General features: G+C 35.6%; 1 protein-coding gene and 1 long non-coding RNA gene across 3 annotated transcripts; one reads left to right on the forward strand and one right to left on the reverse strand.

The window, feature by feature from the left end:
* Positions 1 to 2,995: 2,995 nt before the first annotated feature.
* On the reverse strand, positions 2,996 to 4,244 carry LOC114351248 (uncharacterized). Its single transcript, XR_003655767.1, has 3 exons — positions 4,136 to 4,244; positions 3,491 to 3,662; positions 2,996 to 3,148 (listed from the first exon to the last, which is right to left on the reverse strand). It is a non-coding gene; the product is annotated as an uncharacterized LOC114351248 (long non-coding RNA).
* Positions 4,245 to 18,168: 13,924 nt separating this feature from the next.
* LOC114351247 (homeobox protein aristaless) lies at positions 18,169 to 109,318 on the forward strand. Of its 2 annotated transcripts, none has more exons than XM_028302387.1 (5): positions 18,169 to 18,678; positions 95,389 to 95,662; positions 96,280 to 96,325; positions 107,467 to 107,663; positions 108,330 to 109,318. In XM_028302387.1, the coding sequence occupies exons 1-5, from the start codon at positions 18,450 to 18,452 to the stop codon at positions 108,643 to 108,645; spliced, it is 1,062 nt and encodes a 353-aa protein (XP_028158188.1). In that variant the 5' UTR covers positions 18,169 to 18,449; the 3' UTR covers positions 108,646 to 109,318. The 2 variants fall into 2 exon arrangements, with proteins under 2 accessions (XP_028158188.1, XP_028158189.1); XM_028302388.1 differs by lacking the exon at positions 18,169 to 18,678 and adding an exon at positions 90,384 to 90,468.
* The last annotated feature ends 34,861 nt before the right edge of the window (positions 109,319 to 144,179 follow it).

Consider the following 144,179-nt stretch of genomic DNA (forward strand, 5'->3'; position numbering starts at 1 on the left):
AGCAAGCTGAAGTGGCAGTAGGCAGGGCACATAGTACTGTTATGAGCCTCAGAGGATTTGGGTTTTTAAAAAAGAACACGAGATTAATAGGATAAGACAGCCGTCTAGTTCGGATGGTGGAATGAGACTGACTTGGAAATGCGAGGTATCGCAGGCTATGGATGGAAAAGGATGAGTCGGCAAAAGGCGGAATGTCAAGTAAGCAATATAGGGTGCGAGGGCTATCTGTAACACCTCCCGGGGGTAGACTAAACATCGGGGTGAAATGAGCGATGTTTAGGAAAAAACGGAAAAAGTAAGAATTTAGGTTTTACACATTTCTGGAAACTAATAGACGTAGACTAATAAATTTACATTCGTTTTGTAGAATAGCTCAAATACTAATAATACAATGCAAATAAAACATACCTTAACGACCTGGTTTTTCTTGTGTTGGAAAATAACTGAAAAAGAAGTGAAAAAAGTAATGTATTTTTCTAATTCAATCCATTCTTACTCCCATAAAATGTATGAAATTTGTGTCTGTTTTCTTCTTCTACTAATAGATAATTTTATTGGCTATCGCATGATATAAAATATTTGCCTATTAATGTTAAGCTACCCACGCTTTCACTTGTTTTTTAAAGAAGAGGTGTAAACTAAAAATTGAAAATTTAAATCGATGTTATTTTTCGAGAAATGGGTCAAGCCCCAAATTTGAAGTATTTTCATCGATAAAATTGTTCATAGATTACGCCTTTAAAGTTTGATCACTACATGCCCGGACACACTGTATAATAGGACCAGCCTCATTCTTCCCCGATCCGAACATCCCTCCTTAATCTGTCTGGCCAGTGTTGGGAGTGTGGGCCAAATCTTCAATTAGATTCTGGAAAGTTAGAAAGTTAGAGAGGGTCATACTGTAGTAGAGACTGAATGACTTAATGATGATGAAGCCCGTCTCTGACCCTTCTAAGCTGAACAAAGGCTTCCTGGAAGAATGTATATGTCACCGTAATATTGTGAATTCCGTCAGATTATAATCTACCGTAGTTAAATTACAATCTAACCTAACCTAACCCACTGTTAGTTTACAATCTCACGCGTTATATTATAAACTGACCGAGTTCACAATTTCGCGTTGACATATACAACGACTAGTTCTGCGCTGCCCACAACATTCGTCAGGTCGTCGGTTTATAAAGGCTCATATAGGAAATCAACAAATGTTTCCAACCACGCCACCAAGTTGTCGATCGTTCGAGTGGGTTTACATAAAATTACAATTTCACGCCTGTAAAATGTATATTCATCGTTGCCGCCGATTGGCCAATATCAGACGTCTAATAGCGGCTCCTAAAGCTGAAAAACAGATTTGAAAATTGCAAGTCATGTTGTTTTCTTCAAATGCTATTTATTCGGCGGTCACATAGCGTTTTTTTATTTAAATAAAACTTGAATGGTATATTTAGAAGTTTACTGCGGACTCAAAAGTATTTGTTAATCAAAATATTTAATCATTTGTCAAAAATACCTATTGCAATGTCGTCAGTCACGAAACAAAATACCTTATCAAGGGCTCGACTTGATAAAGGTAATGTAACATTGATAAATCTATGGTGACGACTCATTTTCAACGTGGCAAAATGTAAAATGAAAATACCTAAATCCAGAAACCGTGCCTTACTTGAATCATTTTGCTTATCATAAGTTGATGTTGACCGAATTAACGATATAATACGTAAATGATAAAGATGCTTTCGATAAATATTAGATAAATTGGGAGATTACGAGTATTCATATTAATTGTTTTTCACAGATTTGTCAAGAAGAAGAATTTCTGCAACTGACATTACAAGAACTTATAGCACTCATACGGAAAGACGAATTAAACGTTAGAGAAGAAAGAGAAGTCTACAATGCAGTTCTAAATTGGGTGAGTTTTGTTTCTAACCTACTTGTGCGACGATATCAGTGTTTAAACTGACGGAGCAAAAATTAATAACACCAACAATATATTTCTGTATTGCAATATTGTCACACATGTTCTGATAAATAAAAATATCTTATCTTTAAATACACATTCCTTGCACAATTAATTATTGGTTTGAACTTTTAAACTTAATAAAATATCAAATAAAATTGAATGTCATGTCATACAAACAAACTAAATTCTTTGTTGACACCGAAGTAATGCCCTTGATACTTTCCATTCAAGAATACTTTTGTACAATACTGGAGTATGTTGAGTGAGTCCTGTTAACTTGTGTTTATTTATTTATTTTATTTATTAGGACAACCAACAAGACAAACACGCATACATGAAATTACTATAACTTAAAGTGCTTAAAACTAAGTGCTGTCTTAATTAAAGGCTGCCACGGCCGCGGTGTTATTGGTAAATACATTTTATTATCATTTATCGCAGGCCATAGATATTCCCCAATACGTAATTTAGATACATACGTGCATAAAGATACCTTCAAAATAGTATGGCGCAGAACTGACGTTATCTGTATTACAAAATATTGTTATCTTCTCTTTCCTTGAACCCGATTAAGCGTTTTCATGATGACTGGCAATTATGGCGAAGGCAATATAAATCATCTGATGTTTATTGAATATCTAAAAGCGAAACGACTTAAAATTTAACTTTAACGGCTTGCAATTTAATCGACAGTTACATTTATATAAGTTTCAAGTTTAATACACTAGATTAACATTATTTGCAAAAAAAGATTGCGCTTGTATCTAAATCTTATAGATAATGTAATTAAAAGATGTACCTAGATGATAAACACAAACATTACTCACGGCATGTAATAAAATAATTCAAAGAATCCTTTATGAAATGATAACATTTTATGAGCTATCAATCTATACAGTCTATAATTTATGACAATCTGTGACAAACTAAATTTTAAGCGGGTGAAGCCGCTGGCAAAAGCTACTAAAAATACCTTCATTATTTGTGCAACGTAAATCATACTGTTCATACATAATAATAATATAAACATACATTATCATATTCCATTATTTAACATACATATTTAAGAGTAGCAGTAGCAGCAACTGGAGTATTCTCCACCTGGGTGTGGGTAATTATTGGAAGAGTTCCAACACTGGTAGATGGTGGGACAAGTGCAAGTGCTGTAGAGCAAGACGAGAGCTGCAATGAGAAACAAAAAAAACATGTTAGCTGCTAGCTAGAATGTGGCTGAAAAATTGTGATAAATCTTAGTCACTGTTTTTTTTATGCATAACGAGGCAGGTATTTGACCACAATCGCACCAAGTATTAAGTGGGATGCAGTCTAGGATGGTACATATCTGCGCTGTAAGTGCCTATTCACTCTCGCCTTGTAAACACCCGGATTATAGTCTTCGGGAAAGACAGCAGCAGGCAACAAATTCCAGTCCCTAGCTGTTCGCATTATAAGAGTCATAATAATGTTATTTTGTGTAAGTATGTTGAACAGTTTATTGGTTAATGTCAATAAAATAGGCCTTACCGTTTTCCAGGCCTGCACCTCTTTAGACGTCCCATCCCCAATCTTGTTTAGTACCCAGGACGTGTTGCGCCAGAACTCAAGTCAAGGAACCCTCATCACACGACCACGCGCTGTTACTACATTATTTAGCTGGGTCTCCATCTGGCGTGGGCAATTATTCTTGCCTTTGGCACTGAAAATGAAATTGATTAACAACAATTAACCTAGAAATTAGCACGGCACTAAAGAAATTTATTCAAAACTGCCACGCGGTCTCGTGCTAGATGGGCGTCTTAAAGGCCACCTTCTATCAACGGGAGCGCGTGGTAAGTAACTTGCTTCTGAATGTATGTAACTTCCTACTTTTTTATTTTTAAACCGGCAGACAGTGGTGACTGAGTTGCGGCGCTTCTTCTCAGCACTTGCCAAATGTTTGTCTCGAAGCGCTGGTAGGGCAAAAAAAGAATGAGACATGTATAGGCTCCTTAAGAGCATTTGACGATTTGCAAGAACTAATTTAATTAGTCTAAAAAAATAAAGATAATTTTGATTTTGATTTTGATTATTTGATATGAAGAAACCAAAGTTACAGGAGTAGTTATTGAAACTTGGGTTGTTTTCATTTTTGATAGAATGCCTTAATTTAGTGTAATAATCTATACTTACTTGTGTTTATAAACAAATTTAACATAATTCAAAAACTTCGTAAAAGTTTTTCAAGTTTTTTGACACTTGACAGATAACACTTGTCATTCACAGAACATAGATTAAAATACTACTTCTCAAAAACCTGAATGTCTCCAACTTCCTCATTGGCCCTAGAGCAATTCCAAGTATACCATCAATAAAAGCCTAATTAGAGTCATCAAACCTCTCAGTCATTCAATTAGAGCCATTAGAACTTCATAACTATGAGTTGTTTTCTATGTGTAAGCTGGGGACACGTGTCTCCAGCTGACACATCTGTATCTTCGTAAATATTTATGCTACGATAATGTATTATACCTCAAAAATTACAGTCGAATCCAAATAGTAGGCNCTGGTACGGACGGGGCGAACGCGGGGAGGTGTGCGGGTGAGTGCGAGGGAGAGTCACATTGCGAGTGCGCAGCTAGCTCGATCGGATTGTAAAAAAAATACACGCGAGCGATAAGGATGGGTAGCTTGGGGTCAGTGGACGAAATTCTATCTGCTCGGCGACCGGACTTTATTTTATTTTTATTTTATTTATTTTATTTGGTGCACAAAACAGGGATACAACCATAACATACAAAGCTTTTAAAGCAGGCTATACAGTAAAACTTGTTGCAGCTCCAATAAAAAGTGCACACAACATACAATGCTATTCGAGTTAACAATAATTATACATAATACATAAATTATAAAAATAATTATTTAATGTTAATTAATAATGGAAACAAGTTATTAATAAATATAATGAAATTTAAATCAATAATTCTCTAAGAAATAAAGATGAGAGAGGAATTATTTAAGAAACAATTCATTAACAGCTTTTTTGAATTTGTTTAGGTTAAGGCTGTAGATGTCAGGCACCTCCTCTATATCGGGTGTGAGCTTGTTAAAGTCTCTTTAGCATGTATTTTGTGGCGCTTACCTTCCCATAATTTTTCTGTTCCTACAACTGTTTGGATTAACGCAGTAGCCCTCCTTTCCATTGTCGAACTTGCATTTTCTTACTGAAATGAAAACGATTTTTAATGTCAGTTACAAGTCTAGAGTAAGTAAGTAAGCATAATATTAAATTCTAATTAAATCTGAATATTATACACCACAAAATTTTTTATCACCGAAAAAAAATAATTCTGGGTAGTGAGTTATTGTTACTAATCCTATTTATGCAAAAAAAAAGTTAAATAAAGTTACTCAAAATTTCATCCCAAAATTGGTAATCTATGGCACTTACCACTGGAAGCGTGGTCGAGGCGTGAGCGAGACAGACAGATCGGGGCAATGTGCGAGCGCGTACGACTACTCTAGCGAGCAGCGGAGTGCCCCAGCTGTGACGCGTAAAATACGGACTAAAGAAAATTTAATAAAAAAATTAACTTTATGAAATAGCATGTTTTTTTTACTTTAAATTTTTCACACATATCTACATAACCTGTTAAAAAAAATTCGGTGATAAAAATGTAGTGGTGTATAACTAAAAGGTGACTGACTGACTGACTGACTGACAGACTGACTCTGACTGACTGACTCTGACTGACTGACTCTGACTGACTGACTGACAGACTGACTAACTGAATAACATAGTGATCTATCAACGCACAGCCCAATCCACTGGACGGATCAGGCTGAAATGGCAATGCCAGATTTTGTATGGAAGGTGGCGTCTTTTTTTTTTTCGCGCGGCCATCGACCAAACTTTGTTTTTTGATTTCAAAATAGTGTTTTAAACCAAACTTACTATGGCATGTATACCTCTAAACTCAGTCTGAACTGAGTTACGAGCATTAGAAGTTTAATTATTTTCATACTAGATTTGCTTTTTGCGCGCAAGTTTTGTAAGAAATTGCAACAAAATATTGCGCTATTTTTTTATTGCGCTGATTCTGCTGCATACTGATGTCTGGAGCCTTTAATGGATGGTATTGTTTGTNGAGATTTGTCGGTCTTGTCTCATTCTAGACAAATCACACGAGAAAACTTGCAATAAATAATAACAAACAAGTGAAATTGGTCATTTAAAAACGCACGCAAGTTTAAGTTTATTTTATTGTTTTTTTTTATCCTAATCGGTGAAGTTGTTATCCCTCCTACTTTATAATGATATTTAACAAATATTGTTTAGACTAGCGGCCGCCCGCGACTTCGTACGCGTAGATCCCGTTTTACCCCTTTAGGGGTGGAATTTCCTAAAATTCTTTCTTAGCGGATGCCTACGTCATAACATCTACCTGCATGCCAAATTTCAGCCCGATCCATCCTGTGGTTTGGGCTGTGCGTTGATAGATCACTATGTCAGTCAGTCAGTCAGTCTGTCAGTCAGTTAGTCAGTCACCTTTGAGTTAAATATATTTAGATTGGAAATCTGGACAAAGGCCTCCCCAAGGATTGCCACATAAACAGCGAGTGTCAAATAAATATTACACGTCGTTTCTGACTCCGAAACTCCGGACTATTGAAAAAATGTGGCAAGAAGGAACAAACAAAAACAAATGCAACCAAAAATAATAGAATCACTGTCAAATTACTCACTGTCCCAAAGTTCCTTGCTAATGAAACTTTGTTGTAGGCGCGGTAATAACATAACCAAGTAAAACCCCACGTCATTGCGGTATTTCGCAAATCATTCTCCCTCATTAATTTCAAGCTCATTTCTGTTTGTAGGAGGTACACGAAATCCATTTAATTTAATAATCTTTTGTCTGGTTTCATTTCGGTAATGAAATTAAAGATACACCAATACATATAGGTACCTTATGTACGTTTCTCTGGCTGAACACGAAAACATGGCTCCAATAAACAGTTTTTCTATGCCATAATGGGGTTTCATTTTTATTGGGATTGGTAAATTTATTAAACGCCTCCCTATTGGTAATTGGAAATCTTCATGGTTCCTTACTCTTATAGAACTATTCAATCACACAACAATACGTACAGTCGACTAAACAACCTAAAGAATGAGGCATCTTGTGTAGATGAACATAGGAGCGATTTTGTAACAAATATGTAAAGCCCGATGGGTCCGTGGCCGAGTCCCCCAGTATTCAACGCACCCGTGGTTGAAGCCCCCGATTTAAATAAATTTAATATCATATTTTTTTCGGCTTTTGCACTAAGTACAGTCAACGAAAACCATGCATGTTTGATGCTATTTAAAATGATGTATTTATTTTTTTGTTAAAAATACTTAAAACTTTTATGATTAAAACTTTTATGATTAAAACTTTTATTTGTAGTAAGTTAAATGTAGAGAGAGTAGAGTTATTTTAAAGACTGATTGTTACAATTATTTTGATTAGGTAAAACGATTTACATGTATATATATATATTATAGGTAAATAAAACCTATGATAAAATATGATAGGTTAAAATAAAACCTATTATATTTTTAGGTATCACTATGGTAAAATAATATTAAACATTTATTTGTACGATCAGTATAAATATTTATTCGTTTATAAATATTTTTGTTACTGACTGTACATTTGATTAAAAATTGCTTCTATCTGACCGGGGGCGTCGACCACGGGTGCGTCGAACACAGGGGGACTCGGCCACGGACCCAGTCCAACGTGCTGTTGGCTGTACAAAAGTTAACCAATCAGAAAAGTTTAAAACTCCATCTTTACTAAAGCTTGAAACCTAACAATACTCCATATCCTTCTTATTCTTGTACATTATTCTATTAAATATTGTTCCAATTTAAGTTAGTAAAGCTTTAGAAATTCCAAAAAATATAGATTACACTTACCTTCTTTCTAAGATTTCAAAGTTTCTTACACGAGCAATGTTAAATCAATAACTTAAGAAGACACTTTACATTATTTTATATTATCTAGACTTTAATAGACAATATTTCTTCATTTATCTGTGGAACTACGTTATTTAACATTTTTATACACTGTGCTAAACTGGCCGGAAGCTGCTTTGAAAACAGTTTTGTAAAAGCTGACTTTACATACTACGCCTTCGTTTATTTATTTACTTTACTGTAAATACAAGTGAGCTAACATTCTTACAGTAAAGTGAGTTGTATCGTTGCCTATATTCTTCAGGTTTTACTTTGTAAATCAATTTTGACACTCGTATATTCGATTAGGGACGTCTCTTTCGCTCTACTTGTCCTGCTAGAATGACTAAGAGAGACAGATAGGGATAATTAACTGAAACTTCATCCTGCGTATACGACTGCGGGGTAATCCCGAAAAGCGTTATCGAAAGTTTCTAAATGCCATCCCTCTTACGCGAGGCGAGAGTGACGGTGACAAATAGACCCGAGAATACGTAAACTGCATCCTGAGTAGAGGCCTGCGCCGGTGCCGGTCGGCTGAAACAAAGGCGCGCGCTGATTGGGAGCGAGTGACTTGCTCGATACTCTGCCGGCGATGCACAAAGGTCTGAATACGTGTAAGTACAACAGGAAAGATGTTTGAAAAATTACAGGTACTAATTTTTGTTTATTATCGCCGACACGGATAAAGAAGTGGCAAAGAAGTGTGCTTAAAAACTGCAAATTGTCAGTAGGTCTTGTGAAATATTGTCTGCAAAATGTTAGAACTGTGTAGTACGAGTATTATCAGGATATTGTCATATCGTAACTTAGATATTACATGAACTATTGTAACTAAAGACACTTTTATTTGATCCTACAAACATAACAACGTATTAAGTATACATCCTAGAAACTGCACATACGTATCATTTGGTGTAGATAACGCGTCGCATCGCACGATAAGTTCCAAATCTACCGTTTTATGCTTACTATTTTTCCTATAATATATCTGTATCTTTCTAGCCCTTATCAATACAAACACTCTTTTAAATACTGTTGAAATTGAAAAAATGTGTATAGAACCTTAGGTGGAATTGTGTAAAGCAATCGTAATCATTTGACAATTCATAACGTACGATTATTCTGTCAACCGCTTTTTTTAACTGACTTTATCGTACGTTATGAACTGTCAAATGATTACGATTGCTTTACACAATTCCACCTCTGAATGTGGGCAGCGCAGAATCGGTCATTGTGGAAGTCCTTGAGCAACCTTTTTTCAGCTGTGGACGTCTCTAAGTTGAAGAAGTTGTATATCAATGTGTGAGACATGTAAAACCTCAATGACATCACTACGCATCGTAAGCCACTATTTTTATAACCACATAAACAAGGCAAACGAGCGAATGATCCACCTGACTGAAAATTACAAAAATTAATTAAATAATATGACCTAAAGTGTCATTAAGGTTCTTATTAACTTTATTTTTATTGTCTCATAAATATAACTGTACAATTTCCTTTATGATAAAGTCAGCGGAATTAATATCTTATCGTAAAAAGGGGATTATCCTTGAAAATAAATGTTGGCATTTTCATCCATTTTGACGTGTATTCTTGCCGCAAGTTCAATTATTTACTTGTTAAAACACCACTATAGCTGTAGGTGGTAATTATTGAGGCAATACATTAAACATTGGCTAAGGATGTCAAGCTATATTATACGACGTAGAGGCTACAACTATATTACTATACTACAGTGTGACTACATTTCATGTCTCGACTAGGTTTTAGTATAAGCTTCTATTATTGTTACAAAAGAAAGCAGTTTTAAAAGATTCTAATCCTCTAATCTAAATGATACTTTCAATGTTAACTTATGATAATTGTAGAGTATACATACATAGTAGTAGTTCTTCTAAGTACTTATTTGTGTCTAAATCACAATCTAATTGGTAAAAAGAAGAAACAAAAACAACCCAAATGTTGTTAATTAAAACTGATAAATGCCACTGAAGTTGATTTCTTTTGTTTATAATTTATTGCAGTTGTTCCTACGATTGATTTATTATCAATAGGCAACCCTACACGCTCGTAGAGCAAAAACGAAACTTTCTTACTATTTCATAGCAATTTTTCATGCACCCTCCATATGATGGCGTCAGCAGACATTTTCATACTTTCTCTTTGACTTATATTTTTTGTTACATTTTTGAGTGATTACTTTTTAATAACTATGTTCTGGAACTAATGACTAGTTTGTATGGAGCGTTCGTGCTGAATTCTCTTATAATTTTGTTGTAATACCTGCAAAAAATATCTCTCTTTTTACCAATAGAAACGAAACAATAATTAATGGGAGCCTTTCTTTCTTATGTAAACTTCTTTTCCATTCCTTTGTTTATGGCTGATTGATAGTTACCAGACATTTTAATAATAGAAACTCATGAGCATGATAAAAACTGAATAGTTATTCAGGATATATTCCAAACAGTGTACTTACTGTTAAAAGACCTAAAATATTTGATGTAATATCAAAATTTTTCCATAAACCTTCTTGTAAGCTCTACCGTACTAAAAACCTGTATTTGGGTTTCTTCTCTCAATTTTGAACTCAATATAGAAAAGCCTATGCTATCCCTACATCAATAATAAAAAAGTTAAAAAACAAGGTTCTGTGCTGAAAAGTTGTTAAACTCCATTTTTGTAATATCTACTCATGATGGTTGTGCACCGAGCATTATATCAGTTTTCGTAACTGAACATTAAAGACAGCATGCATTTTATCATTGTTTTTCAATAGCAAAGTAGTTAAATATGTTATACTTAAATATCTTCTAATTAACTCGTGTGAACAGTTCTTAGTCGAATTTTTAAGCACGTGTATAGGTAGGTAAGCAACTCTATGGCTCTATCGCATTGATCGACCGCCTTAAGGCTGGGTTGACCATCTTACTTTAACTTTAACAAACGTCAAAAACCTGTCAAACTCTATACAAATAACACAGATTATCGTCAAAGTTAGGTTAGGTTAGCCACCTATCTTTGACCGTAACTATAACGATAACCGGCGTATTTTGTATGGAGTTTGACAGATTTTTGACATTTGTTAAAGTCAAAGTAAGATGGTGCAACCCAGCCTTAGTGTTTAATTGATTAAACACAGGTAAGTAGGTATAGTAATCTAAACAATCATTAAACTACTCGTACCACATTCCTTCCTTCCGCCTAGTTTACATAATATCGGTCTTTCGCCATGGATTTGGCTCGTAATACGCTGTAACTATTCCCAACGTACATACACATATTATATAGGTACCTCTAAGCTGACCATGGGTCGGCAGATCGCTTACAAAGTAGTACAAGCCACTAATCTATTTATCTATTCGATAGCGGTTCGGTACGTTGGTCATCGCCACGAAGTTTCGACATAGTCCGAATATAACCGCCTAATCATGTGAAATAAATAACAATTTACCTAAATAGCAATGAAAATCTCAAACCCAACCTCTTATGTTTAAATATCTTAAAAAATGTAGTAGAAACCAAACTCTTTAACATGGAGGAACATGTTAAAGAGTTTGGTTTCTACTAACATGGAGGAACATGTTAAGTACCTAACTATACTGGACCATAACCGGGTGCTGTTAGATGTTGGTCTCTCTCGACTAGAGGTTCTGGCTTTGAATCCTATGTGGGACACATTAAGTTTTGCATTACATTGCTTGGTATAAAACAACATGATTGTCTGAAAATAAAAAATATGATTCGGTGCTCTAGTAGGGAAAGCATTAACTTGTGGCCTTGTCACACTAAATCTCCATCCAATTAGAGAAGTACCTAGCCTAGATTTTTATTATTAAAAGTTTCGATCGTTCTATTTACCAGTTGATAAGGAAAGAAGTAAATGGCTTATGTTTGCAAACCTTCTTGTTCTCTTTATTCGGCCGTTTGGTGTAGTGGTTCAGAACGGACTACTATGCCGAGAGGTCCCGGGTTCGATTCCCGGCCGGGCAGAAATTGAAATGATGAATTTTAATTTCTGTGACGGGTCTGGGTGTGACTATGTATAATATTTATGTATTTAAAAAAAAAAAAGTATATAAGTAGTATATCCGTTAAGCTAGCACCCATAACACAAGCATTAAGTTGCTTACTTTGGGGCTAGCTGGCGCTGTGTGAAATTGTCCAAAGATTTATTATTATTATTATTTATTATTCACTGGCTGGTACACCTAAACTATGCGCGTAGCGGCTCTACCAAACTCGGTAGTACAAAAACAACAATCGTCGGTCTCTCTGAGTCCTAATGTAAATGATGACGGGCACATTTCGGACACAGAGTTCGGACACGCCTTCGGTACAGTAGTCGTGAATAACAAATATTAGATTATGTGCTAGATAGCGGGAGGAAATAGGGATACGCGGTGTTGGGTGCGATGGTAATACCGGTATTTTTCCGGTATTAAAATCCCGTAATTTCGGTATCTATAATTTTTTCTATAGATCCAACGCTTTACTCAGTTCCTGAGGTGTGAAAGTGGCACGGGAGGGGTGACTTTGACATATTATGTCGAGACAAACAAATCTGAAAGAAATCTGAAGTCTCGTTAACATTTGACGTCTCAAAAACACCCTCCCGTGCCGCTTCCATACCTCAAGCACGGACTGCGTTAAGAGATAAACTTTTCTTATGCTAATGATTTTTTTTAAACTAGCAAGTCGATAAACTCTCCTTTAAATTATTCAGTAAAATAATTACAGCATAATAACTTTAATTCTTAGTAAATACTGAAATAGCGGTATTTATAATTTCAATCCCGGTTTCAATGATGGGAAAATAGTTCCGGGATTCCGGTTTGCGGTATTACCAAAAATCCGGGTATCCATGCTCTAGGAAGAACGCGCTCTGTTTATTTTTTGCTTGTAATTAATAAATGTTGTTAGTTTTATTCAACTTACTAGAATTACTAGATAATAATTTAAATGTTATTAGCGTAACAATCCGCATTTAAAGTTGATTAAGATAAATGAAATGCAACACTCGGTATTTAGTTTTAAAGTAAATAGTCGTAAGTTAGGTGTTTATTCGTGTATGTAGATTGAATTAAAATAAATAGCAACATTTTATACCACGTTGGGTGGTTTGTGTAATTGTGCAGATTGACGGTTTCATAATATCTAAAAAAGGCATCGAAAAAAAGTGTTTCGCTTGAAACAAATGTCTCAGTTGAAACTCAAACTTATGACCTGTCCTTTGCCCAAAACCAGCGTCGTGGCTTTCGTCACGTCAGTGGGGTCCCGTTGCAGTGGGCACCCTGTTTGCGACTAGGTGGAACTGCTCAGTTTACTCTTGTTTTTGTTTTTCTTCCATTATTATGTGCCACCGTTATGTAATTATCTGTATTTGTGTGATGTCCATTGTAATAAATGTACCTTTCTTTCATTCAATTATTCATGACAAAAAGTGAAAAGCAAGAAACTGACGATTACTGGTTTAAATGAGTATGTCATCTGGGATGTAACAACTTATTAATATTATTCTACTTAATCCTTATTACCTTTCTCTCATGACATTGAAATGGTAATTATTTTTATGTTGCCTTTTAATTTGGAAGCCATAATTTTGAAAAGTGTTTTACTTTCCTAATCGTTTACTTTAATATTGATTGCTTAATGAGCATCCCAGTTGTTTAATGCTTATTCAAAACAAATCCACAATCGTAACACTGAACGTTAACGTCGTCCAAACTTAACAATTAACCCCTGCCCATTCCACTTTTTAACTGCTTACTATAAATTCTGTTTTCTGCCCTTCACCCTTTTTGTCTCTGGTAATGAGTGCATTACCATACAAATAGGATCAGTTTGGGACCGCTGTATAATTGACTCGGGCGCCCCGCTGGCTCAAACTCTTTGTGTGTACCGGCCTTAGCACGACCACAGACACTCTCGCGTATCTCAATTGTCTCTGCTCAAGCAAATATAGTCTGTAGCGGGAAACTTTGACGGATTCTTTTCCCGCGCGAATTTTGACAGCTCGCTTTTGGCGGCTGGCCTAACGTAGAGTTGAAAAGTAATAGGCACTCGATTTTGGATGATTGCTTTACAAACATTGGGGGCGTTTGGCAGAAAAAGCGCTTGGAAGCGCTTGTAAGCAAAATGGCGATCGCTAAGCGCTTGTCACTGCTAAAAATCAAGGACACGCATAATAGAAATACCAGACATAAGGATAAACTTTACTTACCTCAATCAAGAATAAAAATGTTAAATACCAGCCCCTACTACATGTCAGTGAAACTATACAACAAACTTCCTGAACACATAAAAACCGAAACTAACATTAAACGCTTTTCTAAAGCTCTGAGACAATAATTAATATCTAAATGTTTCTACTCAATTAACGAATATATCTAACAACTGACCACCGAAAATGTCTCTAGATACTTTAATTTGTAATCTGCTTGTTTTGTTATTTTTTAGCATCGAAGTATGCAATTATGTTACATCTCATATTATGTATAATGTATATAGCCACCTACTCTGTTGCAATACCTCCTAGGTCACTAAGTCTTAAGCCCATGTGTATGTAATTTCCACCATTACAATAATTGTCACTTAGTACGCAATAAAGATTTGAATTGAATTGAATTGAATTAAAGTTAGCAAACATGTCCTCGCCGAAAACTGCCGTAGCGATCGGCATTTTGCTTACAAGCGCTTCCAAGCGCTTTTTTCCGGCAAACGCACCCATTGGTCGGTAATTAGACTGCGTTGGTATGATTGTTAGCTGTGCCAACCTAGAAATGTCAACATTGAGCATCGCTGAAACTTTCTAATAGATATTTAATAGCTTTGTTAATTTGCTTGGCTCACCGATGAACAGTTACGGACATTGATACGGCAATAAATGCTTTCAGTTATAGTTTATTAGTTATAGGTGCTAATGGCGATAAGATCGTGACAGAATATGTATTCATTTTGGACATGTTTATGAAATAACTAATTAATGTTTATTATATTTTAAAGAAGCGATAATTTTGAGGAAATAAGACAGGATTTAAGAGATATCGTATTTTGGTGAGTCAACTAATCACTCTCATGTAACTAAGGCAGACTCCAAACGGTAATTATATGTATAGCCGAAATATTGTCAGTTTTTGTATAGACCATATCTATCTGAGAACGTAGATTTTAATTTTACTGCTAGGCTTCAAGCTACAATAAGACGCTAGAAAGCTCTACCTCTCGCTTTTACTTCCACCCACTGCATCTTTTTGAGACTAGGTTTGTTCATAATGAAACTTTTTTTTACCTACAATTAAAGCTTAGGATGTTACGCAGTGTCTACCTGAAAAATGGTATAATTGAAAATTATTAGGAATATGTAAATACAGCCTACCTTGAAATGATATTTACTCCCCACTACTGTACATATTGTATTCCAATTAATTCTGCGATGATAAAGTTTCCTAGGAAGCCAGACAGACAACAAAAGCTGTGGAGACGTATAAAATACAAAGTCGTATATTATAATTTAATAAATATAAATTACAATGCATTAAGAATTGATTAGCTATTCTTAAGCGTGTGACTCTACCAATGTTTTTACTGAGAAAAAAACTCTTTATTGAATTACATCATGCATTAAACCGGATAGCATCGTGAAATAACATTAATTCTTATAAACTACGCAAATACTTGACTTGGGAAAATATGGAAACAAAAAGATCTTAGAGAAAATAAACTACCTCAGCATCTTCTATATCTATAAAAGCGAAAGGTCACTGACTCACTCATTCATCACTAAATCTCAGAAACTACATGTGCTAGGAGTCTCAAATTTTGCATGGGAGTTCCTTTTAGAACGTAGGTGCTCACTAAGACGGGATTTTGCGAAATTCAACTCCAAAGGGGGTAAAACGGGGTCCAAGCGTACGAAGTCGCGGGCGGGCGCTAGTAGATAAATAGTCACAGGATAAAAACCATAAATTTATAGAGACCCGAAGGCGAGTACCAGAATTGGTGCCTAACAAGAATTTACAACCAGTCCGACAGTTATAGAATCGGCTACCAAAGAAAATGCACAGCACTTTATTTAGGGTTGTCTCATTGACAGTGTTTTCCTGATAAAAAGATGATATACTCGTACTGCATTCAGTTCTTTTTCAGGGATAGAGAAACTGATTCATGGCTAAGATGGCTAAGATTGTATTGGAAATCATTTACCTATGGATACTCTATTATGGTCTAAAAACAGTATTCTGAACAACGTAACGAGACGACCATGAATCAATTCAAATTCAAGCGTAGATTTAGATATGTAGTTTCATTTTTTATTTTAATTAAATTCCACTTTAGTTATGGGCCTGAAAACCCTATCAAAATCTATTCTAGCTATTCCCTTAATTGAGAATGTTACTAGGTATGCAAAATCACTTGAAACATATGTTACAGTTAAGCTTTTACATTTACAAATACATTAGTTTTTATTTCATTCAAAAATACCCAGTAGTTATGATTTTATAGGCATTCAAAGTTCGCTTAAATATTAAGTCCCGCCGACGGTCACGTGACCCCGCGTGACGTACATTCACAGTGTCCGCTCACTAGAAAACGGATATAAACATACTTAAATATTTTTTTTTTGTAAATACAAACTTATTATACATATTAACACCCAGACCCATCACAGAAATTAAAATTGAACCAAACCCAAACTTGATGCGATTGTGTCGTTTTATTGCGAATTACCTTCCAGCTCCATCATTAGACCCTGATTACTATATAGAATTAAAGTACTCATCAATACAAAACGAACGAGCCCAAACTCGATGGATTTAAGTCATTTTATTATAGAGTTCCTATGGCCACCTTCCAGCTCCATCATCAGATCAGCTCCATGTCATCATAATATTGCATGGTCATCCAAATCACATGTGTTTGCGAAATTTCAGCTTAATCGGTTGCCTGGAAGTGGGTCTTAATTCAGCTTGCAAGATTCCACCCATACAAATATGAGCCAGTCACTGTAATATGACGTCACGCGCATAAAATGGCGGGCTGGCCGCCGCCCGCACTTTTAAAATTCAATATCTTGGAAACTAATTAACGTATCGAAATAATTCTTTCACGTGTATTTTTTATTTTTAACAGAGAATACAGTACCTCTAGTACGAAAAACTTTCGAGTTCGTTTCGTTTGCGTATTCAAAGTGTCATCGAAAAATTTTGTATGAAAAATTAAACAGCGCCCCCTAGGGCGGCTATAATATAGGGGGCGCTGTTTAATTTTTCATACAAAATTTTTCGATGACACTTTGAATACGCAACGAAACGAACTCGAAAGTTTTTCGTACTAGAGGTACAGAAAGCTAAAAAACAAAATTAGTGAACATTCTTCATTGATTTAAAATAGTTGTATAGTGGGCAGGCATTACGTATCAGTGGATGTGGATGATGGTTAGAAGATCGCGATTTATTGTTCATCATCATCATCATTTCAGCCAAAGGCAAGTCCACTGGGGACGTAAACCTCTCCCAAGAAACGCCACAAAGCTCTATCAGATTTTCTGTCTAGCTTGAGGTGATATTTATTTGTGAATAATATAACTAAAAACAAGACTAGAGTTAAACAACCCTAGTCAACTAAGTAGAGTACAGTCAGCACCAATTTGATAAACAGCGCGACGCCATGTTATCTCAATTTATATGGCAAAACGTGATAAATGCATTCCGAATAATTACCATCCATTCTCATATTCGCCGTTCTAAAGAACGACAGCTCGCTGCGGCATAAACTCCACTACCACATAAATAAATACAAACTACTCAACATGTAAATGCAAAGCAAACTAATAACCGTTTATGGATATCTAAAAATTCGCATTCAACAGAAAACCAGTCGGATTAACGACCATAGGAAATGCGGGGCGTTAAAAAATACGCGTTTTATTTTAGTGACACCAGTGTAATTGTGAAAATTGCTGTCATTATCGGGACCGTTCTCGGATAGACTAAGCAACGCTGACAGTAGTGCATCTCGTATCAATAAGCGCAATTACGTCTCATTAAAACAAATCGATCGCGCGAAAAAAAGTTGCGCGAGTTGCAATCGAGTAAAAACTAAAAGTCGCGGGATTGTCAGTAATTGTGCGCGGGCGTGGAAGCCCCGCCCCGGAGGCGTAGGGAGGGCCCGAGCGCCGCGCCGGAGGAGGCGAGAGGACCAGTCGCTCTCGCCATCGCGGACTCGGCGCGCGTTCTGCCACGATCGACGCGCATTCGCGAAAAGCAAGTCAATTACAATTTTTGCAATGACATATTATTTACAATATTACCAGTGAGGAATGTGACCGGCCAGTGAAAAAAAAAATGTAAACAAACTCCTTCGGACGCAACTGTAAAAAACTTGAAGTGATTAGAAAAAAAATGAGTTCCAATTCCGAATAAGGATCTAAAATGTTCGAAGCAAAGGAGTTCGTTCCGAATTTGAAATACAGTGTTGCCAAGGTAAAAATTGAAGATGGACTTGACTACTCGGCGGGACATACTGGAAGGAACAGCTGTTCCGGGAGAGACTATACTGAATGGGGAACAGGTGTGTCGGGAACTAGTGAACGGAACGGAGGGGCCGTGTGACGTCACGGGGGCCACGGAGGCGCCGAGGAAGACGAGCTCGTTCAGCATCAGAAACCTGGTGGGAGGAGGGGACTCTGAGAGGTCGGCCGACGGCTCCGCGAATGCGAACGATGGTGAGTGTTGAAGAAAATATTTATCTGTAAACAAAATTATGAACGGGTGCATTATAAAACAATGATTAACTGAATGGGACAATATTAGTGAACTACGGCACTTTGAATTCAGTATTCTAAGTCAGTATTATAGATTTAACAGAGGAGTTAACAATAGGCCAACTTAAAATTGCAATTATATGCCCTATATGCTGGCTCATACCCGGCTCATATTATTTCAGTTTTTTTATTTATCGGGTAAAAAATATAATGGTAATTAGATTTTAACTGCACTTGATTTTGAAACTCTTTTGAAATCTAATGTATCTTATCGCACGAAATAAATATTATTATTAACTATAACTATTATTATAGTTGCATACAACATTAAATTCAAGGATGAAACCATAACATCAATTAGTTACATTGATTTTAATGCACTTTTATGGCTTGCCATAGTACAATACACAATGTTGCCAGCAATTAAAATAATTTGCCTCATGTGCTTTCATGACACCATAGTGGCAATAAAATTTTATTTCTGGTTTATGGGCACCATTGATTGTGTTGGATCTTAATATACTTTGTTATTTGTACCTACGACATTTAATTGTTGTTGATGTGCCTATTAATTCCATAGAAAAGTCATGTTTATCTAATATTTTTTATGGATACTCACAAAAATAACCATAAAAGATTTCAATTAATGTAGGTAAACGGTATACTGTATTAAAATAAACAACAGTTTTAATATTGCTCTACATTATTATTACTATTTTTTTATATTTAAATACGTGTTATTTTTTTACCATAGCAACAATACAAACAAATTAATTATATTAACAACCTAAAAAAATATTGAGCCTTTTCGAACGGTTTTTCATCACATTAGGAAATTCATTATTTTATCCACAGCTATTAATAATGAAAAATATTAGTATTAATAGGGTATTAATACATATATAGACGACATAGACAAATCAGATTTGAAAAAAGCTTGTAATAATAATTGTAATAATAAATTAAAAGTATTAATAGGGTATTAATACATATATAGACGACATAGACAAATCAGATTTGAAAAAAGCTTGTAATAATAAGGGTTCCTTGTCAAGACTACGGAACCCTAAAAAGACATCAATCACATTGCGACCTTCGTTACTATCAAAATAATTACCTAACACGATTTTAGGACACAACTTTTAGGGTTCCAATTCACCCGTGGTAGAAACAAATATCAATTTGGACAATGAAATGACACAACTAATAACAAAATTAGTTGCGGTCATAAATACAAAGGGTTGTGCATATTTTTTGTTAAAACGGTTTTCGTTCTTGATCCTTACATTAACAAACCCGCAGGTAAATACAGTTTGGTTAGAAACGATTATCAACCCTCCTTTGTCGGAGTGACGTAAGGCACCCCTAACAAGAGCCTTCCGGGGGCAAATTAGACCGAGACCGTGTTAACTGTGTTGTCTCGGAAGCTCGGAACACAAAGGGTTAATGTGGCTTATCATAGTACGTGTGTTTTTTAAACACTGCATTAAAATATATTATTCAATAAGAATATAAGAAGGGATGATTTAAATTTATGATTGGTATATCGAAAGTGAAGTTCTAATAGTGTGCAAGTAATTTTTTGACTGTTTTAAAATTTTGATGCCATTGGATGAAGTAGGACCGCGTGCTTTTTTTCAAGCAATCTCCTGTAAAATTCACATTTATGATTTACACACTGTTAGAACATCACTGACGATATTTAAAAAACCTAATGAGTACTGCAAAATTCGAGTCTATATCTTTTGTAATACCTACCTATTCTTGTGTCCGTGCAGGGACAGGTCATCATGAATAACATTTTGGCGAAAGCTTATTTTAAAGATTCTGTAAGTGAGGTCTTTTGGAATGCTTACTGATAAATTTCTTTTCCACAATATAGTAGGTATAACCATTCTTTGTTAACAATATAAAGTCAAAGCAATTAAAACAGATCCTTGTGACGTCAAATTAACTTTGACTTTAACAAACGTCAAAAATCTATCAAAGTCCATACAAAATACACCGGCTATCATTATATTTACGGTAAAAGTTATAGATAGTGCAATCATCCTAAGTATTTTTAAGCCTTTTCAACATTGATTATTTGAATAAAGTCATGTATTCATTAGGCAACATTTGTTGATAAACTGTTTATGACTAGTGTGAAACAGTTTACCATAAACACAGGTTTCTGAAACTTGGCCGTCCACACTTGCTCTCCTCCACTCGGCACTCATAGCGCGGGGAGCACGGCGACATGGACTGTTTATAAACTGTTTATAAACAGTGTTTATCAACAAATGTTGCCTAATGAATACATGGCTTATGGTGTCTATGGTAGACAATAATACATTAACCATGAAATGTAATAACATTTGTAAATAGGTTACACCGGCCAGTTCAATTATTACCTCAACACGTTTATAGGAAATGTAAATACTAAATCACAATTACATTTACATCCTGATTTCCTTAGTTATTACATTAATTTATTAAAATCTAATTTATAAAACTCGATTCCTGCCTCGCCCTTCAAACGACTTACCAATAAGTGTATTCCGATCGCAAATTAAAATGCATAACGCTTCTAATTGAATATAATTTAGGACGCTCGAGTTCCAAAAACACAATTTGGCCTTTGGTAATTTGTTGTCAGGCTCCCTCGTAAATTATTTATCAATTACCTTTTAAATTATTTATAATACTTAAGGGCACCACGTTGGTTATAACACGCATAATGCAGAATAGTTTTCACAACCTTTTTGATCATGCATTTGGATCTTGTACATTATTTGTCTCTCTCAGTGACCCTTTTATGCTGAACAATATTTGAAATCGTATTACAATAGAGTCTATATAGAAAACAATCTCTTTTTTAAGTATGTAGAGTTTGCATTATGCAATATAAATCAGACTTCGTCTTCCTTTTAATTGGATTACCTACTTTTATTTAAAAATTTGATCAGTTTAGATTAAATAAAAAATAAGATTTCTTTAAAAAAAAGTTTTCTTCAAATTCTGCAAAAGAAAAATGATCCAATAATTTATTTGACTTAATAAAATGACTTCATTATGAAACTGATTACGTGAGACACTTAAATAACTTAAAAGGAGCTCATTTGCGGTTCACGTGACTTTTTAATAAGTGCCTAAGCTCGAGCAAAAAATTAAAGAGCCGTGCACACCCGCCATAGATATCAGATCGAAATTGACTTATTTTGAATTAACTTGTTGGAGTCACGTTATTATCTTGTAAGCAGTCGTTTCTACACAGAGATAACGAATAATGTACTATGTAAAGACGGCACGTTAACCTAAACACCATGAAACCTTATGTAGTTGGAATAATTTCTATTTTGCAACGAAAATGTATATAGTCTGAGGTGCTGTTGACTGCAATGATGGTATCTACTTATTTCGTACTTAACACCATGTTACTTTATAGGGCACAAAATAACAGACACGGAATCATTTAAAATAGAGCATTTATCGGGTAAATTAAAAGATAGAGAAGGTAAAAATTATTTAAGCTGGTTTTCACCATCTTACTTTAACTTTAACAAACGAAAAAATCTATCAAAAGCACCGGTTATTGTAAATGTTACGGTTAAAATAAGATGGTGCCTAAAAACAGTAACTTTAACGATAACCGGTGTTTTTTGTATGGAGTTTGACAGATTTTTGACGTTTATTCCAGGTTAATACACATAGGCTGAGTACACTATGACGATAACCGGTGCTTTTTGTATGGAGTTTGACAGATTTTTGACGTTTGTCAAAGTTAAAGTAAGATGGTGCAACCCACCCATAATTTTGTAAATTCTTATTAAATGGCAACACTACGAGTACGAGTATATTTTCTGCCTACTCATATCTAATTCATTTTCTCTTTGGATTAAAAAAATTAAAAATGTAAGGCTCTATTAATATGTAACAGTTATTCATAAATATATTAATTTAAATTCTCTTTCAATTAAAAATTATTATACAAAGCAAAATTACAAAAACTGTAACTTTTTCTTACTTATAATTTAGACCATGCAAAACTTCATTCAAATTACCTGCTCAGTGTTTAATCTATAAACAAAGTTAATCTTGATAAAAAATCGATAACATCTCGATTGATAAAGAATGCATGTTTCAGCAAATTAATTTTATTCTATCACAATGTAGATTATTGTCAGCAGACTTCCTACTGGGCTGTGCGAGAGACGCCAACTTGAAGTAAAATCATAGGTAGTAAATAATTCATACTGTCAGGGCATAAACTACTCGTAGTTGTCATTCATCTAGTGTTTTGTGTTTTTTTTTTAAGAAATTAGTTTTTATTAATAATAAATAATAAAATAATAGGCAAAAGATGTCAAATTGACACTAACGCCCGTATTCACAAACCATGCTTGCTTTAGTGAAGCATCAAAATGAACGCACAGCGTTGAATAGAGCTCTGTGATTGGTTCGTGTGTCACCCTGTGCGTCCACGCGCACTGTGAGACCTCATAGTAATGTTTGTGAATACAGGCGCTAGATTCGATTATGGAATGAAAGAGGACTGAAAATTAAATTATTTTAAGCTTTAGTTATCTTTTTCTTAACAGCCCTTATTAAGCTCTTCATACTTTCTTTGACTGCACTCATTCTTTCGGGAGTGTTCACATTTTCTTGCAAAATCGTATAGGTAAGTGTTACAAATACCTACATAAGAAGTCACAGTGTTCATATACATAATAATATAACCGTTTCACTGCGCGAAGTGATGTCACTTTACCTTTCTATACTGTTTTAATTTTCCATACACGTTTCGCCCATGTGCATTACAACACTATTTATAAACAAAAGCATACCTCCTGTTATAAACTCGGTAATTTTTTATTAAGTAATACGATACTGGCGACGCTCCGTGTATACTAATAGACTAAGAGCTAGTGAACGCCAGACCTACGTCATTTTATAAAAGCTAAAAGTTTGTCAGCGTATGCTCCCAATATAGGATATAATGTTTATTTATTTATTTATTTATTTTAGGAATTACAAACAAATGTGTTACAGAAATTAACTTATCTACTAGACTTATATACTATTTATGTGGTAACACATCCTGGTGAATTATGAAGTTTGGGTCATTGTGGCTTTGGCAGCTATCCTAAAAAAACTGTCTGGCAAGGAGTTGGAATTATTATTGTCAAAACTGTCTGGCTGAAGTGGAAACTACTTCTAATTATTGCCCAAATACCTATTATACATAAAAAATCAGATTTTATGGTATAACTTTAGAAGAATTACAGTCTATTGAATATACAGAAAAAGCCACCGTAAAAGTTAGACTGACGTTATACCATAAAAGCTGATTTTTATAAATTATATTTGATCAAAATTAGAAGTAGTTTCCCCATCAGCCAGACAGTTTTGACAGTTCCAACTCCTTGCCAGTTTTTTTAGGATAGCTGCCAAAGCCACGATGACCCAAACTTCATAATTCACCAACATTATATCCTATATTGGGAGCATACGCTGACAAACTTTCAGCTTTTATAAAATGACGTAGGTCTGTCGTTCACTAGCTCTTAGTCTATAATATGTAGTTCTCTAGAATTTTATGACTCTGCAAGTCTACATTTTGCTTGTTTCTGGACCGATATAGAGTTAATGAAAATGTAACTTTTTTTATGTTACTTACAAGAATGGACACGAATACTTTAAGACAAAAAAGGTTTAATAATATACTAATGAAATTAGTATAGACTTGCTTTTGCCAGCGGCTTTGCTTGCGTGAGGTTTAGTTCGCCATAGAATTCCATAATCGCGAGTCCCATGAATTAAACATAGCTGTAGGTTCTAGGCAATTTTGAAATAGGTGTATTTTTACCATCAGTAATAAAATGTTTTTAGTTTACCCTTAAAAAAGAAGTCACCATTTTTATTCACTCTTAGGCTGGGTTGCAAGTAAGATGGTGATGCCTGGAAAAGCCTAAAATCTGTCAAACTCCATACAAAAAGCACCGGATATCATTATAGTTACGGTTAAAGTTTGGTGGTGCAACTCAGCTGTTACGGCCTTCGTATGATTCCTTGAAATGATTTGTTCTCTTGCTCCATTCATTCAAGCAAGCTCCTAATTATACAACTTTTCAATACTAATTTTACGAACGTTTCACTTTCATCTGCCACAATAATTGACGTACAAATTAAGACATAATATTAGCACATTTCGACCACCCTGGCTAGCCTATGGGGGGTCTCTTAAGGTTTATAGATACCCACAAAAAACTACCTTATTACAATACAGTCCAAAGGATAATAGACAGTAATTATTGGGCTCGATTAATTTGAAACCAGCCGAATAATTTAGGAATCGATAGAGAGAAATGCAAAATAATTAAACCCTCATCATTTCCTTTACGAGTTTTGTTAAGTACAGTAAGTAACTGACTGGCATATTTAAGCCGTCGAAAGGAATACTTATCTATCTAAAGGACCAATTTTTTTTTAGTAAGTGCTATTCGAATGCACTTGCAATTGGAGCTAGTGGAGTACTCCAATTTCTTTGCATACTCTTGCAATTCGTCTTACTTAATTTTAGTAACTATTTTTGTCCATTTAATGTTCTACAGACAATCTAAATTATTTTAGATAATATTTCTGAAACAAAAAGAAACTTATGATCCGCAGTCAGCAAAACATTAACAGAATTCACTTTCAGTCACTATCAATTAATAAAATGACGATTTTTTAAAAATCATTCATCATTTCAACTCTACGGAACCATCCTTAAACCTTGTCCTCACTTACCCACACCCTCCCATCACTAGTATTCATGGCGGCCACTCAATTACATCACAATTATATCAGCATTACTCGATAGGTGAATCGGTAATTCGTAGGTGCTTAAGCAGCTGCAGGTGTGGTACTAAAATAAATTTAATACCCGCTCGGGCTTGCATCGGTTTGGCGTGTAACAACACTACTTAACTCCCATCACTAAAGAGTTATAAAAAAAAAAAAAATCAAAAATATTTATTCAGTTTAGACCACAAGTGGCACTTATGAACGTCAATAGAAAATAATAAAAAAAGAAAAAGGTAGCCCTTATGGGGCACTTTACATGTCTCCTTATCTTTTGGGCCCTACCAGCGCTTCGAGACAAACATATGGCAAGTGCTGAGAAGAAACGCCGGAACAAACTCAGTCACCACTTATTGCCAGGAATTATCTAACGGTAAGAATAGTCAAATTTAAGTACATCAAATATGTGCAGACTGAATAACTTGTTTGAGTTGTGTTGTCTGTGGAAATGCCAAACATGGAACTTGACAATTGCGTCTTCTCGGCACTGATCTACATAATTATCGCAGTTGTAAAGAAACATTTTATTTATGACCGCCTATGAAGACTTTTTAACAGGTATGCAGCTACTGTTTTCTTTTTAAGTGGTATGAAAAAGTGAACTTGAAGAGGCCCAATCAAGACTTACGCAAATGTCAAGCGGATAATTGTTTTTATAGTCGGAAATGCTTAAAAAGTTAAAGCCAATTTTATATTAGGTTCATTATCACAAATACCTAAAACTTGACCTAACATCACACTGGGAGAACATGTGATGGAAATTAGTGAGGAAGAAGAAATTTTTAATAGCCACGACACTGTGAGATCAAGCATATTTTTTTCGATTATAATTCTGATCTGCGATGAAAATTAAAAAAAAAGCATTGGATATTTGAGGCAGTTTATCAAAAAATATTTATTTGTAAATTATTGACTTTATGTAGAGGCCCTTAAGTCGATTTTCCTCAACCCATTATTTATTTACCAGCACTAAGTTTGAAGTGAACCCATTATAATTACGACCTTTTTAATAGAGCTGCTTTTCATGTGAGTTTATACTCCATTCCTTATTACGGGTAATGAGAAAGTACTTAGAATTACGTGACGTAACCACTTTACGTAGACACCTTCATTTCCTCTGGAAAAAGATTAACTGGTTAACTAGCTTGTTCCAAGTTATGCTGGTCACAGAACAATAAAATGCCTCAAGAAAAAATTGCACAACGTTTTGATAAGTTTATTATGAAAGATAATAATTTAATGTCCTGTTGTGTGATGTGAAAAATGTATGTTTGTTTTGCACAAACCCTTATTTTTTATTACAAGAGAAGAGAAAATACGTAGTTAAACAGTTAAAGTAATTTGTAACTATCGTCACATTTAGACACCTGCAACTACTGGGAGCATCGATAAATAGGGGTTGGTTGAGTATTTTTAAAGAACAAGTTTTATAAGACAAAACGGTCTCCAGTGCTATTCAAAAGTCGCAAAATCGGTCCTTTGACACCCTTAACCCTAAAATGGTGTACGTACAACGAAGGGATACTTACAAGAAAATTATTTATTGTGATTTTTATGTTAATTGGTTAAGAAGGTAACTAGCTCTACAAAAAGTTTGTCAGCCCTGTTTCCAATAAAATACGGTGACATCTATCAACACATACCAGAGCAATGTTCAAAACAAAAAAAAACTAAGCAAATACATACAACCCTATTAACGTTAATCTACTCATTAAGCCCCCCACAATTTATTACGCGACGCAAACACGTAAGGAATCTGAAGCACGCGTGTAGAAAACAAAAAAAATCTCCCAAAACAAAGCACAGACCTCAAATAAAGTGCAGATAGCTTTTAATGACTTATGTTTCTGGAATTTCAAGACCATTTTTCAACACGCAAAAGTGACCTTTAATGTTGCACCTTAAAGTTGTTTTCTTTTATTTTGAAGTGCTCTTACATGGTGACATTGAAATAAAAGGTTTTAAAAGTGAGAGTTATCACGGGGACGCATTAGGGCGCACGCGCGGGAGATAAAAAAAAGATGGAACGTTTTGTACCAAGTCGTAAAAACAAGGACACAAGGCAAGGAGGCTCAATAGGCTTGTTTTCAACAACATTTTAGTTTATTATTTGAGCCAAAAAGACGCTAATCGCTATGTGTTATTTTACAAGTTCTTTGTAAGAGTGATATTTGATTCTTCTTCTTGTAGTGTCGACAACAAACCTATAAAATGTCAGCCCAAAACTCCGCTACAAGAGTGGCGTTGTCAGTGGCATTCATTGAATCTTCCTGTGTGCAGTTTTTTGGCCACTCAGGGCACGACATCATGTGCTTCATCGACTGGGGAACTAAACCGCACTTACACTCCATCCAAGAATTGTCTCATCATGACACATTATTTATTATTATTTATTATATGTATAGCGCTTACGAAAACAAAATGCCTACGAGAACTTATCAAATTAGATTTTCTATTCGATATAGGTAATATAAAAAATATTATTATCTAAAAAAATGTGGCTCTTTGTTATTAGACAAATGGTGGAAAAATATTTTTAATTTGTCTCATCTACGACTATAGGTAGTCGTGTTGTGCCCAGTCTTGAGAAACATTTAACTGGCCTTTTGGAAAATTAATTGCTCTTTTGTGAACCTACTAAACCCTTTTCCAGTGTGCCTCAACGTTTTGTACTGGTCGTAAAATCGGACCCTCGACGGATTGACTCCTGTCCTATTTGGAGAGATAACGGCTATAAAAGGACCCAGGGTCACCTGGAGTGGAATGCGTGGTCTTGAGTGTTGTTGACAACGCATTACCCACCATTTATAGTCCATTCCGTAACAGGCCAATTTGATTGTGTTATGGAGGGGGATTGAAAAAAATAAAATGAAAAATAAAATGAAGCGTTTTATTCAGCGACACAAAACAACAACAAAACTAAAACCAAATAAAGTTTTCATGAAACTGTAGGAAGATATTGAAGCTGATGAAAAGTAAGAGAACTGTCGTTATAATATTTAACTGAAATAAAAACAAATACTCAAAAATACAAAACGAAACTTTTTCTAATCTCAAAACTAAATTAAAAGGTTCTGCTGAACAGTTGACTTACTTGACTTAAGGTTCTATGTCCCCTAGATGGGGCAGAGGGCGTCCACAACAGTCCTCCATCGCGTTCGATCTGGAGCTTCGCGTTTGATCTCGCTCCAAGTCTTGCCGATCTTCTTCGCCTCGTCTGCTACAGTTAGCTTGGGGCGACCATGTTTGCGTTTTCCTTGGGGGTTCCAATCCAGAGCCTGCTTGGGGATGTGGTCGGGATCCCTTCTGGCCGTTCCATATCGTACCAAAAATAGTTTTATGTAAAATGTTGCCAAGACGAGATATTATGATATGAAAAGGTTGTAAGATGTAGAGCTAAGCTTCTAACTCTACAAGCCCTACTCAAACTCTATCATCATCATCATCATTTCAGCCATAGGACGTCCACTGCTGAACTTAGGCCTCCCCCAATGACTTCCACTAGGCCGGTTGGTAATGGGCCCTGCATCTCAATTCTCAAACCTTGGGCCCTTAGTCAAAATTTATGGTCTAGTCTTAGAAGACAACAAGAATTCTTGCTAGAGCAAGAATCAATGTCAACTTACGACAGTGATTTCTTACAATGTAAAGCTTCATGTTCCTGAGTAACATCAATTTATATAATAATTAAAGTAAGCAATTTGCACGATAATAAACTTATTATAATTAAATCTTGATTGCATACAAACAATTGCTTCTTCCAATGCAACAAACTGCAATGCACATGAGGTCATAAAACGATCACGTATGATTACTTAGAGGCCGGGGTTTGACTGAGAGCGACGCGGGATTGTACGAAGATAGATTATGGCATTTGGACCCACGTTATTAAGTTTTTTTATACAATAAAGAAACCTCTACTAAATATGCTTGGAGAACTTCGAACCAGAGTTCCTCGGATCTCGAGTCGGCCAGCCCGAAAACTTTATTACCTTTCGGCTATTGTCGCTCAGGCAATTGTGTTATTTTGTAAGTCCATACAGGTTTAGATATTGAAATATTAAGGTTGTATTCGACCAAACAAGTTTCCCATACTGAAACTGTCAATGTGCCAGTTATACCAGGAGTTATTCTCGGATAAAAGTTTGGTCGAATCGGGCCTAAATTATAAACCATAGCTTATTTACTCTTCATTTTGGTTCCATGTTTTGAATGATTTCAGAATATATTAGGATAGTAGGTATTTTAAACAAATTAATAGCAATTTGACTACGAACAGCTTTGCCTAAAACTCATTTTACTCGGTAAAATACTAATAAAATCAGATAAGTAGGTAGTTAGTAGAACACTTGTTAGATCAATGTTTTCAGTGTTGTTCAACCTTTATTCTAATATAGTGATTACCGTAAAGTAGGCACAACTAAAGCTACAATCTTGAAAACTTGCACAATACAACGCGATTATGGGTAATTTAAAGTAATACTAACGCGACGTTTCTAATTGCCCGCCGCTCGCAGTCAGGCCCCAGTTTAACAGTTCCGGTAATTTGACTGACAAGATGTACCATTAGCAGATAAGAAAAAATAAAATAAAACAAACAACTCCGCGGGTAATTTGCTAGCTAATGACGTACCTTATCTAAATAATTAAAATGCGATTTGGCACGGAGGCAACTCAGTTATTGTCACATCGGCTGATCGCTATCTACTGATTGTTTTTACGTTTTGACTAGGATTCTTTATTCTTTATTTTTTCTTGGCATTAGTGTCAAGATGGTTATTAATGAGCTACCGTAATTATAGAGGCGTACAATGTAGCACAATTGAGGCGTAAAAAAAGCGGAATTCTGTAGATATTATAGTTTTTACTGTAGAGAAATTCCATGTTGTTGATGTGTATCAGACGTGTCCTACGCTTAACTGCACCTTGTAGGTAGAGCAAGCTTATAATTTAAGCCTAAGACACTGTTTAATTTTACGACCATGTCCAAACAGACATTAGACAATACTGCCTAACGAATTTATGTTCATACTTTGGCCCACGGTTTTATGGTAAACATAAAATAGCTGTAAATACAGAATTCTTTTACTATTTATAATTACAATCGTTTACATCACATTAACTTCTAAGTTGCTTTATGTTCCTATAAAAAAAACATTATTGTTTTCAATTGGACAAACTCCTGAATTTAATAATTCGGGATAGATAATCCTGAAACCATCAAAATACTGATAGAGATATCAACGTAGATGTTATTTTGGTGATTCATATAAGTAGCTTAATTTTTTCTCCTTGCTTTCCAATATTCTTTCTACAGTAGCACATAATCCTTGTCTTGTTCCATATATCTGGCGAAATATCACCTAAGAGGGATCCAGTGATCGCTGTAAACATATCTATCAGTCAATCAGTTGGCACTTCTTTTCGTGGTTTTCTATGCCAGCTTTTCTTGAGGCGTCCATGTTTTTGTCCATTGGATAATACAGCAATATTGGACTAAGATCATTATTATTGTTATGCGTAATATGTACCCAATTCTTCGAAAATAAATACCGCGAATGCAGTAGGTTAGATAATATCTATGATAGGTAGGATTTCCCTTTAATCTTTATACCTATAAGATAAGAATGTTGTGCGATAGTGGTAAAATACCAATTGTACTAGACTGCATAAGATTTTCGGGAAATAATATTTTTTTCAAATCGTCTTTATATCGTCACTTTTCATAGATTCAGACGTAGAGATAGGCAACATTTTTATCAGTCATAGGCGCATTCCAACTTAACGTCTTGAATAATTGAAAATATTATTTATCCCACCCACGTAAGTAATATGATTAACCACGATATAGATTTAGATTATCTTACAAGGAAAAGCTTCATAGACTGAGTTCCTTGCGCTGCTTCTTCTCAGAACTGGCCCATTTATTGTCCTGAAGCAGTGGTAGGGTTAATATTAGGACGTGTAAAAGTGCTTTTTGAAAGTTTTTTGCATTGATAAATGAGTTTTATGAGTTTTTTTACACACTTGAAAACTGCTTGAATGTTATAAAGATGTATTTTGATGCACCAATGGATGCACTAAACATTTGAATGGAAAAATATAAGGCAATCGAGTATCGTTGATTAAGTCACCTCACAGTAGCATGCCACCTCATATTTTTAATATAGTGCGCAATATTCAGTTAGAACTGGACAGAAGCTGGTAGCGTGCGCAAACGCATGCGATCGCTATTGCGAACAGCATAAGGCAATTAGTCAGATGTAATAAACCAGCTTATTGGACCAATCGCGAATAATAAATAACGCAGCCAATATTAAACGCCTACACACAATTACTTTAATAAACAAAAATGAAATATAATATTTCTCATTTTTAAAACATATTTTACGATTTCCTTTTTCTGTTTAATGAAAAATAGGATATTGAAAATGCGTTTTTAGACATATTGAAAAGCGTTATTTATGAAGACGTTGTTGGCGAGCGTTGTGTTAGTGTGGGTAGATATTTGGTAACTGATTTTTTTTTTTCATTAAACGACTTAAGTGTACCTCCATTTATATTGGCATAAGGATTTCTCTCCAAAATTTTCGTCAAAGAACCAGGGTTGTAAAAGCTGGGACCTTGTACCGTCAATAGCGTCTAACTCAATTTGAACCCGAAAACATAAGCAAAGTTTTACACTATTTACGTATTTGTGTCCTATTTGGGAAACGAATCTAGAATCCCAGAGTCGGGAGAGATCGACTTTATGAGTAGGTATAGCTACTGAACCATCGAAAGTTCCTTGCCCACCAAAAGATACCCAATAACTATTATAAGCAAGTTAGACTCATCGGCCAACCCACAAAAAACGGTCAACCCTTCCTAATTCATACTAACCCGTAATAAAAATCAATTTATGGACCCCTGCTAAACGCATGACACTTACATTTCATACTTTTTTGTGTCATTACATACGTATTAAGAAGCTATTTAGATAATGACAATTTTATTGTGAATATTTTTTTCCGACACACACATTGTTAAATTCATATTACGTTTAATATTTTACACACTTTATGTTTGTAACAAGTACGTTTTAAAGAAAATATAAGCACGGAAATAAACAAGAGAAACCGCTATTAATCATAGCAAATTAATTGAATTAAATAAAGTTAATTGACTGCATTGACATGAAAAAATGCAACCAGAGACTTTCGAGATTTTTCGACGACTCGTAGGTTTTGTTGGGAAACAGAGCGAGAAACAAATAGATGGGTAGAAATGCTTAAATTACTATCAATCATGCGCAAATCTAAAATTATTTTTTTTTTAAATAACAAAAATTGATTTTCCGGCTACCGATCCGCTTCGAAGTCAATATAGTGTAGGTACTAGACAATATAGTGTGCTGACCTGCCAAAACTTTATATTGCCTTATTAGAACATAATATTTTTTTATAAAGTTTAATTTAGTGCCAGCAGCAAATAGCAATTGTAATTGCCTATAATTACCCTGACGCGCTGAGGCTTGCGTATGAACTGTTTTAGTTCTCATACTTCGTACTAATAACAATCATTAATTTCATTCTAGCAGCCTTTATTACCTAAACACATAATTAATGGTGACTTTAATGTTTAATAATGATAATATAAACAAAAAGATTAATTCCCTTCTCTTCGTGGAAACGCTACTTAAAACGCAATTATTAAAACATATTTTTGCATAATCATGGCTTTAACATAAAACATTTCCAATCGTAAGTTTTTTGGTTGCATTAGTTTCTATAAAAAAGGTTATTTGTCGAATAATTAGATGACGAAAAAATTTGGCGGTTTTTGAGTTTTAACCCCTTCGCCGCCGAAAAAGGCGTTGGACAAATAATTATAATTTGTGTGTGCATTAAGCCACACACAGAGATCGGGCAAATGGGTTTTTTTCGCTGGTCCAAATTGCTGGGAACGCTCCAGTATTAAAAGAACATTAGTGGGTAACGGGGGCCGATTAGCGGGTGCCTCTGCGACAGTTAAATGTGACATTTTGGTTACCAAACTCGGCGATTAGTTCGGCTACGGGACGTGTAGCTTAACCACTACCGTGCCGCTTCCCGTTTTATTATGGGCTTAATTGGTTAGTCACATGTCGTGTAAATCGATTAGGATAATATGCTTGTGATGAACACTATAGTTTCAGTGTTTTATCTAGATTATATTTACGGTTTTCGCACTTAAACATGTATAGTTCATCCTTGATACATTATTTTCAATATGTATTAAAATTCAATATACATAAGTATGTACTCGTATACAGTTACATGCACAGAAAGTGATAAAACATAATGTTAAAATGTATGCTGACAAGTTGCATTTATTTCAATAATAATATGTATTTCAATAAATATTAAAAGTTTCCCTAGAGCTCATAAATCATGAAACTATTGTTTGTATAATTTATACTTATAAATACCTTATTTTAACGCAATGGCTGCGATAGAGTTATCAAATTGTAGTCATGTATAATAAAGCCTATAACTATACTCGAATATGAACGTAAATTAGGCTGAGGCAATCCAATTTGAAAAACTACATAAAATAAATAATATCTATAAAAAAATACAAAGTACAGTACACACAATCAAATCATTGTCCATTCATACCTAATCATATCATAAATATTTACGGTCAATCGAAACTATAGCAAATAGAGTAATACAATTTGTCTGTTATCCACTAATCAAACCACAAACGTAGGAATATCGATAATATCGTTATTAAGTTATAATGTGATCTCGTTACCGAATAGTGAGGGGACTTATCGGTATTGTAACAGGATAGTATGATTAGATAGTTGTTGAAAATCACCAGTTATCGGAGTACCCAGTATTGATACCTATTGCAATCATGTAAATTATAAACCATGTAATTAAACCTATGTTGTAATAGTTAGTCAGGTCTGTTGGTAATTAAAGTTCGCCACAATATGCAATTATTTACAAAACAATGTATCATAAAATGTAGGTACTTTAGAAACTCACACGACACCTAATAGTTTTAGACATATTTTTATTGCATAGGCTTAAAATCCCAGTTTCCATGTGTCAGGAAAATCCTTTTTACCAAACGCAGTCCATAGCTGGAAAAATGCGATTAAAAACAAATATTAATTGAATAGTTCTGCGAACTATGTATGTGCCCTGCCCATTGCCACTTCGACTGGCAGATAGTAAGTAGAACTGACAGCCGATGGGACAGCAAGGTTCTGGCCACGTACCGGAAAACCCAGTGTGGGATGTCCACCCACAAGGTGGACCGACGACCTCATAAAGATAGCAGGAAGGCGCTGGATGCTAGCCACTATCAAACGGGGGATATGGAAATCATTGAGGGAGGTCAATGTTCAGCAGTGGACGTCCTGAGGCTGAAATTATGATGATGAATGGAATAGGCACTTACTCGTACTCCAATAATAAATATTTTGGTTTATATTTCCCCTTTAAAACTAATATCAAGTGACTCGTCGCGTGTCCCGTCTCTACCACCGAAAGTCACTGGATTAATGTTCCCCAAAATCGCCCACTAATGTCTAACAATGGTCGTTAAGGGGATTCGTTCTGAAGTTCTTGCGTTAGGCCAAATTAGGCAACGTCGTAATAGTCCATTTTAGGCGTCGGAGCGATATTGATAAAGTTGTTGAATATTGTGCATTAGTACGATTGGATTTTTATTTGTAATTTGTATATCAATTCATGTTACAGTATTCATAAAGGTACTCGTAAATAGGTGGGGAAATAAGACGTTTCAAAATGTCTAATGACTATTTTACTTGATAACTGGGTACCTAGTTGTCTTAAGAAATGAGGAGTACGTCTGTACTGTTGTGTCTACATTTCTTCGAGAACTTTTCTCAAAAATATTGTTTTAATATAGAAATTGAACTTTGTAGTAAATTACAAATACAAATACAAAATTATTTATTGTGAATCATAGGTAGAAAATCATTAAATTGTAAATTGAATCCGATATTCTTAAACTTACATGAAATTCTTCAAGCTCTGGCTGCAATAAAAAAAAATGAAAATCTTATTAATCCTTCAAGGCCCGCGAATCTAGACACAATAGATAATCAATTGTTATGACATTAATGAATGCCGTCTGGGACTCAAGCGGTTAATAGAAAAATAACTTATTAATCTAACGCCTAGATTTATATTTCTTGACTCAAAAAATCTAAAAGTCTGATACGTATCGTAAGAAGACCAATACTACAGGCTTAAGTCAAAATGGTTTTCAGAAAAAAGAAGCTTTAAGCCAAAGCTCACCATCCAGCCACCACCCTGGTGGCAAAAAACACCACAGAACGAAAAAATTACTACTTACTCAAATCCAAAACTCGGTCAACCTCGTGCACCAAAGGTTAAGTAACTTGTTACAATATAATCGTGAGTATTTTCTTCACGAAATAACCTAATTTGGGAGCGGTCACATAAATAAGTCATTATTCAAACTGGCCTCCCCACGTCACCGATTATGTTGTTGATAACAACCATAACTCAAAGTAGTTACTGTAAATGTATTATGAAATTATCTTGTACATTGTGAAGCTTCTAAATAAAAGTACCTATCGTTCGTTCGTTCGTTTTAGCCGAATGACTTCCACTGCTGGACAAAGGCCGCTAAGTATTTCCATAAAGACCGGTCCTGCGCCACCAGCATCCAGGTACCTCCCGCGACCTTCACTAGACCGTCGGTCAACCTAGTGGGAGACTTGCCCACACTACTCCTCTGGCTCGTGGTCGCCACTCAAGAACTTTTCTGCCCCAGCGTAGTAAAAGTACCTTTACAAGATTATAAATTCTGTTTGTAGCAGAGCCACCGACACTACTTTTCCTCCAGCTAGGTGACTATTCCCAGCCCTCGTTCCTACCACTGCAACTCCTGTGTAGCCAGGATCTACAGCTTGACCGCCAATAAAAACCCAACCAGTGGAGATCAAATATGTCCCGAAAGTTGTCATTGTCACTGTCATTGGACCCACAACGAAATTAATCAGGAGAACATAGGAGGAGTTCGAAGCTAAGGTTCGACTTTCTCCAGCCAGTATTGACTTTGGTTAAAAATCTTGATTACTTCTCTATGTCCTTAAAATTACTTATTTTTAAAAGAACTTCCTCCAGAAAGGCTCCAAAGTTTTTCGTACTGTGTTGTCATGTTTTTTATTCATACCCTAGTTAAACACTGTTTTAAAGTGACATTTCCATACTAAACGTCACTTTAAAACAGTGTTCAACTAGGGTGTAACTTTTTATTAATAAGGGGGTCAGGATTCAGGGAGGTCGGGTGTTCCCCTCTTGTCAAGCGAATTTGGGATTTTCAGTAGGTAATTTTTCTTCTTTTCTTTATTATGATATTTTTTGTTGTTATAAAGTATCTACTTTACGTTAATATTTTACTGAACTTTACGTTGATTACTGTTGCGTGAAGTGCGTAAATGCAGTCTAGTAGTAAAATATGTAGAGCTTAATTCGCAAATTACATTGAAGAAAAGTTTTTGAAAGCAGGGTTGCAATTGACTTGCGTACGACGCAGGTATTTTTGTGGCATTAGAGCTCTTCTTCGTATTCAAAATTCAATCTTTACATGCAGATTCGTATGCGAATTGATATTATGTATAACGCTTTTAAAATAAGTGTCCTCGTATATGCTTTAGAATAGAGCGACGCGGTAAAAAGCTATAGATCAAAAATAATAAAAACGACACCAATTACAAATACATATAAAACACATCTGTAACAATTAAGAACTGTAGACAATAACTAATGGGACGTAAAGAAACTAAAGATACAGGCGGGTAGGGAGAAGAAATTAATTTAATTGTTATTTATTGGAGCTGTAAGCTCGTTGAGGCTGCTAGTTAGTAGTGAGTGAAATAGAGAGGCAAGTGATGAAATTTCCATAAAATTAGGTGTGAGTTTTCACGAAATAAAATAATAACGACCTAATGGACGTGAGTAGTAAGGCAGAAATTTTAATGAGAAAGCTCTTTGGAGTCCATCCTTTTTTATTCTTATACGGAACTATCCCCCTCTCGTTCTTATCACTGCAACTCATGTTTGATCCAGATCTGCGCTGATTGAAAATAAACAAGTGAAGGCCAAGTTAGTCCTGAAGAAAACTTTCTTTGTAACTGCTACAAAATAAATCAGAAAAAATAGGAGAATTTCCAAGCTAAGGATTCACTCACCAGCTCTATAAAGTGAATATTTTACTCTGGTAGTAAGTAAGTAGTATATTATTATGCCAGAATTGATTTTAAACATTTGTTTCAGCAAGGCAATTGTAATGAAAATCGCTGAAAATCTCTACTCCATGAATTTACTTAGGTCTTAAACTTTTTCAAAAGTCCACCAATGCGACTTAATAATATGAACATGATAATAGTAAGCCAGATAAAACCCTGAAAAAATAAGTGCTACTTGATAAAACACCCTGAAATACGTGCTTTACGAGTATAAGACAAAATAAATTATTGCCTAAATAAACTCTTCTTTGTTCCAGTAAGTCCACTCAAGAGTTCTCTTAGTTTTAAAGATTGTAAAGTAGTAAAGTCATCACAAATTTAATATCTTCGAGAGTTTTCCTTTAATTGCAAATAAATCTGTCTGTTCCAAATCGTTAGCATTTATAGAAACATAAACATTTATTTTTGTAACTTACGGTTCTCTAGAGAATCCAGCGCTAATGTTGATATAAATATAATGACTGCTTGTATTATAAACTTATTTCTCTGAGCAATTAACTTGAAATTATATAAACATTACGCTCTTTGGGGCNCTGATGCAATTATGTTTGTTATGTTCTTTTTTTCTGATTATATTTTTTTGTTCCTTACTCTATGTGTATCAGTCAGTACTATCATTTAAACCTAATATTTTCATGAATTTTCCTATTTTAAAAATGACAATATAAAAAAAACATTTATAACAAAATGTTTACGTAAGCATAGGGGGAGGGGGTTAGTACTTTGCTTACTTTTGATGACAAGGGGGGCGGGGGGGTAAAAAATGGTAAGAAATCTGCTTACGTAATACTTGAACAGCCCCTTTGTACAATAATAATAACAAATCGAGTTTTTGCAAAAAACACATTTATAGCTGATCTTTGTCCACTAAGTCGGGATAATTACAACAATAATCATGCAAATTGCACGTTTACGATATTTTCCATGAAATAAATTATGTAATAATTCATTTAACGCTTTACGCACTCTATGAAAAACGCTGGATTGACAAAAAAGCTATCTAGAAATAATGCTTGAAACTAAAATATGCATTGAATCTGTTGTCAGCCCACCTGCTGCAAAAGTAATTTAATTTTAAAAAGCTTATGTCAAAATCAGAAAGTCTAATAAAACGTTTACTACAAAAGGCGGCAAAGAAAACAAAACGCATAGAGTAAATAGATATTAAAGTGAAAGAGATCGCGCGCGTCGGTCGATGGTACCGCATCCGGCGCGCGCGCAGAAAAACCGTGAAACCGGCGCGTACGCGCGGAAACCTCAAATGGGAGTGATTTCTTCCACTGTTGAGTTGATGGCGCTATTTGTCGTTCTAATGTAAAATGTATTTGTATTGCCGGCCATTTTTGATTGCTCTCTGGGCAGAGGCGAGAAACATTTGATGATACAATTGAAGTACACTTTTCAGAAGTTTCATTGTGAAATTACGTAACTATACATAGATATCTTACACTGAACCGTCTCCCACCCGTGACATTGACACGATTTTTGCCACGTTGGAAAACCTGAAATGTCATTAGAAGGAGGGCGTTGCCATCAATTCAGGTTTCTGTTTCTCTTTGCCATTTAACGTTTCAAAATCGTTCAACTATACTTTTGTTATTCATTTGAATTCTTGAGCGTTTGATAATACACACTCGTACTACAAGTTTAAGGAATGTATTAGCTGCCAGTTTCTGTCATTGAACTTGGTTTTATTTACCTAATTTTAACGAATAAATTTTCAGAATTTGCGTGAAACGAGTAACAACCGAGTAATTTGCATTAGTCGCCATGTTGTGTCTAATCAATGTTGTACAGTTTAAATTGATGCAAAATACGTGACTTTCCAAAACTTTTTACAGTGGCACAAATGTTGCGAATCTCTGGCGACGGCTCGTGGCGACTCCTCCGCGCTCCATTTCACTCTACTCAATGACCATTCAAATTGCCCGCAATCAGCCATCTTGCTTTTTATCATCAACCTTTTTCCGTTCTTTCAGTAATCGTTGATTAAACTCGGGTTCATCGAACTCAATAATCATTCGACAGACGATTTCAATTTTCAACTGGATGAGTGACTCGATGGATTTCGTTAATAACACAATTGTGAGCGGAACGCCCACATCATTTTGCATAGATTCGGGCCCACAAAAACACTAATGGACCTATTTCGTCTCACCCAGACTGTTATAATGAAAATCTAATTTTCACCAAATCGCCGGAACACGATCTACCGTTACCCGTAAAGGGGTCCTTACGGCAATTTCGTGAACAAAGATGTTCAACAGAAACAATGCAGAACCAATTCGGCCATAATGAATTTATGAGTTAACAGATTTCCCTGCTGAATCCTGAGAGCCGAGCGGAAACAATGAGGCGGCGTGGCCCGATATAATTTCATAGTCGATCCGCTAACAATATCTGTGGGCTGATAAAAAAGTGAAGTATTATTAGATGGATGGTGCGCCGGAGATGCGATCGGTTCAAATCGATTTGGCGTCGCTGCGTGAAGTTTGTTTAGCGGAACGGTAGCCGCGGGCGGGGGGAGCGCGTGCGCCGCTGCCCGCCCCAGGCCGGATTACCCACTCCATACAAGCTATATTGGACTGCGTTTAGTGACGCTTTGAATAAACTAGCCTCTTCGAAGGTTACCGCAGTTGAACGGACTTGAGCGCCCTATAATGGCGCACCGCTTCGATTCATCGCCCAAACTCGAAACCAGAATTGATCGGTAGCCGACGTTTTCAACGATAGAAATCACAAAAGCAATTTGGAAAATGAAATTATCATGTTCGGTATCGTAAGTGACGGAGGGTTGAGGTAATAAAGCAACGTGTTCGCGTAACTAAATTTACTGGGCCAGCGCTAACGACAATAAAAATAACAATTACGGAGGCGAGATGCTATCTGTGTAATCGTTTCAAACTAATTCCCTGCGCAGTGGTTGCTTTATAGACTATTTACACGTATAAGAGCATTATATTCTACACTGAATTGATGGAATTACCTGTCGTGAATCAACAAATTACTGTGGTTATTATAATCACGATTGTTCAATGATGTTCCGTCGTTGAAATACAAACACTTGGTAATAACTCTGCCTACTTTTGCATAAAGTGATACATAATCAACGTGTTTTGTCAAACAGAGACAATGGTCACATTATTTTGATATTACTAAATCAAATGTTGGTAATAAAGAGACAAATGACCGGACAACGAAATAAAAATGTTCTCAAAACACCTCGTGATGTCAATTTTGACTTCCGGACCACACCGTGAGACGCGATCACCCTGTTATTAGGCGCCGAGCTCTCGGACACACCACCACGTGTCGTCAACATTGTAACCACAAACTACAACGTCAATCTTCTTTACGCTGAAATTAATTGTGCCGATCGAACAAAGACATAAGGTTGGAAATGGCCCCTAAGAAATTGATGCTATCCGCATCTCTACGGTACAGACAACAAAAAAGGACCAAAGCTACCGATGGCGCCTTGTCATTAGCGACTTCCGAAAAGGAGCCAATTTTTTGCAACGTCTAGCGGCCGAGCTGCAAAAGGACAACAAACTGACAAATTGTGCCAACAAACAAATTTAGAGGCAAAAACTTCTTCCAATATTACAATAAAGTTTTTACTTCCGAAGTGAATGCTCAATTTAAAAGTTTTTATCAATATTTCAGCCCGAAATTAGATCAGTGATTGCAAATTAGTTTTCTTTCAACATTGATGCAAAACCGGACACTCTTTTAAACTTTAAACAGATTTAAAGCTTAACTGATTGCGATAATGATCCTTGTAATTGTTTAAAACCCATCAGCGGACATGTCAACGTCAAATGTCAAACTGAAGTTACCGAAAATAAATTAGTTAATGTACTGGAGTCGTGACTGGCCGACGTTGAACCCGGAGCCGAGACAAACATCCCATTTTATCTTTATGTCAATTCTCCTCCGTGAATTATTAGCACTGATAAAGCAGTAACGCTTAGTAATAAGGTATTTCCTGTCCAATTCGCCACACTTCGCCAATTTTTTTTTTTTTTAGATAAATACTACGATGTTCATAGTAGCGATGTATTTTCATTTGATTTATTATCAAAATCAACTATCCACTTTATTAAACAACTTTAGTGTTTAGTTAAAAAATATAACAATAAATTATATTTGCAACTACCGTTGGACTTTTGATTACTAGAATATACAACTCGTACCTTATCATAGTAACATTATTGATTAAATCGATTAATTAATTAAGCCATTTAAATATTATGCTTGTCATACTCAGATCGGTCCAGTCGTGATCTAAGGAATCACGATCGCCATTAATTGTATATTGCCCGCGATCAGTCGGCACAAGCGATTCACCACGAGCGTTCGATACGGTCGACCACGGCCAGGATAATATTATCGCCATGTATTAATTTATTGGTAAAATGGGATAGGGCTAATTTAGTCTATGAAAGGTGGGGAAATAAGTTTATAGCAGGCGGAGTTGTTGAATGTGCAAGTTGTAAAGGCTATTGGCCGGCGTGCCGCAGGGGCGGAGTCTGGGCCCCATGTTTTATTTGAATTATGGATGAAGCACACGGCGGTCGCTTCTTGAAACCAGTTGAGAGTGCCGCAGCCTCGCGCCCGCTCGCCTCTCCTCTTCTAATTAATTGATGTTTTCATTTAATAGCTTGTTCTTTAATGAGCCGGTAATATCTAAAATTAAGTGTTTAAACGTATTAGACACAGTGATACAGTTAAATCGCACTTGGCGTCACATTGAGACACGGTAAGTAATGCGGATATAATATTTCGTAATTAGACGTTGGATGCTCATTAAAATTCCTTCAAGCTATTGATTGACAGTTATTTATGTATTTAGAAAGTAACACATTTCGGCACATATTAATTTGTGTCCAAATTGAAGCAATCAACTGTAATAATAGTACAGCGACATGTGATGTAATTATTGTTGACGTTTGACTAAATCGAAAGTAGGTATATTTAATTAGAGCTTCTAATATTTTATTGCAGTTGTATTTTATTCATTGTAAATAGACTGGTCTACACGAAAACATGTTTTTGGTCTACAATTGGTATCTACAAGTCTTATATGTTTTCATTATTAGCAGTAAATAAAGATTGTAGGTGACCAATATTTGCCGTCGGCTTTGCAGCGACTGCCATAACTTTAATTTATCAAACTTTAAATGATGAAATAATCTCACCTGTTTATTTTAAGTTATAAACAATTAAAATATACTGAACTCTATTTATAGTGTTGTTTTTTTTATTTAAGAGCATTAAGTTATGTAATATGACGGGCATTGTAAAGAATTGTATAACCCTGAAGCACTATGAGTGGGTAAAAAAATACTTTTCATCAATTGAAATAGCCAGAGTAATAAGTAATATCTTTCAAACAACAATTAGTTTAAAAACTAGTTTGTAAGTTAAATTGATTGATTGATTGACATCTCTCTAGGTTTGCAAAGTACTAAAATTAGCTTATAGGCAATTATTAAAAAAACAAACGAATCCTACTTTAATACCTAAATTAACTTGTGTTGCTTTGCTTCTTAATTACGTACCACCTAATCAAGGGTCAATAAAATTAAATAATCAGCTCCAATTTTATTTTTTACTAGCGGCCGCCCGCGACTTCGTATGCGTGGATCCCGTTTTACCCACTTAAGGGTGGAGTTTCGTAAAATCCTTTCTTAGCGGATGCCTACGTCTTGACATCTACTTGCATGTCAAATTTCAGCCCGATCCGTCTAGTAGTGGTTTGGGCTGTGCGTTGATAGATCACTATGTCAGTTAGTTTACCTTTGAGTTATATGTATTTAGATGTTTTCTTTCACTCAAGGTCAACCTGTTGAGGATTACCAAATTGGAATATGGAGGCTGAATGAACTCTACTAAACTCTCTTTAGAAATATCCAATTCCATATAGGAAATCCTTTATTTCTTTTACAGGTGACAGATATTGGGAACCACTTATTATTCAGAACAGCATCGGCTCCTAATTAAAATTAGTAGGTACTTATAGGTTCATAATGAGGAACTAGTTTTCAGTATTATCGCATTGAAACCTACAAAATTAAGATACATAAACGAGGAACCATTTAATAAATCTAATTAAGTCACTGTTTAATTAACATTGAAATAAAATACTCTACCTAACCTTGTAGTAAGTAACTTACTTGTTACTCTTACAAAAACTACAACAACAACTCGTACTCACAAGTACGATTTTAAGTACTACTTATTTGTATTTATTGTCCCAAAAAGTCTTTTATAGCTGTTCTTTGGTGTCCCAAATGACCAATCTCCCTAAAATGATGTAAAACCAAGACAGTCGGCGATAATCCGAAGATGACCACTTACTGAGGTCCCAAAAAGCGCCAGACAGAAAAATGTGGCGGAGGCACGCAGTCGTACTACCGAGATAACCCTTCACTAGTGATGGGACTAAATCGTACTCGAGTATTGACGTCGTACTCAACACCCTTGCACTAAATGCTATCCCGAAATTAAAAATATTAGCTACTGGAAAAAGATTTAATTAGAATAACTGTAATATTTATAACTAACTTGAAGCTCTATAATTAAAAATCTAAATAATCTGAATATTTTTTAATGAACTAAATTATTCAAAATAAATTATAATTATTTTAAGCTATTATTGTCTATTATGTTTTATTTTTACTATAAATTTATCACTGTTACGGGATTTTGCAAGAAAAACATTAGTATAAACTTAGGGTAAATATTTGTTTACCGTTATAAAATTGTATTTGTTGCAAAATCCCGTAAAATTGATAATTCAAATTATAATTAGAGACACATTTGAAAGAGACACTAAAGACTATAGTTATATTTAGTTACATAAATGTTTATCAATGCAACTCTAAAAAAAGAAGTAATTTAGTGTAAAGAAGAAAAGATAAATGGGTAAGGGACAATTGGAAAAAAGAGGATGGCTAATCATACTGAGAACGAGTATTCGGACTCAAGTCCGGCCCCTACAAGTAAGTAAAGCATCGAGACGTTCCGTCGCATCACTAGCCCCAAAATGAGTTCGTAACAAAAACCCCGGGCGAAATTAAAAGGAACGACGAACAAGCAACTAACACAGCCTCTAACGTTCGTGATAAGCTTTTTGGGCGACGTAATTTGTCGAAGGCGCCTAAGATAAAGGCGGCAATTTGGTTGTGGGGACCCGAGGCATGCCGAAGGAATGTCACCGGCATCGCAGGGTTAGCACGCGAGCTCTAGGGTTGACAGCTGTACGAAGACGTTGACCTAATTCCTAACCAGTGAAATCAAACTAAATATTAACAAAAACTACTTGGGGATGAAGTAATTAGAACGCATTACCATTGTCTATGATATGGTTTAAAAAGAAATTTGTGTTTTCCTAACTGACATTCTCTGTGTGTCACTTACCATTACGAGGAATAAACTGAAACGTATTTTGATCTCGCTTTTTATTAGAAATCCTTCATCTAAACTATACCTAAATTAAAAAATAAAATAAAAGTAAAAATTAAATGTACTTACAAGCTTTATAAAAAAAACCATTTAATTTGCTCCCTTGGGGGAAGGTGCCCAAAAGGCTGGCCACATTGCCACGCTGGATGGCAAGGCTAATGCGTTGGCCAAGGTATAGGCCAGCCTTTGGATCGTAAGATGTCTCAACTAAGCGCTGAGATATCTTACGAAACAATAGACAGTTTGACACCATACCACAATACTTCGAAACCACAACTTTTTTAAAAAGACCCGTCATTCTGGTCTTAAAAACTTAATTAGTTTTAAATTACCTGTAAATTACGATTTTTGTTCGCATTGTAATTGAAAAAAGTAGTTTAATTGAGTTGATAAAATAGTGATGTCACTTGCTTGTAGTGCCATACAAAATATATGGGAGAGTTTCGTTTTGACAGTTTTAAAAAGTACGTCAATTGATTTTGTGGTGTCAACATGTCTATTTGTGGGCGCTTGGTACAAGGGGGGGGCCCTACAAGTAAGCAACTGACAATAAAATTGAATGATGTCAAAAATTTAATTCCCTAATAAATAACAAGCAATTAATACAATATAATTTATATTTTTTTATTTGAAGAAAAATATATTTAATTGGTTTGTTAATTATAAAGTTGGTTGAAAAATAACGAAAGATCTCACCTGTAATTTGGTTCAACCCAAACGCTGCAAACTATTGTATTTAATTGTTTGCATTGAATAATTCTATATAGCTCTACATGCCCCATATAGCTTTAAAAATCGCATTAATAGAGACCGGACTGGATTATTAATTGATAATATAATTTACTTGTAATTTATAAGTCCTAACGTTGGAATCAATAGGCCTTCTTATTCGGTTAGAAGTAGAGATGTGCCGCTGAGAAAGTTCTCGTTCCCGGCAATATTGCCAGTGAGAATATTCTCGAGAACCGAGAACGCTCCCGGGAATATTCTCAGTGTTCTCGACAGAATGCATTTAGTTTTAATTTTAATTTTGTTGTTTATATGTGATATTATTTGTAATGTTTCGATGTTTTATTAACTGGGCGTTAAGACTAGTCGTTATAAACAAGGCATAAAACGTGTGAGTGAGATATTGCAGTCTTTGCTCACTCTTTTCGTGGCGAACGCGTGCCGCGGCTTTAGGACTCGGCTACGGTATTTGAACATCAGTGTGCCTCTGAGTTTTAAGGCCCTTGCCACCCTGGCGGATTGCAAGCGGATTCAAAGTGGATTTAAAGCGGATTTAAAGCGGATTCAAAGTGGATTTAAAGCGGAGAGGCGACGCGACGAAGAAGCCACGTGAAAATATCGTGAAGCTTCCCAAAGGCTGCCCAGCCGAGCTGGATTCGATGATTGACCTTTTTTTCGAAGTTGGACCTACCTAACTGGACTGTTTGCCCCAGGTATACATTATATTCAACAACTTCGAGTATAGAGTTAGAGGAGTGGGTGCAACACGGTCTTTACACATGATTTTTAAATCTTGTCCATGTTCATTTTGAGACCCACTCGTTGAGAGACTCTATTGAGGCCATCGAGCATTGTGCCTAGATCTTCCACGATCTCAGCCATGACTACGATATCGTCTGCTGTCTGGGTTATGTACTCGCCGTTGATATGTATGCTGAATCCGCTCCAGCCCAGAAGCTTGAAAACATCTTCCAGGGCGGTGGTGATGACGTCTCCCAGTCTCACCCCTCTCTGCAACTGGATAGGTTTCGGGTCCTGATCTTAAAACGGACTGTCACTGTGGCGTGTTTGTACAAGCCTTTCAACACTTTAATGTATCAATAGTCAAATTGGCACAGTCGAAGAGACTGAAGCACTGCCCATGTCTCAATTGAATAGAAGGCTTTCTCATGGTTCACAAACGCAAAGTGGCTGATTATACTCCTTGATCTTCGGTATAATCTGCCGTAGCGTATTTATTATGGTATGTGGTACTAAAGCCTTTTCGAAAACCGGCTTGTTCGGGGTGCTGAAAGTCGTCGAGCCTGCTAGCGTGACAATTCGTAATGACTATCGTAAACAGCACGTAGACATGGCTCAGAAGCGAAATGGGTCTATAATTATTCAACAAGGTTTAGGGCCTTTAGTACCGGCCTTCCACCTGCTTTCAGAAGCTTAGACGTTTGTACGTTGAAATTCTGTACGAGATTTCTCAAACAGCTGTTTGAGAACCATTCTAATCTCGTACAGACTAATGTACAGGATATATTCTTTAAGTCGAATCAATCTAGCTAGCACGTATTTTCTATAAAAATGTGTCAAATGTTCCGTCAGACAGGCTATCCACAACTTATCCAGAAGTTGCGAAACAGGCCCTTACTAAGCGATTGTGAATTAATATGCCCTTAATGTCAAATAAGAATAGTTTAAAAAACTAAAAACACGCTTTTAATTACTAATAACACTCAAAAGTCAAAAATCATCAGGACCTTGGACATCATCTAGCATTAAAGTGCTCGAAAAGACAAATCCAAAGAACCCAAACTCGATGAGTTTCCGCCGTTTCTTTTAGGAGTTCCTATGGCTACCTCCTGACTCCATCATTAGGACCCTGAACATTATCTAGCACTTAAAGATCTCGAAAAGACATCCAATGAACCCAAACTCGATGTGATTTCGCCGTTTCGTTTAGAAGTTCTTTTGGCGACCTTCCAGTCCCATCAGAACAGCTGGTACCACAATATTGTATTGTCATTTCTAATCTACATTTATAATTGCCAAGTTTCATGATGATACAAGACTTAGAGGTGCGTGTAATTCAGATTGTAAGATTCCATTACATAGTTAGTTACATACACGACGACCTAAATAAGAGCGTGTTAAAAACGAAAAAAATTACAGTTACATTATTTAATTACGTGTAAAAAGAAATTTCTGTCATCTTACATATTATCATTAAAACGACATTTCACGACGAAAAAAATAAAATATAATAAAGTTGCAGTTGCCGAGAATATTGCCGAGAAAGTTCCCGAGAATATTCTCGGGAACACTGAGAATATAGCCTTTCCCTGCAAATAGAGTGTATTGTTTAATATACACTTATCTGTTGACTTAATTGAATACTATTTTACTTAAGAAAGTTTGTTTATTTCCATTTTATAAACATGATTCTCAACCTTTCTCACTTAGGAAAACGCTCCCGGGAACGCTCCCGAGAATATTCTCAGCTGAGAGAGCGTTCTCGGGAACGGCACATCAATAGTTAGAAGTACTTCAAAGGGCACGTTCAAATGATACTATTGCACAATTTCTTACTGCTTAAGTCGAAATTTGAAATTAAAATAAATTCGTAGTAAGTGTAAGAGATACTTACTCATAAATTATAAAGAAGGTAAGGAAATTGTGTTTGACTGTTGGTATCCACGCCCTTCCAGAAAAAAAAAACATTAAAAAAATATAGTTAGACGCTATAGCAAAACGTCACTATCTTCTATTCTGACGGCAAATCGAGTTGATTATATCATTTCATTTGAAAACTTGCCTTATCACCCCTCTCTTATAAGGACACTTCTATGCAATAAATAAACAACTTGTCTTACTTAATATGCGCCGATCGACTATAATGAACATTCCTTTAGCTCGTTAATCGAAACAGAAATGTAATTAAAAATGTACAGATAGCATATCAAACTATATACTATACCTTATGCAGTTCTAATAAGAGCGTTTTTGCTGCTGACTGTACTGAAGTGAACGGTTGTTATTTTGATTGGCAGACTGTGTTGATACAAAGTTATGGTTTTACGCCCAGAGTCTATGTCGTTATCATCGACATTAATAAGTTGACACGTACTTGAGAAATTACTTTACTTTTTATTCGTTTAAGTAAGTACACGTACTCGTATTACATACTTTTTAATGACGTTACTCTTAACTTACTTGTTACATTATTACTACATAAAACCTTGACACAAAATGAACTCATGAAAACGTACTCGTATCGTATTTTTTTACGACACTATAATTAATTTTACTACATTATAATAATCTTGACTTTTATTAAAATAGACATAGTCGCAACCCTAATTACAAAAATTTTACAGAAAGACGTTCAAAAACAGAATTTGACATGATTTCTCAACCGGTACGCGACACAGTCGAAATATAAATTGCGTCATTTTGAAAAAGATCTAAAATGACTTCTGAGGACCTGCATATTTCTAGGTTTGACAAAATATTTTTATTTACAAATCATGAATCAAAGCAAAGCAGTTTAGGGTTGACTGATGGTTCATGAATTGAAAAGTACTTAAGATGTTTAGATTTTTTTCATTTTTTTTTTACCAAACATTTTTATAGGCTAACTACTATCCGCATTATTAGGGAGGCTAGTTCAGCAGTGGACGTCCTATGGCTGAAATGATGATGATGAATCGCATTACATTTTATTTTATTTATTTAATAGGACAACCAACAAGACATACACTAGAAGACAATCAATATTTACAGCCTATTTAAACTATGTATTTATTTAATGTTGTGTAAGATGCAGTCTAGGGTGCTAAAAACCTGCCTAGTAAATGCCTATTCACTCCCGCTTTGAAGAAGTTATTTTAGACATTTTTAAAACAGACTTTTATGAGTTTACTACAAATAAAATACAATTCAGGCTTTGCCTGCTACGTGATGAATATGCAAAAGATAGCGCGTGCCGAAATAGCTTTTAGACAAGAAATTAAAAGCTTTATAACCTGTCAGACCGGTCGCACGGCGCTGTAAAATTAGACGAAATGTCACTCAGATTAGCAAGGCGCCTTTTAATGAACACTTTACTATCGTTGCGTCATCTATAACAGGGGAAAAAAGTGGGGGTAAACTAAGGCTGAGTTGCACCATCCTTTGATCTTAACAAACGTCAAAAATCTGTCAAACTCCATACAAAAAGAACCGGTTATTGTTAAAGTTACGGTGAAAGTAAGTTGGTGTAAATTATCCTTAGTAATAAAAGTTTAAAATACCTACTGTACATGTAGGTAAAGGCTGAGTCAATGGTAATCAAACAAAAAGGATTGATTGTACTGCTCAAATGCAACACCTTTAATATAGGACCAATATACAAATTCTCAAAAAAAATTGACGTGCTTCTAAGTATAAATTGACTGATTTATTATGTTTATTTGTACTATGAAAGATTTCTTTTTTTTTTTAATATTTAATTTCCTTCTCTGGGGGAAAGCTGTGTTGGAGATTGGAGCGTAAGAAGGAAAAGACCACGAAGATTACCACGGATTTATTTTAGAACATACAGCACACAGAGACTACATGAGATCGAGTGACTGATCCAGAAGTCTGGAAACCTTACATTGACAGCGGAGTGCCAAATTCAAATATTCAAATATGCTTGCGTTTAACCAAAAAGTTTCTAACTTTCCAACACTGGCCCTTAAACGCAAGCTAAACTTACAATAAATACATTTATAAAACATTTAACACTAAAGAAACACAACACAAATACAAAGTTAACATTTTAAAAAACTTAAGTTACAATTAGCTTTAATTCAATTGTCAGCATTAAGTAACTTAAATTACAGTTAGCAATTGACACACAAACTTATTATGTTTCTCTTTACATAGTGCTTTAGTTAACACATCAGCTAACATAACAACAGTTGACAAATATTTAATTTCAACTATTCCCTTGTTTACAATTTCTTTAATAAAATGATGACGAATATCAATATGCTTAGTTCTAGAATGAAACATATAGTTTTTACATAGTTTTATAGCAGATTGATTGTCATTGTAAATTGTTATTCTAGGCATGGTACCAAAAATCTCACATATAAACTTTCTAATAAATAGAGCTTCCTTACATGTGTCAGACAACGCCATGTACTCCGCCTCAGTGCTGGACAAGGCAACAGTACGTTGCTTGCGACTCTCCCAAGTAACGACNATTTGTATACCCACCAGCCGCGGGGGCGGTTAGTGGGTTATGTGGGGTTCTCCCTGCCAGAAGGGCAGGGCCTACCCACTAAAAACCTGACGTTGCCCTCGGTAGCCATATGAGTCGGGAACGCGGGCCATCACTATCGGCATTTTGCCTCAAGCATTCGTCCGCGTTCCCTGCTCGGCATTTCACTCGCTTAAACCAAGCCCAGCCCAACCAAGGCGTTATTACGCCTTCAACCTCCTGCGAGCGGCACGCAGGACACGTGCTGCGCCGTCGCGGCCTCTTTAGACGCCACCAGACACCCCCGTATCTGATGGCCGAGGCCTATTAGGAAGGGGCAGATGGAGGTCATAGAGCCTCCTTCTGTGCCCATGACGTCGGCGGCGGGCAATGGGTGCGTCGGGTGATGCTTCCCGCTCCCTCTCCACCGCTTCCTTCTGTGAAATGACTGCTTCACAGAAGGTGAGAACACGCCACGCGGGTGTGTAATGTATGATATAACTACATATCATATAATACTTAGAGGATATAACATCAAATTATATAAAATCGTTTAATATAATAATTATTTACTATAATAAACGAATAATATAATTTTAAAACGAATAATTTTAAGACAAATAACTATTAACTGATATAAAATGGTTTGATATAATGAATATTTTCTATAAAACTTACAATGTATACTATTTAAAACNGCTGTTGCATTTGAGTATCATTCCTTTTATTTGATCACCCACCAATAGTCACCCTGAATAGCTGCAAAAAAAATATCGGTGTCATTGATCCCATTAATGCAAAGATAGACCATTAAATAATAAATAAACGATAATTATGTATATCATAATTATAAAGTATCGTTAGAGCCGTACTTTATCGTACAACAATCTAAGCAATAAGTGCTACTTACTTATTATAATTCGACGTTTAGAAATTTTATAGAGTCTAACAAAAACTAGACCCTGGAGGCTATGTTAAATACACCTTATTTTATTACCAGTTAAATGCCAGAGAATAATTCCCGCATTATTCAAAGTTTGAGGAATACTTATTTGTGCAAACGCCAAGTGCCATCTTAAAACGACTGTACTTTTATTATTCATGTATTCAACACAGTTAGCGCACACCGGGGCATGTCGTTAAAAAAAACGGCGGAAAAAATGACCCCATGATCGTTAAATATAATCCAGCTTCCAGGAGATTGTAAGAGCATCGATTTAGTGTTTTCGGAAATACCATAATACCCAATTCGTCCGCGACACGGTCATAAATATGTAAGCAGTGAAACCTCGGTGGTCACGTGTCTGTCCCCGCTAATTACCTACTTATCGTCCGACGACTCTCCAAAACCTTTTAGCCCGCGCCTGTACCAATAAATCTTGGGTCTATCTACGACGGTCGTCCGTCGACGATACTGCAGTTCTGATTTATTACCGGCATATCTGCGAGTTTGATTCATCAATAGATCGCAGAGTTTCGTGGTGAAGGTCGTTCTTTGGTGGTTTAGTGACGTCACATTACATTTTTGTTGTTCGTCCTTGGTGTTTTGTATAGGCTCGCTGCTCTCTTAAAATCTTCTTAAAAATTTGGTATTCTACATATTTGCAGTCTTGGTCAAATTCATAAGTTTATCGAACTCGATAGGACTCTTGCAATCTTTTACAACTAATTGATTTAATTATGACGCGGACGTGTAGAAACGGACTTAATAGTACGAGAGCCCACGACCAAAATTTTTGTCTCATAGCAATACGGCCAAAACCGCATCAAATCGATAGATACGATTATCCTGAACTCGAAAATACCAATATCAGACATTTTCCGCGTAGCGTTTGATCTGACCGAATTTTCAAAATTGTCAAAGAATTTTACCGAACTGCATCATAGCAATATGTCTGATTTGCAGACTGTAGTTGAATGATAGTTCTGAGATACCGGAAACATTATTTTCAGACGTTAGTGGTGTAGCGCAAACCCGTAAAATCACTTAAAAAAATTAAAAATGAGACAAAAAAAATGTCTCATAGCAATACGTCTGAAAATCTTTTTTATTAGTAAATTTTGGTTATTTGATGCGAACAAAACAATTTTCAGACGGAAATGTGAACGCATTAAATTTTGAGACCGTTTTGAAAATGTTAACAAATTTTACCGATCGGTATCATAGCAATATGTCTGAAAATTGTTGGACATGATAAAATAAGTTGTCCACATGTGCAAAAAATTTATATCAGACAAATTAAGTGTAGCACCTTCTCTATCATACAACTTTTTGATACACTTAAAGTGTCTGAAAACAGGTTTTTGGTAATCATGGCAGCAATACGAAAAGTTGAAAAAAATAATTATCCGTATTGCTATGATACAGGTCGGCTAAATTTGTTGACATTTTCAAAAATGCGCACAGGCTATATGCTACGCGCAAAATGTCTGAAAACAAACTTTTTCGTAATACAATTATAAAATCTATGTACATTTTCACTATCAGACGTATTGCTATAATACCGACTGTCTTTTTTTTTTGACACAGCAGAAATGGCCTCCCACTCAGTTGCTACACTTTCGACCGTTACTACACACCTAGTCGGGTTCAGAATCATACAATCTAACGATTTTATAGGGTTTTTGCCGTATTGCTATGAGACATGGTTTTGGTCGTGGGCTCTCGTACTATAATTAAATAGACGTCGAAATGCCACATTTATAGGTATGTATTTTTTAAATAATTTTATAAATCGCTGGTCGTTGTCGCTATAGTCGCTATTATAATCGCTGGTCGCTGTTATAGTAGGTTAGCACATATTATATTCTTGTTAAAGAGTGGGAAGTTTAAAGACTCGGATTTATTCAAAACACTAGATAAATACCCCATATTGGCAGACAGGTGTCAGATGGAAAAATCATTGTTTATTACCCACAACAAAAATCAATAATTATAAAAGACAAGGGGCAATTTACGATGGGTGAAGAACACAATTTGTTCAGCATTGGTGGGTAACTAATAAGCGGTCGAATTTCTTTTGGTAAACAAGATTCATTCCTAAAAAAGTATTTCGCTGTTCACTTTCTTACTAATGCCGTTAAAAGATATTTTTCTTAAAAATATTTAAGCTTTCTTTCCGATTGTTATTTTTTTTCCTGAAGAAAGATGTCCCAGTCAAGTAATTAAATTAATTGAATTAAGCTAATTAATTGTTCGCCTAATTTGCTAAATAACGGATCACTCAACGTTTAAAAAATTGGTGAAAAGCAAACGCTTAAAAACGGCCGAATCTGTAGCGTGATGATTCACAAGTCAAAATTTTTTAGTCACCTAGAGCAATGTTCCGCAAACGGTATATCGCGGCACACTGGTGTACAGTGTTAATTAGATGGTGTGAACACAAACATTTTGCGAAACACTGACCTAGAGCGCAAAAAATTCACACTATTGTTAGCTAAATATTGACATTTTTAATTTATATTATTTGCATGATTGTATAACTTGTTGGCGCGTTGGATTTTCTGTAAGCCATCAAGCAGCTTTCTAAAAATAAATAAATTAATAAAATATGCTTGTGTTAATGGGTTCACCACTATAGTCTAATAGCGTGGCGGGGTTCGAACCCGCGTTCCTTGGGTCCGACTCAACATGGACACTATTGGGCAATTGTCGCTCGATACGCAAATGATGTGATGAATAAAACGTTGTTTATAAAAAACATAACGTCATGGCCACCCTAGTCACATAATAATTTCATTTGACTAAACGTCACGTAGTCGTTCAGGCATCTCATTAAACGCTGCGTTCAGCAATGTGGCTAGGTGTCTTTTGAGCATTCAGCTGAACGCTGGCGTGTAATGAAGACTAGCCGCTTCATTAACTGACTGATATAACCAATTGACTGCGACATGGACTGACATTGATTCAATTAAATCGCATACATCTACTGTTATGTTATGCGACTTGAAAAGTGACTTGGGTAGAGAATCAATTGACAAAGCCAAAAAGATAATGAGTCAACCTCCTACTCTCCCTATGAGAATATAGCATAGAGAGTGCCATCTGGGAAATAAAACTTCGGTTAGTGAACTAAATAGATTTTCCGGGACTAAGTAATCAAGGAATTTTAAAAGTACACATCGACACTGACTTAACTATACTAGTAAGTACTATGTACATAATTTACTTATTTCATATCTTAAACGTCACTTAGTAAGATGAAGGTAGAGTACCTTTTTCATCCATATGTAGAGTATCCATCACTCCCGCGCATCCCGCTATAAATGCTTAATCAAACGGAGTAATGCGGCGATCAGCCGATGCCTGCGTAATCGATTCTAGTTCGCAATTAATCGAATCGGATCAGCGCTCGCGCAGATACGGCGAATTAATTCATTCTTTCGAAACACAGCCAATTAAGGCGCGTACGCCGCGAGTGGTGCCACCATGGTGCAGTGTGTTTAGGGGACATGACAGTTTAAAGACTCACAGAAATACGTATTTTTTCGATGCATACTATTTTAAGCGAAAATAGCCCAAAGATGTTAGTTACAGCACTTTAGGCAGTTCTGACTTCGGATTTAGGTAGTGCGATCTCCGTCAACCGCTGTACTATTGTGGTAGTGTCACTTCTAACACAAGAATAATATTAATTAAATTTTAGCGTAACCGCATAGGCTATTAATGCGAATATTACTAATTTGTGCACCACAAATTCAATTCTCTATCAAAAATAATACTTTTCTTAAAACCCACGCACACCAAACTTTTGACCAAACGGCCAGTCTGATGGAGTTCGTGATGAGTATGACGATGTATGCAAATGTGCACATTACAACGGTTCGGTATTAATTAAAAACCGACCCAGCTCCGAACCAAAGTTGTAGTGTGAGTGGGCTCAAACTTTGGGACTTCCATTTTTTTTTCTCATGATAAAGCAGCTACATCGTTCGTATTTTTTAAAAATAAAATTGTTTCACACGTTTTTTTTAAATATGACTGAATGACTTATGATACTATTCCTATGATGATCGCAACATACTTTTTAAATAAACAAAACAGTGGCAGCTATTTTGTAGCATAATGCGCAATGATGCCCTATTACCGCGTTCCGGGAACCCCCGGCATTAACTACAATAAGAAATTATCAAATTACCGTCATCGGACAAAAACCGGGCGAGCGACCTCAAAGGATGGCTGGCATTGTTCACAGATTTTAAAAATCATCCATAATTAAATGGAATTCCGTTTTTACAATCAACATTCGCATTATAAATTCCGATCTTTGAAAAAGGAGCACCCTGCGCTGGAAAGGACATATCGGGAATAAATATAAATGAAGAGTTGTTAATATTTTGTAGTTACGTCCTTTGGACGTGGAACGGTATGAGCCGTCCGGCAAAAAGTCGTTCAACAACAGTGATTCGGGAAAGAATCTTGGTATCCTTCTTTTAAGCTGTCCGATGATCGACCTACAGCATTATTTAACAATACTATCATAATGATAAAGTTTTGACACTGTTTTGATATTTTGCCAGTTGATCCTTTCGACTACAGTACGAGTTATTATTTTATTAAGTTCGTTAATTCTTTGCATTGGTCTTTTTATAAAATTTATCTGTTTAGTTAGTTTTCTAAACCTGAACACTGTAATATCATTAGTTGTATTACTTGCTATTTTGCGAGAAAAAATCTGCTAAGAAACTCTACATCAATTATGTTAAGCAAAAGTGTATTTTTAATATTTTTATGACGAAGCTTCACTTATAAAGGCCCTCGGGTATTATGTAACTAAAAAACAAAGATGTCAGATAATACAGGACTTTAAGTACCTACCACACGCATTTCTACGGAGCTAAGAGCATTAATAATCTCTACGCGAACGATAAGCCATGTTTGCACGGACAGCTTAAAATCCAAAGCATTGACTGGTGCCTTTTTATTCTGTTATCAGTGAAGCATCAAGCTAAGCTGCTAAAGAATTGCCTTCGCTTTGACTTACCTGACCTTATCAACTTTGACAATGCAAAGTTTTTGAGTAAACTAAAACTTTTGTGACACTCTTTTTCGTGCTTTATACTAATATTTTAAACGCAAGATTTATTTTAAAGAAACTATAGAAAAACCTCGATGCCTTATTTTGTAATTTATTTATTTATTTATTTATTTATTTATTTATTTATTAGGTACACCAACAAAGTCACATACATAATACAGTTCATACATTTTAACATGGTTTAACACATGATACGTATATGACCTCAATTACAGGTATACACAGCAATTCTATGCAATATCTAATTTATGCAAAGTCATTAAGAGTTTTTACTCATATGCAATATGAATTTATACACTCGACAGCAAATAAATCGCACCACCCGCGACAAGCACTTTCAGACGTATGCATCCCCACTTCACACCAATATTGGTACCATTCAAAAGCCTAGTTCTAAACTTCATTTCATTATAGGAAAGGTTTTTACCCCAAAAATGTTTATTTAGAAGGATCCAGAGTCACTTCTTCAAAAAATAGATAGTTACGCTTGAGCCAACTTTTATGGCTATAAAACTGTTAAGTTGGGATTAATCGCTATCCATCTGTTAAAGAGGACACGTGTGATCATTATTTGGTTTTATAACCATTAAATTTGGTCTAATTGATCCCAGAGGTGAGCCCAAAGTGAGGTCTTTTTTCAAGTCACATTTATGGTATATGTTAATCATTTATTAAGAAATTAAATGTGTTTTTCTTTAAGGATATTTATTGGGCTTTCAAATAACACCAATATTGTTGGGGCACCATTATTGTGTCAAAAGGAAATCTTTAAAGTTCGCGTCGCGGGTGGTGCGATTTATTTGCTGTCGAGTGTACATAATAGAAATATACAATTGTTACATAATGACTATTTATAGTCAGATTGCGCAATCGTGTATATCTGGCACATTAGAAAGATTAAGTCTGCAGGAAATATGCAATCATACGAGCATCAAGTTATGTAGATTAAACGTACCGAATCGCATTATTGTCGTTCGACTTGCTCGATTCCAAAGTTTACGACAACATAAATCGTTCAAAGCAGAAGTACCCAGCCAATAGAAACGCGTGCGCATATCCAATCGCCAGCAACATTAGCTGCAGCCAATAAAGCCTTCGAATAAAAAGGCTGCTGCTATAGTGAGCTTAATGATCATGAAAAAGTCTAGGAGATAGACACATCACTATGACAGCGGGACAAAATTGCAGCAATGAAAAACTGATATGAATCTGTGTACGAGTACATTTGTTTGCCGCAGCATGCGACTAATTATGCCTCAGATGATCGAGAGTGCTTTTTTGCGCTGCCCCATTATGCGTCGCAAGCGCACGCAGAATTGACTTTTTAGTGTGGCATAACTTAAAATTGCATTTTTGTCACCAACCACCGACCGAGTAGCGATTGTGGGCTTTTTTACACGATTACTAACTCATGTTTATTCTGACTTATCTTCATTAGCGTCGTCGGTTTCTTGTGCGCGCGCGCACAATGGGAGATGCTCAGCGATTATGGTGATAGGCTTGATTTAGATTTGATTAGATGTTTATGTCTTAGTTGCCTCGGCTCGGGCCTTATTGATTTGATGGATCAGATGTTGCATAATACGAATGGCAAGGTAGTGAATAATTGGTTTGTATTATACATTCATGACGCGAATTTACAGTCAAATAAAAAAGCTCAAGACTTGAGAGGAAGAATTTATTTGTCAGATTATGACCATATCCTCGATATTGATACTTCGTTTCTCGTAAACATAAGGTTCAAAGAATTTAAGGTAATATTTGAAGCTATTAAGAACTGAATATTACTAGTAAAATTGATTATTTAATTTCTCATTAGCCATTTAAATCCCCGTTCAAACACATAAGTAGCTATTATGAAGATTTATGCGAAGACAATGAAAACATGAGAAATTAAAACACAAGCTAATTAAAAGTTCTCCCGGTGTGCTGAATGGAAAATTATTTCATATAAGATTTTTTTCATGATTCAATCTTGACTTTTGAAATGTATTGTTATTTTGTGGAATATGTACCTATCATGCGTGTATGTAGTATGTATGTATAATTGTATACCTACTAGTAATTTTCAGCTAATGCTCTTTTTGTCTGGATTATTATAATGAGTATCGTAGTTGCCCTCGTCAATTGCTGCCACTGGCGAGTGAAAAGATCTTACTCTACAGTTGCGCAACTCTAGTAAGTGCAATTACGATGGTCGTCCTACTGCGTCAGCGCCCATCAATTGGCGCCACTATCTTAGCCACTAACTAGTGACAGGACCTTTACTTTATAGTGGCGCCAACTAGTGAGAGCAAACAATATACGATAGCCCGCCCTTCTTCATCATCATCATCACAGCCATAGGACGTCCACTGCTGAACATAGGCCTCCCCCAATGCTTTCCATGTTGCCCGGTTGATAGCGGCCTGCGTCCAGCGTACCGAGGACATCGAAGATGTTACATTTACGATGTCCTCGGTCCACCTTGTGGGTGGACGTCCAACGTTTCACTTTCCGCTACGCGGTTTCCACTCTAGAACCTTTGCTGCCCCATCAACCATCAGTTCTGCGTACTATGTGCCCTGCCCTTCTTAAGGGCTACTAACTAAACTTCTCCCTTTACCGTCTGGGTCTCGAATTCAGGAAAACCTAACGAACCATACCCACTGTTCTATGAAGACCTGATTAATTAATTTATCAATTCAATTCCGGCTCATAGCAAAGCTACCATGACCGTTGTGCGTATCACGCATCCGTGACATCGAGGGTTCGCAAGTACGATTCCTGTCTCCCAACATGGAGTGAAGCCTTTTTTCTTTACATAGTTTATTACTTAACCACGCATGCAAGTGCGAGTCAAAATCTGAAGATGGGTTCCTTATCTATTACCATTAACTAAATAGTACAAGGAACAGTAGGTCGGTTTGATATCGTTTCCGTCGTATATTTTTCGGTACCCAGATTAGATATTGCGATCCTTTTCTTAAAGAAATTGAGCAAATAGTCACAAGTAACGGTGGTAGAGTCTCACGTAAAGAACTGCCTATAAATTACCTATTATTTATGTAATTCGTAAATGCCCATGCAAATCCAAACTAATACTGCGCGCTCCAGTACTAAACCAATCAAAATTTCCCTTAATTTACGTCCAAAATCACCGATTGTAAATTTTTGAAACATCCAAATACAAAAGAACACGCGTCTCTGGCAGAATTTTGATTATCAAAGAAAAAGAAAAAAATCCATTAAAGAAAAAGAACAATATCAACAAAATAAATGTTCAGTTGTTTGTGATTGACACTAAACTCTATGTAACGCGGAATCTAGCTTGCAACAACCAAATTTCCAAGAAAGAAAAAAAGAAGATCAACAAAACCGATGTTCATTTGTTCGTAACGTAACATAACGCGAAGTCTGGCTAGAAACACTCAAATCTTTGCCAAGAAAGGAAAAAAAGAAGATCAACAAAACCGATGTTCACTTGTTTTTCATTGACACTGAACCCTAAACTACGTAACGGTGCACGCACAGTCGAGTCCGCAACATGGCGAAGGCACGCCGCGCCCTCCGCTAATTAAATAAGCCGTGTTCCCGGTACTGCGGATGCTAGATGCTATCTAGGGTCTTTGCAGGCGCTCGCAACCTTTAAAAACTAGTCGTAAATTTAAGTTTTCCTATAACTCTGTCTTAAAGACAGGATTATTCCCACCTATTGTTCCCACTGCTGCAACTCTTGTGTGCCAGGATGTTATTGTTAGCTTGACCGCCAATAAAAACCTAAATAAAAAAATGATTTTTTTTAATTTGAACTCTTTCTTGTACTTTTCATGAGCTGCAAAACACGACTCTCCCATGGATTTTGTATGGCAAAGACCATTTGGTAAATCTATGAGATTGAATGTTTATGACGTCATGTTATTTCAAAGCTACCAGAGCTGTAGTTACCAGTGATAAATTCTAGATGCACTGCTTTTTCAGGGGCACACAACCTGTACTAGCTCTATCTCAAAGCAAATAACTATAAATTGAAATCATTTAGTTGAATTAATTGGGAGCCAAAAGCAATCAGACTCAATTTTAAATGTTTTCGCGTAAAAGCTACGCGAGGACCAATAAAGACCCGGAATAATATACTGGATGTGTACGGACGTTAAAATAATTATGTTAGTAATGTGTGCGATAGTGCACAAGTTCGCAATCTCTGATCTAAGGTCCGTGTCCACATCAAGTAGCACTAATTACCTGCTAATTCGCGAACAAGTTGTATTCAGTGACATCGACGTATGTCCTCGGTACTACTAGTGAAGTGATACTAGTCACGACTAGTTAGAGAGACTAGTAAAGGTTAAATACGTTTTAATACACGAAAAATTATAAGCAAGTAAGGTAAGTTTAAAATTCGTATTTCTCTTTAAAATGACTTACTTAAGGTCTTATGTCCCCTAGATAGGGCAGTGAACAGTCCCCCATCGTGTTCAGTCTTTTTGATATAGATTCTTTCATTATTTTTAGGTCTCAAAATATAATTGTCAAAATAGAAGACACCAAAAATAACATTCACTTGTTTTTAGTCGACGTTAAACTTTAAAACGCGGAATCTGGCTAGTAACAACACCCAAATCTTTGCCAAGAAAGAAAAGAAAAAAAAGAAGATCAACCAAAACGATGTTCACTTGTTTCCAATTGACAGTGAACCCTAAACCTAAACTGCGTAACGTTTCAAGTATGAAAATAAACTTATTTAAATACCTACTCAAGTAAGCTATCTTTCCATTCTACCTTTCCTCCAAATAAGTTTTTATTTCCAAAACCAAATGTAACATTTTGTATCAAATTCCATCCAAATGTGGTACAAGTTGTTACCATTGCAACTTTTTCTGAAAAACACATCCATATATCATGCACGTGACATTAAAATTACTACAGAGCGAATGCTAGCGACGACCACAGTATCGTGATCCGATAAAATTTTGTTAGTCGCGTGCTAGACTAGGCCTGGCTGGCGGTAGCCCAAGAAAAAGGCGATAGCGTTTCGTTTACGTGCTTACTGAATGAGGGTTTTCGCGATTCAAAAATCCGCCAGATGGCAATACGTAGACTCGAGGTCCAAATGCTGCATGATTGGTTATTTTTGACATGAAATTGACAGATATATCAAAATCCACCAATCATGCAGCATTTGGACCTCCCGTCTACGTATTGCCATCTGGCGGATTTTTCAATCGCGAAAACCCTCATTGCCGAAAATGTTGAAATTGTGCAATTTGTTTAAAATTTTGTGCATGTAGTCCGAGCCTTATCTTATTAGTTGTTTCAAGAAATTGTCCGAGTTCTTTCAACAAAAAGTTGTTGAGATACTTGAATTATCAGCTTTTTAGCCTCGTATCACATTTACTTGCTTAAACATAATATGTGATATACAATCACAGTCGGTATGTACTATCTCTCTGTAAAGATAGTAGATACGATTTTGTTAGCGAGAATAATTTCTAAAGCAAAAAGATACTGCTGTCATGCTATAATATTTTTTTGTAGTCACATTACACGTCAACTTTTAATATTCTCAGAAATCCCAAAAAAGTCGTACAACTTAATATTATTTTAACTAAATTACACACTTAACATCAACTTCTTAACAGAATGAAGCTTAAAGTATTTTCGGGTCACGGTGGCTCATGCTGATCATGCATGCATCTCGCTTTATGCTTTGTGTGAGGGAGATGGATACATTCGAATCTTCGGGCAACTTTGTAGGGAGCCCCTCTGATAACGTTGTACAACAACAAGAGTGGCTGATAAGCAAAATGATCAAAGTGCACAATCCGCAACCTCCCATCACTCGCCCTGCTAATCTCCTTGTACAGTTGAAGCCGCGGAAACGGGCAATTTCCTCTTCCATTATAATTGATTGGTGTAATTGCGAGCGGATTCTTTCGCGAACCGACCGGCTGACTGGCGACTCTGGGTTAGGCGGCTGGCACACAGCGGGCAATGGGTGCAGTGTGACGGTACAAGTGGGCAGATATATCGCACCGGGTCATTGCCTAATAAGCAATTATTCTCTCAGAATTTGTGTACGGTTCTGGGTTGGGTCCAATGATAGTTTAACTTTCTTTTGGGATAAACTTGACCTTTACTGGTTGGGTTTTTATTGGCAGTCAAGCTGTAAATCCTGGCTACACAGGAACTACAGCTGTGGGAACGAGAGGTGCCCTAGACCCGTGTGAAGACTCCTATGTTAAGCGCTCTGTGTACCAAAGGCTTTAGGAGCAGATCCAATATGTTTTTGTATTGATTTATTATTGAATAGGCTTACTCTTCTTCTTGTTACTTATTAACTTTTAACATTCATATAACATCGTTTCTTCATCGCTTATTCAAACAGCGAAGTAACGACGAAAAAAGAGTTAAGTAAGAAAGTTGATTATTGTTAAGTAAGAATGATAATTATATTTGTCTAGTCTAGTGGGATTAAATACTTCGGTGATTCAGAACCATTGGATAGCTGATTGTTTGTCTTTTTCATACGTTTTTAAGGTTTTTAATCGCTTGGCAGGTCTGGGTGTGCTCAGACCCTAACAAATCAAGTGGCGACGCGGGAATTCGGATTGATATAATGACGTTCAGCCTCATTAGTTATGTAAAACTAGGTCGTAATTACTGTGTATATAAATTATAGAAAGACATAACTTAGTTTTTTGTTTGCAATCGATTGCATTCGGCGTAACAAGTGAAGCGGTTTAAAACCACAAAGATATGGATTTGCTTATTTTAAATTAAAAACCTAATTAGAAGCAACAGCTACTTTAATAAGGCTACTTCTCATTGAATTGTAATCGTAACAGAAAATTACATTATTATTATCTTTCTGGAATATTCCACAAATTATGTAATTTTACAAAAAAAATAATCAAATCCATACTTTATATCCTCTTTAAACTTACGAGTACTTCAAGAAATATGTTATCTTCGTCGCAATGAAAAGAACCAACCAACCTTATGAACCCAATTAACTTGGGACAAAAGCAGGAACTTAGCGATTAAAAAGATGTAGTTCAATTTTAAATTGAATTATGAGAAAATTGTCAGCGTGTTAAACTGAAATACCATTAAGGTACATTCACATTAAAACCACGATAGCTGAACGGTGAGGCCCAGAACAGACGGTGAAACGCAACTGCAACGAAACTGCAACTTTCTGATGATTCTTATGAATGAAACTGAAACTGAAAGTTTCAAACTGATCGCGTAATGTGTGGTCTCTCAACGGACGCTATGGCAGAAACTTTGATGCAATTCAAAAGTAACTAGCAGTTGCAGTTTCGTTGCAGTTGCGTTTCACCGTCTGTTCTGGGCCTGAAGGGGTCGGACTGGCCTACTCGTCATCCGAAGAACTAGGGTTCGAGCCACACTGACGCTTGACTATTGTGGTGGGTGGTGTACTCGTGACACTTGTGTCAGTACACCAAGCTAAATGCTTGCATTTAGCTTAGTACTATGGGCTAACGGGACTATTAGTAATTTGTGCAAAAACAAATGACTAATAAATCCTAAACATGCCCTCTAAATAATTAGTAGAGCAAAGAAATTTTGCACCGTTTTATAAGTTACTTCAGTAATAACAAATTATGTAGTTCATAATATTATTCAAAAAGTGTTCGTGACCCTGTTATAGTACCTAACTACTTAAAATAACTTTTTCTACGGGACCATCGATACGTAAGAAAATTAATTTCCCCAGACTAAGGTACGGTAGCGGTGAGGCGAGGCGTTTACGTAATGGTGCGGATAAGTGTACACCGTGCGTTACAGAACGGAGTTTCGTAAAAAGAATACTGTCCGCCTCGAGTTACGACTATCCGTTTTTGGATTGATAAGTGTGCTTCGTCCTTAAATGTCCTCTTTACTTGTTGAAAAAAGTCGGTATAAAAAGGTGTTTTTTCTTATTTAGGATTTGACGTCGATCCCATAGATAAAGTTTTAATTGGGCAGTAAGTTTAATTCTGTGCATTACTGCACTAAAGAGAGATCTATTACTTACTAGCTTTCCGCCCGCAGCATCGCCCGCGTGGAATTTTGTCTGTCACAGAAAAACTTTATCGCGCGTCCCTTTTTAAAAACCGGGATAAAAACTATCCTATGTCCTTTCCCGGGATTCAAATTATCTCTATGCCAATTTCATCAAAATCGGTTAAGTGGTTTAGGCGTGAAAACGGGACAGAGAGACAGAGTTACTTTCGCATTTATAGATGTCTGTATAGACAATGTACTGCCTAAGGATCTCTAACAAAGAACACAGACAGTTAACTGAGATGCAGAGTTAAATAAAGCCAGCTTAGCGTAATAATGGCCAAGATTGCAGTAAGCGATGTTCATGCAATTATTGTCCAACAAGGTCTTACATTAAACTGACAACTTAAACCATGTCGTTGTTTATTTTATGTAATTATTGAGAGAAGTCGCTAATTGCTATGAGTAATTTTATGTATATATCTACTCTATTAATTACGGTATAAAATACTGGGCAGTTAGTAGTATCGGCGCCTGGAGGCACCGTTTAGTGGTCCACTTGGACAACTATAAAGACGCTCCGCTTAGTTCATTCGAAATGGTAATTAACTCTCTATGTGTACATCTAAAACTTTGAGTATAAATATAGTAATCGTTATAACAACATATTACCTACAAAATGTTTAATTTGTAAAAGTCCCAAAAAACAATGATATTTATAACAAACAATAGTAAGCTACAAATACTATCGGTCTGAAAAGTGATCCTTGTTGCAGTCCTAATATTATCATAACGGAAACCGAGCCATAAAATTTGCGTTAGCTTATTTTTTATATTTTTTTTTACTCAACAGTAACACACACAATATGGACTTAGAGCTTTCACACAATTTTACACAATTTTATTCTAATTTTATTAAGGCAACAAAATTGAAAGCTTTTGCTAAATCTAGAATTTTTTTTATATCAACACGCTTGATCTATTCTGATTCTAGTTTTTGTCTATATGTTACAGTAATTATTTTAATGCTACTTAGACGTCATCAATTCAATGTAACAAACAGGCAATTTTCATTGACTTTTCACACTTGCCTCTATAATTAGGAGCCATCCAGAGAATGTTGTGTTTGATACAAATCCTATTCGATGACAACACAAGAGTTATTACAGCGATGAGAACTTTTCTATTGTGAGATTTTTTACACTTCTTTGTTAGGCTTATTGTAGGCTAATTTTACGTTAACATCAGAAATACGTAACATTTTTCAAAGAGCATCACCTAGATACGGTTAAAAGGAGTCCATAATATTTGTTTCCTTTTAAAAACTGATACGTTCTTCTCTTTATCCTAACTATTTACTTTCTAATTTAGAATTGTAAATTTATTTCCTTTGCAAAATAAAACAATAAATATGGGTGGGTAAGTATGTCATTTCATTTGAAATCCGTAGGTCTGTCATGACTGCTTCTGAAAACCTCAGCATCACATTCAATGGACCATTAAATTCTAAATATTCAATCTAATATAATTATATCTGATAGGTAACTACCACTGTACCGCATATTAATCGTTTCTTATTTATTCAATTCATGTACTTAATGATCATAGATGATTTACAGTAAGTACAGTTAATTGATCATTTCTATTTTCGCATATATTTATGCGCTCACGCACAGGTTAATGCCCATTAAATAAATCTAATTTATTTCACCTATTTTTGTTGGTCCACCTAGCATTAAAATTATAATCTGTACCCCCAGTGAAAAGGGATCTAACTCGACTTAGATCAAAATTGACTTTATAACATAATGTGAATCTCTGAAAAATTAGCTATTTTTGTATCTAATCGGTATGTTTCTACGACGTATAGAAAAGAAAATAATTTTGTGCCAAATGATACAAGTAAGGCTTTGTGAACCAATTTTGAGTTTTCTTTCGTGTATATTGATACATGTCTACTTTTAACAAAGTGTACCGGAGGCTTCTTTCAATTTTTTATTGTGTCAAGAGGTACGACTCGTGTTACTACTTTTTACACGATTGAAGTTGTTCAGATTGAATTTGTGATTAACAATATAAGATGACTCATATTANGAATGTAAAGTTGCCGTGCATGGCGATATAACTGGGTTTTTATTTAATTACGAAAAAACTACATGCTATATTTCCCAAACTGGCACACTGCCTAATTATATTTAACATTACCTTTCACCTAAAAAATATTTCACCAAGTTATCTCTAATAGCGACGAAGCAGGATTTTTTTTAACTTCAAATGCGATTTCCCAAAAATCACCATTTTCGACTTAACTCCGTTTTCACTGGGGGTACAGATATTGCATTACATTTTCAAATTCCAATTCCAATTTTTTTATTGCATTAAGCTCATAGTTAGCAACTAATTCCACAAACGTCGAAAATATTTAAAGTCTTTAAACTTTTTTTCCTTGTCGGTGAAAGTTCTTTTTACTGTTCCTTGTCGTTTCTTTTTCCTCTTCATGAATCGATTTAGCTGGTTGAAAACAGACAATCGTCGACTAAAAATTACGTGTCCTAAAAATTACTTCTGTCGATGTACTATTTACTGCAATTTAATTCCCCTTAATTTTATCACACAACCAATAATCAGCCACATTACCCGACTTACAATCGCCAATTTTCCCGTTAACGACAGTTGTAATTCAAATAATTAATCGCACTCGAGTATTCCGAGAACATAGTATTTTTAAAGCTTAAATTGTTGCAAGTCGCAAGCAAAGGCGAAGGCTAGCAAATTGCCCGACTCAATTAAGTTATAGGCTGTACAGTCGACACGAAAAGTGTTTTAACGATTGCCACTTTTTGCGCTTGCGTGGCTAAACACATCGATGCGTTTTGCATACACGGGCAGTGGCGTGAAATTTTATGTTTTTGTATTTGACGTATATGGGTTTAAGACAGGACATGACTATTCGTTTAGAAATGTAGCTTTAATTAAGTGGGTAAGTGGGTACTTAATATTGGCACAACGATAAAAAATGTCTATGTAAGTAAACTTAGTATATAAGAAGTCCTATTTACTTTTTTTTAACTTTCAATACCAAGACAAACAAAAAACTATGAGTTCAATTCATACTCTTCAAAAAGTGTTTTAATATAATTGGGTAAAATTGAAATAAAGATAATTTTGATAAAATAATTTGTCATTAGTAAAAAAAATTGGGTGACTTAAAAAAATCGGAAAAAATACCTTTGCATAAAAACACTCGCGATATTGCAGTAGTCATACTTAGTGTTTAAAAATCCTACAGTGTACAAATGACAAAAAATGCACTGACTTTGAAATCAGCAATGGCATGTGTATTTCTGGGCGAGTGTACGGTTGAAATTAAATAAACGTAATTGGGAAATTATGTTTCTTTTAGTTGTAACTCGGCTGCGCGGGCGCAGATCACAGGCGTGCGCGGACTTGTAATGATGAGGTTTATCCTTATTATAGTGATGTGGTATTTTAATCGAACATTTGAAGTACTTTTAGATTTTGCAAATATTAAGTAATAATACTTACTTAATATTATGCGAGTATTATGAATCCATTACGTGTTGTCACTGTTTCTCTAGAAAATCATTAATTTTAACGTGTTTAAATAATACTTTGAAACTTAATATCCCATAAAAATAATAATGTTACCTGTTGAATTAAATTATCAAATATTAATTTCTCAAATATGCTAACAACTTCGAACCGGTCTATAAAAATAGTAAAGACTCACACTTTCGCTGTAAACTTGTCTATTCATTACAATGTATGAATATTCATGCACTCGAAACATAGAATTATACAATTAGCGCAACATTATTTTGCCCTTACAAAGCGCAAGAATTCTGTTACGACCCAGAAAAATCTCCATTTTTTCCCACTGTGCGAGCAAAAGCATCTTTGGTGGTCTTCGTTCCTTGAAAAAGCTGGGCAAAATCTGCATAGGCCTTCACGGAACGGGCAGAATCCAATACTTCTTTACCACATTTTTTAATTACGTCACATGTATTTAATTAAGTCTAAGAATTCCTCAAATGTGTGCTTGTACGTGACGAGTATAAGGACGTGTTGTGCGGGGGTAGAGTTGGGAATGGCATTACATTTTGTGGGCGACTGTACACGATTCGGTAGCGGTATTGTCTTCACAGTACTTCCGATGCTGAGGTTTCTTAATATGAGTGATCGTTGTGTTGTTTTTTTGGTTAAGTTTAGGCACATAGGATAGGCTATAAATTCATAAACATTATGAGAAGAAATTAGAACATCGAAATCCAAATAGAGAAAATCAACTGGATTAATTTAACCTAACCTAACCTAATTTCGAAGAGGTCTCTTCTAACCTGCATGGCCATACTCACACCATAAAGTAGTAACATGAAATAATTGGGTATAAATTAATATTATATTTGCAAATCTAATTTGAAGAGACTCTAACCTTGCCATGCTAATACCATAAAGCAGTAACATGAAATAAACTACACCTCTAATTTGTAATTTCAATACAAACTCCATCGGCTTAAGTCATCAAGTCATTCATGCATTTCATAATACCTTTGAATAATATAATCCCTTTACATTTACCTGCATTACTTGAAAACCGTCAAAACAAGTCAAGAGCAAAAAGTTTCATATTCCCTGACAAATCCCATCACCAATGTTTCATACTCAAATCCTTTTTAACCTTATGGTGTGGTGTTAAAGTTCATTTTGCAATGGTATCGGCAACATTATAAATTGGCCTCCCAAGATTGATCCAGTTTGGGCAAAAATACGCCTGTCAAAAGATTGGCCTTTGAATTGGCCCGGGTAAGTAAGCCTTTTAAAAAAGAGTCTTTGGAGTTTTGCAATATTTGATGCAATGTTTTTGCAATAATATTAATGCACACCTTTATGGTAGACTGTGCTTGCGGCTTTACATGTGTTGAGTTTTATTTGCAGAAATTGCTTAATTGTTCTTTGATTAAAAATAATCGAGCTCTTTTCCTGATTCCCTTAATTTCGAACTCCTCCTATGTTCTTCTGATTTATTTCGTTGCGGGTCCAATGACAGTTTAACTTTCCCCCGGGACAAACTTGGCCTTTATTGGTTGGGTTTTTATGGCGGTCAAGCTGTAGATCCTGGCTACACAGGAGTTGCAGTGGTGGGAACGAGAGGTGGGAATAGTCCCTTTTTTCCTGATCCCATAAAGGAGTTTTCTACAGCCTCTTTGTCTTGGCTAGTTTCTGTCGATAAGAACCTACATATTATTTACATATACCCATCAGATTAACGAATAATTGATCAAATTACACTATCAGACAAGTAAGTCGGTGTTTTTGTGACGATCAGAATTTCACGTGGATGAAGCCAAGGGCAAAAGCTAATGTTGCCATGTCCAATTTTTTTTAACAACAACTATAACTGCTACTGCTATTGGTTCCAAGGGGTTTAAAGTTGATTTCAATAAAGAATTACGCGAAAAGCGGCCGAATTTTCCAACTGTTTCCAGAAAAGTGCTCAGTGCAAATGGACATGCCATTTGTTCTCATCAAGTTTTGGACCTTGCGAGGCAAGCATAAAGGTCCAAAATAAAAAAAAATGAAATGTGTGTCTGTCAAAGTCAATGTGGATGTTAAAAAATGTCTGCATCACCGATATAACAAGGTAGAGATCTAAATTAGCTTTAAAAATAGAGCTTTCAAGAATAAACCAAAACTGGAAACTGCAAAAAAAAATTGTTACTTTGAATTCTCTCTTTATGTTGGGCTTACAAAGGTTCTATCGTACTTTATGAATATCACCTTTGATATATTTTCCATCACTAATTCAAAAACAAAAATGTGTCCCAAATGTTAAAATTCCCGGGATAAAGAAGCATATTAACGTCCCTATTAAATAACCAGTTAATTTAATTTTGAGCAGAGAAATAAAACTAATAGGTAAGTACAGGAAAAATATTTATTTTTTAAATGCCACTAAGGCTCATTTAAAGCAAAATTATTTAACTCATTTCTCTTCAGCTGCACATCTCAAGACGTGAAACCCTATAAAGGTTAATTAATAGGTTTTTCTACTGCAAAGAGGTTTTCAATTTATAATATTAATTGTTTTAACCGTTGTACGCCGGCATTTCTTTATTTCCAAACGTTTACGTCGAACACCTAAATGGCAGTCGATTGAAAACCCCGAAGCCATGTTGAATCAATCTACATAAATATTTATTCGCAAATTACCGATGATGAAAAAACTTTTTCATTAATGTAATACGCAAGTAATGGACTACTGTTAACATTCATTATAAGACGCTGAATTTTTTCGCCGCAAAAAGAAAATTTAAGCCATTACGCGGAGGGCCAGCCCAACTAATACAAGTTAAATTAGTATTCTGCATACTTACATACGAGAGGGAACTGACCGGCCGATTACAGAAACTGCTAACAACGGCACTTAGCAAAAAAGGTACCTCGTTAAGGCGGGTGCGGTGACAGTGCTGCCATCTCTCTTTATTTATTGACTTTGACTGACTGCTGGTAATAAATAAATAAATAAATATGCGGAAATTAGGATGTCGAAATACTTAAGTCTTTCTTAGTACAGTGTCAGAAAAAAAACTATTTCTAAGCATTTTTAGTTAGTAATTATTTAAGTCGGTAAAGATATTGATCAGTATTATTATTTTTAATGACCGCGAGCATTTGATTGTAAATATTGCTTACTGAAAAGCTCCCCATACTTACATTATCTAAGGTTAAAACAAAAAAACACAGTCTCTGCTGGTAATCCGTTAAAATCACTTGAGTTCCAAGAAAATATTGGCTTTTGATTGTTTAAGTAAAAATAAATAAACAGATAATTTCGCACTTTACTTTTTGGCTTTGGAATTAAACGGATGATTTCCCATGACTCAATACCAATTTATCACACAAAATATTTTTTTACTTGATTTCTTCCATTACCTACTTCTATTGCCATGAGAATAAACGGGAGTCACCACTCAGATCGTATTTCTTCACTTGATTAATTTCAGTAAAATCTATAGCTATGAGAATAAAAGCTACCATTCAGACGAAACCGCAGGCATTTGTAAGTGCATCGTAAATAACTACACATTAAAATACGTTAGACTGCGCATAAAGCAAGCGAAACAAAGGTTCATGGCAATTTATCATTTTCTTTCATACATCTTTGCATTAAATTATTTATGCCGCGAACATTGTTGTAAGTGCATTTACTTAGTTTTTGTTGGGGACATTCCAGTCTGGAATTAAGTCATAAACACGGCTGTATTTATGGCTAGGTTTAAGTCTAGACGTTAATTTTAACACAGTAATTAGCGTTACATCTTTATCTTCTCTATCTAGCATAACTATGGGGATAATCAGGAATTTCATTAGAATATTCCTGATAAAGTATCCAGATAAAATTACAATGAAAATAAATAAGTTTTGATGAAGAGAATCACTGAATATTTAAGCAAAAATAAGTGTTAGTTGCAGTCCCTATTCGTATCGTGAGCTCGTATTTTTTGTGTCACTAAACTTTTACTAACACAAATTACTCCAATTTTCGTGTGTTGGAAAATGTTCCAATTTCACGGGAATCCCCAGTACTAGTGAAGCTCCTGAGTATCGGTATCTGCCCAAAAAGACAGCTGTAAAACCACAAATTTCTATTAAATAAAGATTAAATGATACATGAACACTAAAAACTAGGACTAATTGCAATGGGCGTAGGTATTTGATCGCAATCAGTAAATACATTCATCTTGTCAATAAGTAAATTAAACCAAAAGCAAGTCGTTTCGAAGTCAGCGACTTAAGCCATGCATTAGCAATGTTGACATACAAGAAAATTCCTACACAATATAGCTAATCTACATTGCAAATCGTCCGCTATAGAAAAGTAATTCCCAGCATTGAAACTCATTTCCCAATTTCCTTTCCCGTTTTAAGATGATAGAAAAGTGCTCATTTGTATAATATCTGTATTACAAAATCAATTCAGCAACCCGGTTGCATATTAATGATAACGCAACGCACGAGATCTAAGTTAATTAATCATTAGATTAACATGTATAATTGTGGCAATTAATACTCATATGGATTGCTATTAGCTGACTCGATAGACCGAGAATTCTAGCCGTGTCTTTTAGTGCGTCTAAATAATAAATGCGGTGTCGCGGACGCTCACGGTTGTAAGCAAAAGAAATAATATGTATGCAAATAATTATGAAATACTTAATTTCTAAAACGGATACAATTATTGTAGAGTTAAATATTTCCTTTCGAATACATATTTCATTTAATGATGGTAATTGTAACTGAATCACTCATTTTCATTTTGCAATTGACGGGAACGAAACTAAATGGGAATGTGGCTTCGGTGTAATGACGTGGCTGCCCTATATTACCATCACAATGGCGATTGGATAAAAACCTGCTTGAATAACGATAATATTAATATGATTCTTAACATCAATTTGAGTACTATGACCTTCCCGTAGAAAACTGTATGACGTAATAAAAGGGACTTAGGGACAAAATATGCGAAAATAAAGCCTCGCCAACCCATCTGGCCAGCGTGGGAATTGTAGGTCAATTCCTCAATTTGCCTCTGGTCAATTAGAGAGGGTCGAGCTCCTGCAGTAGAGACTTAATAACCTGATGATTATTATGATATTCTAACCATACTTGCTGAAAAATGAGGATGTGTAGATGCTAGTAACTTCCTTATGCTAGTACTGGACAGATTTTATGAAACTGGTGTTGAAGTTGAGCACTAGGCTATACAATTTAAATTCAGAGTTTCTGAAACCGTTTACGAGGCTTATGCACGTTTTCACCATCAGTCCCTAATTTGAAGTGATCCATATGAAAACGAAACTCCTGTTATGTGTTACCATAGGGATCACTTAAAAATTAGGGATTGATGGTGAAAACGGGCATTAGTTCAGGATTAAATGACCCCGTATGAAATATACGCAACACACTGTACTCCAGGACTAAATTATCACGTTTGAAATGCAACACACTGTACTCTTGCAATAAAGTGATTGCATAAAAAGTAAAAGTTAACCCGTCAACGCGACCCCCCGCGCGGTCTTATCGGCACCATCCGCGAGATTTATGCACGTCATAAGACCGACGTATATCGGCTGATAATACCTTCGGCAGTGCAGGGTTGACTGCAGCCTCTTAGCAAAGGTTTTTTTTAAACCTTTCGTGACTTAACTCAACTCAAGAACTCAACGTGAAATTATTCCATCAGTTCTACGATATGACCATCTGTTGTCACTTCTTTTTACTATGCCTTTCATGTAATACTTATAATTATCTTTTACATTCGTTCTCCAACAAGAAGGAGTGATAACACACAAAAAACGGAAGATGACATCCAAATATTATGGCATGTACAGTGCAAAAGCCTACATCTAAAAGACTTGACTTAATGTGTGACAGAGGGAGAGTCTTCCATCACGTTTGATCTTGAGCTTCGCGTTTGATCTCGCTCCATGTCTTGCCGATTTTCTTCGCCTCGTCTGCTACAGTGCGCCACAAGTTTGTTTGGGGCGACCACGTAAGCGTTTTCCTTAGGGGTTCCAATCTAGATACTAGAAGACTGAGTCGATCAAATACTTCTCACTCAATACTACTGGACAAGGGTATTGTGTCAAAAGTTTATTAAGACTTTATTACACTTTCTGAACAGCTCATTTATTTTTATTTTTGTACCATATGAGTCTTTGGGGTAGGTAACGGTGAAACAATTTTAAAATGTTCTACGAAGCATTAAACAAGGGAAAATGTGTAGGTAACATGCTTTGTGGCGTTTAGTTGGCCACGAGGCTTAGATTTAAAACCAATCAACGTAAATAACACACGCATGTTGTAGGAACGCCAGTTAATTGGGATTGTCTATTGATAATTTGACGTTACTTTTACTTACTGAGTCACTTAAAATAAGCAAGGTAATGTTGTTCATTAGTCATTAATAAAACTAATAATTAGTGAAATTATTGACTAATAACACAATTGGAGTTTTAAATAACATCTAAGCGTAATAATACAAATGAAATACGAAACACGGAACACAATGTGAATGTCAACAGCACATAAGCTACCACTAATTAACCAATTTCTTAATTTATATTGAATCTTATAGTAATGATGATAAAGTTCGTAATCAAATGGGAAAATTCGTGTATTTTTGGTAAGTTAATGTGTACTGTCGCACTACACTTTTTGATACATTTTATGATTTTGAGTCCACATGCTGAATAAAGACTATGTAGGTCTATTGTCGATTATCTTTAAAAGTTGAATAATGTAGAAAAAACTGACGTCACTCTGCAAATTCGGATTCCTATCAAAAATTCATGAACTCTATTTTTTCCTGGGCGATTTACACCACGTTGTAATAGGTTATTCTCAAAAAGATTATGCGACTCGGACCGCGCAGCGAGGCGGCGAATCACTCTTGGTGCGAAACACCCAAAGACCCATTTCGTGTTTGTGGCAGCCCTGGCGAAATCCCCAGGAGCGTGACGAAGGCGATGCCTCACGCGTTGCGGATCTATTGAGCATTCGCACTCAATTTAATGGCCGTATACACACACCGATACGTCATGCATCAACCTCATTTCATACAACTTGGCCCAATAAAACATTTATGGTTGCAATTAAAACTGCACTGTTACAGCTTAAAACTCGGCAGATCACTTTTAACCTTTAATTTGAACGTGTTTAAGTGGCTGTATAATAATGAAAACAACTTTGTAAAGTTTCGAATTAGCGATTGGCTGTGGTTTATGTATTAGTGACTACAAAGTTCGGAAATGGTGACTGATAGAGCAACTCGGCAAGCACAGTTCAAGGAAAAACGCCGATAGTGATGTCCCACGTTCCCGACTCATATGCCTTACCTGTAACGACATGTTTTTAGTGGGTAGGCCCTGCCCTTCTGGCAGGGAGAACCCCACATAACCCACTAGCTGCCCTCGCGGCTGGTGGGTATACAAATTCATGTATTTTCCTGACAAAAAAAGGAAAAGATTAGGTAGAGTGTCGACTTACGAAAGAGTTCTGGATGCTAGGTAGGTAAAATAATTGGAGGAGACCAACTATTTTAAATGTAATAAAAATAATATTAGTTTACCATTTACGCGCTACGCCATGTCAAGCGCCTTTTAAAGGTATAAGATTAGATTTATAAGATTATTATAAATATCTTACTAATATAGTAACTCTAATAACCGTCAACGAGTAGAATATAATAATTAAGCACTATTATCATTACATCCACATAATTTCATCAACCATTACATGCGGTTACATTGAATTGAACCAATTAATCATTATATTGTTTTCCTTTATTTTGCTTAAGTATAGGTTGAGCAGGAAATCTTGTTGTAGTAGATAAGATTGGTATTAATTAATATGGAAATTGCACTGATACCATAAGTACCCGTCTAGAATTTATTGAGTAATTATGATTGAATAATAACATATTAATTTATGATGCAAAAGTTATTTTAAATGGAAAAAAGAAATTGATAAAAAATATAATGAGCCAAAATATGGTAAGGGCAATGAGTGGAATTCTCTTACAGCATCTTAACTTGATCTTACAATCTCATAAAAATACTTTTACAGACCACTCGATCCAAAAAATATAAAAATATAATTCTGCCACTATGCCAAAGCCAAAGGGTTACAATTTAACTTATAATATTAGTTATTAATAGATGCTTAATCGTAAAATCTTCCCCCAATGTGGCTGAGATAGTGGACTTCCCATGTAAAAAATACATAGCTATAAAAACATATAGACTATTAAAAAAATTCAAAAGACAGATGGCAAAGATATTTGAACCGCCGTCGGCTACAACAAAACCAAACGTAATCGCTAAATTAATGGCACTAATTAGAGCTTGATAACAAATTCTAACCTCCAGCTTCGAAATGTCTCATGAATAATCAGGCGATTTGCAAATTATAGCCTTCTTTATAAGTAGGTTAGCTCGATGTGTATGTCCCGGGGCGCCAAACGGGCCAATGGAAGACCGGGAGCATCTTGTCTTTGGGTCCAATAAAAAGAGGGTAATACAGGATCGAATTAATTTATGGGTCTTTGGAACTCTTAGTTTAAAAATGGGGTCAAAACTGGAAGCTAGATTAAGCTAACCTTTGATTGAAAGGTGAAATAATTGTGGAATCGTTCAGCCTTATGTAGAGTCAATATCACACATTTTTATTGCCAAATAGCATTATATTGCTACCACATGAAATAATATACCACCGAGTTTATCTTGATAATTATCTGGTACAAAACTGTGGTTCTATTGAGAATTATAGAAGTCAAAAGGAATGTTTGCCCTAATAACCCCCAAGTAACTTAAATGTATGCTTTGATTAGGAGAGTGCTCACCGCCATAGCAGTCTACGGGAGTCAAAATCAAATTCCTGGATTCTCGATTCGGCAATCAGTAACTGAAATTCCTTAATCTTGCAGTTTAACCACACATCTTCTCTCCTTGCCCAAAATTCTTAATCAACATCTTCTGCTTTTACTCCAGAACGATCTCGTAATTGTGGGTGCGCGCGCGCAGGCGCGAAGGGCGCTGTTTGCTCGCAATTAGGGCCCGCACGGGAAGGCGATGTCCGGACGAGTAATTTATGGTTACGCGAAAGTATCAGTTGAAAGTGAGCCAGGGTTGCCAGTGTTACGCAGGTTTTGTGCTCAAGAATTTCTAAGTAATGAATACTTTTTTCGCAGCCTTGGTTTGCTTACAATTTTTGATCATTTCCCATCTTCCCACGGTAGGTTTCTCCCACTCGAGGATGACTCTTTTTTTTTAAGTTCTTTATATCTTGTTCTGTAGGCCTAAGATGCGCGCCGTGATAACTTTTATCGACGTCAAAATGTATAGGGAAATTCGTAAAATGGCATGATAACCGCTTATCGCGGCGCGCATCTTAGGCCTACTGGTCAAAAGTACAATGACTCTAAATGTGTCAATGAGATGAGATGAGATGAGAATAACTATTGAATACTGTTCAATAGTTATTCTCTTACAGTAAGTTTTCTTTCTTTACCATCGAGCAATAAAGTTTGAATTTGTTAGAAATTAACTTTTAATAACTATCAACAACTTTATTTTGCATAAAGGACGACTAGCACTACCATTACTTATACCACACTTTTCACTCAAATCAAAAAATTAACCCTTCAAAAGTCTTTCTAACACCCACTTTCCTCACCAGTGGCATCCTTGTCCCTCTGCCGGGAGCGCCCGCAGCAGCTGCGCGTCAGACTGACATTTCCGCGAGCACTCTAGGGTTAAATTGCCCGCTTTGCCCGCGCCACCAGCTCCGTCAAGCGATGAAATTTGTGACAGCGAATTAACGGTTAACGCCACTCAAAATAGAGGCATCTTATACAGTTGTATTAGAAGTGATTTTAGTCTCATTTCATTGACTATACAAGGCTATTCTCTCATCACTTATAAGCAAGCATTTCGATAAATGTCTTCAATAAATCAACCTGGTCAAAAGGCATTAATCAAAAACTGACCAGATCAGAAACTGAAAGAAAAGTAAATAATATTTCTCATGACAGTTAATTTCCTTTTTATTTGATTTTCAAACTTATTTTTCTTATTTAAGAATGGTTTACCACAACATACAAGTTTTGAGAGATGTTAACGTCAGTCTATCAATTTTTTGTATGAAACAAATTACACTACTATGATCAGATCCAAAGGTATACCTAGACAGACAATTCAGAATGTCATTAGCAATAATGCAATTTAAAATGGTAATAATAACAAGACCGAGCTTGTCCGCAAGTCCCACAAGAACAAGGGTCTATTCAATTAATTTGCAATCGTCATCATTGGAATACAATCTCCCATCAATAATGTATGACGGCTCTCGATTAATAGTGATCTGCAGTTTCTTGTTCTATTAGTCTCGTTTTTAATCAATTACTAATTAACAGTAAAATGTCCAGGTAAAAGAGCTACTTGGCCACAGCAACAGCCAATCTTATCCTTTACCCTAGAATTTGCGCGTTTTTTCATCTTTCTAAGTAAACGTAACCGTTAACCTGCAACACCTATTTTTCTTGTCATTGTAAACAATTAGTGGGGTGGTTTAGTCCGTGGGAGTTAGTATTAAATGGCTGCTTGAAATTGCAAATGTCCCAGACCTTTGTCCGCGTGCGAGGCCAATAAAAATAATAGCTAGTAATTGTCTATTAGCACGAAGTGGAGATGTACTTCGATTTTGTGTGAACTGTTTCTTTGGTGTTTAGTTACGGTGGAAGCTGTTTGTAATTGCGTACCGCGCGTAACGATTTCAAGTCGAAATCACGATGTTGGTTTAACGTATAGCATATTGGTCTGTTTTTGTTTGGATATACGTACGTGTTTTGTAGACAATAATTTGAGCGTAAATCTCGTCACAAGTTTGGACTGCTTTTAGTCAGACATATTTTTTAGTAAAAACTGCCCCATTTTTTGCTCAAAAATTACACCGTGACTATTTTAGGGTTGACTGCACTTCATTGCTGGTTATCATAGATCAATCCACCTCTTAATTACGTTTATTGATTTTGCCGAGTACACCTGCATTCGAATACCACGAACCATTGTTTATCGATGCCTACGATCTTTAATCTACATTACACAGATCCAATAATGGACACAGCACGAGGTATCAAACCGCGCGATTACTGCCTACGAATGCGATTCCATACAAATTCAATGAACAATCGATCAATGTTTACTGAGAGATAAAAATCAACCCGCGGACCTGACGGCCATTATTAGCAGCCATTTAATTATTTTTTAATTTAATGCGACAGCGCACGCACACTGAATTTAATTTCCTTCCGACTAGAAATATGTGGTTTTCGCGTTAATCGATGTTTTATTTGAACAAATAATTAAATGGTGTTATTAATTTCAGATTTGAGATAAACTATCCTCTAATTAATAGTGAAGTCGTTTAATAATACGGAACTGGACTATATTTTTGGCATTTTAGGGTTTAGTTTGCTTTTGCAAGTGAATTTTTTATTACGTTTTTTTAAGCAGTTAGTTTTTTTTCTTACGTTCTTTTATTTTTGCGATAATAAAAAAAATATCGACGTTTAAGGTCACGTAGGAACACAATTAAAATAATTACCGTTATTATTGATATATATGTCATTATTATATTAATAGCCCTCTGCAATGTAATTGAGGCTTCAATTTAATTCAAATCTCATTAAATTTGGTTCAATTAACAATCTTAATTGCCATAATATCGGCTAATTAGATCGGCGTTCTAATCAATTGCGAGATAATCTTGTCGTATGACTTATGAATATAATTGAGCTCTATTATTCTCCACGAAGAACTATCAAACTATCAGCATATTTCAGAAATAAATGTAAAAAAAATGACCGACAGGCTTATCCGGACTGATCCTATAAAAAATAATCAATAAAAGACATTTATTTATTACAGCACTTTAAAATTAAAATTAAAGACAAAGGGTGTTGATTTACTCATTATTTAGTTACTCATTAAGTTAAAGATGACACAATTATGTGTTATTTTGAAATTTTGGTTAGATTACCCAAAACGTTTTGTTTGGAGTAATTTTTAAAGGGTTTATTTATTTTTATAAGTATCTATCTAAATCTCATTTAGGTACTTTTTTTTTAATTAGAAAGATGAGTGTTTTAAACTTTTTATTTTGATGTTTGCTTAACTATAATATTAAGCTATTTAGATAATAACGTCCATTATTGTTATTACAATACCAAAGTAAAAGGTGCAACTATGTAATTCTTTGAACTACGCTTGACCTCGAGGGTTGCGCGTATGCGCACGCACCGCTATCAGCGCCATCTATAATTACCGGGGAAAGTACAAACGGGATCACATCGAACTAAACAATCAGCACTTTATGCAGTTTGAAATAAGAGCGATTTTAGAACAAAATTGTTAAGTAAAATGTGCGTCCACAATTTTTTCCCGTGTTTTCGCACAACGGCTTCCATTGTATGTTATTAGTAAGATCATATTTTTTGTATGTAAAATTATTAATTGAATTACTGTGGTTATGGACTTGTGAGGAAATTTTTTTAATGGCATTTCTTCAAGATAACCATAAATGATTTAAAGGTCTATTACAATTTACGCACACGCAATGTTTAAAATGATTTCAGACTGCAAATTCGCTTTCTCTATAAGAATGTGTAAGTTACAAGTAACCAGTATCTATGTTTTAATTTCTTTTTTCAAATGAGCACATTTGTTTTTTTACGAACAAATGCAACACAAAAGTTTTAAAATTATCTTAGGCTGGGTTGCACCATCTTACTTTAACTTTAACAAACGACAAAAATCTATCAACTCCATACAAAAAGCACTGGTTATCGTTATAGTTACCGTTGAAGTTAAGTGATGCAACTCAGCTTTAGATGCGTAGGTACTAAACTTGTAACAGTTATCAATTTAACAATTACGAGTAATTATTAAAATACTTGAATAAATTAAATTTATCAGCTCTTTCTTTTTCAATGAAACAACTTACGAGTTTATTCTTAACGAAACTTTACATTCTTAACGCATTCTTACATTCTGCCTCGTTTAATTTTCTATGCACGTATATAATTATGTTATCAGTTACCTATAGCTCCATTAGCTTCGCACATAAACATGGTGCATGCAAAATGAGCTGCACAAACGACAGCACCTCAAGCTTGACACTGTAGGTTCTTATGTAGTTGCAATAAGCTCTATTTTTTCAACAAAAATGTGTAGGATAATGAGCTGTTGAAGGTACGATTAAATATTTACCATGTGTTTCGTAGACCAATGCCTAGTCCAAATGGGTTAAAAACTGACAGGCCTTGACGAATGGACACGTAATTTATTAGCTGAACGTTACAACCCGTTATGAATAATCAATTAAAGGAATACTGACGTATTGATTCATGTGCGCTTTACTAATGACACTGTTTGACTTTTTAATCTAGTGTATTGAGTTCTGACTGAAAGGCCGTCAAAACACAAGCGGGGCACCCTCGAATTCAGACAAAAGATTTTGTAATAAATAAATAAAAAAACTGCAGACGCAATGTTTAAGCGCAAAATGTCAAATCAAAAAATCAAATCCCTAAAAATCTTAAACCTTTTTTTTTACTTTTTTTTTTTCAAAAAATGCGTTGAATCGCATACCTACCCTGCGGGGAAACCTAACCTAATACTTTATTTTATTAACTCAGGGGTTAAACTAATCAACAAAATTAAAATAGGATATACAGGGTGTTAGGTAAATGGGTATATGAGCCGACACTAGCCCATGTTAACATGATCATATAAATGGTATGGTGAAGGCAGAAAATTGATATCTTCATTTTAATTATTTTAATTTTCATACAAATCGGATGTTATAAAATTTATTTTGTATGAAAATTAAAAAAAAAATCAAATTTCTGACTTCACCATACCATTTATATGACCATGTTAACATGGGCTATTGTCGGCTCATATACCCATTTACCTAACACCCTGTATATGTAATTATGTATAGATCATACATTAATAAGATTTTTATTGATTTCACACCAACTATGATAACACAGTTTGGATAAGTCCTAAGACATTATGACAACAAAATAATTTCATTTCCCTTCTTTGGAGCGCCCCATGTTGCTCGAAAGTCTACATCCTGTATAGGTGCAATGATTAGTAAAACCCATTATAGAGATTTAGGTAATTGAAAAACATTATTTCAGCTTGCAGCCAGCGATATCTTCATTTAATTAAACACTTACATCCTTTACTATTTTCATAAAATATATTTGAATCTCTAGGCACATATAAAATGTCATATCAATATTAGCAGCTTTATTTAAGAGCAAAATTAGTACAGTCTATTAGCGAAAACTATAAAAGCTGTTGATCTAATAGTAAAAACTGAAATATAAGATAGAGCACCTGGCAATTTTTTTCGCACGTATTCAATTTGCATAATTAGTAACATTTTTAAATATTTTGAGACGAAATCATTAGCTAGGCTTGTTAGCATAATAATTAATAATAGCCCAATCAACTCAAGTGTAATTTATGGTAATACAGCTGTCAGTTGTATATCTGTGCTACAACAAACTACCGTCAGCACTTATCAGACTCTACATTTTTGTAGTAAAATCGTTCTTATCACAATTGCATAAGATACCGCTGGTTACCTTCATATTTATACAGGGTGAAATTTAAATCATTAGCATCCTTTCAATATAAGACTCTACTCATGATACATAGTACATTTCCCAAATATGAGACACCTCCAGTGAGCTTTTTGTCTAATAATTTACTTTATACTATTTATTTGTATTTGTGTGCTCTTATAAAGAGTTTAAAACTATTTTACTGTCAACAGCATATCAGACTAGAAATTTCTGTAGCAAAAAAACACCTATTATAACTAAATAAGGTGCTACAATGTTAATCTTGATGAGCTTAATTTATTATCTTTAATTATTTTAATTTAAAAATTTTAACTCATTGGATTTGTCTCATTTGAGGAATGTACTTATATCATGAGTATATTATGAGCTTTAAACAAGGCCCGAGCTCTCGATAACTTATCACACAGTTATAAGAGGATTTTAGCGCTAAATGACGATTATGAATAACAATTTTTATCAAACGTTTTATAAACCTCTAATAAGCATTTGATAAAATGTGAAAAATGATTATGAATAAGACCGTTATTGTAAAGGAATGCCAATGATTTAAATTTTACCCTATATACCTTGATAATGTCTGTACCGACTACAAAAACATGACTACAGAGACGTCCGCAAAAACACAATGAAAACGTTTCGCGCTAAAACAAAAACGCATAAAAAGATTACGTTATTTGATTAGCCCTAATTACATTTCTGACCATAATTAACCTGCACGTATCATTCCCTTTGTTTTATTACGATAAAGTACAAAGTTAGTTTGGGTGTTATTAACAAAGATATTGCTCATTTCCGACTTTATTCATTTAGAAATAGAGACGGTATGAGTTGTTGCCAACTGTCGATGGAATGTAGACAACGGTAGATGTCTTAGGTCGAGATAAGGTGGTGTGTTATTATGGCATAATTTACGATGTAAATTATAGCGATTTGTTAATTTTACATTACGTTGTTACTTATAGACCGGCGACGGAGCATTTAGATTCAATTCGAAATTGAAATTGTCTATTTTGTATCGGTTCTTTATATCTAAATGTCAAAATGAAAACCTATTATTTTTTAATTAAATATTAATACCTACGTTAAGATATCTGTCACCAATTAATAATTAAATAATAAGTACCTATGTATTTTTCTGAGCTGAACTTTTAACTGAAGAATAAATTGACCTATTGACACTTGTATAGGAAAAAGGTTATAATGACCATTTTGTTTTTGAGCTAAAAGTATCCAACTGTAGAAAAATCAGCCCTTACTTTTCTATTGAAACATGAAAATACTCACAAAATGACATATTGTATTTTCCACCGCAATCATAATTTCCGGGAAAATCTGAAAGAAAAACGTGCAAATGTGCTTTACTTATTTCAGTGTCATTTTCACGCGTAAATGTAAATTTTCGCGTAATTTTGCGTGTATGTCTTTTTTTACACAAAACCGCCTGTAGTCGTGTTAGTTAGATTAAGTTCTCTTATGTTAGATATACTTTATCTACCATTACGCAAACGACGCGTGAAACGAACCCGAGCAATTTCTCGCTTCCGCACCTAAGATTTTGATATTACATCCAATTAACATTAATTAGTACAGTCGCCATCGCCAATGCTACGAAATTATAAATCCACACATTTTAATTTAAGCCTTACATTAAAGACATGGAGCTCAAAATCTGTTAAAACTTCGTAATATTTTGGTAAGTAGCTCAGCTGACGACCGTACATTATAAATTAAATAGGCTTTTATACCTGTACCGGCTACTTATGTATAATTTTATACAACTGTTGTAGCCCTTTCCAAGAACTGTCATTCCGAAATTAATATTTTCTAATAGCCGTACAAAAGCGGCCATTCAAATAGAAAGTTTATAAGAAAATCTACCCACTTACAGGCTGATTAATTATTTAAAAGACATTAAATGTCACTTAAGTGACTATTACCAAACATAATGTGACATGAACTTCACATCAATGAGTACGTATTAAATCCCACTTTACGCAATCCACAAAGAATAATATTGTTATTACATTATACAAGGATATTAATATGTGTAATCAATTTCGCTTGTACACGAAATAACGTGTACAATTATGCTCAGACGACACAAGGCGTAATGAATTTAAAGTGCATTACATAAATTAAATGAGTGTTTGGTTGTACTGATATTGAATGCAGCTACGGGATCGACGGCAATTTAAAAGTATTCTAGGTACTGACACGCGTATTACAAAATGGGTTCTTAATTTTAACCTATTTATCTACTGTGGTAGAAGAAAGAATAGGCTAAACACACATTTTTGATAAAGAAAATTCTGACATGGAAAGCAGTGAAGTTTAAGCGCGGAAATCATTTCTTTTCAATTTTGTTTCTCTAATTTGTAAAAGATTTCTGTAAGACACCGTTAACTCTTTTTATATGGTTTCAGAAGAATACTCGTTGTAAGTTTGGGGGAGAAAACTGGGGGTGTTCCCAGTTGGTGTTCTTTCTATGGATATCATAAAAGGCGACCAAAGGACATTTTAATAACATCAAGCCGAAGTAATCCTTGTTTAGAGAGAGTTACGCCCATATGCACAAACATTACTATGAGATCTCACAGTTCGCGTGGACGCACAGGGTCACACACAAACCAATCACAGAGCTCTATTTAACGCTGTGCGTTCGATTTGTTGCTTCACTTAAGCAAGTATCTTTTGTGAATACGAGTGTTACTCCTGTGGAGAGACTATTTAGTCTCAATTCACCATCTTCAGATTTGTTGACCTGATGATGAAGAGAATAATGATATTCCAAATCAAAGCTACGAGCATGGTAGTAAAACCCAAAGGAAAACCGCCAGGGTCGCGCTGCGGTGAGACCCGCGCAATTAAATAATTATCAGCAAGTGCCCACGCGCATCCGTCAGCTTATAGAGGCGTTACTATGAGATAGTAACTCGGTGCTTTAAATATCACTTGTACAGTAATTGTTTTCTTCAGTCTTGTAAACAGAATGTCTCAATGGGAAAAAAAGTACTTATCCAATTTTGATTTTTTTTACAAAACAAACCACCGAACTGCATAGTGCGCCGTAAGTTAACCCTGTTGTGCCGTGTGTATTAGAGTCACCAAAGAGTAAAAACACTCGATTAGGTAACTTAGTTCTAAGCACTTTTAGTTAGACCTATAGTAATTCCATGTATGCGTGTTTGACTTGTTGGTTATAATTTCTGCAAGTTATCTAAGTATCGCTCGTTCGTTTCAGCCAAATGACGTCCACTGCTGGACAAAGGCTTTCCCCAAGGATATCCAAAACGACCAGTCCTGCGCTACCCGCGTCCAGGTTCTTCCCGCGAACTTCACCAGATCGTCGGTCCAACTAGTGCGGAGCCTGCCCACACTGTATCTTCCAGCCAGTGGTCGCCACTAGAGAACTTTGTATCATGTCAACGTGAAATTGTGAACTCTGTCAGTTTATAATATAGCACGTTAGATTGTAAACTAACAGAGGTTAGATTGTAATTTAACTACGTCAGATTATAATCTGACGGAATTCACAATTTTACGGTGACATATCTAAGTATGAATGGGTTCACCACAATACCTAGTGCTGCCAATATCCTACAAATCTCGAATGTTCTTAGTCTAATACAAGAACCGTGGTTATTCGCCGAGTTAGTTACGAGTATTTCGAGTTGCAAGTGAGTTATTCAAAAGTAATCCCATGTGTTGTGGCGAGCGATATCAGCCGTAATTATATTCAATTAAGATATAAATGCATCTGTCTGCGCTTTGAAATTATTACGATGGCAATCTAATAACAATGTACAGACGGCACCTTAAGCTTAGCATTGTAGCTCTTTATGCAGTTAAAATATGGGCGATTTTGGAATATAAATGATGAGCTGTCGACTGTATGGTTTCTAGTATGCTATACATACATACAAACGTCAAACATGCCATTTGGTGTAGACGAAACTAATTAAACGTGCGTTTTAGTGTTAAGAATTACCTCCTAAACTCTTTTGTAAATTCAAAATTAACTTAGGCTTAGTTGCACCTCCTAACTTTGACTGTAACTTTAACTATAACCGGTGTCTTTTGTATGGAGTTTAATAGATTTTTGACGTTTGTCAAAGTTAAAGTAAGGTGGTGCAACCCAGCCTTAAAGTACTCTTGTTAAAGGAACTGTAAAATAACCCTCTATCATAAAAATAATGTTGTTTTAAATTTTTTTGATAATTAAAAACTCTATAAATATACTTTTGTGAACCCTATCACTGTTTACTTTAATGTAATTAATTTATGCGATGGACACAATAACACACAAAATCCCATTATAATAGGAAGGAGCTATACAACAAAACTTACGATAAAATCATATTAAAATAGTAACAAGTATTTATATTATCCGCTATAGTGCATGCTCTAGTACGATTACTTTACCTTATTTACTCAAAATTTATATCTTAGAATTATCTACTTTAAATTAGTTAGCGTTTGCAATTACACTAGAGCCGTTCCGACACTTCGTTCATTAGGATCAAATTATATTACGTATTAACATTACTGGCGAACATTTAATATAATATTAGGGTGGATACTGACTAGGAGCTTTCGCGTGTAATGCAGCTTAACTTCAGCATGCGTAACCTCAAGAATTATAGTTTTTTATGCGTTACACAGTAACTTTGATAATCGCGACCAATACTATTTATAAATATTGGAACAGCGATCGTTGTAGAAATCCTTAGGGGAGGCCTTTGTCCAGTAGTAGATGTCATTTTGCTGTAACAAATGATTTATAAACAATCTACAAAGGTTTTCAGTGTTTTAGTTGTCGCAAAGCGATTGTTAAGCGATCAAGTGAGCGTCAATGAAAATATGTTCTTTAGTCCTTCAATATGCAGTATATTCGATAGAGCTAACTACTGTATCATCCCGTCCCGACCCACTTCCAACGTTCAGCTCCAACCCGAATCATGCATTGTTACACGCGAACACTTAAGTGAGAGGCCACCTTAAGAACAAGGCGCCAGCTTTCGTTCTAAGCCCATTAGCCGTAACATCTTGTTTACAGGCACAACATCCTGTTCCTTGTGCTATTAACTGTTTAATTTACTGCTAATTTTATTACTTTTACTGCCCAAACCGTTTTCGTTAGATAAACCTTTATTAGGCGACGTATTGGCTGCCAAATTTTGAACCTTACCCACTTGTGTAAAAGTCCAAAAATAAATAAAAATTAGTCGCCGACTTACAAAGGGTTAACATGAACATCGATGATAATCAACGGAATTGTGTTTTAACATGACTGTAAGTCATTAAAGTAGATTATTAAGATAATGATAAAACGTCAAAACCCAGCCCCAAACTAAGCATAGTTTTAAATAGTTGATGGCGGATAACACACAAACTTTAAAATGACACAAGTACTTTGGATATGCCCATGACCTCATAAAGGGGAGGCGGTCAATATGGAAATCATTAGAGGAAATGTTCAGCAGTGGACGTCTTGGGCTGAAATTATGATGATGAAGATGATGGATATACTTCTTACAATACTATGTTAACAGCATTGTTGTTTTCCGGCAGTTAGAGGTAAGATAGCCAGTTCCTCCGTGGTTGAGAATTCCGGGTGAAGCTCGCTTCCACTTTCGGCCTGATCATCACTTACCATCAGGTGAGATACAGGCCAAGAGCTTCCTTGTTGTGGATAAAAAAAAAACGTATATTGCTCTAAGTAGGATTTGAATTTTTTTGTACTTTATGAGATTAGAACCTACGACCACTGAATAGAGGATTCCGGACGATATTTGATCCCAAAAATTTTGTATTTGAATCCTGGGATCCCGGGATAACCCCGGGACTATGAACATGAAATAAAAATCATAAAGACCCGGGAAAAAAGGTCCGGGATCGAATCCTCTACACGCAGTTCAACCGTAATATGATTAATTGAAATAACCAGAAATAGTGTCTCAGTCGGATATGACTAAATTCGATTTACACATTCGTTACTCAACGTGTTAGTACCTACCTATGTATTTAGTTTTTCACGAATCCTTGCAATTACTCACTTGATTTAATAATTTCATTCGACTGTAATTAATTTGACTTCCTTAATTTATATGATTAAGTAATTAAAAATAACTAGGACAAACATTTCTAGACTGTGAACTTAGGTATTAATCGACTAGCGGGTTATGAGGTTATGAAGAAATAATTTTATTTTTGAAGTGATAAGGTTTCTAAAACTCTTTTACACTTGCCGAATAAGTTGAACTTCATTACTGCTAAAGAGCCTTCTTACTTATTTATGTTGAGTTACTTTCAAAATAAAACAGTTCAGCTACCCATTTTTTTCGGTGTACCTATATCAATCAATGGGCAGGGCATATAGTACGCAGAGCTGACGGCCAAAGGTGGAGGACACGTACCGGAAAGCGTAGCGTAGGACGTCCACCCACAAGGTGGACCGACAACCTCATAAAGGTAGCGGAAACGCGCTGGATGCAGCCCGCCACCAACCGGCCGTTGTGGAAATCATTGGGGGAGGCCTATGTTCAGCAGTGGACGTCCTATGACTAAAATGATGATGATATCAATTAAACCTGAAAGCTTTAGACATTACTCAATTTCCCAGGAACTCTATCAAAGAGCGGAAAATTCATTTCCAATAATACAACATCAAATTAAACAAAACGTTGTTTTATCATCAAATATCCCCGTACTGACCAAACACGTGTATCATCATAGTAAATCACCTGAATATTCTTCGAACCCTTGATTCATAAATTAGCAATAATCCAATTTGCGATTGTATCGCTATCGCTGACGTTATCGCGTCGATATCGCTCGTAAACGCGACAAGCCCATTCATAACTTGTCCTGCGAACAAGATAGTGGTGCGATAGTGAACTTTACGGCGGTTAAGTGGTTAAGTTAAGTGGGTGGATCTCTGAAATGGGAGTCTGTGACCGTGAGTTTTTCTTTTACATGCAACTTGTTAACCTTTTGGCGGTACACCACCAGCGTTTATTTTAAAATGTGAAAGTTTACTGATTGTTTATATCAAACTGAAACTGCTGAACTAATTTTGATGAATGTAGAGTATAAAGATTGGAAATAAGAAAACGATATTACCTAGTTACCTTTTTCCAGAAAGCATTTTAAAACTTTAAAGTTGGATTAAGCTTAATCTCTTATTTTGTCATATACGTAGAATTTAATTAATAAGGGCCGGCACTATTTATGAACCTATGACGTCAGTAGTTCGCGAACTAAATTAACTAATAATTTGTTTATTGGTTTTTAAATGTCCCAAAAACTAGATTTAAAAAAAATAATAATTGAAAGAATCTTGGTTTTCATGACTAGAATGGAGTTTTTGATGAAAACATGTCTTGAAATGCTATACTTACCTATAATGCTAACTAAGGCTGAGTTGCACCACCTAATATTGACCGTAACTTTAACGATAACCAGTGTTTTTTGTATGGAGTTTGACAGATTTTTGACGTTTGTCAAAGTTAAAGTAAGATGGTGCAACCCAGACTAAGAATCAAAAATGATTTGCAAATTACTGACCCATAATATTTCAGTTCTCCACAACATATTTGGTAGTAAATATAGTAGTGTTTGTCTCATTATGTAATTTTGTGTATACCTACGCAAAGAATTAAAATAAAGTCAATAATCAATTAAGTAAGGGTCAGCAGACATAACACTTAGCATCGGCGAATGGCGATTTTGCGGCCGTATCGATGCAATATCGCGATTTCGCGACTGTATCGAGTACTACATTAGCTTTAACTTCGAACTCCTCCTATGTTCTTCTGATTAATTTCGTTGCGGGCCCAAGACCCCGGGCAAACTTGACCTTCACTGGTTGGGTTTTTATTAGCGGTCAAGATGTAGATCCTGGCTACACAGGAGTTGCAACGGTGGGAAATAGTGGTGGGAATAGTCCCGTTCTAAATCAATAACTTTAAGTCTATAAAAACTATATAAAACGTCTATTATTGACTGAATGGAAAGCATAATCTTGCATATTCTTATCTCATGACATCACCATTGCTTTAATTTGATTCAATATTAAATCAGACCACTTAACGACTAAGATATGCAATCAGTTATAATCCTATTATATTTTATTAATAACATAAGTATTATAATAAGGAGAAATCAATATACAAAATTTTGTTTCGTTTTGAGATGTATCTAGCGGTTTACTTAAAAGTTTCAGTTAGTAGTAAATTCTTATCTTTGTAGTTTAATTACAATCACACATTTAATTAAATTAAATAAAAGCTAATCCAAGGATATTTATTTTTTCCTAAATTTCGTAAATATTTGGTAAAAGGGTTTTAACGAAGTTTATAGATATGTTTCAAAACATAAATTCTTAACTAAGTTACTATGCCAGGTGCCATTTTAAAAATCCTTAGCCTAGTTATTAAATTATTTGAATTTATACGTTCACAAGTAACACCAGTACGTCAGTTAGATTAATAATCTTATATTTTATCAGTGTTTAATCAATTTGTTGTATTTTTATTTTGTTTAAATTATCAAGTCTTGCAATTTTTATTCAAGTCATTTTATTATCAAAAAATTGATAACTTACTATCTTTACGACCATACCTTAATCCTATTAATTAATTTGTAATTTACAAATATAACAACAACTGCCACAGTTAAATATAAAAGTAATAAAGCATAAAATTAATATACACTTAATATTCTCTGTTCTAAATAGAAAAATATTTAGCCGTTTTCTTTAAACTTTATAGAATTAAAGAAATAATTGCGACCAACACAAATGCAAGTTAATACTTGCTCCATTCAACAAATTACGGTGTAATATTAAGTCATGATCATTTCCTTAATAGAGTACACGTCCATACACCCTGTATATACTTATTTATAAAGTAGACTGCGGTCGCTATACCGCAGTATTGTGGTCCGAGGAAATTATTATTCAATTTCGTACACGGGCAATTTTATTTATAGCCGATGTTAATGAAGTTAATGAAACTAAAGAACACCTTGCATTCCGATGGGTTATGGGTTGCAGTGCAATTGTTAGGGAATCCGATGTAATTAGCAAGTTTATACAAATTACGTTTTTAAAGTTCGATTGCTGGTTCGGTCAATTCATAAATAAATGTACGTGTACCTAATAGAAGAAAAAAAGAAAACAAAGATGTGAGAAGGTATAAGTAATACAGTACTTCTTATTATTCTGTGGTAACTGGTAATACAAAGTTAGTAAATAAATAATACGGGTGTTTATGTCATATTGACAGAAACCATATAAAATTAGCAATTACAGGAAAAACAAACATGGTTGAACTGAGCAATTTCATTCAGCATTTCGAAAAATTTTGACCACGAAAATGTACTTTAAAATCAAAAATCTAAATCAAAAATATTTATTCAGTTTAGACCACAAGTGGCACTTATGAACGTCAAAATATAGTAAATAATAAAAAAAGAAAAGGTAGCCCTTATGGGGCACTTTACATGTCTTCCTTATCTCTTGGGCCCTACCAGCGCTTCGAGACAAATATATGGCAAGTCCTGAGAAGAAACGCCGGAACAAACTCAGTCACCACTAATTGCCAGGAATTTTCAAATTTACTTGTATTTACCTAGTTATTCCATGTATGTTTATTTATATCCGACTATCCGCGGTCTAGTATTCATATAATCTTTAGTTTTGGATTAAGATTACGCACAGTAAAATACCTAATATCATTTATTTATTTATATTCCACCCATGATTTTCAACTGTGGGAAACGTCAAGCATGCTCGTCCAACCTTTAATGCGCATTCCGACACAAGCAAATGACTTATTCCCGCGAACGACTAATCGCCACCTATTAAAGGTATAACGCCATAATAAGGCCAATTAACGTAATGACATTTATCTATTAATGACAATTGATTACAAGAAACTAAGGTCGAGATTACCGCGGTAATAGTTATAAATCACGAAGAGGTTTTTACCTCAATTAAACGATTGAACTTTGAGCTGATAATTGAATTATGGTAAAGTTTGCATTTAATTGTTGCTTGTACAGGATATTTTTATTATTAGTTAGATACTAGTATCGCAGTTTGTATGGTTTGTTCATACAGTGCACGTGCATATTTAAAAGGTCAACTATTATTAAAATGAATGTTATCATTGATCGATAAAATGAAGCCATATAATTGGTTCAAATTGAATTAAATGACATACTATAACTCAAACTAAATTACAGTAAATTTTAGTTAGTAGGTACATAGATAACTATAGTACAGACTACACGATACTAACTTGGGTACAGGAAATACAACATTGAAACGACTTGTTTTAGACGGTTTTATAGTTAGGAAGCGCTTTGAAATTAAACTTGATACCTGTGTTCATCCAACTCTTTATTATACTATAGTTCATCATTCAGCTAGTTGGTGCACTCCGACTGTCAATGAAGAAATAATTGTAATGAACGTATAAAATAATGAGATCTTTTCAAGACTTTGCCTTAAACATACTCATTAGACCTAAACTGCATTGTAACCATAAAGACAATTATGCGAAGTCGTTAAAAGGACATCACAATTAAATTATAACTATGTCATATCCATAAAACGCCTAATAATTATTGTTAAAACTGCATTACTTGCAATGCTATCAATGTGAAGATATTAAAAAGCTATATTTTAAATAGTTATCGTCTTCTTTCATTACTATTAGGTACAATTAATTCCAAATAGATTTAATTTTATACTTACTTCATTTACTTATCACCTGTTAACTAGGGTTGCCACTAGTTGCCAGGTCCAAAAACACAGAAGCCAGACTTGGTGCTTAATTTGGCCAGATATTTTACCCTAAAAGCCGGTTATACTTTTTAATAGCTAATCATAACTTTTTAAAAGTCCTAATTAAGTTCTAATTCGCGTCATGGCTTTACTTGTGCGTTCGATTTTATACTGGCGCGATAGCCACATGGAAAACCTAACAAAAAACGGACAGGCCGGACGAGAAAATATTTGGCCGGACACGCTCGAAAAAAGCCAAACATGTCCGGCTATGGCAACCCTACTTGTAACGCCGCAGTCATCTTTTCGAAACTAGAATTATTGTCCTTTTTTCTCGCGTTTGTAACTATAAGATCCTCCAAGAAGCGCATTAATGAGGCACTTTTTGCTGTTTCGAAGGATACCATTAAAACGTCTATTAGAATGTGCTAATTCAATCATGTGGTATAAGTGGCTCATCTGAAGCAGTCACGCCAACTCCAATTAATAATGGTCGGACAAATTGTTGTGACCAATTACGGTCAATTAAGGTACATAATGCGGTGTCAACGGCAACTGGTTACTTTGTATGGATAACACGTGTAAAGAAGGTTTTCTTGTTGGGTGTTTACTTGAGTTTGAGCTATTTACGTGACTGATAGGGGCTGTCCAACGTAAAAAGTATAGTCTCTCTTTTTACGTTGAATAACATTCCTGGGGTAGTATTGACTATTAGGGATTACGCGGTATTAGCCTGCATTCTCGGATATTGTTGCTCAACTATGGATAATGTGGTGCACCATCTGTTCATACTTACTTATGCGTTTATTGCTAGCCTTAACTCTATATTTATTTAGTAAGCCAACTAATCTGTAATTGATCAAGATAACTGAACATCGTGTTGAAATAAATTTACTTCTTTATAAATGATCCTACGATTTTAGCACACACACTTACATTTATAGGACACCTAGGGATAACTAACTCCTTCTTGACGTCACCTCGCGCGACTGTTCGTTGTACCTAAATAAGTCGTGATACCTTTATAGTTTTAGGTTGTCGTACGTTATTGTCACCCCAATTAACCACTACCTTTTCTTCTTCCAGAATATTATCAAGACCAGTACCAAAAGTACAACCCCACTATGGGGGTCTCGGAGGCGCCGAAAGACGACTCCCCCCGGACGACCCCCGAGCTGTCCAGGACCGACCAGTCCCCTGCCTCGGAGCGACCTCCCCCAGGGTCGGCAGACAGCGATGATGCAGACGAGTTCGCCCCCAAGAGAAAACAGAGGCGGTATAGGACCACCTTCACCAGTTTCCAGCTCGAGGAGTTGGAGAAGGCCTTCTCGAGGACGCATTATCCTGATGTGTTTACCAGGTAAGACAAAATTTCACTCTAATGGTATATTTTAACGTTTATAACAAGGTGGACCCAAGATAGAGTCTTGCATGAACCCTCATCCTCTTTTTTAAATTCACTTGTTCCGGGGAAACGGCAGAGGAAAGAAAAAAACTACTTCTTCATCTTTCATTCTTCTTCTGTATATTTGCTCTAATATGTTGACTAGTGATGATGCGCATTTTTTTCAGAACCGACCTTGATTTCTCGATTAATTTCACCGTTTTAAAATAATCAAGCTAATCTCCATCAATTATAGCTAACGTCATATTATGTTTAATTTCATTAGCGCTGTTTATTTAATCAGTAATCAGTTAATCATTGCTGTAATATATCAACATGGTTGGTAAGGCATGTGTTGAGATAAGACTCCACGAAGTGTTTGATTTATAATTTTAATTGGATTATCTATGATAGTTCGTTTTCCTTCATTTACCAATGCTATTTTTAGTAAGTGGTTTCTAAGCACTGCTATTTTATCTCGGTAACTATTGTTACATGCGGCTCTTTTCCTTTTCACATAGGTACTTATCTAGGAAGATAAACATCAGAGTATTATGATATTATCAAGACTATATGATTTTCTTTTGTTACAGAGAAGAACTCGCAATGAAGATCGGACTTACGGAAGCTAGAATACAGGTAAGAATCTTCTTTTTGCATAGATAAATAGATAAAGGCTTTTATTTTCAGGTCAGTAGTGACAGAACCCAAAGGAACCATTTCAGGGCCAATAAGGGGTGATCATGTATTTGGTATTTTTCTCTATGAAAAATAATAGTGTAAAAATATCACCGAATCCCAATAGGTTCCTTGATATAGCCCTGACCCGCCATTTCATGAGAGGTGGTGATTTTCATTAAGTGCATTTTAAGATTTATGACGGCTCTGATAAACTATAATCCAACTACCCTAAAAGGATTAAAACTCTCCGTTGCTCATCGTCCCCAAGGCTGTTATTTAAACCACACAGGTTTTGTTGATTTCCCGATCAGTCAATGCTAGTGTTGCCACATAATTTCAGTGCGAACAAACGCGTCAACAAACAGACAAAGACAGCTTAATTCCTGCTCACAGCTGAGCAGCCTTTAATCAAGCCTCGCCGATGCAATGCGACACTGGCCTCTGCAACAATTACTATAATAATGTGTATGGCTCGGAGAGCGAAGCGAAGGTAGCTCATGGATGCGGCAAATGCCTACGCTTGAATCCAAGCTGGACTTTAATTAATATTAGTAATTTGTATTACACAAATTATAGTTAGTCCCGTCAACCACTCGTACTAAGATAATATGCTTGTATTAGGTACGAGTGGCTTCACCATATACTATTTTTAAAGAATATTAGTATTTTCATTGCACTATTGGTCCCATTAACCACTCGTTCTAAGCTAAATATACTTGTGCTATGGTGGGTATACCACATTAGTCCAGTGGCGGTGGGGTTCGTTTTTCAGATCATGAGTCTTTCTTCAGAATGCTCATAATATTGTTGTTATGGCGACCAGACCAGACTTATAAATATTTATCCAAGAAGTGATGTTTCTAAATGAACTCCTTTTACTACAGACTTAGAACATGTAGTGTGTTACACTTTAAGAATTTATTACCATGCCCATTTTCACCATCAATCCCTAAATTTTATATGACCCCTATGAAAACAAAATTCATATTATATGTTACCATAGGGGTCAATTTTTATTAGGGATTAATGGTGAAAACGGGCGTTATTTTATTACCTACTAATAAAATATACTTGTCGATAACTTCTGAGTAAATTCAGCTATTAAGTGTATAATTCCTAGAAACTGATATGATTGTTGGTTAATTGATATTATTTTATTTAGATAATAATACCTGGTACCTAGTACATGTGGTAATAATGTGGCTTGTTAATTTTTTATCTGATAAAATCAGATAAACAAAAATCATTCGATGCCTTAACAAAATGACCTACCTTAATTTTGCAATGTTTTAGTTATGGTACACCAATAATTTTATTATCTTCATAATCTACATAAAACAATGCTATACACTAAAAGTACTTATTTAACAAATAAAATATATAAAACATTGAATGAAACGTTATCACCGGAAATACTAATCTTATTATGTCTATTTATATAGAATCGATAAGATAGTGTAAAGCAATTTATCACAATCACATTTAAACCTCTAAATGCGTCATTGAATGTTATAAATATAGAGTTAATAATCCTTTTTCGAAGGGATTCTAAAGATAGTTGGAATGAAATAATAACTAATCATAAATTATTGAAAATGAAAATGAAAATGATATTTATTTAGTCCAAAAATATTACAGTACATGATCTGGTTACTGTTACATTCAGATTAAAAACCGATTACAATTTATACAGTAAGTATGTACTAACAGCATCACTGGACTCCACACTAGGATTCCCTGTGTCGTGGAGACCAGTCTTCGCATTGAAATTTCGAGATAAAGTGCGTGCATGACTTTGTATTTTGAAAATTTTAACTAACTTGAAAAAAATCGAACTGCCTAAGACAGGAATTGAACCCACTAATATTTATAATTATTTATAATTTTCAAATAAGTTTGAGATGCGACTCTTATCGTTAGAAATTAAATAACTTTGTATGTGTGATGTGTGTGTGTGTGTGTGTGTGTGTGTGTGTGTGTGTGTGTGTGTGTACGTGTGTGAGTGAGTGCGCACGCGCGTGCGCGCGCGTTTTGTGTGTGTGTGTGTGTGTATTAAGCATTTTAAAAACTAAGAAATAATTTTGTAAATTGACTGTACAGTCAGCGTAAAAGTTTGTGAAACCCAAAGTGGCCAAAAAGTTGTTAACACAACCTTATTCCAATTATTGTAAACAAACACGTATTGCGAACTTTTTGGCTACCGCACTACCGTAGTTCGTACCTACATGACTGTTATTATAATATTTATAATTATCAAATGTTCACCAAATCAAGAGGCCAGTTAATGATTTTTTCAAATTAAATAAATAGCGGCTTTATTTTGAACTTTTTGGGACCCTTATAAAATGCCGTATCCATCTTTTTTCTTTCCTCCTCATCCCAAGGATCTTTAATAGCATAGAACAGTATATCAGAGCACCGTTTATGAATTCGCAACGCTTATACCGTTGGCATAGACGATTATTCGATTCAAATCGATACTGTGAGGCAATCGGAATCGAGCACTCTGTCAAAATAATCGCCAAGATATTTTGTAATAAAACTAAATTCATTGTTTGTTATTTACCTATTTACAAAAATGGAAAACTGTGTAATTTACTCTAAAGCAATTTTTAAACTGAAAATCTGCATTTTGAAAGAATCTTTTTTTAAAGAATTTGAGTAATTTGTAAATACATACTAATAATCCCGTTAACCCCTCGTGGTAAGCTAAATAATATGCTGATGCTATGATTGGGTTCACCACAATAGTCGTGCGGCGGCAGGGATTTGGGGGCCTTTGACATCTCACATCATCGTGTCAGCCATATGGCGTCCACTGCTGAACATAGGCCTCCCCCAATGCTTTCCATGTTGCCCGGTTGGTAGGGCCTGCGTCCAGCGCCTTCCTGCTACCTTTATAATGTTGTCGGTCCACCTTGTGAGTGGACGTCACATGCCGTCTTTGACATAATTTCCCTCAATTTTTAAACTATCTATGGTCGTTATTTTCTAAGATTAATAAATCAATGAATACTGTAGAAGTCAGTACATAATAGACAATAGTATTTTAATTGTAAAATCGTACTTAGTATTACAATTACCTACGTTAATTGCCACATTGCTGCAGTGTTAATCCGTTATTAAAGAGGAAAGGAACAGAAAACCATTTCGTAAGTACAAACCGTAACAAATTACACGTATTTTTCCAATGTGCCACATTCTACGCACCTTTACACACCATGTGAATAGGGTTACCAAACCATTTCTCAGAATTTGTGCTGAAAGATCTCAGTTTTCAGGCTTCTCAAGATTACAGCCGAATATTAAACAGGAAATCTCGGATTTTTAGAATTTACAATACATATTATAGACCTTTTTAATAAAAAGTTAATAATATACCTAGCTTTAGTACCTATTAATTGCACAATTAAAATCAGTACTACTTATTTATCCAAGTAGGTACCTACGCGTGAGCGAGGTACCTCGAGATCATCAGCAGTGGTACTCCGGACTTTTGGTTGTTTTTGGTAACCCTACCTGCAAACAAGTACTCGTGCTTGAATTGATTCCAGCACCATAGCTAACCCCATATTAATTCACACTACAATTTCCTTAAAGGTCGCGATAATTCGAACCAAATTGATACTTGCAGAGCAGAATGAAGTGATCGGCCCGATTGCGATACCGAATAATAATTACATTAATTGCACGGTTATTGATAAAAGTTGTCTCAAAATTGAAACGTGAATTGTGAACTCACGTACTTACACAGAAAAGTACGTGATCACGAATATTAAAAAGGATTTATTCAATTTTAAACTATGCTACCATGATAGTAAAGAACTTTTTTACATCGGCAAATTTTCTTAATTCTTCCTCAATTTCACTTTTATTCTTAACTGAATAACATACAGGGTGGTAATTTAATCGCCTGCAGTATTTAAGGACTATGATAGAAGGAGCAATTTCCCTTTTTCCTATTCAGAATTGCAAATGGCGCCCATTACTTCATGTCTTAAAAATATGTTAATCAGACTTATTATGCATGATTATGCGATTCTTTTCCATCAATTGAAAGCTTGTTTCAACAACAAAACAAGCAAAGAGAAAGACAAAGAGTCGCTATTCTTTTAAAATAGTATCGTATTTTTACCCCGTTGTTTATTAAATGGGATCATTAGCAATCTCCTTGTATTATTACCGGCTGATTCAATCATGCTTTCTTGTGTGGGTAAATTACGCTATAGTACAGTTGGGTACAAAAATATTAAGATGTGTGTCAGTTCGATCGGTCGATGTGGTCATGTGACCTAACTTGGAAGAGATCAATGGAATTATCATTTGTGTTTATCTTCTATTCTGATTTTCATATAATTCCTTTTATATGAAAATCAGAATTATTACTGAGTGTGTTTCCACAATTTACTTTCTTCTTTCTATCTCCAACATCAATCTTTGAGCATCTTTTCAATAATAATAATACAGTTTGCTCTCAGGTGATATTTTTACAAGTATTTAAGTAGTAAATAATTTTATGGGACAAACTCAAAATTAAATTTAATTATTCGCTAGCGTTTGAATCGAGTTTTGGGCATCATTTTATAAAACAGCCCGTATTAAACGTAGCCGACTGTACACGAACGGACGTGTACATAACACAAGCTCGCCATAAGTGTTGAAAATATTAATAACTCGTGTAATAAGCGCCGGTAATCCGTTCATTTGTAAAACTTAATGATAATACGTTATTCTTTTTGAACACGTGTTAAACTTCTGCCAGCTAATAGTGTTATGTAATGTTGGTAATTTTTAACGATCACACCAATTACTCTAGCCCTTAAGTAGGCCTTAATACGCTAGAGAGACTATATTAACGTATATTATAAAATTACATACATAGACTAACATACCAGCTTAATTATTGTTTATGCGTCACATACATATTCTCCAACTGACAGAACCACAAATGTCTAGTCTAAACAAAAAAGTATAAAATTCAATTTTTCGACAATTGGGTACCATAGAATAATTTATCGAAAATTAATGACTTATGCCCGTATTTACAAACATTACTATGAGGTCTCACAATGCGCGTGGACGTACATGGTGACACGAACCAATCACAGAGCTCTATTCAACGCTGTGCATTCGATTTGCTGCTTCACTTGTGCAAGCATCGTTTGTGAATACGGGCGTGAGAAGTCAAAAATGGCGTAATTTATGCAATACATAAACACTCAAAAGGTGAATTAAATCAACACTAAATAGGTAATACCGTTTTAATTGACAAGTGTAAGCGAATATTAATCGCCCTTAATTGACAAAGGGCGTGACCACAATTACGTAGACCTATCGTTGGTAGTGTTGGTACCACACTAATTATATTTGCGTGGATCTGGTACATTAACATTAACCTTAATAAGTCTTGTAATTATTCTCATGTAATATTCTTTAATTAGTGAGATTTATTTGAAAACTAACGCTGATTGATGGGGAGCGCTCGGGCGTGACTGTACGTCATTATATTTGGTGTTGCTATTAACTAGTATACTCTGCGCCAGTAGAAGATGGCAATTTTGTAAATATTTAATCAGTGGAATGGATATTGCCAGTATATTTGACATTATTTACTTTTCAACTGAATAAAAAGAGTTGGAAATTGGCCAGCAGTACTGCCTTATTATTTTTAAGCTCAGAAGTAGATTTTGATACTTCCTTTTGATTATTTGTTTTATACATATAGACATTTGGCAGAAAAGTTCTCGTTCTATAGATAGACCATCCTCCCACTTGGTGAACGGACGAGGTCGTGGGAAGCGCCTGTTATATGTGAACAGCGCAGGACCGGTCGTTGCAATTATCTTTGGGAGTGGCATTTGTCCAGCAGTGGACATCATTGGGAGTTGCCACTTTACCTTTTTCTGTTGACCTAGTATGCGTGGCACGATAAACTTTTATCGATTTTTCACGATAAGCCCATATACATAGTTGCCAAATAAAAACATCGTTAAGATTTTAAGGCTTGTTTGCATTATATCCGATATTCAGTTTCATACAGTCCACTCCGTAACAAAGGGTTACACAATTGCCCTATACTCGTACATACATAGATGACTCGGTGTAAAGTTAGAAAAATTGTCAGTTTTTATTGGAGCCCACTGTAAAAATTGAATCAGCGCGACGCCACGTACTGGATGCGTCATATGCAGCTTCACTGTTGGCTCTACAACAAGTAAAAAGAAAATAAAATAAACTACATATTTATGGTTTGAACAGCTGTCAAATTTTCAAGCAGGGTTGACTCTACTATAAACATTACAGAGGGCCTAGTGTAAGTTTTTACTAAACGCGCTTACTAGTGAGCGCGTCAAAAAATGACATTAAATGTATGATGGATTGTACAGCGCCCCTAGCGGGAAACTTTCAAAAACTAAAATTTTCGTACATTTGTTTAACACTCACACTCAGCCCACAGTAACCATAGTGACAGACAAATCTTTTGCTTCATACTGGGTACTTCATACACTGGAATCGGTAGTAAATTGTCATACAATTTCGCACAATTGCGAATGGCCTGAAGCAAGTAATTAATTTACTTTATTATACCTGAACACCATTAAATATATTTACCTATGTATCTCGTTATACCTTTGAAATTATTGGCTACTAGCGGATAAGTTAATTTAACTATTGTACAAGCTCTACCTAGATTTGGGTTAGATAATTTGGAGATCATTAAATAATATTATCTATACTAATATTATAAAGAGGTACAGTTTGTGTGTTTGTATATTTGTTAAATTGTAAGGGGTAATCTCGGGATCTACTGAACCGATTTTAAAAAATTTTTCACCAATAGAAAGCTACATTGTTGCTGAGTGTCATAGGTTATATGTATAAAAAACCGGCCAAGTGCGAGTCGGGCTCGCACACCGAGGGTTCCGCCGTACAAACGTAGCGGTTTACAATTTATGACGTATTAAATCAAATTACTTACTTGATTCCGTTGCGAGTAGTGGCGAATTTCAAAATATGCGGTATGATTATTTTTTATTTATTTATTTTTCCTATATTTGCATTATAGGTAGGTACCTACCTCAGCGTTTTGAATTTTTGCGTTGATTTAGAATTTCTCACAGTTTAGAGGCAATTAGATTTAAGAAGTGTTTGATATGAATTTCAACTTTAATATCTCTACGCGTTCATGTGAAAAAGGGTAGGTAGTAAGTTTATAATTATTAAAAAAATATTTTATGTCATGTAAGCAAAAATAATATTTTAAATTTTATATAACTTCAAATTTATCATTTTCGCAATTTTTCCTTTATCTGTACTATATAACGTTGCTTCGTGCCGAATTTCAAGATTCTGAGTTCACAGGAAGTACCTTGTAGGTTTTGATTCCCTAGCGTGTGACGGAAATTCGTCTAAGGTGTCGGTATAAACTGCTGTATCTTTTGATCGCGTTAACTTAGAAGTTTGATTTTTTTACTTCTTAAAGGGACAATAGATCTAGGTATTTGGTATAAATTTCAATTTGATACCTTTATTCGTTCGTGAGAAATAAGGTAGTAAGTTTCATTTTATTAAAATATTTTTATTATATTATATAACTAAAAAAATGAAATTTTCGCAATTTTTCCTATATTTGCATTATATGACAATGCTTTATGCCAAATTTCATGATTCTGAGTTTACGGGAAGTATCCTGTAGGTTTTGATTCCTTTGCGAGTGTCGAAAATTTGTTGAAAATATCGACATAATCGGCTGTATCTTTTGATTGGCTTGGCTTAGAAGTTTGATATTTTCACAGCTTAAAGGGACAATAGACCTGAGTATTTCATGTGAATTTCAGCTTGATACGTTCACGCGTTCTTGAGATAAAGGGTCTTGACAGACGGACGGACGGACAACAAAGTGATCCTATAAGGGTTCCGTTTTTTCCTTTTGAGGTACGGAACCCTAAAAACCGAAAAATTCCACGCGGGCGAAGCCGCGGGTGGAAAGCTAGTATTGAATAAAACTAGTGTGTAAAACAAATATCCAATGACTATAGAAATCTATAGTAAAAGTGCAGTGCGCGTCGAGCAATGCGCGCTACATTCAACAGGACCTCAGCTCAACGCTCGATGCGTAAGAAGGCCAATGTGTCAATTTCAGTAGGCCCAGCGAACGAGAACACTAAAAATCCTATCTTTTTGCTTTTCTTTTCTAAACAACATTAAACAAACACATTGTGTGTCTCTACCATAAAATCTTAATACTACAAAACCTTCATATTTCTAAGAATTGGGTAATTAAAGTAGTGAAAATTATTTAAAAAAAACATTTTTATAGGCAGCAAATGAATATATTCCTTACCTACATCATCTAACACATAAACCAAAAACTGCTTGGAAAACTACTGCATATTTTGTCATGTCAAAGATTAAAAGTACAGAAAGTTCGTTAGGAAGCTTGAAAACTTAAATTCGGAACATCAAAATTGTCAAACTACTTACTGCGCCTGCGTTTACTCTAGGTAGAGTTTTTTTCTTTTCCTCTTGGTCAGATTAAAAAAACTTCTCTTCTTGATAACATTAAATAAAGTAGCAAAATAAAAGATGGCTATAAATGTTGACCATTAGACCAAACAAAAAGCCTACCGTTTTCCACCGCGTTTAAGGCATAGCTATAGCTGCGGGCAGTACGTGCTCATTACCTTAATGCGCGACTCTGTTAAGCCATTACGCTCGGCACCTGGCCGGCCCTTTTTGCAGACCGTACCCCGCATTCCCAAACCATGTCTGCCTCCAATTACAACATTTATGAATTTGCTGCCTCTCCACCGCCGTATGAAGTCATATTTATAATCGCCATTGTAAACTCAATAGAACACACACCAACAAACAAAAAACAACCGTAACCCCACGCGGATATGAACCAGAATGAAACAGCGCCGCTAACGGTAAACACAGCGGTATTTCTTGTTTCGCACAGCATCCGATAAAACCGCATGCACATTTGCAGAATCGCATTTAATTTTTTGCAATGCAGCGTTTATCATAAGTGAATTAATTTAAATTGCCATAAAAATACCAGTTTACATAATGATGCACAGTTTCGTATAGTTTTTTAGGTATTAAATGCTGAATGCCATAAATATTGCATGCAGTGATATTTCTGCGGCTGTAAATCAATTTTTATTACGTTCTACCGGCTTGAATTCAGTCCGCTTGTTTTTCTCGTTTTATCGTTGTTTTTGAATCGACTGTCAAGTCTAATCGATCGCGCTGTGGTGAAAACTGCGCCAGTGCGAATGCTTCGTGCTTGTAATTGACATTTACAATTTCATTGTACACGGCATTAATAGATTTGTATGACACTTTCAAACTGCTAATAAGCAGGTACAGTGAAGTACAGAAACAAACATTCAAAACATGACTAAACTATGGAATTTAATTGGGTATGTGCCCTTTAACTCTATCATTTATTTGCCACTTAATTTTATTTCGTCTAATGTTTTTTTTTTTACTTTCCAAGATTTAGAAGTAGTTTCTGATCGCATTTTGTCTGCATCGGTTTCGGAAATGAAAGTTATGGCTATTAAGTATAGAGAATTTATCGCACGTTACCATCAAAAACATGGTTGTAAATGTAACCCGAGGGATTACCGGGATTGTAAGTAATTTGTATTTACAAATTGCTGATATTCTTTCAAAAAAAAGAAAAAACACATCCACATAGCACAACTGTCTTTGAAATCAACGTTTAACAGGAACAAGGGTCGATCCCATGAAATGGGAATATATTGAACTTTTTATGTTATGTCATGTACCTACTCGATGTTTTAAAAATAGTCTAAGTTTTTGTCTTAATGAATTTATTAGAGCTAATAAAAATTAGAAAGAAAAAGTTAAAATATTCACTTTGGAGTACAGTCGAGCCCTGAGGCGTTAAGACATAATTCAAAGGCTGCAATTCAAAATACCGTTGGGTTATTCCCATAGTTCCATGGTTTTTGTGAGTCATGAATTAGTTATGAACCATTTTAGCAACCAAACTGGAACGCTGGACGTATTTTTTCATAGTTACTGTCAACTTATTAATAATCTGTGGTAATACTTTGACACTAACTTACATTTTATTAGTAGTATAATTTCTATGTATGTATTTAAATTGTTGAAAAAAGGCTATAGCAAAGTTATTCAGTCTTTTTTTATTTTTTCATTTGCATTTGCTATAGTTTTTTTCTTTTTGTATTTTTTCTTTGTGATAGTCAAATTAAAAAGTTTCCCTGTGCCTATTTTTTCTCTTTCTTTCTTAATCAAAAGAAAAAAGTTGTTTCCATAAACAGGTTCCTCGCCAAACACATGTTATCTAACCCAGTTATTTATACCACATTCCGCTGTTTTAAAAATTAACTAATCCATCTCGCTTCCTTTGTGGCCATATGTTTTTGCGGCCATTAATTTTCTCAGGAATGCTTCGAAATAGTTTTTTGCTAGAATAAGAGCTTGAAACACCGGACCTAACTAATAAGCTATTGTGTGCTAATCAGCTGTAGGGCCTGGTCTAGCGGACAAGTTAATTTAACTTCGAGTTTGGTCATTGATTTAGTTGCAACGTCACACCATGTTGGGATATGCTTTTTTGTTTAGCATGTGAGCCCCATTAGACATGAAGAACAGTTGGTTGACAAATACTTTTTGACTGTCAATATTTAAAAAACGGTGGGGATAACCACACCGGCACGCACTAACAAATTTTTGTATCCCAGGATGTATGACAGATAATATTATAGGGCCTTGTGACATGTTATTTTAAATAATTATTATTCTGTACTTACTTTCCGTATTTAAAATAACATGTCACGAGACCCTATGTGTATGCCGTCAAGACATAAGTATTTGTGGGAAAGATGTTATTTAGGCACAAGAAAAGAAGAAAACTGAAAACGCTAACATTAGAAAGAGAAAAGAATTTTCTGTTTGTCTGTATTTATTAAGCTCCGAAACTACTGGGCCGATTTGAAAAATTCTTTCACCATTATAATTTCCATTGGTTTGAAGTTCACCAAGTCACCTAGTTTAAATTTAAGTGCTTGCCATACTCACCAACCCCCTCCTCTTTCCAGGTGTGGTTCCAAAACCGTCGAGCAAAGTGGCGTAAGCAAGAAAAGGTGGGCCCCCAAGCGCACCCCTACAACCCCTACCTAGCCGCGAGTGGGGGCGCCCCCCCTCCGTCGGTCGTCGCGTCCATGCCCAACCCCTTCTCACAGCTGGGCTTCGGGTTCAGGAAGCCGTTCGACACTAATGCCTTGGCGTCTTTTAGGTGAGAATCTTTAACAGCCGCTTTAATGCTTTACGATAGCCGAACGGTGAAGGGGTCGGACTGGCAGACTCGTGATCCGGGGAACGCGGGTTCGGTCCCCGCCGCCGCTCGACTATTGTGGTGAGCTCACTCGTGACACAAGCATATTTAGCTTAGTACGAGGGGCTAACGGGAGTATTAGTAATTTGTGCAATAGCAAATTACTAATAATCTACTTTTTTTTAAATTATAAAGGTGATCTCATCGGGAGAGCATTTGGAGAGCATTCTAGTAATCGAACAATATTGATTACGCAGTTGCATTATAACTACTACACTTTAATAAACGGTTCTTCGCTATTTAATGCTGGAATTTGACTATATTACAAGCAAATTTTTTCACAGTGCAAAAGCGCTTTTGAATATCTACCTACTCACTCATCCATGACAAACCAATTCAATATGATAACGGTGGAATACGTCTTGTGAACTGCTCTCATATGACTTTTACCCTCTTCATAAATCAAGCAGTCAGCATTCGTAAAATTTAAATTTATCAAAACCATAAGAATTATAAAGTTTTGTAGTTAAATGTTCTTGAAATTCTTACCAAGCTTAACGGCTTAGGTAGACCTAAATTGATTTGCTTGAAATGTATAAGTTACTCATCTTCATCTTCCACCCACAGATACGCCGGCGGTCCAGTGCTGGGCGCCCAATACCTCGGAGCGCCTCTACCCCGGCCGCCTCTCTTCAGCGCCCCCCTCTACACCAGCTCACCCCCCTTCCACTCCCTCCTAGCGGGCCTAGCCGCCCCCCCTCGGCAATCCCCCGACCCCCCTCCAGTTTCACCCCCTATATCACCAGGCAGCGAGTCCCCTCCAAACGCTCCAGAAGTTGAAAGAAGAAGCTCCAGTATTGCTGCTCTAAGAATGGCGGCTAGGGAACACGAGCTCAGGCTGGAAATCCTTAGGCAGAGACACCACACAGACCTGATTAGTTGAGCTCCACCACAGACCACAAGGAATTCACTCGTTGGCGGGAACAAGCGTGGCGTTTGACATTTGCGTCAGTGTTGCCCTGTAAGATAATAATAGTAAATAGTAGATTTTATATTACACAACTTAGTAGGATTTCTAATGTGCATTAATTGGAAGGGGCGAAAAACATAAATAAATCGAACGGCATAAAATTACGTAGAGTGCCTTATTAAATATTGTAATTAGATTGATTATGTATGGAGATATTGTAGTGATATGATATTTTTATTTTTAAGTGCATTTGAAATCTTACTAGGTTTAAGATAAGGTTTAGTTTTCCCTGATCCGTCCAGTTACAGACCTTATTGTTATTTATTGTAGCTTTAAGCGGTATTCTTATTTTTGTTAAGCTTATGTATTAAGGTGATAATAATTATGATTAAATTATGTACTTATTATAATACTACTGTTTTGTGCCTCCGGCGTGCCTTTCCTATACGTTATACATATTATTATCTACTATACATACAATGAATAATGTATTATGTAGTTGATAAAATCTATTGATTCCTACGGATATTTAGGAATTGATCATTTAAATTCCGGCAAATGTACCTAATAGTTTTAATTTCGTTACATTGACTTTATTATTATTTATTAATGACCCAAGTTAGAAACTTCTGCATTTTTCAATTAATTTTTTGCAACATTCGATTTCAAATTAATGTTTTTGAACATGGGATTCCTTTAAGTAAAACAAAAAACTATTTTCAAAAGATATTCTTGTTTAAATTTTAAGTAAATAAGTATGTACGGTTTTACACAAATTCATTTATATGTATTTGAATTATAAAAGTGCAATAATAAAAAATAGTTACACATTTGTTATGGTGACCTTAAGGGTGATTTTGTCTGCAAATACCTGCTGTTTATGACTTAATACCATCATTATTATTTTTACAACCAAACTTGAATAAACTTCTATTTATTAATTAGCCTGAAAGCAGGTATGGTTTTCTATGTATACCTATCTTATTTATTTCATAATTATAAGCACAGGGTGTGTGACTTATAATTTATCGTCACTAATCCGATCTTAATCCATATTCTTCATAGTAAGATGATTTTCTTGTTTAACTTCTTCTAAATAAACATACGATGTCACTTATCTAACAATACGTCTTAAAGTATCATTGTAATAAGAATAACTTTGCAACAAAAAATGTACTTAGTCTGATCTTATGACATGATACTTTATTGTTTTAATATCATTCTTAGAAAAAAGAAAATCCATCCTATTTTCTTTTCAAGTAAGAAATTCCATTGTTATTACATATTTGGGAAACAGTATAATTTTACTGTTTAAGATTATGCTCTATCTTTTACACCCTGTATAAAGAAAATTGGTCATATATTTTATGTATATCACGCCAAAGAATCAATATGTAAACTTGGTCGCATATACTTCATATCTATGTATTTAAAACTACATAAACATTATTAGAAAATTAAGCTCCTGTTTCACAAACATCTGAATGAAATGATTGTTTCGTATCAAAATAAACAAGTTAATTGAATTTATGTCTTTTCTTTTGGATTGGAACTGCTGTAGAAGATACATACTCGAAGCCTTCAACATTCTTAGATGTACAGTCGAGTTCATAAATGTTATATTGGCAGTGCCAATGTTTCAAAATATTGTTAGCGTTTAAACGATCATAAAATATATTGCAATAAAAACTCAAACATCAATAAAAAGTAATCATACAAACTGTTCATCAACATGTTGCGGCGACAAAGCTGAAGTGGCAATGGGCAGGGCACATAGTACGCAGAACTGACGGCCGATGAGGCAGCAAGGTTCTGGAATGGAGGCCGCGTACCGGAAAACGCAGCGTGGAACGTCCACCTACAAGGTGGATCGACGACATTGTAAAGGTAGCAGGGAACCGCTGGACGCAGGCCGCTACCAATCGATCAACATGGAAAACATTGGGGGAGGCCTATGTTCAGCAGTGGACGTCCTACGGCTGAAATGATGATGATGGTGATGATGAACATGTTGCGGTAGCGCAGTATTGACTGCACTAAAATATTTTGAAACATTTGGCATTGTCAATTTATTTATGAACTCGACTGTACCTAGATCTTAAAACTGCAGAGCTCTTCTATGACCTTTCTACTATGGGATATGCTACTGTATTCCCCATTAGCCAGGATCTACATCCTAACCTTAGCCATATTAAACCTTAACAGTGATAATAGCCCAACAGTATTAGGCCTCAGCCTCAGTAGCGGCGTAAGGGGGGGGCGGTGGGGGCGGTCCGCCCCGGGTGCCAAGCATCAGGGGGTGACAAAGTCGCGCAGATTAGTACTCACTGACGCATCTGCATGGCAAGGACGGTCGTGATGTCATGACAGGGGGGTGCCATTCTGGGGTGCCTTAGGCTATAATTTATATACGGGGGGGAGGGGGGGGGGGGGGTGCCGCCCCGGGTGCCAACCTATGCTACGCCGCCACTGCTCAGCCTCGAGTTTAGCGGGCAGCGTGGCGGGAGTGGCGGCGGCGCGGGAGCGGCAGGATCTTATGCGTAAAATCAAATAGACCGGTTCTCGAAAACAGCGGCGCGGGAGCGGGCAACGAGCGGGCAGCGCACTCCTTCTTTTGCCCACAATAAATCGAGCGTTAGGAATAAATTTGAATCGAAATAAAATTGTCGCCGTTGTTCAGACATTTCGTTTGCGAATAAAAACAAATATCTCGACAACACAACCTCGAACACAACACTTCGCCGCTAAAGCGCCGCGCGAGCTGCCCGCTAAACTCGAGGCTGAGGCCTTTTAGTGTCACCGATTCGAGGGCCGGTAGTTCGATACCCGTCGTTAGCTGGACTATTGTGTTGAACTTCTTCTTCTAACTCAAGCATCTATTTAGCTTAGTTGAATAGGCTTTAAAACACACACAGTAAGAATGTTCTGATTGTCAAGACACGTGAAACGCAGTCATGGTTTTGAAAAAAGTCTGCTTTAGGCGTAAAGGACCTGAGGGACTACAAACTGTCTTGGAACTAAGTAGCAATTAAATATCGAAATTTCCTCTATTTTAAAACGGGAGATAGATGAGAAAACCCTATGTGAATACTATGCAGGATAAATGCATATTAATTACGAGTATTAATTAAATAATTGGCATATTGCAACAAGTCCAATCACAATCATTTAAAAATATAAGAATTTCCGTCTTTCTGATTGTTGGAAAGGTTAATAACTTAAAGCTATTTCAATTTAAGCAAGAACTCATTTATAAAGGTAGATATTTAATTATCACGTCAACGCCTCAATATGTTATTTATTTAATTATAATTTACAGCTAGTTTAATATTCTAAATATCAAGATTAATTAAAAATGGCCATATATGCAAATCAATTAATATCTTCAACATTATTGTGCTGAGAAGTTATTAAGTTTAATTAATAATATTAACACATAAAGCAGTTTACACACTAGTCTATCACTAGTTCAAAATCAGATAAAATAAATGAATTAGATTGAATGTCTACTACAAATTAATAATTTGTTAGCAGCTACGATAGAGTTTCAAAAATATGTAAGTACCTACCCAACTAAAGTTTAGCGTTAATTTCAAGTAGCATCATCAGTCTCTATGCTGAAATAAATATTCAAGCCTGTGATTGGTCCAAATATTGAAATCCAAACAATGACAGACACTAATCAATATTTGAGTTTAAATGGAGTACTGTTATCAGTTCAGAACACTAGCCTTAAAATAGGTATTTCAGAACTACAAAGTTAAATTACCAATACCAGCAAGGGAACCGATTACTCTGATATTATAATAGCGTAGGTCAGTAGACGAAATAACATATAAATCTAGATATGGTTGCTGATGAATGATAACCTAATCATCTCATGGTGAGAACCTCCCTGCTACCTTTACCAACCAGTGACTATGACATAGTGTAAAATGTTCAAAAGTATTTACCGATCCATCAGGCAAACCCTACGATTGCAATTTAAGTGACAGACAAAACGCTATCCCAACTGCCAAAATAGAGCCTGAATGCTCAGCATATAAATGTAGATGCCTACAGATAAAAAAAATATTATGCAAATTACATCCTTCTCTATTACTTTTGCAAACAAGTTAAGTATAGCATCCGACTCAGAGCCGACAAGTTTTTAATTAAAAGCCGTTGTAAGTCGCCGATTGCTTGAGTGTGTGAGCCGCCTAACGCTTGTTAGCCTCCGATTAAGTCAAAAAGGCTTAAAAACCACACCGTGTATTACAAATTAAAACTACCGGTCGTGAGTCACGGCTTTCTTTTTGTATCATCAAATAATCGTCGGTTTATAATTGAATTTTAGATTAATAGTCATTACGAAGTCACAAATCCAATCAGGGCCCACGCACGTCCCACGAGCATCCCCTTCGGTGGGGCACTGGTATTGCTGCGACTCGATTAATAATCGAATGATTCTTCTGTCATTGTGCTGTTAGAATATCTCGGATCGTGTTGGTTTCATTAACCTAGCTACACGTGTAGGGCATGGAAAGACTGCAACTGAGTCTCAGTTTCAGGTTCTCTTTTCCATCGTCACCACATATTTTTTCATAACCATACCTTGGTACCTACGATGGTTTTGGTAGTACCTACTCCATTGTCAGCGTGACGCATTTTCTTTCTATTTATGCCTTCGTTACTGCTATGAGATGCTTTTTCATTTCATTTTTTTACTTTTCTGTCTCAGGTAAAGTTGTGCGTTTGAACTTCTAAACAATCCTCTAATTGTTTCTTTTCTGTCCAATCGTGTGTCTAAAAATGCAAATGTACTCTGTGAGCGATAGTATTACGTCATTAGCTAAACGTTATCGCATAACTTATCATGCACATCATGAAATTTTAGGCTTGAAGCACCTCTCAGATTACATTGAAATTGCCATACGTCACAATCGTCACAGCTCGTGGCGCACGATCAAAATCGTAATATTTCGTTCTTTGATACGAAAACTCGCGTCAAAATCGTCAGCACATCACTACTCCGAAGCTCTTATTGAATTACATTTTAATTAGCTTCGATTATGTAATTAATGGAGGTCCAGTATTGTTTCGCCGTGATGGATGACCGGCTGCCGTCTACGGCTGCCATATTTTTCAAGTTACGACGCGTAATAAGCCGGTGATTGATAGAGCTGATTGTTGAAAGCCGAAATTGGATTATTTCTCTTTGGTTTCTTTAATGAAATGCATCGTTTAGCGAGGCTTAGCCCGCGGTTTGTTGTAATGAGATGTCGATTGAATGTTATTACGGTGATGTGTAAATTCAATTTGGGCTTCGAGGCTGGTCACGCAGGTTTAAATTCGGTTGATGGAAAATAAAGTTTTATTTGAAGACCAATAAACGAACCCCTTTTCGAATTAAGAAATTGACCTTGTTTACGGATAGGTACCTACGTAGATGTAACTCGGACTGTAAATATCGAATAAGCTTTATAATAAAACCTTATTAAGTTTTCGAAAAGTTTACTGAGGTATATTCGGATAACAGTTCTACGATTGCTTAATGAGAATCGCGTCAAAAATTCCATAAACATTTTATATGCTATCAAAGTGATATCATCAACGTATACAGTCAGCGTCAAATATATCGTGACACCCAAAGTATCCAAAAAGTTGATACTTAACACAACCTTATTCCAATTGTAACAAAGATATGTTGCGAACTTTTTGGTTACTACTTTGGGTGTCACGAACTATTTGACGGTGACTGTACCTACTTATGAAAAATTCTCACATTTTATTTACAAATTAAAGTTACTCGTTTACAATCCCCATTTAATTATGATTATATCAAAATATTACTGATTTTAATACTGTTTTCCATATTATAAACTGAAAAGCTGGCATGCCTCGCTCGTATTACATTTATAATTAAAAGCAAATATTTGAACAAAAATTACTAGCAACTATCAAAAACAATTAAAATCAAATTAGCTATGAATATTTGCACACGTCTAGCTAATCAACGTTATGATATTCTAAAAGCACATAATATTAAAAACAAAAGCAGCTGACAACGAATCAGATAGCTATTAATGAAATATAAATACGTGAGGGTTAATTTAATTGTAATCGATTTTTTATCCAGCCCCGCTCATCTGAGGAACGCCTCCCGACAGGCTCTCATTATGAAACGCTGTAAGACATAAGCGGTAGCGTTTATCTATTTTACTCTTCACAAATTATTATTAAATCTGTAACCTAAACACTCCTAGCTCACAACTGTAGTAGAGAGTTATTAAAATTTCTTAGCGTTGAGAGACATGTCAAACTAAATTATAAATAACTTGAAAAAATCGAACTGCCTAAGGCGGGAATCGGACCCACGACCTTTCGCTTGCCTCTTCCATCTGAGCTACTTAGACACTGGAAGCGAAAGGTCGTGGGTTAGATTTTTAAGTTATTTATAATGTAGTAGAGAGACTGAATTGACAAATTTTGAGTCTCAATTATAGAGACTCAAAATGTGTTAGATACTTCTTTTAAAAAGTCAGCACACTAAAATATTAAGTGCGTCTGTCGTCGAACCTAGTCGGTTTTCAAGTTCAAGCCAGTAGCAGCACAAAAATAACATCCCATCAGTTTTCTCATCAACAGTTTTCTGGTATTCAAGCCCTTCTTTTTAAGCCCAAACGCGTTCGTTCGTTTCGGCAAAGTGACGTTTACTAACTACTGGACAAAGGCCTCCCCCAAGGATTTCCATATCGACTGGTCCTGCGCTGCCCGTTTCCAGCTTCTTCCAGCAACCTTCACCAGATCGTCAGTCTACCTACACTCATTTGCTACGTAACCAACTCGGTATAATTAGCTCTATCATCTCTTTTTCGACCTTTAAAAGGTGATATCGCTATCTGCTATTTACTTACACCACACATTAGTTATCGTGAAGGATGTAGCCTCGCCAAATCTAATTATGAGTGGAACAAAAACGAGCGAAATCGGTATTTTTGTATGTTTTATGGATCTAGCAGTAGGTCGTGTGAAACGGGCGCGGCTGCCGATTATACGGAGCCCATCATTCTTGGTGGAATTTTACGGTAAAATAACCTTTTGTTCAACAGTAGGATACACTTTACTGAGCAAGAAAATCAGACGCATTCCACTTAGAGCACCAGCCTAAATAGCACCTGGCCTATTCCACTTACAGCACCTATCGATATTTTCTAATTCATAATGATAACAAAATACAAAAAGAACAACTGCACGGACTTTAATAATGGGCAGGCAAAATTTTCTCTTTTCAGTTCGTTAGTTCGTTCGTTTCAGCCAAATGACGTCAACTGCTGGACAAAGGCCTCCCCCAAGGTTTTCCACAATGAACGGTCCTCCGCTGCCCGTATCCAGGTTCCTCCCGCGACCTTTACCAGATCGTCGGTCCACCTAGTAGGAGGCATGCCCTTTTCACTATAAAAATCAAATAATTATGCTTGGGTAAGCTCTAACTAATCGTCAAAAGGTTATCATTTTTAGCATTTCATAAACACCGCTTAACTAGCCTATCGCCTGAAACAATAAATATTTCGTATTTATTTATTGGCAATGCAATAATAAATATGAAATAAATAATATTTTGTGTATTAGCGCCTTATAATTAGCTTATTGCTCGAATTTGGTCCGCGAAAGGCATTAACGCTAGCATTTTCACTAACTACCAAATAAGCTGGCCATTCGTGATTCTATTATAACGATTAATTATACTACTTAAATCAGTAATAAATAAATCAATCTTATTATTTGAAATACAATTAATTACAGCATCATTAAACATTATTTTACAAACATGTGTAATTAAACGCGTTTACCTATATGAAATACAAGTACGAGTAAGTACCTACTTATATATTTTATTCAGTAGGGACTTTAGATGGTTATTTTCTCTTTCATATACCTATACCATATTATATATATGATTACCTACATAAAACAAAAAGTGTAGTTAATTAGGAGATTTTTCTGGGCATTAAATACTTAAGTACAGTAATTAGTCTATTAACACTGGTAAGAACATAAACCTTAAATCATTTTGTTTGGTATTTTATTGAAATTAAGTAAATACATTGAAAAAACTGCATATACAGGGTGAAAAGAACAAATGCGAACTACTTTCCCGAATCCCACAGTCAGTTTTTTAAGTTTTTTTATCCGCAATGAAACGCTATTGACCTGTAACTCACCTGTTTGAAAGTGATGATCAGGCCGAAGGTGAAAGCTAGGTTCATCGGGAATCCTCAACCATAGAGAAACTAGCTAATTTTACGAATTTTATTGGTTTTACTTCAAAATACAGTAATTAAATTCCGTTAAACTACATTGTTAAGCGTATTACGTAGTTCAGTATCTAATAAGCGCTCTTTTATGAAGCTGTGAAAAGAGTTTTTGATTCTAAAAAGGTAAAAAATGCAAGATTAATTTATTAATTTACTGGGAAAATTTTCTCTGACCAAGAGCGATGATCTGAAATAACCTTTTAGGTTTGTTTTTTTCCTTCACACCCTGTATAATTAAACCTTTCGCTTATGTATAAATAGGAAACTATTGTTTTACTGCTTCATGTGGATTCAGTGATGAGTTCACAAGCAGGTAAGTATTCAAGACGTAAAAGATTTTAGCTAAAGAATTTTATAAATTTTCGATAGTTTCTTTATTACGTTTTCACGTCTGAAACTGACCGATTTTAGTTAATTTTGTTATAGAAATGAACTTAGCCCTTCGAAATAAAAGGTGTGTTAATGAACCTTGTATTTTGTCTATTATACCTACACTTTTGTTATTTTCTATTTTTGTCTTGTAAATAAGTATGCCTTTTCAACAAATTCTGTACCTTTATGAAACCCTGGTTTCTATTCCGACGTAAAGACTTCACTTACATTATGTGTGGAACTTCGAGCACAAGGGGTGATTATTATTTTTACTTCTCAAGTTTGAGGTAAAAAATATAATTTTAGGGATATTTTTCAGGTAGATTTTCAGATATTACTGCGTAAAATACAGGCTTTCTATAACCGACCTGTATCCAGGTGAACCTAGTTATGTGTTCAAATATAACGTTTTGGTTTGGTAGCATAATGCAACTTTGTATGGACATTGCACCTTGCCAACGCCAAAAATTACCTTTATTTGTCGTACAGTTACACAACATTGCAATTATGCTATTAGTCAGCCAATTTAATGAATTATGAATACAAATGGACATTAATTACCTCAACCCTTAATTATTATACGCAAATTGAATTTAGTAGAGAAGGATGCGCCGTTTGATATCAATTTATGGAGAATGAACTTTAACTTCTACTTATTAGGAATAACAACAATTTATTGAAGGCTTTTATTAATCATCTTTGTTTTTAATTCTTCTAATGTTTAGTTAATTAGCACTTGTGTGTAGACGATAAATAAAGTTCATAGAGTATTAATGGTTTTAGGAACGAAGATATGCATAAAAACACTGTGGTATCTTGAACAGTTGTAATTATGAGCTATTTTGCCGCAAAACGTAGTGTGATAATATGGTTATGATGGCCTGGTGGTTTATATAACGGATTACAGAGCCTTCTGCTGCTGCGTATTCAAATTCGACTTCATAATTATTATTGTTTTCAACATTATTCCACCCGAATAAGTAGTTAAAATTCAAACATTATTGTATCTCCTTGAACAATAAATTCGGCTAGTAAGATAATACTCTAAAACTCTAATCCTACTTATACGAGTAAGTAGTAATTTAACAGTAAAGCTGTTTACGACTGTCAAAATCAGATCTAAGGAGACTTGACGTAATCGTTTTCAGTTTAGTTTTAATAGTTTGTCTGAAAAAAGTTGTAAAAATGGATATAAAGTTGTAAAAAAGGACGGATGTTTGTTACTCTTCACGCAAATACTACTGTAACTTTACTTCATTACTTACTCAAGACATAGCAATGTCGAGTTTTAATTACCTAAATAACTAATCAAATTACAACGATAAGTCTCAAGTACGTCAGATTTTCTGTGACAAACCAAATTTCACGTAAACAAAGCCGCGTTCAAGAACTAGTCTTAAAAAACCGGGAGCGTCGCCGCCATTTTTGTGCGCGGGCGCAATGGGCCGGCGCGGGCGGCGGGCAGCAATTAAACAAACACTAAAACGGCACGTCTCGTTAGCGGGACACGCCCATCGCTAATCAATTCCCGTAATTAATCGACTCCAGTTTAAACATCGATTAACGGTGGCGAGCATTCGAGAATCGAGATGATATTGTGAGGATTATTTTGTGTGTGTAAAGCTAGCTAGTGACATGGTAAATAAGAAGATAGATAGATAGATCACACTTTATTGTACACCACTCAAGACAATGCAATAGTTATGAATTTGAGGTAATCAAGCATTGGTAGCCGATGGTACATGCATTTTCATATTTTAGATAAGTAGGTTCATGTATTACAGACTATAAAGTTCGAACGCTTGCGTGAACTAGAAGACACACAGCGCCATCTATTATCCTTTACAAACAATAATGTACAATAACATCCTAGTGGTAGTTTTCTTTGTCTCCGTCTTGCTTGACCTCTTAGGTCACTCACATCAGACATTTTTGTAGCAAATTCGTCCCTATTATAACAAATACATAAGCGACCACAGAATTTAGCTTGATGCTGTTTTCTATGTATATTAAATCTCTTACTAATGCCCTTTTACTTCTACGTCTTTATACCTAGTCAATGGAAATCCAATACCAAACTCGTAAACAGAGAGTTCCGATAATGAGTATAAATGTCTGTATGCAATGATAGATTAAATTTAAGTAGGTAATAAAATAAATACCAAAATACCAAACTCGTTAGCGAGACACGCCCATCGCTAATTAAATTCATTCATTCAATAATTAATTATCGAAGTCAGCGGCGATATATTATTTTATTTGAAAAGGGAGTTAGAATCAATATTAATACAGTATTTAATAATATAGTGGGCAAACGCAACGCACTCCATTTAAATTGCCAGTGGTTGTGTTTGAGTTAAATTAATTTAAGTGGGTGTGGAGAGATTGCTTTAAGAAGTAGTTTCTAATTTTGGATCTATGAAACTGATGTGAGTTGTCAAATATTTATTTAAACTTATTTGTAGAGCTTAAAAACTTTCAGCAATAAGTCAGAGTTGTAAAAAAGTGTCTCTATACTGAAACTACACTCTTTAGACACAACTAAAATAGGTAATTTAAGAGTCAATAGGGGTATCCAGAAAACTTATTAGGAGGTTTGATGTGTTACCACGATCCAGGAGAATGTAAATACTATTAAAATTTATTTTATTTGTTTGTGAAAGCATTTAACACCACTAAATACGTACCTAGGTTACGTTATGAACATGAAAATCATTTATTTTCTGAAAGTAGGATTTTTAAAAAGTGCGTTTACACTTGAAATAAACATTAGATGTTCTTTATTAACTGTAAAATACTGTCATACGGGCTGTCGGATAATAAATAAATAAATATAAACATCTTTGGACAATTTCACACAGCGCTATCTAGCCCCAAAGTAAGCAATTAATATGCTTCCGTTAATATTATACTACATTTTATTTTAAAGATATAATAATTCTTAAAACGACACTAGCTCATCGCGTAATCATCACTTGAACATACAATGTTGCTTGGTAAAAAATAAATTAACCCCATAGCATAGCAAAAACAATCAACAATACGTCTTCGGAGCCTAACATAATTAATCGTGTTATACCCTCCTCGCTACCGCTACAAAGTTATGAACTTTTGTTTCTTTTGCATGTTCGTTATTAATTGAACTTCCACCTGTGTGGCCGCACTGTGAAATGATACTCTTTGTAAGTGTAGCCAGATAAAAAATACATGACTGGTAGTCATGTTGGAAAAGTTCACCTATCAATCATTCGCCAATTACTGATCAACAATCGCGAAGAAAACGTCTTAAAACTCTTAAATAATATCTATTATTTGGCAAATGTTGTAAATAATATACCAACTTACTAAAAAAAATCTACCGTAACCGTACAGTAGGTATTATCCTCCTTGCTGGTTTTTTTCCTTTACGTGTTCTCTACATTCCAGTCAGTTAGTTTCTATACTGGCATTAGACTAGGATTCCCTAGCTAAACACTGCCCGGGGCTCTACTCGTCGAATCTTCTTCTATTGACTGATTGATCCGATTGACTAACTAGTCAATCTTAAGCTTGCAACTCCCCCTGCATTTTTTCTACTTTCATTTAAAGACCCCAAGAGGCCAGAACTCTACCTGAGCTGGTTTACTACCTTAAAATATCATCCTAGCGCTGAAACTATAAAGGTCCCCCCCCTACTATATAATGTCAGTAGAGAAATAGATAGGATGGCAACTGCTACCATTAGATTATATTGATCATTACATTACCTTGTATCAGGTCCAAATTGTTGTAAAAAAACGTTTTTTATAAAGTTAATCAGGGAAATCTGATGTCATGTCTGTAGATTTTGTTCTTTTTAATGGATAAAGTGGGCCAAAATTGCCTGTAGCCATAGCATGTGAACTTCAATATTCAAACGCGATTATTTTCACATAGAGAATCTTTCACGCATTGCACAAATCGTAATGCGTAAATTGCTCGTGTCGAATCGATAATAGTGATTGGCAATTTTGAGCAACATTTGAAACATTAGATTTTGAGACGCTTAGTTAAAATATCGTTAAACAACAATGCGTGTTCAATCGAAGAATGCACACTATTGATTGATGATTTAATAGACACACCGAACAGGCTGCAAATATCTTCAAATATCTCTAGAAGTATTCAATTTACAAAAATCATAATCATTTAATGACAATTCGTGTATTTTTTCTGCGAGTGATTGTAGATCTTTCATTAATAAGCATTTTTAGTGTCAATTATAAAGATATTGGTCGTAATCAAAGTGTTTTATTGAGTTTAAGTTACATTTAGATAACATAACCTACTTATTGCTGTGAGATTTGTGGTTTTCAGGTTTTTATATATTGCTCGAATAACAACTAATAATTCAACAGAATGTCTACATACAGTATTGTCATGTACCTAATTGCTTTTTTTATTAGTAACAATTTTTAAAGTAAAATACTGACACACTGATCTATGGACAGTTAATAAATTATTAACAGATAGATGCTTTTTAATATACATATACCACACAAGTTAAACTTTTAGAGATAATAAAATAATTTTGGAGAAGACCAATTATTAAGGAATTATTATTTTAGGTATAGTTGTTTTGTAAAACGATGTCAATATGTTTGCGTGCGAAATTGAAACCATTCGTTTGCGTTTATATTTATAGGCTTAGGCAGGCGCCAGTACATCTGACTAATATTTTTTTGTTGCAAAATAACTGTTGTTAGAACTCTATAAATAAGATGTAATTATTAAGCTTTACGTCGTTGTCCACACATATTTTGTAGCAATCAATAGCAATATGGAACGGTATACGGGATCTATCATTGTTTTCTTAACGAATCTTTTGACTTGACAAACAATTTTGAAAATTTTCTTCTTTGGTGTCATGCAATAAAATAAACTAGGCTAAAGTCAAAAATTGAATTGATTTGAAGACCATTCCCAACCCTTGTCCCTAGCAAGGTCTTGCTTCCACAATGGTCAATCTCTCACTCAATACTTGATTGCACTGCAACCTTTGGAAGGAGGCAGAACGATCTCAGTAGTTTATAAACATCCCAATACACCCATTTTAGTGAACCCTAAACCCACCAAATAGACAACAAACATCAAATCTTTCTAAAGATTCCCACAATCCCAATTCAATTAATTACAGCGTTTAACAAAGGCCCAGGAGTTTCCCATCAGATCGTGATCTACCCGCGTAGGCTGCGCGCACGCATCCATCATAGTGGCGCTTCTTGATTCTCATTGGATGTGGCTCTGATTGATGGAGCGCCCAGGCCTCCATGGTGATGCGTAATTCGGTACTTTGATGAACCGGCGAGGATCTAAGTACTTACTATACTGAGTTTAGATCGGAGCAAGAGTTAATTACTCGTAGATACTTGTACAGTATACACAGTATATTTCCGAGGCGAGAACAGACAATATGATTCTGGCAATTTTAGGCGAATGATTTTTAGGGACATGCATATCTTAATCTTAACGAAGACTACTTTTAAAGGGTGAAAAATGTAAGCTAATAACATCCTTTAGCAAACTGTAAATATCCTACTCTTATGTCACCAAAGTCGTCTTCCTCTGACTTACTAGTGACTAGGTATTGCTTGCTTACAGCAACTTTGGTTGAATGCAGACTTCGAAAAGAGATTAGAAGAAGGCAGGAAACAAATACGACTGTTGCTAATTACTTAAGAAAAGTCTAAGTAGGTACCTTAGACTTTTCTTTAACAGGCTGTGACCATTACATTCAATGATCCTGTCACCCTCTATCATATTTTATTGAGACGTAGTCTCTTGTCATGAATAGCTGGAATAATTGATTTTGTCGTACGACGCGTGTAAAATGGAACCACAGTTAACGCCGTAGTTAAATTAAACAGATCATTTCAAAATTTTATTTATACAAAATTTTATGATGTAATTACCGCCTCCCACGAACTTTTCTTGAACTATAAAATGAAATCCTCGCACTTACAATCGCGTGCGATTGTTTCTGTGAGCTTAAACAATAACGCCTATTCAAATACAAGACGGCCGTAAATTAGAATAATAAATTAGAGAACATATCTCATACAAAATAGCTCTGGGCAAGTGGCACAAAACGAGGGCCCATAACAAATGAGCCGGCTCAAAATTGAATGCTCATTCTTGTTTTAATAACGTTGTATTTTTGTTGTAATATCCAATTATGGGAGCTTGGAATTATTTCAACTTTTTCTTTCGTTTAGGGGTAACTCTCTTGAACTAATTAATGATTTCCTCCCAGTTGGGGTTCAGGGTTGTCAACAGTTTAGAAGCTATTTAAAATAAATATGATTCTATCCTTTTGATCCCTACTTTATCTGGTGATCATTTGAGAAGCTTTAATAATATAGGTAGTTATTAAACCGTCTTTTATTCGTTGGGAAATTCTTTGCGTGTAACCACCTACTCTACCCTCTACCTACTTGGTATATAGGTCGATTTAAACTAATAAGAGACACACGATCATTCCCACCGAACTTAGGATCTTTAAGAAAACACATACAATTAACCTCTTAAACAAAACAAAATCTGCTGGAATGGGAATACATTTACTATCATAACTAAGCAGTACACAATAGCTTGTTTCAGTGTGTAGTTTTAACGAAACTAGTTTTACCTTTTGTTTAGTTTAGAAAATACTAGCTGTGGCTTTCAAGAACCAACCCTAAGCCCGTGCGCCCGCGCACGCAGCGGGAGCCAAAAGCATTAGTTGGCGGATCAGCGCGCCCCGCCCACCGCGCCGACCTCACCCAATTCTAACTCATTTACTAATCATTTATACTGTTACCGAGCAATTTCCATTCATCAACCCATTCAAATTTCAGCAAAATATTCCAATGAACAAAAAACGTTGTTACACTTAAGCCTGTCATTTGATATTTGCTAATGAGATGAAAATTTTACCTATGTAAAAAAGGGGATTTGCATGGAATTGAACAGGGTGACCCATTCGTGGGTGATCAAGCAAAAATGATTACTACTGATCAATAGAAACAACTTTCCCCAAGAGCAGAGAGTTGAAATATTTAAAAAAAATCAATTTTTCATGCAAATTGTCAAAATTGAGAAAAATTGTGTACAAATCATCAGCCAATTGATACCAGCCTTATGGGGACATCACTTTTTTTTAGAAATGGATATTTTTAAGGGAAAATTGTTCCATTTGAGCAAAGAACATTTTTTATCATCCATCAATGCATGTCTGTATAATTATTATAAATAGGACATCTTTTTGATTAGAAAGTTTTATAGGAAGTGTTCTTTTCTAGAAGTAGTGTTAGGTCTGATGAGTACGACATCGATTTGCATCGCGTAATGTATTCGTATTTAAACGTGTGAATGGCATTAGAATGACATGGCCACACAAAAACGTGAGATTCCCGCTTTTTAGGGCTAGCGCTTGTTCTAGATAAATACAAGTTAGATTACAACCTATACAACGCTCTATGTTGATGAAAGTAATGACATTTGAAGATGTGATCAAACTTACTATAAAAAATGTGAATTTGCTGTCAATACTCCGTTAATATTTAACATATTAATTTATTTAAATTAAAATAATAAATTGTTCTAAATCACATTTCTCCAACATAAGAAGTAAACGCTTAAAAAATAATATAAAATAACGCAAACTGAGGTGGAATTGTGTAAAGCAATCGTAATCATCAATCAGACAGTTCATAACGTACGATAAAGTCAGTTAAACAAAGCGTTTGACAGAATAATCGTACTTTATGAACTGTCAAATGATAACGATTGCTTTACACTATTCCACCTCTGCATAATATTAGGTACTTTTTTGAAATGTGTCACGTTATACATCGGCTGAATAGCGGTTTTGGCTCCTACGACTCTAGTAAGTAGTTAGTATACATAGACTTTAGCCAAAGTGTAGTCACACTGCTCATCACTAGCTTAGTAGTCCACTGCTGGACATAAGCCTGCCAAAATGAGCCATTTTACCCAGTCTTTGGTTCGTCATCCAGCCAGTGACCTTTTGAAATTCGCCACATCACCTAACTGGAGAGAGTCCTACACTACGCTCCTTATAACCGGGTGGTGTTTCCTAAATCTGAAATCTGTGGTCCTAACGTCAAATGTCACTTACGCCCGTATTCACAAACATTACTATGAAGTCTCACAGTGCGCGTGGCGCGCACAAGGTGACACAAGAACCAATCACAGAGCTCTATTCAATGCTATGCATTCGATTTGCTGCTTCACTTAAGCAATCATCGTTTGTAAATACGGTCGTAACTTACCTATTTATGTCATAGTTATTTTGTCTATATTTGCTAGCCCTATCCCCATCGCCGCAATAAATTACTACACGACGCATTACCGACATTACCCATAGGAAAGTTATTACGGGGAATCTGCAAAAAGGCCTTTAGCGATACGTGTCATTATTTCGATATTATGCACCGATGAAGTCGTCATCGCGATTGGCATCTCGTGTGGCCACGTTGTGCGCGAAGTGAGGACAAAAGATGGAGATAAGATAAACGATAACGCGGCGTTCGTTGTTGGGAAATGTAGCTTTTTCAGCGCACGCGTATTTCTGCCGCCATTTTTTGAGGTGTGTAACTTTTGCGCTTTTTCAGCGAGCATTGATGACGCCATCTTGCAAGTAACAATTAATCAGCATACATTTGGTGTTTTTTATTGTTGATTGGTTACTTTGTTGCTGTTGCTACATGTAGCTTTCTTGAGCTATGGTGAAATTAATATTTTTGGTAAGATGAGAACACATCATGATAAGATTATTATTTCAATCACATTGGTAGTAAACATTTTTTTTACAAATGTTATCATTTAGAAAAATATTTGTACAAACACTGGCAAAAGTAAAGATTAAGTAGGTACTTTACCTAAGGTCAACTATGGTAAACACTAAAGTTCATTTTCATAAAATATCGGCGAATATTTTTTCATAAACTACATTACCTACCTTACACAAAGTTAGTTAGTTATTCAATAAGTTCCATTTTTATTCACCGATCATAAACAATAATTTTGTTTTCTAAAGCCCGTAATGTCATTGGCAGTTTAATGATTTCACAACCACTATGTATGGAGGAGGAAAAGAAGCGTGTCTTGGTACCGTCGACAGCAAATGAAACTAAACACTTTTATGCAGTTGCAATAGAGGCTATTTTGGATCTGGATTTTGGATAATCTTATGTGCTGTCTTCTGTACCTTAATTTGATAAATTAAATAATTTTGAGATCGTCATCTAAATTTCGGGATTAGGACTGAAGGTATGTCTTAAATAATCGGTTTGCTATGTTATTTTGTGAGAACCTATTGATTCATGCTTGATATTAAAAGCAAAAAATAATTTATGTGAAGATGCGTAGAACTGCAAATATAAATTACCACCACCTTACCTGTCTGTCAGCTTTTCACGCTTAAACTTCAAACCGATTTGGATGAAAAACCCCGTTTTTGTCCCGCGGTAAAGACTTTTTTTGACAGATGAAGCAGCGGGAAAAAGCTAGTGTCTCATAATTGGTAAAGTATCAATACAAATATTTTATTAACCGGCATCTTCTATCCATAAGCTTAACAATCATAAATATTCATATCCTCTTTACATAGTAATAGTGAATCTTAACACACCGTCTCTGTGATAAACACTATAGCTTAAGGCATTATAAAACGAGTAAAAATAACTTACCTACAATCATTTAGAGCCTCCAACAGAGAAATGGCCACTCACTTTACATAACTTAACACTGGCAGTACGATCTAAACAAATATTTTATCATAGCGCCGCTTGATGTTAATAGAAAAACATAAATACCCCGTAATGACCCCAACGACAAGCCTGCCCATGTCACACAAGGGGACTCGTCACAAAAATTCAATTATCGAATAATTTCCAAAACGTCCGCATTTGGGAATTAAAAAAGAAAGGTAATCAAGCGGCGTATTTTTTAATGAGGCACGAAAAAATCAACAAAAAAGCATAGAACAAGCAAATGAGCTTGATTAAGGCCGATGTGACGCCGATAAAAGCCGTAAAGCCGAAAATTGAAAAGGTCGCTTCATTAAAAATGCCATATTTTATGATTTTTAAACGGACAGCTGGACCCTATGGCGATCCGTAGGGTGGCCATGACGCCTGAGGACGCAAAGCTGTCCAACCTGTTACGTCCGAAATTAGATTAATGTATGCTGTCTGTTTAGTGATGGTTGTAAATTGAGAATTTTAGCCGCTTTTAGAATAAATGAATAAGGTAACTTGATACAAAAACACACTTTATGTTCAGGCGCAGATATTAAAAATTGAAAACCCCTCAATGACCTCATTCTAATTACAATCATCAGGTTTTTATTTATTATAAAACCTATTACAATTTACAGATTTACTCCGTCGCCCGTATTCACAAACGATGCTTGCTTAAATGAAGCAGCGAACTTCGAAACCAACCTCCGAAACCAACGAAAAAAAAATCGAACCCACAGCGTTGAATAGAAAGAAAGAAAGAAAGAAAAACATTTATTTTGGTTCCAACTTAAAAAATAAAACACACAGATAATAAAAAGGTTCATGTGTCACCCTGTGCGTCCACGCGCACTGTGAGACCTCATAGTAATGTTTATGAATACGGGCGTTATACTTTGGGAACATGGATAATGTGACGCATAGACTATAGACCCTTCATCCTAGCGACTCAAGGTTACCCTACTACCCGACGTCCACTCTTGCGCACCCCGCAGCGCGATCTAATGAAATAAACTGAAAATCAACACGCCCGCCGCGCTCCGCTTTGAGCCCTCCGCTCACGATATTATTAACGCCCAAATTTATTATCACACAAACCCTCTGGTTTACGACGCATGCGCACGCCATTGTTTCAAACGTCAAACCTTAATAAAAATGTTTGTTTACGGAGCCGCTGGTGTGGGTGACGTGGTAAAAGTTTTTCTGGATATTAACACTTTATTGCGAATAATAATGTAGGGTGTGGCATGTATTGAAGTCAGAAAAATTATCTAGCAATATTTGTGTCATTTTCTACAGCGAGGAAATCTAGACAGCATCCTTTCCTCTTTCAGACAATTCTTTTTATTTTCAGTCGTCTGTGTCAACCTAATGACGTCCACTGCTGAACAAAGGCCTCTCCCAAGGAGTTCCACAACTACCGGTCATGCGCTGCCCGCATCTAAGAACTTCCTGGACCTTCACCAGATCGTCGGTCCACCTAGTGGGGGGCCTGCCCACAGTGCCCACACCCAGCCTATGGTCGTCATTCGAAGAACTTTTCTGCCCTAGCGGCCATCACCTCTACGAACTATGTGCCCAGCCCTATCTTTTCATGCTAGTTAGGTTTTTCTTTTAGGAATCTATAAGTAAAGTCTTATTCCTTCTTATTTTATGGTCACGACATTCTAAGTAAGTTTACGTTGGTTATTACTGGTATTTCTTTGATCCAATTGTAAGTAGAGCGATGTTTTACAAAGGCTCTATAAAAACAGATAGATAGGGCGTATGAAGATCCATGATCATTTTCTATCACAAATGACAGATGTAGTATACATTTCCAAGAGTCTATTAATGGTTTAAAATCTTTCTTTTCCCATCAAACACATCACATGTACGAGTATATCCTTCTCTTATGTCCATGTATGCCATCATTTGTTGAAATTAGTTCAGCCGTTTAGGCGCGAAGACAGACAATTAGTAACGCACACACTACTATTATAAATATACTATTGAAACTCTCAACATCGAGTAGTGTACATCAGTTAATGGTAACATTAAGTCAAATAAGAAGCGTAATATATTCAAGAGCGAGCTAGTTGATCTTTCAAAAGTTAATAGTTCAACATTCAACATGATCGACCTGTGTTATGTTTATGTAACAGTCAAAATAACACCCACTGCGACTGTCCTAAAGAAAGATGCGGTAACTGCACATTATGCACCAGTTTGTCATTTTATCTACTGCTGGACACAGGTTAAACAGATTTCAAGCAGAAAAGATCTTAGTTAATTAAAGGATTAAGACCAATAAGGCTTGAATTGCGAATTCTGGATGGGATAAAAACGCAAGTTGGTACATAGTAGGTAAGTCGAATCGAGCTCCATCTCTGAGCTTTTTTGATTGAGATTGAATCGGTATTTGAGTCATTTCGCAATTCTAGTGTAGTATAGTGTAATGTAATGTAAGTAAACATTAATTCCCTTCAACAACGAGCATAAAAGCCAAGTCATCAAAATACATTGCAAATACAGGGTGACTGGAACTGAGCCCGCCATAGCTAATACGCGTATAGAGGAGGTCATTTGCTGATTATTGAACCTTACTTTCATTGACTGAAGTTTTATAGTTTAGGAGATATGTCAATTTTTATACTTTTTTCAGATTTTTCCGAAATTTGACCTAAAAACTGCTTCAATTTTTTTTCTCGCATGATTTTAGCCGATTTTTTAATTTGATACTAATATCGAATATGTCTTTATTCAAATAAAATAAATTTCTGATCCAGGTAATGATTGAATAGCTAGTTACGAGCTGTCAAAGTCTAACACAAGTACAAACCACGATAAAAAATTCTACTTCGAATTCGATTGAAACAAAAATTAATGGCGATAATAGATTGCCAATAATCTTAAAAATATCTCTAGCTTCTCTTCTTTCCAATGATGTATCACATATTGTAATTAGATATTGAAATTTGTCAAAAATTCAAAGTTTATGGAAGAAAATGGAGTAATAATACAAAAATTATTGAATACAAAGTTGATTTTGAATTTGTTTAAACTCTTTTCTTCATAATGTGATTATTATTTTTAAATTAATTTTTCAAAAAACACAAAAATAGTTATGAAAAGGAGTATAGCAGAAAATATGAGATTTTGAAGAAACTTTGTATGGATAATTTTCGTATTATTACTCCATTTTCTTCCATAAACTTTGAATTTTTAATAAATTTCAATATCTAATTACTACGTGTGATATATCATTGGAAAGAAGAGAAGGTAGAGATATTTTTAAGATCATTGGCAATCCATTATCACCATTAGTTTTTTTTAAATCGAATTCGAACTTGAATTTTTTATCGTGGTTTGTACTTTTGTTGAACTTTGGCGGCTCGTAACTAGTTATTGAATCATTATTTAGATCTGAAAGTTATTTTATTTGACTAAAGGTTTATTCGATATTAGTATCGAATTAAAAAATCGCCTAAAATCATGCGAGAAAAAAAAATTAAGCAGTTTTTAGGTCAAATTTCTGAAAAATCTAAAAAAAGTATAAAAATTGACATATCTCCTAAACTATAAAATTTTAGTCATATAAAGTAAGAGTCAATAATTAGCAAATGACCTCCTCTATACGCGTATTAGCTATGGCGGGTTCAGTTCCAGTCACCCTGTATAATTATGTATTTTGTTTTAACAAAGTTATGTTACAATTTCCAGTTACCAACTTCCTCACCACCGCAGCCAACAATTGATTGAATTTAAATCCTACATTGTATTAGGGTTATAACAAGCGATAGATCACTCGCTATGCGGCTCGCTACCAGTGACCCGACGGCGGATGGTTAAATTAGACGCATTCATCATTTGAACGGCTGACCTTCTGTCTTTGCATGGCCTTATTCTGGATGATGATTTCGTAGTCATATGTTTTGTAATAGGTTACATTATGATATCAGATAGATATCTAACAGATAAAACAAGCTCAGACGCAAACATCTTTGCACTATTTCTAAGGATTTCCACAACATTCTGGTCGGTCCTACGCCACCTGCATCCAGGCACCTCCCCTCGACCTTCATCAGATCGTCGGACCTTCATTCACCAGATAAAATTGTAGCTAATTTAAACAAATCTCAAGAATCTACTGTGGATTTAGGTTCATAACGGTTTCAAAATGCCAGATCATACCTATTAGACCACTAATGCAACTTCTCAATTATATTCCAACACCATGATTTCTTAAATAAAACACTGCTTACAACGTGAAAAGCTATTAGTTTTTAAAGCGCTTTTAAATTAGCAAACCATCCAAGCCAATCAGAATACGTGCTCCTAGATAGCTGGTAGAATATTAACGGGTAGCGGTAGGGGTGCACACGCACTGCGTGACGTCTGCGCCTGCGCCGATGTGAGACCCTTACTTGTAACCTGAACCCGAAACTGAGACCGTTGATGTCACTTTCTTTGAAACAATAAATATAAAATCTATTGAAACTTCAAAGCTTTCACTTGTTTTAGATGACTCTTGAAATAATGATTAACTGAAGTAGTTTTTAATAAGAATAGACAGGGTTTTAAGATGGGAGACAAAATTAGGATCGGATTGTAGAGCCCTGAAAGAACACGAATCAATTACGATTTGCAGGTGCAAATAATGATGTTTTTCAACAAATAAAAAAATAGGGCAGGTGCCTTTTTTCAGAACCGATGATGTTATTATTTATTAATAGTGTGGATGATCTAACTCAGTTGATTAAAGATGTGGCATAAATATGTAATTGCAATTTTCTCTGGATGCAAATGAAGACTGTGCCTTAGTCACGCCTGTTGTAGACTAACAATTTGGTCATTTTATTATTTATGTTTCTTAGACAGAATATTGATAATTTTATCTGTTATTCGGATCTAAACAATATTTGGTGATATTTACTTTTTTTAGATGAAGAATAGTAGTAATTTGTATTGCACTACTAGGTACACTCCTCCAACTCCAACCAAGCTAAATTATGTAGGTACGCTTGTGAAGTCTTAGGAGGACTTTAGGATTGGGTTCATCACAATAGTCCAGCGGCCGTTAAGTTCAAAATACCGATCCTCAAATTGACATTCTGACTGACTCTCTACAATACAGCATTTTAATGTGTCCTGAAACACATCACATCCCAAGATTTTCAAAGTAACTCTTCTCCTTTAGACTGGGCGCAGACCACCGATTTTTAGTTGGCCGATAGTTGTAACCAATTTTAATTTGTATGAAGAATCGGCCAAATCAAATCGGTGTAATGTGCGCACTTCCATACATGCCCATACTGATCGACTGCCCGACTAAACTATCGACCGACGAAAAATCCATGGTCTGCGGATAGGCTTAGAGTCGACAACAACCAAACAGTCCAAACGTGCTACACTTACACATCACTCCTTAGATTATGTAAATTAATCTTTATTTTTCATTACTGCATTATCGTATCAGCAGCGGTTATCTGTTCCGGCAGCATCTATTCATTGCCTATTATAATAAGAGAAGAACACGGCGATTACACTGCGACATGAAATATGGCCGCCCCATGATTTATTATAACAAATTATCTTTTTTCTGGAGCCGCCTTGAATCTGTAAATGTAAATAAAGTGTCGGAGATTTGATTTAATAACGAGCCAGCGAACGATTTGGTTTTTGTTTGAATATTTAATAAGTCTGATTAGTTCTTTGTAAGGTTACTTAGCGGTGAAGATACAAACAATAAAACATGTTTTATTTACGGCTTTGCTTGGTTGAATCCCCTATCAGTACTTGTAAATTAATTACGTACCTACTTTGCTCTGTATTTGGTGAATTAACGTGCGATCTTGCTTGGATAATTTCAGAGTTTATGAAAAAAAAAGATTCAAATCCAAAGACATAAAATCGTACTTCCTAATCTAAATAACCTAGTCTGTCGTGCGAAAGAATGGAGTAATTACCACATCACATACTTTTACGTTCGCAATTAAGTACCTAAATAATTCAACCCTCATTCAATACTCTAGATCAGGGTTTCCCAAACTAAGCATTGAGTGGGCCCTGCCTGTAGAACGACACACCCCCCTAACTGATCCAACCGCTGGGCAGCGGGAGAAATTTTCTATAGGTGGGTTCCGAGTTTGGGAACTTGTATTAGATGAGTCGAAGCCCAGACAACTTTGGGAACCACTGCTCTAGATCGATCCTGAAATTGAAATTCGATGAATCATAATAGGCTACATAATTATTTGAATCAAGTTTTACCTAAACTTATTTTCAAAATACTCACCGAAGCTAATTCTACCGAGCCAAGCAAGGCTGACTCTACCGAATCCCTTGAAAACGTCATAGAACGGATTCTTTCAATCAATTTACATTCAATAAACTAGTACGCCATCGAGTTATTTTCATTCTCAGAAACCATTTCCAATTAGCTCTAATAGCTAAAAGTGAATCGTACGGGATCGGCGAGTAATAGAATTATAGTGTTTCTAATGATATCAGTACTTATAACTGTCGTGCGACTTTCTAACCGGCCAGCAATTTGCGACAAGTCTGTTTGATTCTTAGAACGGCTATGAGATGAGCCTTTGAATGTGGTGTCAACTCAAAGTTTTCATTTTTTATTGCCCATGTTTTGTTTATTAATCCTACAAAAGTGGAAAGGTGAAATAAGGAGGGACGGATCTTCTGTGTTAGCAGAATGGATCAATGAACATGAGTTTTAATTGACAAATATCTTAATTTAGAAAAAGGCTTCAAAGAGGACTCTTGTACGAGTATAACACCCGTATTTACAAACGATGCTTGCTTAAGTGAAGCAGCAAATCGAACGCACAGCGTTGAATAGAGCTCTGTAACTAAAAGAAAAGGAATCGGCTAGTTGCCTAAAAAAATTTTTTTAGTCCGTAATGTTTAATATCAAAAAATATTGGACACGTATAATGTTATTTGTCAATCTAACAAATAATTACATAGTTATGGTGCGTTGAAGTTGCGCACGACGTCACAACGTGCGGCATTTTTAAGCAAGCGTTGACGTCACGGGCCTCTTCTTATGAACTTTGGGGCGCTTTATCTCTTTAAATTTTCATTAGTTTGAAAAAGTGAAAAATACGAGTAGAGTATTTTTTGATAAGTTAACTGACGGACTAATTAAAACTCTTGCTTTTTGACCCAGGCAACATCCCCATTGGTTCGTGTGTCACCCTGTGTGTATGTTCGTGCGTCCACGCGTACTGTGAGACCTCATAGTAATGTTTGTGAATACGGGCGTTATACTTAGGGTGTAATTATTACTCAACTGACATCAAGTAATCAGGTGCGATTGCGGTTAAAAAAATTATAATTCTTGTGTGACTCACTAGACTCTATAGTTATACCTACATATAGAGGCACCCATGGCGGCATTTCAGTGTTCTGGACGTCAGCCAAGTTTTTTAAAAGCCATATTTTCAGAACACGTGTCATGAACTAAAACGTAGTTATTGAAAGTTTCTTGCGTCAACATGTAATTTCCAAGTTGCCACCATATTGCTGTCGCGTGCGACGCATGTCCACGCTCCAGGTTTCACGTCCAGAGGCGATAAGTGGCGCAATTTCGAATGAGGGGCTTGTTAACAAACTAGAAACCGATATGTTATAGATTAATATGTGCCCTGAGCGCCGGCCCGTAATGAGTTTACAGACAATTAGTACTGTCCAGTATTAAGGGGCATTAATATACTGGCGAGCGATGGCAAGCCCCGGGCATCTGTCATTCACAACCAACGCACCAGCTCTCTCCCTCTAGAAGATGTTTGTTGAACCAGCAATACCTGCAGAGGTCTACCGATACTGGTCGAGCATTCTCTATGCCCTCTCTATGCCCCTATTCATTTGCGTTGTTAAAATGATTGACACATTCAATTAGCTAGGTGACCGGCGGACCTCCCAACAGGTTCGTAGCTATTAAGCCCGCCAATTTAGTTTGACCCGCTGCACTTCAGTCACCTCTACCTGGTACAACTGCTTTGATTTGAGCAGCGAAGGGGGTGGAAGGTGAACATACGCTGGTCGTTAAAACCAAGGGGTTATAGCTTTGTCTCGTGCTTTGACTGTTTTCTGCAATTATTGCGGATAGCGTGTCCCTGGTTTAATCGGCCTTTCAACAGCGTTTCACGATGAGGAGTTGATGTGAAAATTGGTTAAACAATGCCTAGTTCCTTATTGTAGCTGTGCGGCGGTTACGTTAATGTATCTTGTTTTCTTTAATTGAATATTGCAAATAGGAAGCACTTTGTGATACTAGCAAGAAATAATGCATTGTTAAATTACATATTGAATGTAACTCAACAAGTCATAATACGAGTAGTTTGTCGCGTTTTGTTTAACTTTTTGTGTATTTTTAACGAACAATAGATTACAGTAGAATCCCGATTATCCGGATCAATTAAAACCAGGGGTATTCCGGATAATCGAAAATCCGGATAATCGATTTCAAAGTAAAATCGAACAATAATTAACTTTTTACTTATAGAAAATGGTTCATTTAAATCATTTAGACCAATGGGTGAGCCAATTTCTATTAACAATGAACCAAGACGACGTCTGTACCGTGTTCGGTGGCGGTGCCGAGCCGTATCACAGGCGGCGCTGTGCCCTATTGATGGTTCCAGGCCCTAAACTGTACCGTGTTCGGTGGCGGTGCCGAGCCGTATCACAGGCGGCGCTGTGCCCTATTGATGGTTCCAGGCCCTAAATCGTTGATGGCCGTTTGGTGTAGTGGTTCAGAACGGACTACTATGCCGAGAGGTCCCGGGTTCGATTCCCGGCCGGGCAGAAATTGAAATGATGAATTTTAATTTCTGTGACGGGTCTGGGTGTGACTATGTATAATATTTATGTATTTAAAAAAAAAGTATATAAGTAGTATATCCGTTAAGCTAGCACCCATAACACAAGCATTAAGTTGCTTACTTTGGGGCTAGCTGGCGCTGTGTGAAATTGTCCAAAGATTTATTTATTTATTTATTTATTTATTAAAGCCATGAAGATTGAGTCCGGATAATCGGATATCCGGATAATCGAAGTCCGGATAATCGAGATTCTACTGTAGTTTGTCTCATATACCTGCAAAAGTTTTTGTTTCGGAAACGCAAAACAGTTTTCTAAAATATTACCAACAACGTTTGGTCACGAGCGTATGTAACGTAACAAATTATAAAATTAATCGAGTAACTGAGTGTAGTAACTTCTGAAGTGGTCAACAGCACAATAAAATAAACTTTTGTGCCAAATTCACACCTATAATTACAATATATGCATGTCATTAGAAATTTCCAAAGTTAGATGTTCCAATAAATTCAAATATAAATTCTAGCACTAATTCTGAAATTCATCAAAATTAATTCAGCGGAAACAAACAGACAGAGTTACACTCGCAATTATAATATTAGTAATATTACAGTCATTTATCTAGACACAGATCATTACGTTTTTGCATAAAATTGTAAATATTACTGAAATGTACTCGGACTTAGTCTTTCATTCATGCTAATTATAAAAACACAGTTAAAGCGTTATCATTAATAGTTTAACCTGTGGTTTAACTAACAATTAGTCTCTTATTCATTTACACTGACCAATACCAATGCGTTAGTCGAAATCTATACTTACTAATATTATAAAGCTGAAGAGTTTGTTTGATTGAACGCGTTAATCTAAGGAATACTGGTCTGATTTGAAAAATTCCTTTTGTGTTGGATAGCCCATTCATCGAGGAAGGTTTTGGGCTATTATGACATTACCTTACAGCCAATAGAGGCGGAATAATAAAGAAAAATGTAGCAAAAACGGGAAATATTATTCAAACTATTTTCACGCGACTATACGAAGTCGCGGGCACAGCTAGTATGTAGGTAATACGGGAAAGACACAAGCTAACACTGTACCTTATGTACTTTTTAATAGATGCGATTTTGCAAAATTCATAATCTAATGTAGGTACTGGTGTCTGTAAGTTGTAACAGCAAGTAAATGTTAATTTAGTAATGAAAGCAAGACTTATAATCACATGGTAATGAGAATGTTTTACTTCTGTTTAGAATACCAATACCTAGACGTGGGGTATTTTTACACGAGGGTCGATTCCGGTCCTGAATCATACGATATTTTATGGGAATACACCCCCATTAATAAAACAAATGTTACAATTGCTGATATTAGGTAAATTAGGCAATGTTAGTCAGTATAGCCACTTTGACGCTACAAACAACAAATTGTATGGCATTCTCTATTTTCGTATATTTCAATAAATAAATAAAAAATGTATTTATTGCCTTCGAACCATTATACATAGGTACAGGTATTATTTATGTATTCTTTTCGATTATCTACTTGCGAGTTTCCGGAGTTGTCACGAAAAATAGCGAAAGAGGTGCAGAAATTTCCATAACCAAGGTAACTACCTATATAGAGTATAGAGCATTAGGACACTTAAGTAAATTTTTGAATTGAAATATTGTATTAATTGCTGAATAATTTAATACGTCTAACTAGTCACAGACAATCGCCGCACTGTAGAGCGGAATCGGCGTCCACATGAAAACGTATTAGAGATTACACTTGATATATAGCCAATTTACAGTCGCATTGCAACAGTTCATAAACTACATTTCATATTAATTGTAAATATTGGTACCAATCAACACAATTTGTTGACGACAAAAAATCTAATCATCACGTCATTATGAAACCCAGGCCTCATCAAGCCGTTGAACATATTGAAAAATAAATTGGCAGCAATTGACAGTTAAATTAAAAGTATGTCTGACACCTAATTGTAAACATTTTGGAGCCATTACCGAGAGCTGTAAACTATTAGTGGGTAATAACGTATGTAAATACCGCTGCGGTGGGTCTGGCTGGCTGGCTCTTGCGTTATGTCAGCAATGTAGACAGATCCAGAAGGAAATACTTTGTTACATACATATGTAAAAACTAATTTATAGTTTTAAGGACTTATATCTGAGAAAATCCTTAAACGAACTAAAGTCGCTGACATAGCCTGACGGATTAGCAAGCTGAAGTGGCAATGGGCAGGGCACACAGTACGCAGAACTGACGGCCGATGGGGCAGCAAGGTTCTGGAGTGAAGGCCACTACCGGAAAGCGCAGCGTAGGACATCTAGCTGGAAGGTCGGTCATTATGGAAATCATTGGTGAAGGCCTATGTTCAGCAGTGGACGTCCTATGGCTGAAATGATGATGATGAATTCCCAAAATATCTACTGCCAACTCCATGCTCCAACTTACAAACATTTATAGACATTGCAGATAAAATGCAAAAATGGGGGAAATGGTACTCTCAGCACACAATACAATATCTCCAATTAATTTAGGTACCTACTATTCCATCATGATAACAGCCAATGGCAGTTAACTTATGTGAAATGAAGCCTCCCAGGGACACTCAAAATGAAATTTTCTGCTTTTTTCATCCTAGGTATTTTCTTAAGGCCTTCGTTCCATATTTCGCAACACTTATTTTGAAGAGTTCCTTTTTTTAAGTTCGTATTTTGCCACCATTAAAAAAAATATTTTGATTTTTTTGTACGAATTCGATTGTTTTGTTTGATATTTTTGTGAACTTTCACCTTAGTGTTGGTTGATATTAAGAGCCTACCGTATTCACTTCTATCATGTTGACCTAAACGAATGTATAGTTTATTCCTGTTATTCATAGCAATTGCCGAAACCAATCGAGTTTGGATTACAAAAAATATCGACTATTTAAAATAAAATTGTCGAACATTAGGCACGTCAATTTCATTCGGGATATTTTTCTCATAATTATTACAAATAGGTTTTCTTTCGTAAAGCAAATAATCATAAAACACTCATAATATCTTTAGGTAGGTACTGTACTCATAGTATATTTTTATGACTATCAGTTAAATGCTATTCTTCAATATTTTTTTCTCAATTCATTTGGTGCACGGGAATCTTATCCTAGTTGTAATATTACTTGTTATTTTTTATTGTTTATTATTTCTTAAAGCAAAAGTAAAAATAACAAAAAAAAATACGTATAGTGTACATTCGACTTCGTACATCAGACTTCATTTCATTTATATTGCAAAATAGCACAATTAAAACGTCATAAAATGCCACAGCGATTATCTTGATGTGCTATTGTCTGTACTTTCACTGTAAGTTTACTTCACAAAGTAAAAAGCAATTCCGTTAAAGTGGCCTATGAAAAAATACACTCACGTGTATAGGTCTAGATCATAACTCAGTAATAGGCTAGTTTCCTAAAAAAATTTTTTAGTCCGTCATGTTTAATATCAAAAAATATTGGACACACATATTTTTATTTGTCAATCTAACAAATAATTACATAGTTATGGTGCGTTGAAGTTCCGCATGACGTCACAACGTGCGGCACTTTTATGCACGCATTGACGTCACGGGCCTCTTCTTATGAACTTTGGCGCGCTTTATCTCTTTAAATTTTCATTAGTTTGAAAAAGTGAAAAATACGTGTAGAGTATTTTTTGATAAGTTAACTGACGGACTAATTAAAACTCTTGCTTTTTGACCCAGAAAAAAACAGTCTTTAAGGGAGCGGCACGGCCCGTTTTGAGACGTCAAACGTCAGCGAGATTTCAGATATGCTTCAGATTTGTATGCTCTGTCACGTCATAAATGTCAATGTCACCCCTCTCATACCGCTCCCATGCCCCAGGCATTGACTGAGTTCAACGCTACACTTATAGTGAAAAAATACATGATAAGTCAATTGAATCCAGCAAATTAACACCTCGGGCGTTCACAATAGACCGTTGGACGCCATTATTGCTCGAGACGACTTAATTAAATGTGTTCGATTAAATCAGATCTTTTTCTGACTGTCAGTCTTTTTCTTTAGGGTTCATCAGGCTAGAAGTAAATAGATATAAATTTTCCTAGAGTCGGTTAGATTACAATTTCCCAGATAATATTAGGCTCCGATGCTTTCCTAAGCATTTAACGGGCACCAATTAGATACTATTCATCATCATCATCATCAACAGCCCTTTGCAGTCCACTGCTGGACTATTTGAGCCTCCTCCTCTATAGTGGAGGGTTTTGCCATAATCCCCACGCTTGGCAGGCGATTGATATTTTTCAGAGAGCGCTGTTGCTGCTGCTTCTGTATGATGTGTAGTCCCTAAGTCGCCTCTTACGATACCCGCGGGAAGAGTAGGGTTTGGTGACAAATGTATTCTACTCTGCCGTCTCCACACGGCTCAGATACTACTAAAACAAGTTTATTTTTGGACTATGTGCTGTGATATAGTCAGACTTTTTCGTATTCGCAGTCGCTCAAGCTCATTTGTTAGTTTGTTTCAGTTAAATGACGTCCACTGCTGGACAAAGGCCTTCCAAAGGATTTCCATAACGACCTGTGGTGCGCTCCCCGCATCCAAGTGCTTACTTCGACTTTCACCAGATCGTCGGTCCACCTAGTGGCAGGCCTACCCACACTACGTCTTCCGGTCCGTGGTCGCCACTCAAGAACTTTCAGCTCCAACGGCAATTGCAAGTACGTAAACATAGCAAATTTTCTATGCATTATTCAAATAGCACCTAACCTATCATTAATCTACAAATTGCATATTTATCACAAGAATATCTTTATACAAATAAGAGCTAGGGTCCATTATTTGAAAATAACCAAGCTCACGCTTCACGATGTTTTTTATTGGATCCACACACAAAGAGATCGTCGGGTGAGCCATCTATCGAGCGGTTTCCACCGTAATGAAGGCATATCTTGGCTTGCACTACTTTTTGTGATACACTTCATTTAGAAATGATAATAGCAAAGGGTAACTTGCCGACGGAACGCAAAGATTAAAGAGGCTGTTCGATTAGGGATTTGATGCCTATTCGAAGTGAAACTTACAGAACTTAGCAGTGTTTAGTATTTTCCTTCAAGTCATTTGCCTCGTTTTTGAGGATATAATGTTTAATGTGATGGATCCTAAATAATGAAATTAATCAGTTTTATTAGAATGATTATTCCACGAATCATCATTATTACTCAATTTTAGCAGCTCTTTGACATACACTGCGAATTTAAAATGTGACTAAGCGGATCTATTTCTTCGGATAACTGTGACAGTGTTTTACAGCGCTAATAACTCGGCTATCATCTTCCAAAATCGATGAAAGCGAATCTTTCCCTCGAAGCAATCTTGATAGACATAAATCCTGCACCACAATCACTTCTACACTTACTTGATTTAAGGTCCTATGTCCAATAGATGGGGCAGAGGGCGTCCACAACAGTCCCCCATCGCGTTCGGTCATGAGCTTCGTGTTTGATCTCGCTCCAGGTCTTGTCGATTTTCTTCGCCTCGCCTGCTACGGTGCGCTGCCAAGTTTGCTTAGGGTGACCACGTTTGCGCTTCTAGACTTGCATTAGGCTTAAATAATGCACTTTAGGCACTTCTACACTTGAATACTCTATGGGAGCGAGAGTGAGACGTCACCGGTGGCGCGCAGCGGGGGCAGATTGCGCGCGCATGACACAGCGCACGCGGCGACCAATCATATTGGCAACCAAAGGCTTTGTAGGGCTATTCCTAGGCCAGTTACAACGTGACGGTTGTAATTCCGAAATCACGTCCACCGCCCTATTCGTGAACGTCAGAATGGCGGGTGTATGGTCACAGAAATGAATAATATAAATATGAATTTTTAATACCTGAGGTGTACCTTTATGTACCTTTAGTTATTAATTTTGTACTTCCCTAATACGGGAACAATTTAAATTACAAAATGAGCCGCCAACCTGATATCAGGTTGGCGGGTGTATGCTGAAATTGGACGAAACAGGTAAGTTATGGTTTTCTTATATTTACCATTATTTAGTACCTCAAATGTACCTCACAAATATATTATGATAAACCAAATGCGACGAATAATTAACGAGAAAATTTATACGAAAAATTTGATATCCACCATTTTTTTGATGGCCACCATTTCTTACAAGTTAGAAAGTTGAAACTGACACAGATAATACATACCATACAGATATTTTTTAAGTCTGTTTTTTATGGCATGCACACTTGTGCATTTGCCAATGCCAATACTTTCCTAAAATCTAGTATTGATAGTAGCGCCCTGCTGTAAATGTCATAAGGTTGTCCAACGTGGCAATAATAGGGATGTTGACTGGGTAATGAAATCGAAATTCTATTCAGTCCGTCAGACAGATAATAAAAATATTTTGGAGACATTTTTTTTTCATAATATCAATGATTTGAGGACTGTTGTCCCCCCTGGCAAACATTATTTAAAAGCCATGTATTTTTATAACATAATTTGTGAAATACTGAAGTACTTGACTGAATGCCAAATTCCCAAAATGAGTGAATACCTAAACGTTTGTTAAATAATAATTACCATTTTGATAACGAAAAAAATAAGGTTGGTGCCGGTACTGACACCTACAAACTTGAAATTTGGCAGGTAGGTTCCTTATAGGGTGTAGACATCTGCCAAGAACGAATTTTATTTATCTATTTATTTAAGGATAGGAAATAATACGAAACATATAATAGGATTTTACGAAATTCCACACATAAGGGGGTAAAACGGAGTCCACGCGTAGGTACGAAGATGCGGGCGGCCGCTAGTTGAATGATGAATCACTGAGCAATTAATTTGTTGAATATTATGACTAATTTAAAATTATGCAGTTTTAGCGTCCTACCTACTAATATTACAAATGGGAGTATGGAATAGTATAGATGTTTGATACTCTTTCACGTAAAAACTGCCTAATAAACGGATGTTTAGTCAACTTTACAGAAGACAATATTTTTTATACATGAGAATAAAAAATATTGTCAAGCATTATACTTAGCTTTTGCCCACGGCTTTGTCCGCATAAAATTTTGTCTGTCACAGAAAAAAAATATAGAGCGCATTCCTGTTTAAAAAACCGGGACCCGGCACTCAAAACTATCTCTTTACCAAATATCAAAATCGGTTCAATGGTTTATGCGTGAATTCGTAACAGACAGACAGATAAAGTACTGTCGCATTTACTCGTATAATATTATTTAGTAGGGATAATTCATAACGATCTGTTAAAAGCAAGTAGATAAAGCAGATTTTGGAATAGTCAGAAATATTACCGGTACCAACAACTTATATTTCTTTCGTTAACAAGATGAAGTATTTTACAAATTATGTTATAAAAATACATGGCTTTTAAATAATGTTTGCCAGGGGGGACAACAGTCCTCAAATCATTGATAGAAAATCTAGTCCTGTTGTCTCCCCTAGCCAGGGGGGACAACAGGATTTCGAAATCCTGTTGGCTCCCCTAGGGGGGCCAAGCAGGGGGGACAACAGGACTGCACCCAAAATACTGAACTGTCCTATGCATGACATTGACAGTGGGGCGCCACCGTCAATACCGGATCGCTAGTTCCGATTTTTGCCATGTTGGAAACCATATAGTTGAACGATGGTAGCGCCCCCCTGTCATTGAGTTTGGCGGGACAGTTCAGCGTGGGTCATCTATACATTTAGTTTATTACCCGACTGCGTCAGAAAGAGGGTTATGTTTATTTTTAAGTATTTTTCTTTCTTAATAGCTGCTTTATTGAGGTTTACCTACAGGTGAATCTCACAAATTAGTGCAAAGGAATGGTGAAAATGTTGTAACCATGTAAAGAAACTTGATAAGATTTCATCAAGCAAAATCATTATTAATCATCAAGCAAGATTGAATAATAAAATTGAAATGCTGGAAGAGCAATTTATAATAAATACCTCTTTCTCTTGATTATCTGTTGAAGAATAAGAAATAATAAATAAATAATATCCTTGGACATTTTAAACTGCGCTTCTAGTCCCAAACTAAGCAAAGGCGCAAAGCTTGTACTATAGGTACTAGACAATGGATATAAACATATTAAATGCTTTTCTTTTTAAATCATACATATACATAGAAAACACCCAGTCCAATACAAACAAAATATATGTTCATGCATACAATTTGTTTGTAATGTATTTTGTTGATAATCGAACCCGCAACCTCCGG

This window comes from Ostrinia furnacalis, unplaced genomic scaffold (genome assembly GCF_004193835.3).
Source record: "Ostrinia furnacalis isolate ACB-3 unplaced genomic scaffold, ASM419383v2 OfSCF1112, whole genome shotgun sequence".
Lineage (NCBI taxonomy): Eukaryota > Metazoa > Arthropoda > Insecta > Lepidoptera > Crambidae > Ostrinia > Ostrinia furnacalis.

Coding starts and splice junctions, on each gene's coding strand:
- LOC114351247 (XM_028302387.1), top strand. CDS start 18,450: ATGGACTTGACTACTCGGCGGGACATACTGGAAGGAACAGCTGTTCCG. Junction 95,663..96,279: donor TATCCTGATGTGTTTACCAG/GTAAGACAAAAT, acceptor CTTTTGTTACAG/AGAAGAACTCGCAATGAAGA. Junction 107,664..108,329: donor AATGCCTTGGCGTCTTTTAG/GTGAGAATCTTT, acceptor TTCCACCCACAG/ATACGCCGGCGGTCCAGTGC.